A 144,179-nucleotide genomic window follows, 5' to 3' on the forward strand; every position below is an offset into this window, starting at 1 on the left:
TAGACATCAAGACTGACTATCATATTGTGAGAATAGTAATGTGTTTCTGTTAGTTTTTGCAAGAATTACTGTGAGTTTTTGATAAAACAAAGTTTTGATAAAATTTCAGAATTTTTAGTGTTTTGAATCATACATGTTCATTTTTCTCGCACATTGTGTGTGTGTGTGTGTGTGTGTGTGTGTGTGTGTGTGTGTGTGTGTGTGTGTGTGTGTGTGTGTGTGTGCGCGCGCGTGTATGTGTGTTTATTTGGGATAATATTTTGATATTATTCGCCTAACCGTAAAATTAAAAATGTTAAGAAAAAAATGGAATTGTGTTTAAATCGAGAATTTTAAATTCTCAACGCTCTATTTTATGTAGTGTGTTTGTAACAAATTCTACAGTCAAGAACCATATCACACTTTGTGTAATAGAAGCATCAAATATGAAAGAATAACATTGAAAACTGATACTTGTTCGGTAAAAAGTAAAGTTCGCGTAACCTTCTGGTTAATGTTTAGTGTTAGGATTTTCAGGTCGCACAAGCGCCCCTAACATGACTTACCGACTACTGTCGTAGCCGAGACCGTCGGCTTTACGTGCCCTCCGAAGCATGGTGGCAGCTCAATTAAATTAGAAATTGAAAATTTTGTCGGTGCTGGGATTCGAACCTGGCCCTCCAGCTTGTTAAGCCAGTAACATAGCCACTGAGCTACGGCTGCCACTAACTTGTTCGGTAACCAATCATGCACTTAGTTCAAACTGTTTAACTGTATTTCTGTTTACGCTTAGGTCTAGTTGGTAGAGACTACAAATTTTTATAATAAAGTATTAATAAAAAAAATTTACACACTTTTTTAACAATGTTCTAATATAACTGGTCTAAATTTAAAATCTGTCTATTCTCTTTATTTAGTTTCAGGGTAATTTCGTTATGTGCCACCGTCGCAGATGTGGAAACTAAATCATTTATTCGAGTATATTAAAAGAATCCTGAAATTGAACAGTTCGAGTAACGGTTTACCTAAAGAAAATAAGTCTGGAAATGGTATCTTAAATGAAAACCGTATTTTTAGTTTCTATTCAGTTCTGCATATTTTCCAATGGGAATTCAAATTAGATAAAATGTGATAAAAAAGTTTATACACTCTAAAAGCTAGTCTCAAGTGTATTTAATTACTGAAAATATTCACTGTTTCCAAAAAAGTTTTGTCAATATGTTTTACATGTTTTAGGTATTTCCAGTTTCTCATTTGAACAAAAAATTAATACCTTTGAGCATATTTAGACTAGAGAGACGAGACGAAATTTGCAAGAGAAAGAGAGAGAGAGAGAAAGAGAGAGAGAGAAAGAGAGAGAGAGAGAAAGAGAGAGAGAGAGAGAGAGAGAGAGAGAGAGAGAGAGAGAGAGAGAGAGAGAAGAAAAGAGCCAATAGAACTATATGTTATCCCTCTAGTACCTCTAGATCTGAACGATCGGTGCCAAACTCATCTAGATTTCTGTTTAAATTAACACCAGCGATGTGATATCTTCCGCGTTTCATAGCCATATAGTAATAAAGCTTTTACATTTATGTTGATTTTTAATTTCGTCTTAGTTTGGCAAATTCTGGATTGATCTGTTATTGAGTAGCTTGTTGCATGTCCTGTTTTGTATGTGTTAAGATGACATTCCTGACGTAACTTCTATGCATTACTGAAAGTTTTGTTTTTCTTTTTCTTCTTTTTTATATGTAGGTTTTAAAGCCGTTTCTTCTTCAACATTAGCCTCCTAAATTGTTTAAATTATCTAACCATTTTTTCTTCGTCTGACAGACTTTTGTCTGATATTCGTCGGAGTATTTTTATCTCTTTTGTTTCTAGTAGTCGTCTCGTATAAGATGTGTCAAGTCTTCTCTCCGCCATGTATGTTAAGATAGGTCCAATTGCTGCTTTATAGATTCTTGTTTTTCTACTTGCTTTTAAGCTTTGTTGTCGTACTTCTTCTTCAACATATTCATAACTAGTTATATCTATTCCTAGATATCTAAACATTGCTTCTTGCTTTATTATTTTCCCACTAACTTCGATTTTACATCGTAGTGGGTATTTGGATGTTGTCATACATTTTGTTTTTTTCGGCTGATATTATATTGTATTTCTTGGCTGTTGTATTGAAGATCGTCTTCTATCTTGGCGATTTATGCGGCGTCGTCTGCATAACATAATATTTGTATTTCTTTGTTCCCCATTCTGTAACCATAACCTTTACGTACTGCTTGTATCATTTCATACATTATTATATTAAAGAGAAGTGGGCTTAACGAGTCACCCTGTCTGACTCCGCTTAGTACTGGTATACACTGTGTTAGTTTTCCATTTATCTTTGCTTGTATTTGATTATGTAAGTAGATGTTTTCGATGTATAATATTGATTGGTATGTTTCTTTTATATACTAGGTGTAACGAGGACTTTGTGGACTGAGTAGCTTAGAAGCCGCGTTCATGCCCACATCCGGTCCCAAGCCCGGATAAAAGAGAAGCGGTGATGGACCAGGTTGGCATCCTATTCATTTTAAAAGAAAACAAGGCTCAAAGAACCGTTATAAGGCCTCGGAACCAGACGGAACCCAAGATGACGAAAGTTTTGTTGAACTGTTTTACTCTTTTGCCATACTTCTATTAAGCGTTTGATCAGCGGACGCTTTCTAGGTATAATTTCAATAGATATTATTTATTTATTAGCTTTCAAAGATTTCCTATTGGATTTAAGTCCAGGTATAGCCAGATCAGTCGAGAATCTTAATCATTCCTGGACTTGGAAGAAGTATTTTTGTTTACAGTATTCTTAAGTACTAGAACTGTCGCATTGTTTCTTCGACATTGTGTAATCTAGCAGTTCTTTGACAGTTCCTTGACTATAGTATAATCCTCATTTTCGATCCACCAAAAACTACATGATGTAGTGCGAAAAACAAACCCAAATATTATAATTTTAGAATCCTGGACACATTGATCAATTGTAAGTAACCCAAAAAAAAAATAAAAAAATTAATAAACATTGTTACTTACCTATTTCCAATCGTTAATGGTCAGATCTTTGTGATCTTAGTGGAGGAATAATCAATAACCCAAACAAAAATATGTTGCATGCGGAATTAGAAGCTGTAATTGATCAAGAAGAAGAAAGAAGGATCGGCGAAGAAAGTATAAATCTATACAAAAAAGAGGCAGATCACTGAAGTGTGGCATAAGTTCAGAAAAAAGAAGATACGGAAGAGATTGAGCTGAAAACAGAAATAGAGACACAAAATGAAGAAATTTAAGTGGCATCTACTGAGATTCGTGCAAAAAGTGTAACTCTCCTACCACAATAATGGACTCGGGGCGATTTACCACATGAAAATTCCACTTCCATAAAGTCCTCGTAGACACACCGTCTCAGGACTAGCAACTTCAACGTGGAGTCATATGTCGCCATGTTACCTAATCCAACGGTAACTTTAACATCCTATTAATTTATGAGAAATACTGTCAAACTAATGTAACTAATTATTTGTTAACGGGTTTTTACCCATATACTTAGTGGCTACATTCATGTACTCCTAGACACTGATGATGGAATGATGGATTCCGAAAACGTTTTTTCTAACATAACCCGTTTGGGTTTTTAAATATATACCTTTTACAAAGGATTTTAATTAATTTTTTAATATATGGTATACAGCCAACTACAGGAACGTAGATTCCTTGTGGATAATAAAAAATGAAATTGAATATGAAAGGTTGCCTTACAAGGAAAATGTTTTATTAAATGTTATAGTAATCAGCAACAATTTTTTATAATATTTTAATGTCAGTTTATTTAAAACTCTTTTATATGATTTAATAAAACATTCCAAACAACGTACATTTAATGTTTTTTTTACAACCTAACTGTCCAGTGTTGCGTTTTCGCAACAGCCAATTATCAAAAAAAAAATTAATTTTTTAATATATTCTTGCTGATGTTGTGACTTTAGAGTATAAATTTATCAGAAATTAAAAAAAAATAGGCATAAATAGTTCTAGGGATGAACATGTTAGACATTATAATTAAAATATTATTTATGTTTTACTTTATCATAAATTTTATAGAAACGTTTTATAAGTTATGTAACAATAAAACACTAAAAACTTTGTTTTCAAAACTTCCACAAAATTTATTTTAAATTCTTATCACTACAGCTGTTTCGGTTGATTGCCTTTAACAAGTGATCTGTTTTTGGCATGGGTTTACACTTTATAGTCTCTAATGAAATAAGTTGAGGAAGGGAGAACTGTTTGTCTCAAGCTGGTCATTCAGAATTATATCTGTGTTTTTTAATTTGTTAATTTCCATAGATTCTAACAAAGATAGATTAAGGCCTTTATTTTGAATGTGAAGAATTTTAAATTCGTCATTAAAAGAATGATTATGATCTAAAAGGTGAAGTGCGTATGTAAAATCTGTTTTTCTATTATTGAAAGCCCTTTTATGTTCTGCTATTCGTTTGTTAAAATTTCTACCAGTTTGACCAATGTAAGTTTTTGGGCAGTCTCCACATTTAAGTTTGTAGACACCACTGTGTAAGTGTTTTTTATGTTGGCTGTTGTTGTTTTTAATATATTTGCCTAGGTTGTTATTTGTTCTGAAACCTGGTGGCATTCCTTTCTATTTTATGTGTTTGGCTATTTTTGTTGATATTTTGCCTGTATAAATATGTAATCGAGCAGAAGGTACTGGGTTTTTTCTCTGGTGGTGGAAATACTAAGTTCAGGGCTTTCTTGTGTAGTTTTTGATTTAACATTTTATTAATTGTTTGTTCGTTGTATCCATTGTTTACTGCTATTTGCTTAATCATATTTTATTCTGTCTCAAAATTATATTTTGACATCGGAATTTCTGTTAAGCTATGTAACATACTATGATAGGCTGCCAGTTTATGTTGTGTGGGATGGGATAAAGAATTGTGAATAGTCGTGTCAGTATGGGTAGGTTTATGACATGGAGAAGTCATGTTTGTTTTTAAGTCTGATAATTTTTAAATCTAAAAAATTTATGGATTGATTTTGTTCTGTTTCTATTGTAAATTCAATATGACTATGAAGTGAATTAATATACGATAAAAATTGGTCGAGTTGCCTGTTAGTTCCTGTGAAACATACCAGTACGTCGTCTACGTATCTCCACCAATATTAAAACTGTTTGAATATGGGATGTATTGAAATCTTTGTCTCTAGACGATCCATAAAAATATCTGATAGCAATGGGCTTAGAGGATTGCCCATTATAAGTCCTGCACTGTTATTTGTATATATTTCATTATTAAATTCAAAGTAGTCCTGGTTTATGCAAACTTCAAGAAGATGTAAAATTTCAGATGTAATGATTGGATTTGTACTATTTTGGTCTAAAAGGTTTTTTACTAGAATAAAAGTTTCTGTAGGAGGGATACTAGGAAAAAGATTTTTTACGTCAAATGAAATTAATCTGGAGTTGTTAGGTAACTGAAAATGTTGTATTTTATTAACTAGTTCTATTGTATTTTTTATGGTAAATTTAGGTGAAAATTTAGTGTGTTCTAAAATAATCTCTAACAGTTTTTTTTTGATTGAAAGTTTATATGACGGGGCTGTATAAAAAGAAACTACAGGTCTTATTGGGTGATCCGGTTTGTATAGTTTAAATCCACAGCCTCCTAAATTATACTCATTCATTAAACTACACAATATGACATACACTACATAAAATGAATTTCCATCAAGTAACGGTCGAATCCATCAATTATTTTATGTTATTTTAACATCTTCCATAATACACATTTTGACACTTGAATTGGTAAGACTATGTACAAACTTTTTTAATATTTTCTCGTAAAAAATATTGGAGTATTTAGAACAAACCAACAAATAAATTTGCATAAATAAAAATTGGACTTGATTGATTTTTCTTTGTGCATAAATTTTATTATAAATTATATATGCAAAAACGTATTTTTAATTTTAACCACGATCCGCGGTTTTAGTCTTTTTTAACTTATTCTAGAACAATATCCTAAAATATTTTTATACATTTTAAAATTAATGAGGTTTGAAATTTATTCATTTCTTAAAAGAATGGGCTTATTTTACATTTAAATTTGGGAAAGAAGTACGTTTTGCCTTGATTAATAAGCGCTAAAACACCTGACGCTTCAACCTGATTAATGAATGGATATTACGGATGCGGTTACGTTTTGTGAATTGATGGCTTGACGGAGTCTCCCTTTCTTCCATTGCTTATATTTTATCATGATGTTGTTTGTATCAAATAAGCTTTTGTATTTTCAATTAACATGGGTCAGGTGTTTTTAATTTACTAGAATTTGGTTTGATCTAATCCTATTAAAATAAATTACCCGCGGCCTAACTTGGACTTTGATCTCTATAATATGAAACCTTTCATAAACCTTAATATTAAACAGATGGTATAACATTCTAGCTTATAAAAAATTCTGAAATACTTTTATATTGAAAAATTTAACTTGGTACAAGACATATTTATTATAAGATTCTTTTTTAATATTTATTTTAGAAATGACTTAAATAAATTTATTATCGATATATAGGGATCCAAACCATAATGTAGTAAGTGCCACTCGAGCTATAGTTTATTTTTATGAACGAGAGAGTAATTAGCATAATTTTAACTGGTAGCTCCGACCACTCCATGGGCGTGCTCAAGATTAATTGAAAAATTACTTTGAATAATTGTAAAAAATAAATGAATTATTTCAGTGTTATAAAGTGTTATGTGTATGTAAATAAAAGTGACCTCTTTTATCACACACTATATTAGAACTGACTGGCCTACATTAAAAGGGTTTTAAAAAATTCACATTTTTTTTAATTTTTAAAAATTACAAAAGAGAAAAAGAGTTTTTAAAACCGTCTAAGGTATGTTAAATAGATGAATAAAAATATTAATATAAAACTTACAGCTACTTGTTACAAATCCAAATCAGATTCAGAAGATGAACTTTCAGAACCAAGATTTATAATAACTGGCTCGATCATTTTATCAGTAATATTGTCCAGCTTCCACATTTTTTCCTCTTCTTTAATAGTGTGATTTACTGCCTTTTCCCAGTTTTCAGGTTTTACATTATTTACGGCCTCCAAAAACAACTGTTTAACATCATGAATTTTAAAAGTGGTATTTTTTCTTAAAACTTCACTCTTTATCTGTGCCCATACCAGTTCAATCGGGTTTAATTCACAATGATATGGTGGGGATCTAAGTACTGTCATTCCACGATTTTTGGCAATTTCATCAATTTCGTATTTTTTAAATTTTTCTTTATGAAACACAACGAATAAAGTTCCTTTCTTATAGATCCGGGATGGTACGTAATATTTTTTGAACTCAGCCAATTCTGCAAGTCTTTTTTTAACCACTTGGTTGTGGGCAGTCCTTCTATAAGTCTGGAGTGATAACTTGCATTATCCATTACTATTACACAGTTCTTAGGAAGAAGATCTATCATTTGTTCGAACCATTCTTGAAAGACATCAGCGTTCATGTCTTCATGGTAGTCACCGGTACGAGTTGATTCAAAAGTTAATAAACCACCTTCAACAAAACCGTCTGAACTGCCAATGTGTACTATTATCAGCCTGCGTCCCTTTCCTGATGGTGGGTTTAAACCAGTAGAATAGTTATTTACAAAAGCGTGCCTTTGACTTGTAACAGTTTCATCCTGCCAAAATTTATTTGGTGTATGACCCTCGTTGATCCATGTTTCATCAAGATAAAATATTTTTCTTTTTTGGTTTCTCATTTCCTTTATGGTTCTTAGAAAATGTCTTCTCCATATGACAATATCGCTTCTTTCTAATAAAATAGACCTTCTGGGATTCTTTTTCCAGCGGAAGCCTATTTCTTTTAAAAGTTTCCATAACGTACTTCGACTCATTTCTGGGTAATCCTTATCATCTCGAACTGAGACAAGAACTTTATCCAATATTGGAAATTCTTGTCTAAAGAAGAATTTATGCACTTTCCGTCGAAGTCCTTCTTTAAAATGATATTCTATTTGAAATTTTGGTTTCCCTGGAGCATTACGTGGCATTTGAAAACTACCACATTTCTCTTCTTTAATAACTCTGTAAATCGTAGATTTCCCAACACCAAGTGTACTGCTAACTAACTCAACGGTCTCATCAACACTTTCACATAAACGTTTGTCTGTAAATGATTTAAAACAATTAAATATTAATGTTTTTTAATTACCTGTTAGAGGACCAATTTTTCGGCGTTTACACGGCACTTCCAAATTTTCCATAACACTAGTATACACAATAAACTGCACCTTGCAACTGAAGTACCTACTTTTAGTGAACTGTTAAGAATTTTGAATACGCCACTTGGACCTTCCTATATACAAAATGGAAAAACCCACTATCACATTTTCTGTGGAATAAGTTTAGAAGGTAATTATCTAGTCAATTACTGTCGTAGATTCCTGGAATTAAAGAATTAAATTGTATTACTAATGTTTGTATTTTGAGAACGATTTCCGAAGTGGAAATTGAAACGTCAATAAACGTATTTTAACCTTTAATTGTGGCTTATTCCCATTTAAATAGTAATTAAATTAAAATCAGGTGGCAAATACTGTCTTGTCTCATTTTGGTGTCTGGTGTAGTGTGAATCGTATTTTGGAAAAGAATTAATGAACTCCTTTACTTTATTTTCTTTTAGCTCAGAGGTTTTGTTTTTTGGGACATGTTTACCTCGCTTGTCAGCAAGAGGTGTATTACCAACTGATTTATTTTTTAAAACCCTTGTGGGACGTCCATCTGATACTTGAAGGACATGTTTGAAAAATGACTTGCAAACACGAATTTGTTTTCCGTTCATATCTGGTAAATGATACAGTCTGGAAAATTCTCTCGGCTTTGTTGTGGCATCGTTTAAATTTTGTTTATATGATCTTGCTTTAATTACGACATTTACGGGTGAACACAGGTACAGCCGGAAAAATAAGAGATTACCCATGAAGGATCATATCAATCACTTATTTTGTATTTGCTGTCTTTTTCTATACATAACAAAAAATATTTGTTATAGAAAAAGACAGCAAATACAAAATAAGTAATTGATATGATCGTTTATGGGTAATCTTTCATTTTTCCGACTGTATGATCTTTGCAAATTGAAATTTGATAATCCATAAAATTTGGAAAATAGTACTGTTTTTCTTTCAGGGTCGATCTTCTCGTGGCATTTTTCGTTACAGGGAGATCGATATTGTGTATTTATTGTTTTAGCGAGAACGAGAACGCCTTTAGTGTTAGTGCATTCCTCATCTTTAGCTCGTTTGTTTTTTCTCTCATTTTTTTTTCTACGTATTTTCCTTGCGAATGCGTTTCCTTCTCGTCTTTGTAGAAACTAATGACTGGGCTTCTTCATTAGACAAATCTTCAAGAATATATTGCAAATTTGTCGAAGAGCTCCTGCTGCGATGATCTGGAACATACTCGGAACCTGAATGAGCTCCTCTGGGCTCGATCCAACTATATCTCGTAATTCATTTCCGATGTTATCAGTAGTTTCAGCCCCACTCCCTCCATCATGTGCAGTTGCTACAGCTCCAGGAACATCTGCAGCAAACAAACACAACAATAATTACTATTTATGTAAGATGTAAGCTTTGAAAGGCTTCGACAATGGTTATAACAGTTGAATTGTTGGTTAAATAACAGATAAACTCACCTTTTACGTTACATACAGTGCCTTCCGCTTCTTCCTCCCCACTTTCATTTATGTTTTTATTAATTTTCTAATTAAAACACTGTTATAAAATGAGAAACATGCAAATAACCTCTCAATAATAATCACAATGACAGTTCAGCGTTGCCAATGCCAAAGTGGCCCAACTCACCTGGGTCACTATGATTTTTAAAACGGAGTATAAAATTGGTAACAGATTATTATTTCACATCGTTTTTTGTGATAAAGTCTAAATATGAAAAAAATGTCACTTATGCCACTCTGGTTCTGGTGGCCTCAATTTTAGTATGACGACCGCAGTACTCTTTAGATCAGCTAAAAACAAAGTCATAATTGCAATGATGATCTCAAATATTCGGAACGACACCACAAAGTACAAGAAAAAGAAGTTATACAATTTCCTATATTTAAGGGCAGCCCTCTTTTTTTTCAATAAAAAAAGTGATAGATTAGCGATGATAATGGTTTAATATTATCTATTAGATATTATTAGTAACTATGTACGGTAAACAAACAAAAGTCCCTAGTTTTATTAATAATGTACAAATTAATGTCTAGTTTTTAGTATATTTATAAAATAATGTGTCATTATGTACGCCAACTCATTTATTTATTTATACGAAGTTACGACCCTTTGTGATTCTGGCAGATCACTGTAAGGGATACATTTGGGCTGATCCTCTACAATTTCTTTTCTACGAGACCAATCAATAATATTATAAGGAAAACCAGCTATTGCTCCAAATACAGTTTGTACTCCATTATTCCATCTGTTTTGGAAGTTGTAGTATGATCGTGATGAATCAAAAGGTGGATTGTCGCAATGTGCATATGGGTGCAATACTTTGGCCTAAAATAGTAAATTAAAATAGATGTATTAGTTAAATACGGTAATAAACAGGTTTAAAATAAGTCCGGAAATTGACAAATTGACCAATTCTAAGCAACTTAGTTTTTCACTTTCACCAGAAAATACATTTTGAGTTATTTGTGAGTGAAAATGTTTATTTTCAAAATAAAAATCACATTTTAAGAAAGTTTTTAACAAATATCTCAAAGAATAATTATTTATAAAAAGTATTTGTAGCATAAATGTGGGTTATAGAAAAAAAAAAAATGGTGTACTTCCGAAATCTGTATATACCGAGTAAAAGCAGAGTTGTAGCTCATAAAAACTAGGTTCTTATTTGTCAAATTCCATTTCAAATATTTCAACGTGAAATCACCAAAAAAATTAGGCACTTTATGATCAAAAAATTACCTTAAATATAGGTTATCGAAATGTAAAGCGACAGGTCTGTATCTTTTTTCAGAAAATAATGAGGACTGGAGTAAAATTGTATTGAAAAAACCCAATATGTTTTAAACTAAAGAGTTTGATGAACACTAAAGCCAACGTTTTCCTTAAATATTAAGAATCAAAAATTGGTGTGGTCTTTCTGAACTAAAATCAACCAACCAAAAGAAGAAACCAAGAATGAGAAGGTAACATTGAAGATAAATCGCTGTATAGTATTTGGTTTTAAAATTACAAAGACAATAGAAATTTAACCAAATTTGGCAAGACACGATTCAGAATATGATAATAGTACTCTTCCAAATATATGTCCCCTAAAGTCTACAATAAATGATAATATAATAAATGCTGTCTTTACGGAATCTTCCAATTCTAATTATATGAGTCCGCTAGATGCAAAACTTTGTATTTACTGTATAAGTCAAACTGAGTTATTTGCAAAAAACTGATAAATTTTGCAAAAAACCTTAGACATAATAAATGGCACTTTTTTGTGATAGATAAATGCTTTATTAGGTAAAATATAATGATTTTTTTCAGTTGTTATATTAGTCTGTTTTCTAAACCTAGTGTGTTAGGAATAAGGAAGAAAGCATGTGGAAGTAAACTTTTAGTGAAGTTTATTTTTATCCAAAGTACAAAAGGTTTTACAAATTATAATATGTATATATTTATATTAATTCCTAAACTCTAAGTTCCTCTGGGTCCTCATCATCAATATGATCATTTTATGCAGCACTCTCGTTATTATTTGCTTGTACGCCAGTATCTATAATTTTATAAAATTTGAGATCCGGCTGGTCTCTCCAATTTTCACCAAAATGGTTTCTAAGGAGAGTGCCTATGGACGATTTATCTCCTTTATCTACAACATCCAATCTGTTGTAACTTTGGTTTCAATAAAGAAATCTTTTTCCCTTTTCGTATTATAGACTTGCTGAACCCTATGTCAAAACGATAAAATATTTCCCCCCTTACCGTAGCCATATAATCTTTGTCCTTAGAAAATATAAATCGTTTCGTTGCATTACATTTAAAATGCCACTGGGAAGGTTTTTTAACAACAACGTCACTCGTCTTTCTCCAGTCTGATATCTGCCAGTCTTTACCAAGTCTTAGCACCTTTGAGTGTTTTCCAATTATGTCTTCATATTCTTTTCTGTTTATTCTGGTGGCAAAAAAGAATGACCAACAACAGGAAACGTAAACTTCACTTCCTTGATATGACCAGGTGCTTCATAAACCAACCAGTAGATTATCATAGACATCATCCTGCTATTTTTGTTCTGTCCACCACATCCATTTGCAAATAGGTGAACTTTTTCGATTTGATTTTTAAAGTTGAATTTTATGAGAATATCATGTAAAGCAGAGGCAACAGCATTTGAATCTTTTGGATGTTCAAACTCCAGCCACACATATGACGTCACATTTGCAGAAGAAAGATGGGATTTCGAATTTCCAGCCATGATGGTGAAATTATAAAAATTTATTTGCTGTGAGAAATAAGCCGCCTGGTCGGGAAGCTTTGGCAAAGAAAGATTTTTTTGACATTCAAAAGAAAATATTTGTATGTTATGATTTGATTCATTTTTTAACAAGGAATAAAAGGCTTTAGCTCTTAACGTATGAACTCTCTGCTCTGTTATAACCTTTAACTTTTGTTCTTCTGAATTTTCTTTTCTCAAAATTTCCTTCGCTCTGAGACACGCAGAACAAGCATCTACTAAGGGAGTGCCGAATGATATGTTGTAGTGTTCATTAACGTATGTTCGGAAATATGATTACTTTACGGAATGATGTGGATGACGTTGACAATACATTCTGTAAAGCTTTGTAAAATTCAGATCACATGGTAAATACAATCTAGTCGATTGTCCTCTATTATAATGACTCTCTGCACCGTTCAAACGCCCCATAAATGTTTGGATAGATAATTTTATTGGATCAAATCTACCTTTTGTTGTATCTCCCCCACTTCTCTCTTTTGGTATTTCACCCCGGATAACAAACGTTTTTACAACACGCTCTATTCTTTTAGAACTTAAATGAGTTATTCCAAGAAATGCTGTCTTGCATACTCTTAAAAGTCCACCCTCTACTGTAGGAACAAAATATTTAATTGAAATTCCATGTAGGTTTGTACCTGATCGCTTGGGCTTTTGACCTTCACAAAATTTCAGCAAAAAAATATCTTGTTTTATTTTGTCAGTTGTTGAATACAGATTATTATGGAAACGCTGAATGTCTCGCATCTTTAAATCTATACAACAATACACTTTCTTTGTATGGTTACAGGTGGGAAAACCGGGTAAATCCTTAGGTTTATGTCGAAAAATATTTACAATAAGTCCCAAACCTATCTAGTTAATTGTAGACACCTCTTACCTCTTATGTTTTATTACATTTCGTTTCCATTTTTCTGTTTGTACAACTCATTTTCTCCCTTTTCCTTTTTCACAAGGTCTAATATGCACATGAAGATCCATAATGTTAATTATTTGCAATAAACTTGGTGTTTTTAGTACTCAAATAACAAACAGTGAAACCGGTAATGGCGAATGATGGAATAATTGACATGTGCACATGAGACGTGTCATGTGACTCAAACAATGTAAGCGATTGGCCAATTGCAATTACACAGTTATGCAACAGGTATAGGCTGACAAATACAGAGTTTTGCGTCTGATTCAAGATTTCTAATGCCTTTTTTTTAGTAAATACCTTACTTTGCTGCTGAATTTCTACATCAGCAGATAGCTATAACATGTGACAAATAACTGTCAGCTAAAACTCAATTTTTACAATTTTTGCAAATACAGAGTTTTGCATCTAGCGGACTCATATAGGCGATTAAGGCAAACTTACCATTTTTTTGTACAAAAACCTATTCCTTTAACAAAATTTTATAATATGCTTCCTTACCCTCAACAAAAAGAACCTACTCAAAGAAAAAAAAATAGACACATCTCATAAGTGAAGTATCATAAAGTGTGAAATTTAAAAATATTAAAGAAAAACAAAATCAAGAAAGGAAGCAGGCTCGAGAGCATAACAAACAGATCAAAGCATAAAAAGAAGTCAAAAAATGGAACTTAAAACGACGAAATCCAATAAGCAAGATAGAGATGTTGATGATGTTGACTTCATTGGATCAGAATCAATAAATATTGAAATGTTCGATACTGATGATCTCAAATTGGGAGACTTTATGTTTGCCAGATTTTTATGGTTCAAGATATTAGACGTTATAATATTTTCATTATGAATATATGATTTGAGTTGAGTAAAAATGGAATTAAGCGGAAAGATTTTATCCGAATCCTACATGTTTCTCAATAGAAAAATAATAAAAAAGTTTTTAAAGTCGCTATAACGATACCCTAATGCTGATAGGTCGTAACCCAATTTTAGAAAATTTTACAAGAGGCACAAAAAACTGTATAGCATAATTATAAAAGATTGCTTGTGTAATGTTTTCTTAAATAAATAATTATGTAATGGCTACTAAATGAGTTTATTGTAAAAATATAAATTTGTTATTTTGATCAGGGTACTAAGGGATACGACATATTGTAACCAACGTCATGGCGGCTTACGAGTATATCGAACTCTTAGAAAATGTAGTAAGTTATTATAACTCAAGGTGTTCTCATAAAAGTGTGGTTTACGTCATTTTAAATCATAATCCTTATGTTTTTATTTTTATTAATTTCAAATAAAAACAGATACAAATGTGTGTTTACTTTAAATAAAATGTAGCAAACTAAGCGAATACCATTTAAACAACGTTACAGTTAACATTTTTAGGAATAATTAAAATAAAATAACTAAATAACAACGCGAGGGGGTTAGGACTTGTTAGAAATCGCGGGAATGGCCACCTTACTATTTTATTTAGGTTATGAGAATTTAACAGCATATAGGGATGCACGGTTGGTTGCCTTTGACACAAAAATATGAATTTTAAATTTTTTGTGGGTTACGATCTGTCAGCATTAGGCTATCGATAAGTGGTGCTTCTACCCTAGTGTAAAAAATGACTTAGGTACTTTATTATATACTTAATAAGTAAGAATATTTATAAAATAATTATTTAATTAAAATGAATATTTACAAGTGCATGTATTAAAAATAATTGATAAAAAATAAAGATAATGGAGCTTTCACAGAAACAAATCAATCCACCCCTGAAAGATGTAAATTTTGTTTTTAAAAATGACATAAGAATGAAAATTTAAAATAAACAGTCCTAAACCTATATTTTAACAGAAAAATCCTTAGTATTTTGCTCAAATTGTAAAGAATTAAAAAACTGTAATACATATCCTATATACCTGACAGTTTTATTTTGAAGACCAGTATGCTTTTCTCCGGAAGTTATACTATTTTCTATTAGCCATAATAAAGGTATTAAGGATTTAATTTAAAAGAAATTTTCCGCAATATTACTTCAGTATTACTAGTAATAAATATTATCTAATTATTTTTTCATACTATCTATTTATTTATTCACATTTGGGTTTAAATAATAAACGACAACCCGGTAATTGTGTCGGTGCACTTGTTACAATGTAAATTTTTTTTACGCATGTTCAGATAAATATTTTATACCATACAGCATCATCAAATATAGTTAATTTTAAACTAACGTTTTCGAATATTTAAAATATTAATTTTAATAAGACAATAACATTTTCAAATCTTACCTCGAACAAACCTTTTTGAGCCTCACATGACGGCGTTTCCCATTTGTCATTTTTTTTGTGAGGTAAACCTTTTGCAGCACAATACTTTCTATATAAATCTTGTGTATCTTCAGTACTTCCCCAAATTCCCAAGTCATAAGTAACGTATATAACTCCAGCTGCAATTGCTACTTTCAAACCGAATAGAAGGAAACCTAAAAGGCCACCGTTTTTGTTAGCAGCTTTTATGATTTTCGGACAGTCGCATGGAGGCGGGCACATTTTTTTCATTTCTGCGCCTGTACATATTTTAATAACTTTTGGAGGTACTCTAGATATAGCTAAAATGTGAAATAATACGTTAGTTAAAAAGTGGCTTGGAAAATATTTACCATATGCAGCTATATTCAAATCGGAGATCTGTATTTTGATCTTTTCACACTGCTCTGCTGAAATTGGTAGCAGTTATCTCACGCTCAGCATTCTCATATATAATAGATAGATAGATAGATAGAACGTTTATTGACCACTTTACATAAAGTTTGAAGTCCGTATAAAAAATACAATAAAAGATATAATAATGTAAGCTTAAAATTAACTTAACCATATTGGCTAAAGTAATATACATATGTAAGTATTAGCAGAAGTATTAAAATTAAAAATTTAAGATAAAAAATCTCTAACCAAAAAAAAACAAACCTAAACTGTCACATAAAAAATCTTTGAAATATGGAAGTAACAAAAATGTGCAAATAATTAAGAATATTCCCGAATCGATGACTAAATAAACTAATACATAAAACTTAGTACATTTTAATAGCAATAATACAATGTGACATGAAGATAGTAAATCGACAGTATTCTGACCAAACTGGGTACACGTTATAAAGGTGTATTGAGGTATTCTGTCTTTGAGTAAAAACAATATGTTAAAAAATGCTTTCTGATCCTATTTTTAAACAGTGGTGGAGACAGAATTTTTATTTCGTTAGGCAGATAGTTATACAAGTGAATATCAATTGAATTCTTTGTGCTCTTTGATAGTCTGAATCGTTGTGACCTAATTAAATCCCTCGATCTTGTTAGATGATCATGTAATTGGGAGTTTATAGTAAACTTATTTTTATTATCGTGAATTTCCAACAGTGTTGCATACATATAAAGCGAAGGTAGATGCATAATACCCATGTTCAAAAATAATGGTTTACAATGATCCCTTAAATCCGCTCCAGCAAGTATCCTCACCACCTTCTTTTGTAATTTAAATATTCTGTCGGCATGACCAGAGTTGCCCCAAACAGCTATTCCATATTGTATATGACTATGAAACAATGAAAAGTAACACATTTTATAGATATATAGATAGATTAGCTCAAATATCCTAGGAACAAGAAAGTCACCTAATAACACTCTTTAAGAGACCATTTTTCAAATTTAATAGAAATTGATATAAAGGGAAAGATGGGTTATCAATGTAAAACATGACTACGATAAATCGGAGTATTACTTTCAAATATATATTTGGTTATGGATATCTTTTGTGGTTCGTTTTTCTTTGTAGGCAGATTTAATATGGTTTGATAGATACTTTTTAGACAAAATTCCAAACAATTAGAGCACGACCCATAAACAGAATTTTTATCGTTAAAAACATTTATGAACAGTCCACATTTCACATCAAAATCAATAAAGACGAAAAAACTGAAAAAATGCGTCTTAGTAAAGGTATACTGGAAAATGTATTCAAACAGCTCGACTGGGTGCAAAAACGGCTAAACATTGATGGTGTACGTTTAAGTCATTTGAGGTTTGTGGACGACATAGTATTATTAATACAGATATCAAGGAACTGGAGCAAATGCTCAAGGAATTAAATCAGCAGTCGAATAAAATAGGTCTTAAAATGAATCTTAAGAAAAAAAAAATGAGTAATTTACAAATTAATATTGTTATTGACAAGGTCGGTCTTAAAAATGTAGACCACTATATATACCTTGGACATACTATTAAACTCGGCAAAGAAAACCAAATAGCCGAAATAAAAAAACGCATACAATTGTCTTGGGTAGTTTTCGGCTTTAAGTTAAGCTTTATCTTGGAAAATAAAGATATACCAATGCCATGTTATAGTTGCCATGTTATAGTTGCTTCCTAAGACAGAGAAGAATTATTTCATGTTCAGAGCGCTTGCGAAAGCCGTTCTGATGATGCCTATTGGGCTGAAATACGTATAAACGGATGCGCAAGCTCCCTATACGTGAAATAAAATCTTAACTGTCTTTTCCTTGATATACCAATGTGTTTAAAACGTAGAGTATGACGTATGACAAATGTATCTTGCCTGTTAGTAAATATGTACTGGAGACCATGGCCCTTACAAAGAAAACCTTAGAGCAGCTCAGTACAACCCAAAGAGCGATGGAGAGAGCCATACTAGGGATTAGTTTGAGAGACAGGATTCGAAATATCGACATTCGTGAAAGAATAAAGATTACTGATGTCGCAGAACGTATAGAAAGGCTCAAGTGGCAATGGGTCGGACATGTTGTCCGAGATAATCCCAAAAAATGGACACAGAGATTACAAACTGGAGACCAAGAGAGAACAGGCAAGGAATAGGTAGATCACAGAAGAGGTGGGCAGATGATATCAAACAATTCGCGGGCAAGCAATGGATGATAATTGCCAAGAGTAGAAATCAATGAAAGCAAATGGAAGAGGCCTATGTCTAGCAGTGGACGAATACGGGCCGAAGAAAAAGAAGAATGGGCAAGAATGTATAGCAGAAGGTTAACTGGTCGACAGAGATTAAGTCAGCTGTCCTAATAATTTTTCAGAGTGAATGTGAAAAAGTGGATTGTCAACAAAGAACAATATATTTATGAAATGCATTCCAGAAAACAAATCTGCAGCATAAATTGTTATAACATAATATCATTACTCGTCATATCAACATATTTTGGTAATGTACTTTTTTTCAAATCAGGATTTTATTTGAAAGGAAATTTAATATAAACAAATAAATCATAAGTATATGTGTTTTATGTATAAAACTCGATATATTTTATTGGAATAATCCCTATATATGGTTATATACGTCATTTACATCGTGCTCTATAAAACAACTACTCTTATATTTATGTATGAAATACAGTGACCGTGTCCGACACATAAAACACTGGCTAACGACCAATCTTTGGTCATTAAAATATTTTTATAGCAGATCTGTATTTGTCGTTGAGCACCTACCTATTCAAATCCATATTCAGATGATATTTTTACGTGTTTATCTTGCCGCTTTTCTGTTTACATTTCAACAACTGACGCTTTACCAGTTTTCAATACAGTATGTATTATTCGACAGATAAAAAAATAAACAGAGCAACATTTACCTTTAAAGATAATATGGTGAAGTTTATATTTATGTTTATGTTCTATTAACCATGTGAAATAATTAAAATTGTTTGTTAATTTAATATTAGAAAAAAGTGACAACAATGTTGTTACATCTATTTCGTGTATATAAGAGGGTTTGTACAGACGTGAGAAATGTCCTACTACTGAAAAGACGATTTCGGGCCGAAAATTAAAATTTTAATTTATGAAACTGTGAATCAGGTTTTCTCATAAGCTTAACAGGCAAAAGTGCACAATTTTTAATATACCTATAACAACTTTAGAGATATACTTTAATAGAAATAATGTACTTACTAGCTTCGTACGTAGCGGATTTTCTGCACTTTTTAAGTTTACCAGCTTTATCTCCTTCGTCTCCCTGCGGTTTCGTGTAAACTAATAAATTCGTTTTATCAGGACATTTTTTATTTCGACTCATATTACTAAAAATTTATTAAAATTAGCCAAAACAAAATATTTTAGTATACGTATAAAATTTGACAACCTAATATTAAATGTCAAAATGACATTCAGGTAAATTTTACTTTGATTTAATTGACTTACTTATTTTAGTGTTGGAAATTAGCTGTTGATCAAGTAATATAAACAAAAATATAAAAAAAAAGAAGAAAAATAACAACTAAGATGAAGGTATTACCTTATCCAATATATTTGTTTTACCCACTTATCTATGTTACTAAAGCTAAGTTTCAGATTCAACATGCAATTTTCATAAAATTTATGGCTGGTATATAAACATATATAGTCTACATATTGAATTATTTTGCATTTGTCATCCATTAAACCATACAGATCTGCAGTATAAACATTAAGGGCTTAGAATTGAGCCTTGTGGGAGACCGTTATATAATATTCTTGGAGAGTGTAATATATTTCTATGGTCCCGTTAGTATATTTTTCTGTTCACATACAAATTTATTATATATTTAGAGATAATCTTTTACCACACGCCATCGTTGTTGAATATAATTTATCCAAATGAACCACGTCATATGGACCCTTTAAATTTAGAAATAAACATAGCATAAATTCATTTTTTGAGAAACAGAGTTGAATATCCGCAAGTAAATGTATAAGAGCATTAATGGTACCTTGACCTCTACGAAAACCGTACTGTGAATAGGGAAAAACTGAATTATTAGTGTTAAAAATTAACTGTCCATGAAGTAATGGACACAAGAATAAAAAGAGAAGAAAAATATTTCAATTAAGATAAAAAAATTACTTTAACAAACATGATAAAAAAGTCATCATCATGATCACTGGCTCGACAACCCTTTTTGGGTCTTGGCCTGTTCCAGGATTCTTCTTCATTCTGATCTGTTTCGTGCTTTTTTTCTCCAGTTTTTTATTTTTAAGGTTGTTATATCATTTTCTATTTGTTCTAAGTATCTCAGCTTCAATCTTCGTTTTTTTCTTTTTCCTACTGGCATCTGGTTGAATGATAGAAAAGTACATATGATAATAATTTTAGGCAGGGCTGATGAGTGATAGAGCTTGCTTTATCCTGCAGTTGAGAAATTAGATATCGACGCTGAAGGCAAATGAATCAAATAAACAACCTATCAACAACATAAGGGTATAGTATGCAAAGGCAAATCACTCTATGGGGCATCTTTAAAGAAAGTCACCATGACATCAACATTAGACGTAACTACAATTGGATAATGAAGAAGTGCACCAAAAAAAAGTTAGAATATCAGAAGCCCTTTTGCGACTAGAAAACTAACAGCCTCAGCCTATTAAAAGCAATAAAACGAATAAAAGTGGATTATCAGGAATATATATGTAAGACAACAGAGTGTCATATTACTTTGGCAACAGTGCGTATTGGACTAGTAAAATTCAATCAAAGAAATCAAACTAATAGTCGTAGTTGTCAATTTTTTTAAAGCCTTTGCCGTCATTTGCGTTTTGATCATTATTATTATTGTTATTGTTATTGGTTTATTTAACAATGTCTTATTGTAAGCATAAATTTTACTATTTTTTAAGGAATAAATATTGTGACGAGAAAAACAATTAATTTACCAAAAAATGGTAATGTTGTGCAGGGTTTGTAATTGTAGAATTAATAAAGCCAGTGTAAGACCAATAACACATATGCATCAGAAACAGGATTCGACACAGCCACAACACAAACGTTAATGGAAACGACATTGGTGATAGTACTGAGAAGAATTACAAAAATACGCTGAGAGATCGAAAGAAGAGTGAAGACATTGGAAGAAAATGTAACATGCAGTGTATAAACGAATGGACACTAAATAGAAAAAAACTGCATATCTGCTTGGTTTGATGGATGACAAATGCAAAGTAATTCAATATGCAGACAATACATGTTTATATACCAGATAAAAATACTATGAAGATTGTAGGTTGAATCTAAAACTTAGCTTTAGTAACATATACAGGGTGTCCTGGAAAATAGTGCGTTCCTTAACGATATGTGCAGATTGCAGAATTTAAAACAAAAAAGTCTTATAACATTTTTTTATGAAGTTAACCGTTTGCAAAAAAAAAAAATTATTAATTTTAATCCATTTGATTATTGTTCGCAGAAAAGGAAATATAGCCGGCAACGTTGCGTTCCTTGTTATTCTTCGTTAATTACTGTAAATCAGCTATCATGTATCATCGATCGTTAGGCAAAATATGTATTGATACTGATAACAGTGATAGAGAAAAAGCATGTATTTGTTTTTGTTAAATATTTAATAATTAAAGTTTGAATACTGTTTTTACTTACATGGAAAATTATTATTACAATAAATGTTCGAAATGGTCACCATTTGCACAAATACACGCATTTATTCGACGAAATGAATTATTCTTAATATTATAAGTATGTAAATTATGTCTGATTATTTCAGCAGCATGAAAAATTCGTTGTCGCAATTGAGCTTCTGTTTTAATTTTATCCTGGTTGTCGTATACTAATGATTTTAGATGTCCCCAAAAATAAAAGTCCATAACATTGCATTCTGGTGTTCTGGGAGGCCACAGAACGTGTCCATTTCTACCGATCCAACGACGAGGAAAAGTGATGTCGAGGAAATCTTTAATATATCTCGTAAAATGTGCTGGAGTCATGAGTAAAATGTCATGAAGAAACCACATTTCAGAGCGTATTTGTAACGGAACGTCTTCAAGAAGTATCGGTAAAACATGCTGCTGCTTCGGGTTCTCTGGCGATTTTGTTTTGAAACCATCTACAAAATCTTAATCTTTGAGGTAAATCGCCTTGGTGTAAATCTTGCACTCGTTGGTAATGGTAAGGATGTAACAGTTGTTCCGTAAATGTCTTGTGAACAATGTTTTTTGAAACGCCAACCATTCTAGCTACAGACCGAGTACTTACTCTTGGATTATTACTGACTATATCCAAAATCACATCTTCTGCATTTAGTCTACGGTTACTTCGTGTTCTACCGCTAGTTTTTTAGGTATCACACAACCAAAGATCTCTAATAACCTTTGGGACACGTTCACAAAACTTCGGGCATTAGGATGTCGTCGTTCGGGATAGCGTTCAACATAAAGTCTAACAGCCCTATTACTGCCACAGTGGGCTTCACCGTACGTAATTAACATATCGTGATACTCGCGAATCGAAAACATGACAATACTATTTATTCTTGAGCTACGGGTAATTACAACTGTTTATAAATAATGTACCTTTTCTGTATCAAAATAAATTAAACTATCGCATTCTGTCCATACCTTTTGGAGCGCAACGTTGCCGGATGTATTTGCTTTTCTGTGGACATTAATCAAATGGATTAAATTTAATATGTATATATATTTTTTTGAAAACGGTTGACTTTATAAAAAAATGTTATAGGACTTTTTTGTTTTAAATGCTACACTCAGCCCATACCTTTAAGGAACGCACTATTTTCCGGAACACCCTGTATAAGTGGATAAAACAAATGGGTATTAGTATATCACAAGAAAAATCTTAGATTGTATGTTTTATTAGACGTATACAAAATCACAGGCAAATGCCAGATAGGTGATTTTGTTTTCCCCTTAGCAAAAACAGTACTCTTTAAAATAACATTAGTAATTTGTAAATCAATTTACTAATGTATTTATAATGTATTTTGAGAACGATTTCCCAAGTGGAAATATAAACGTCAATAAACGTACTTTAACCTTTAATTGTGGCTTATTCCCATTTAAATAGTAATTATTGTAAAATATAACACTGCAAATATTATAATGTAATTTAAAATATTTTGTATTTCAACTTTTTTATAAAACATTTCTATACGCTTATAAATTATTCATATATAAAATTGAATCCCTTCGTATAGCTTAGGTTACCAATACGTCCATATCTTATTATTTGGAGTAAGCCCAAACTGTTATTCTAATTACACTTCATGTTTTCTGAAGCACCTGATCTCAGAGTATCTTCTGCCGATCATATACAAACCGATATACGCTATAGCACTGAAAGCAAAATCGTGTCTACTTAATAGGACTCCAACCCCATCATCCCCTTTTCCCGTAGTTTCGTTTCCCTGATGCAAATTTCAAATCTAAGTGAAAAACAGATAAGATCCCGTATGAAAGTCGCAGTCATTCTTGATGTCACAGTCATACACTAATAATGTAATTTAAGGGTTTTCTTAAAATCATTTTAGATAGTTTTACAGTTTTATATTGAAAGTTTATTTTTTCAGTGCATTATACCTTTATAATTATTTCAGTATCATTATACGTATAAATCATACATCATTTTTAAGATATAGGGGAGACTGGGGTCGGTTGTAAAAAATCTCACAAATTGATTTTTTTTGACCAAGTTGAGCTTTGTTAAATTTTTAATTTATTATAACCTATACTAGGGACTCGATTACACAGTATCTTTGGCTCAAAAGCTGCTTAAGTATTACATAAATAAAATTATGACCCTTTGTGTCAGGTTACCTTATGAGTTACAATTGACACCTTATTGGTGTCAATAGTAGCAGAGTTGGTGTTAATTGTAACATTATTGACATGATATTAACCTATAGTATAGAGTAAAACTAAATTAAATAGGAAGTAGTAAAAAATATATTTCATATTACAATGACAGAAAATAATAGATATGTGTTGTGTAAGCATTAGAAATAAAAACAATAACAAATTCTGGTTATATATTTTTACAGAGAAAAAACTAATCACTGTCAGATTCACAATTGAAGCAAATGTAAAATGGGGTTTTGTTTGTACTGTTTAAATGTACCCAGTGCTTACATTCTCGACATTGTAACCAATCTTCGGAGCTTGATGAATATGGACCACCGCATACCAAGCACAAAACTTCCTCACCGGAAGACTCAGAAGAACCTTTTTCGGTTGCTTTCAGGGGTGCTCTTCACTTTTTGATATTCTTCTTCAATGACAAAGCTGGCAAAGATTTTTTTCTTTGGATTATGTTCAAGCTGAACTTTACGCTTGACGGTGTCCCTTTTCTTCGAATTTTCTTCTTCAATCAACATCTTCTCTGGTGTATCAGTCAGACTAGCTGTCTTTCGTGTCAATCTTCCTTCTTTTTTGGGTTTGGTTAGGTCTGCTTTCGGCAATGGCTTAATATCTTGAGACGAAATAAATACTGCTGGATTATTAGGCTTGGGTGATGGAGTAGTGTGTATTTTTGGTGACAAGGTAGTGGATAGACCTGGTTGACTTTCCAAGTGACTGTTGCGTTGAATTGTAGGTGATTCTGGTTGATTATTTTCTATGTTTCCTTCATATAGAGGTCTATCAGTTACAGTTGATGCATTAAAATCACTATCGTTGAAAATCTCTCGATTGAAAGGCCAAATACCGGTGCAGGAGAAACCAGCAAGAATATTGACAGGCGTAGTGACCAAAGGAAGTGATGTTTTTACAATTGAAGGCAAATCGTATACAGTCATTCTTTTTCCAGGACTATTTTTTATCCACTGATCATCAGCATTATTAAAATATTTCTTAAACGGACCATATACCCCACGCTCTAAAGGTTGAAGCCTATGTGAAGCGGAAACGAAAGTAGAGTAATGAAATTAGCTCTACAACATTCTATCAGAGATATCGAAATATGAGACGAGTGGTGGTCTAGCAATACAAGCACTTTATTAGCTTCACTTGGCTTTACGTGTTTAACAAAATGTTTGTAAAAACGAGAAATTCATTATCTTGCATCTATCCAGACTTATTTCCAGTTCCTATACACCCAACTGGTCCATCTCTAATAAAGTGGTCTTGAAAACATAATCGTCGGAAGACGAACATTGGAGGTACGGTATTTCCCACTGCATTAATAGCTACACATAGTGTTACTAGAGTTCCACGTTCCTGGGATGATATGGATTCTACTTGCTTAGTTCCTTTTCTAGCTATAACTTTGCATGGCTTCTGAACGGTCGAAACACCCGTCTCGTCAACGTTATATATATTGTAAGGCTCAAAATTATATCTGTCCAAAACAGTTGACAATTTATTAAAAAAGTTGTTTACATTTTCTCTATTAAAATTCATGGCCCGTAAAAGGCTAGTAGCTTGAGATGTACAAAGGCTTAAATTTGGATTTCGTCACATAAAAGCAATAAGAAAGTCTTTACTTGCATGTTCAGTCGTGTTCCATTTTGCTGGGTAGGATAGTCTGTTACACTTTGCAAATTGAAAATCTAACTTGCGTAAATCTTTTGTGGTAAGTCTGAAATACAAATCTACAGTAGTTTCGCAGTATTTAGCAAGCTGTAACTCCATTTCATCATTAAATACTCTGTTGTGAGGATTGTATCCAACCCGAGGTTGTGAGTTTTCACGTAACGATTTAACATAGCGATATAAAGAAACGTGACACATACCATAATCTTTAGCCACTTTTCTAATAGATTGGTTAGTATCTATTACCTTCCTAGCTGCTTCGTCATAAATAACTTTTGGCGTTAACTCCCTTTCCGTTTTTCTTGGCTTTGGCTTCAACATTTTTCGCCGATCTAGAAAATAATGAACTCTATTAAAACAGAATATAATAGGTGTCAATTGTACTCATTGTACTCATTTTACGTACTACAATAACTTTTATTTTGCAAGCTAACAGCGCGTGTAAATGATACAATAATAGGCTAAATATCATAATCTGTACTTACTAAAAAAATAGCGGGAGTAACAAACCATCGTCCATATTGCAACCAACATTGCAGATCGTCTATATGTGCTGTTATAAGAGGTACACACCAAAATGAACAAGGACAAGTTTTGTGCCAATCTGTGGGACACATCAGTACCCCAATGTATGAGCGGGAACACAAGGTGTACTAATACTCATACTCTCATGAAACGCATCTGGCGCTGCATAAGAACCTTCACATTTTACTCTCCTTCAACTAGTCTTGAGTAAAATGTCTTTTATCTTTTCTATCGGCCTCTCTTGGCCAACTCTTGTTTTTCCGACCCCGATTGGCTATTAGGTTTTCGAGGGCGGACTTGTCATTATTCTCTTTCCTTACTCTAAACTATTTTCTACCACGTAGAAGGAAGTGGGGCCCCACTGCGTTACTTTGCCCCAAGAACTATCATGAAAGATGACCTCTAAACATATCAGTATGCCGAGCGACCCAACTAGCAATTGGCGCCAATCAGCGTCCGGGGCTGATGGTGTGAAATGGGCTACCGGCCATGATGTTGTGAGAAACCAGGCACGCCATGGAAACTCTGAGTCTGGAATAAACATAAAAATATGGAGCACCCTTAAAATTGGTACGTGGAATGTTCGAGGATTGCTGGAACCCGGAAAATTAGATGTAGTGGAAATCGAGATACACAATTATGCCATTGTAGGTCTATCTGAAACCCACTGGAACGATAAAGGACATTATATGTCAAAAAATGGCAATGATATTTATTTCTCCGGCAATGATAAAGAATCTCGGAATGGTGTAGCAGTGATAGTAGATAATGCCATTAAAACATCCGTAAAAGAATACATAACCGTCAGCGATCGGATAATTGTTGTCAGAATGAATGCCAGTCCAGTTAATCTTAATGTAGTACAAATATATGCCCCAACAAGCGAAGCTCACGATGAAAAGATCGAAACATTTTATAGTACGTTGGAGCAGACGCTTAGGAAGCTTCCAAATAGAGAAATCACAGCAGTCGTAGGCGATTTCAACGCTAAAATTGGTGTAACTACAGAAGATCATTACTTGCGAGAGACCGTCAGATTATATGGACTTGGCCAAAGAAATGACAGAGGAGAACGCTTGCTACACTTTTGTATAGACAAAAACCTGTTTGTTACTAATACAGGCTTTCAACATCACCCAAGACGACTATACACTTGGATATCACCAGGAAATAGATACAAAAATCAGATAGATTTTATACTGGTAAAAACCCGTTGGAGGAGCGCTGTTCAGGATGTTAAGACCTATCCAGGAAAAGATTGTAATAGGGACCATCAATTTTTATCAGCTGAATTCCGCATAAAGTTAAGAAACAGTCCAAAAACAGGAAATACAACAACTAAATGGCATCTAAGATATAACGATCCGTACAAAAAAGCCGCTACGCAAAAGCTATGTGACCTCAAACCATCATTAAACCCAGAAGAGTCCTCAAATAGCATATGGACAAAAACAAAATCCATATTGCATAATGCTGCGAAAAACATTAAGAGTGATAGAGAAGAAAGAAGGAAACAATGGATAACAGACTCCACGTGGACTAAAATACAGGAGAGGAAGTGCTTAAAAGCCACAGGACTGAACAGTGAAAGTGATAAAGAGGCCTATAAAGCGCTGAACGATCAAATAAAACGACTCTGCAAAAACGACAATAACACACACTTGAACAAAATCTGCATGGAAATGGAAGGGCATAAAACCAAAACTGAGACCAGAGACATGTTTAAAAAAATAAAGCAGATAATACGTTCCTTTACACCAAACTACCTTGGTATCAAAGATGATAACGGAACTCTACTCACTTCTAAAAAAGATATTTTACACAGATGGAAATAATACTGTGGACGACTGATGATGGAGGAAAGCACAGACGCCCCATCACAACAAGAAGATGCCAGTTTGGCGACGGAACCCGACGTACTCAAAAGTGAAGTTGAAGCAGCAATTATGAGGCAAAAAAGTCAGAAAGCTGCCGGTCCAGATAACATACATATTGAAATGATTTGGGCCCTAGATGACGTTGGAGTGGATATAATACATCAACTTTGTCAAAGAGTGTGGGAGACAGGTAAATGGCCTGAGGACTGGACACAATCACTATATATTCCCATACATAAAAAGGGAGCGAAAGATTTATGTAGCAACTATCGCACAATTGTTCTAATTGCGCATTGCAGTAAGATACTCTTACACATAATTCTCGAGAGGATAAAGCCCTTTTTACTACCTAACATTGCGGAGGAACAAGCAGGTTTCGTCCCCGGACGTGGTACTAGAGAACAAATTTTAAACGTACGGCAGATTGTAGAGAAATCCAGAGAATTTAACATCAAAACATATTTGTGCTTCATAAATTATAGTAAAGCTTTCGATTTGGTCAACTGGAGTAAAATGTGGCAGGTTTTGTCTGAAATGGGAGTCCCCAGTCATCTGATACTGCTAATTAAAAGCCTGTACAATAACAATTATGCCAGTGTTAGAATAAATGGGAAACTAACCGATAGTTTCAGGGTTACAAAGGGCGTGAGACAAGGCTGCATACTAAGCCCAATTCTATTTAACATCTATGGTGAATGGATAATGCGGAAAGCTACTGAGGACTGGAACGGTGGCATCACCATTGGCGGGAAGAAGATTTGCAACTTGAGATATGCAGATGATACTACTATCCTCGCTAGTTCTGAAGCTGAATTGATTCACCTGCTACAACGGATAGAAGACGTAAGCTTAACGATGGGCCTTAAAAGAAACAGAGATAAAACGAGAATCATGATAATTGACAGAGCTAACAACAATCAAAATCATCTGGTCATGATAAACAATATCGCTGTTGTAGATAAATTTGTGTACCTGGGCTCATTAATAACCAACAAAGGAGGCTGTACTCAAGAAATAAAGAGGCGGTTAGCAATCGCAAAAAGCGCTATGGAAAAATTAACAAAAATTTGGAAAAGCCATGAAATAACTACCGATACAAAAATGAGACTAGTAAGAAGTCTAGTTTTTCCAGTTTTTACTTATGCATCGGAATGCTGGACCCTTACTGAGAAAGGCAAAAAGAACATAGATGTATTTAAGATGTACTGCTGGAGAGGAATGCTGAGAATACCATGGGTAGCCCGAAGAACAAATGAATCCATACTGGTCCAGCTAAACATAAAGAAAAGACTAAGAACACAAATATCAGAACAAATAATAAGCTATTTTGGACATGTCCTTCGAAGAAATGGTCTTGAAAAACTTACCATCCAGGGAAAAGTAGAAGGCAAAAGAAATAGAGGTAGATCTCCCACACGATACACGGACCATATTGTTGCTACCATTGGCGCTCCATTGTCAGAATGTGCTAGAATGGCAGAAGATAGAAAAACGTGGAGTAACATTGGGAAATTTAGCTAATAGCTTCATGATATCACGATACCTGCATCAGGTTAACGACTAAGAAGAAGTGGGACACATGGGTTGAACGCAAATCTTACTGTGCCCACGGGTGGTGCACATGGGAGCTAAAGTGTTAAATAATGAGAACCAGGTGAAAAAGAAAACTTCCTGACAAAGTTTGAGAAGCGGAGTAGACGATTTGGGCGATCGAGGAATAAAATAAGATAAAATTATAGTATTTTAATAATTTAATTTATAAGTTTAAGAAAAAATAAATTTTTTAATATATTAAAAATTTATATTTTGTATAAGATTCTTAAACTGGAAATCCATACACCAAATATAACATTCCTATTGCATTTATAGTTAAAACCGATAGAAATATAATTATTTAAAAGAAAAATTATCGACACATATGTTAACATTTCCCCCACAACTTCTTGTTATCAGTAAATAAAATAAATTGAATTCAATATTTGTAAATAGTTACAGACACAACTTGGATGCCTGAGAACCAATCAGGATAATTGCTTAAGTGAGAACGACTAAAGTGAATAGAATGAAAGAGCACATACAACTATTTTTCATACTAATTACATTTTTTTCATTAGTTTTGGGTGAAAGAAGTATTGAAAATACCATCAGTGATGTATTAGACAATGAAAAGGTGTTATCTGAAAGATGTAAACAAGATTTGAAAGTTCTCTTACAGAGACTACGAAGTAACGAAGAAGACACTTGGGCGTCGAAAAGTAGGTAATTTTTATCTTTACATTCTGCAATAGACTTTTTTTAATTAAATATTTTTGTGTAAAGGGCGTTAAAAGTACAGATTTGTTTTAATAGGATATTTCTTGTAATCCTAGTCAATCTTCCTCAGACATAAGAGCCATGTATGAAAAATCCACCTGGTGTTAATTTTTCTTATAAGTGTATTAATCAAATTTTATCAATAGGTTTTGTTCTGATTTATAGTACATCTAAAGTGTTTTAAAAAGATCTAGTATTTCATTTGTAATTTCAATTTTACGTATCTCTTCATTTTCAAGTAGATGATGTTTTATTTTTCCTACCAGTTATTTAAATTTTTAAATACGATAATTGTTATATTTAATTGCTCTTCTTGTTTTTAGTAGTAATTAGATTGAAGAAGTGTCTTTAAGATTAATAAATTAAATTATGTTAATTGTATTAAGACTCGATTGCCATGAAATATACAGAGTGGTCCTTAAGTTAATTGTACAAAAAAATGTAGATTCTACATTTTAAAACATTACCATTTAAGCCAACTTGCTTGAATAAAATATTATTGATATTAAGATAGATACAGGGTGTTAAAGTGGAAATTAAAAATTTTATTTTTCGCTATAACTTTTATTTTTGTGAAAATTCATGTACATCAGCAGCATAATTCTGATTTAACGCAATTACTACAGGTCCCGAAGGAAAAATGGACGAAAACATCAATACTTATGAATTTTGGTATAAAATACCTTTATATATATAAGGTTCTGGAACTCCTAAGTGGAGCATAGAGCTTCAGTGAAAACGCGCCATCGGGTTCTATTTTGCGCTAAGGCCTTCACCTCATTCCAAGACTCTCCTTGGCCTCTTATCTCGTCCATGATGGATTTTCTCCAAGTTTGTACTGGGCGACCTCTTTTTCTTTTTCCTTGGGGATTCCACTCTAGGGCAGTTTTTGCGATACTGGAACTATTTTTTCGGAGTGTGTGACCGATCCAACCCCACTTTCTGGACTTAATTTCATTTTGTACCCTCTTTTCTTCGGTCAGGTGTAGCAGATCTTCGTTTCTGATGGTGTTAGGCCAGAATATACGAACAATACTTCGTAGACATATGTTAACAAAGACCTCCAGTTTGTCTGTGAGGGTGTTTGCACTTGTGAAACTTTCCAGGTTTCACATCCGTAGACTAGAACAGACATGACATTTGATCGGAATATTCGGATCTTTGTCCTTGTAGTATCGCCAGATCTCCAAACAGGGTTGAGCGTGCTGAAAGCTTGTTGGGCTTTTCGTATCCTCATACGAATATTGTCTTCTGTACCTCCGTTTTCTGTTATGACATTTTCAAGATAAGTAAAGTTTTCCACATTTTCAATCTGCGTATTGTCGATAGTAAATAGCGTGTTATTCCTTGCATTTATTCTCATGGGCTTGGTTTTACTAATATTGATTTTCAAACCTATTTTATTGGCTTTAGTGGAAAGTGTTTCCACTGTTTAAAATATCTTTAACTAAAGTTAATAGTTAATGAAATGTTAAAGAAAATAAATATATCAGCAAAACAATTAATTAATAATAGGATTTGACAAAGAATGGGATAATAGGATTTTACATCAAACATTATACGTTTTATGTATATTAAATTGAAGTCATGATCAAAACATTTTATTTACAAACCATATTAAGAAATAGTTAAACTAAATAACATTAAACTTTTTGTCAAAGTAAGTATTCGATATGTCCACCATTTTCTTCAATGCAGTTATCAATACGTTTAATAAAAGATCGTCTCATATTAAATAACATCGTTGGTTCAAAAGAAACTGCTGCAACATTTATTTCTTTTAAAAGTTGGTTGCGAATGTTATAATAATAATAATAAAGGCATTTATTCATCACATAATATTATTGACATAAATTAAATATTAATTTAAAAAGCTCCAGGCGAGTTTCAGTCCAGGACATGTACAGTGCGAAGCACTGACATATCCTGTCTGTTCAGCTAACCTGGGCAAACAAATAATAAAAAATATCTAGAATTGTTACCAATTAATAGTAATATTTATATAAAAACGAAATCAAAGTGGAAATTAAATAAATTTTAGTTTAAATAAATGTAGGAAAATATAAGAATAATTTAATCTAGCATTCAATTAATATGCGCCCTAAATGTAGTTCTACTCATTATAATTATGTATATTACCAAACCCTACCCAAGCAATATATCGTAATTTTTTAAAAACGGAATTTTAAATTTGTTTTGAGTAAAATTGAGAGCAGTGGTATAATTTTTCATAACTTGGGCTATATGATATGTAAGGATCGCTTGTAGTGCTGTGTACGATGATAAGGGATAGAAATGGTGTTTTTATGTCTAATGTTAATATTGCCTTGGAAAAGGCAATCAGACAATTAAATATTAGAATAAATGGAACTATTTTTAATAGATCGACGCATATTCTCGCATTCGCTGACGATATAGTTATAGTGGGCAGAAGTATGAGAGACATGGTGCAGTGTTTTACAAGGCTTGCGGACGCAGCAAGTGAATTAGGACTTGTGGTAAACGAGGAAAAAAACAAATATATGTTGGTTTCTAAAAACCCTCGAAATATCCAACAAAGAATTCAAATTAACAACCATACCTTTGAGCAAGTCAACGAATTTACATATCTTGGATCGCTAGTAAACGCAACAAACACGACAAGCGACGAAATAAAAAGACGCATAGCAATAGCAAACAGAACTGTTCACGGCCTCCAGAGACATTTAAAAAATAAAAATATAAAACGTGCACTAAAGCTTAATATATACAGGACCTTAATAAGACCAGTTTTGATATATGGGGCTGAAACGTGGATCTTATCTCAAAATGATAAAAGACTTCTTGGTATTTTTGAGAGAAAATTCTTAGAAAGATTTTTGGGGCCGTAAATGAAAATGGGCTATGGCGTCGAAGATACAACTTTGAACTGTATCAGTTATACACCGATCCAGATATTGTGAAATTCGTTAAAGTGCAGAGACTTAGATGGGCTGGACACATTGCTAGGATGTCAGATCACGAATACACGAAGAGATTAACATTTTCACAACCAGAGGGCACAAAAAGCAGAGGACGACCACGAATGAGATAAATTGATGATGTGGAAGAAGACCTACAGATTCTAGGGGTTAGAAGATGGAGGGAAGTTGCCAGGAATCGACAGGAGTGGCGACTTCTTTGTGAGCAGGCCAAGATCCACAACGGATTATCGAGCCACTTATGATGATGTTAATATTATGTACATCAGTACGGAATTTTATTTTATTATAGAGGTATGGTAGGGTATATAAAATAATAATTTTTTGGAATTACAAGCTGAATGAAAATGTCGTCTGAGTTTCATACTTAACCAACCTGTTTCTTTAATATCATTTTGGATATTTGTTAAAGTTGATATGGCATCGTCGTAACGTTGTGCATCGTTCTGGTCTAGGTTTCCGGTTATAAATTTAATTTCGAAACCAGTACCATCGAATAGAGATCTTTAGAACTGATGTTATAAAATTGGATTTAAATGTTTTAATTCAAGATTAATTTTGTTTTCTAAAATTTGGGTTGAATATGAGGAGTTCTGTCGGTCTTGAGGTTCTTGCAGCCAATTCCCGGCAATTCTTATGACGTCGTCTGTCCATCGTGTAGCTAGTCTACCTCTATGCTCTAAGACATCTGTGACTCCTGCCTTTTTCTTATTACTTCGTTTCTGTTTCTCTGAGAGTCAGTCTAGCGAGTATTTCATTCATCTTTGGCTACTCTAAGTTTGGTTGCTGCAGCTTGGGTTAAAAAAAGTGTTTCTAGAGCGCCATATGCGGCACATGCTAAGGTGATTCTTATTTGTAAATCAGCAGTTTGGTTGTCCCCAGCAATTTGGATTTCATATCTCATGGGTCTAGGGCTAACTTCATCAGTTAGCCCTAGACTCCAGCACAGATCAGAGGTAATGTAAGTCGATAAAACCTCACCAGCTCCACGGGGTCATGTAAGATGCCCCCATTTTCAGTTTTTATTAATTAACAAAGTTAACAGTCTATTGCATTTAGCTTTGTAAATACCATGACGATTGTTTTTTAATACTGATGTCCTTCCAATGTTTTTCTGTGGCCATACAATATTTTTACAACTTTTTATTAAACTGATGATGGAATGATTCAATTCCGAAAAGATCTTCTTTAAAATAAAAATTTTAAGCTTTTAATAAGCATTTTTTATACCTTAATAAACACGAACACCACGTGCTTTGTATTCAACAGGTATACTAGCCACTCCTGGATATCTCCACCTTATGGTTTTGTTACAGTTTCACTTTTAATCAATAAACTTACTTTAACCTTTAATTGTGGCTTATTCCCATTTAAATAGTAATTATTTTTTTGACCTTACTTTACGACGACACTAATAATTTACGACTCAACCAGAATTTTGACGGACTTTTCTCGCTTGGATTAGATCGGTACTCGCTACTGAATTAATTATTAATGTTATGTAATTAGCAAAGTAGGGACCGAGTTTGACTACTTTATTCGACCAAATTAGTTTTATATCTCTACAAAACACAAGATGGATTGTATAATCATGACATAACTTAAATAAGTAAATATTCAACATTAACTTTTTCAGCACAGCGGAGCATAGACATAAAAGCTTCCACACCTAATTCAAAAGTGTATCTAGATGTTTAACCCTTAACTGGAGAGACCCTATTTTAATACACACAGAGAGACATGCCCTCTGACAGACTACAATGTAGGAGAGGGGATAAGAACTAAACTTACAAACTTTTTTAATATATTTAATAGTACTCTAAAAGCTGCTTGTATTTGCAATTGAACACAGTAAAGAAACTCAAAATATTGTCAGAGTATAAAAAAATAATTACGACTTTCTAACAGCTAATCATTTACAGTTCGTGACAGTCACATTTTTTACTTTTCATTATAGTAAAAAAATAAATACACATCAAGTAAGTTTTTTTATATGAAAGGCACTAACAGAAACTGTAAAAGTTACATACAATCGGTATGAATTGGTTTCGTACACTGAAGACACACAGGTTTTCTACATCGGCCACAAAGGCATTTTGTCACACGGTTCTCCTTGCGAGGGCACAAATAACATATTTTTCGCTTCTCTAGTACTAATGGCTCGTTATCATCTACTTGGTTATTCTCAGGAATTCCAAGAATACTCGCTATACTAGCACGAATTAGCCGCGGTACGTGAAAATTACCCATTCTTCGCTTCATATGATCTTCTACTAATTGTTTTGCTAATATTTTAGCAATAGCAGATTTTTCTTGTATTTTAGAATTGTTTTTGTAACTTTGGTGCAGTATATATGCATTTACGCCATCAGATGCTATTTATATGCTATCAGATTCCAAATAAACATCATCTTGTACTTGATCAACATCACTAGCGTCACTATCTAATTCGTCAAACCACTTCAAAGCTGTATCTTCAAAATCAGTATCGGTAAAACGGATTTTTTTTGATGGACCGGCCATGATTGTAACAAATACGCGACGTTTTCAATGAAACAAAATGTAACCTGAACCGAGACGTGCCGTCTAACAGACTAAGTAAAACTGATTTTCGGTTATAACTTTTCCAAATATGCGTATTTCTTTACCTAAGTCGGGTCACTAATAGTCAATGAATAATACAAAGATGGGCAGCATTTGGAAAACTGATAGAAACTTTTAAAAGTGAGCTGCCCACATGCCTAAAGAGAAAGGTATTTAATCAGTGCGTCCTCCCAGTCTTGACGTACGGAGCAGAAACACTTACCTTAACAAAAGCAGCAGCTACCAAACTGAGAGTCACGCAGAGAAGAATGGAGCGGTACATGTTAGGAATAACTCTGCGAGACAGAATAACCAACGAAGACATCAGGAGAAGAACCGGAGTGACTGACATCATCGAGAAGATGGCCAGACTAAAATGGAGGTGGGCAGGACATATAGCCAGAATGACAGATGGGCGATGGACAAAGAGGTTATTGGAATGGAGGCCAAGGGAAGACAAGAGAATCGTCGGTCGACCACCTACAAGATGGACTGACGATTTAAGAAGACTCAATAAAAACTGGATGAGAGCGGCGTAAGATAGACGGGGTTGGAAACATGAGGAAGAGGCCTATGTTCAGCAGTGGACTCTTGAGGCTGGATGATGATGAATACAAAGAATATACATACGAATATATGAAGTAATGTGCCGATAGGCGGAGTTATTTGTACAGGGTGTTAAAAATTCTTTATGCTGTAGTCTGTCAGACGGCACGTCTCCAGTTAGGGGTTAAAATCAATCTTATGGAGAATGTAAATGTAAATATAGAAGAAATTACTTCATACATTTTTGTATGTCGGAGATTATCAAAGTATATGTTTCACTGTAAGGTAGTGTAGAAACGTGAAATACTTTAGAATCCAAAGAAAATTTATAAAACAAAATAAAATACACTTTTTCATGTTATTTTGAAAACGCTTTGAGGCGGAATTCGAAACATGAAATAATATACCGTATTTACAATTAAAATTGTAGTTTAGCCCATTAAATATAGCAGATAATAGACATCATACATCATTAGCGAAGTTTTTATTAAAATTAGCAACGGAAATGTTTGGACAAATTATGCTGAGTAATAGATTATAGCGAAATTGTTTTATAAAAAATAATTTCAATTAAAATCAATAATTCAGATTCTAGCTAATAATAAATTGATGATTCATTTTCGAGTATGTTACAGGCAATTTAAATTTGATTTAAAATTTTTAAAGTTTTATCTAATTGCATATTATGTATAAACAAACGAGTCATATTAAACTTAATAGGTTTGAGTTACGGTTTTGATCTTTTTGTATAAAGCGTTGTTTAGTTTTTGGGCACGTGTGTGTCAATTTTATTTAAACATTGTATCTAATCTATAAATAATCTGTATCTCTATCTGTATAATAATGTATCTAATCTATAAATGTATAAATCTAATGATAAGAGATTTAATCATTTTAAACAAGCATAAAGACAAGCGAGAGACATGAATAACACTGGCGAGGTTTTTCATGCCGCAAAAGACATACGTCTGGCCTTAAGGTAATTCGCCGATGCAGTATATGTGCATGGCACTATAAGAAGAAGAAGAGGGAAATAACAAAAGAAGAAAACAAAGACACTTTGATGATTTGCGACAAGATATGTGTCTAGCCGTGGACAAAAAAAAAAGAAGACCTATATAAAGCATTGGAGGAAACAATCGTAGACCTATGTATAGCACTGGAGGAAAGAATCGTAGACCTATGTAGAGTACTGGGCGAAAAAATGTGTGTCGAGCACTAGACGAAATAACGAAAGCTTATATGTAACCGTGTATAAAATATTGTGTTCCCCTGTCAAGCAGTGAACCATCAATTAGTGAATAGAAGAAGGTAACATGAGATGAAAAACAGATTAGCGAAAGAAAAAGAAGAAGAGGAAAGAAAGGAAAAGAAAAAAATGATTCGACTTGTCAGTAAGCGTGATGTCACCCGAACACCTGAGCAGGTGCAAACATCAAAGGATGCCGCTTTTTCCCACGGTCGGAAAAATTTTCCCAGCGCCAAGTGCCGCAACATCTACTTGTTTTGAAAACAAAGTTTTCAGTGTTTTATTGTTACGTTAAACAAAAGAAGAACTTAAACAGTTAAATTAAGAGATTTGCAAGTGAAGCTTTGGGGTATAAAGACAAACTTGAAACAAAAAATCAAGAATGGTGGTCGGAGAATATGCAAGCGTTAGTAAACAAGAAGAAAACTGCTTATCAGAAATGGATATTAACGAGAGAAGAGGAAGATTACAACATATATAAAAAATTAAATCGAAGATGTGCAGAGGTGGATAGGTATATGGGTGGAACAAGAGTTGGGCAAGTGTGGAAGGTGATAAAGTCTCTCCGGAGGAAAAGAAAGGAAAAATCTAACTTACAGTTAATAGACTTAAAACAGTGAAAACACAGTGAAAAAAACAGTGAAAGAGGATCGATGTAAAATCCAAGAGATCAAAATGGACGAAATATCCGAACATATACAAATAATGAGATAACAACTGGAGAGTTAAGCGATGCCCTCAAAAGATCGAAAAAAGCGTAAAGCAGCGGGACCTGGAGATGTTGGATACATCAGCTCAATAATCAAAAAAGGGGAATAATTGTTATCAGCTCAGTGGGGAGGTTGTACGGTCGAATAATAAAACAAAGAATAGAATCAAAATATGAAGACATAGAAGAACAAAATGGATTTCGTGCAGGAAGATCGTGCACTGATTGGTGTATTCGTTCTTCAACAGGTAATCGAAAAACGGAAGGCAAGGAACCTATCTACCCACCTATCGTTTATAGATTTAGAGAAGGCATACGATATGGTACTTTTGAAAAAACTGTTTCAAACATTGACGAAAGTAGGTCTCAGTAGAGAGTGTGTGGATGCTATCGCAAATATATACAAAAATGCAAGAAGTGTCGTTAAAGAAGGAAACTCTATATCTGAATCAATTCCAGTAACAAAGGGCCTTAAACAAGGATGTTGTCTATTTCCGACCTTATTTAAAATATGTATTCAATCATCGCTAGAGCAGCGGAGGAAACAAGTATCCGAAATGGGAATAGACATAGGCGATGGTAAATGTCTAACAACTTTATTTTTCGCAGATGATCAGGTAGTAGTAGCAAATGATGAGGAAGACATGGACTACATGTTTAGAAAACTAAAGAAAGAATATGAAAAATGGAGCCTTAATATGAATATGTCAAATACATCATCGTTAGTTAGCCTTTGTCCGCTGCTGAACGTAAGCCTCCCGTAAAATTTTCCACCTATTTCTATCTTGAGCTTCTTGCAACCAGTTTGTGGTGATGCGCTTGATATAATCCGTCCATCTAGTCGATGGTCGTCCTCTGCTTAGATATGCCTCATGCCTTGGTCGCCATTCTAGAACCTTTCTGGTCCATCTATCATCCGTTAATCTGGCAACATGTCCGCCCCAAGCCCATTTAGCCATCGCTATTTTTTCAACTGCATCTGTGACTCCTGTTCTTCTTCTTATTTCTAGGTTTGGTACTTTATCTCTGATGGTAATACTTAATATTGATCTTTCCATAGCGCATTGTGTAACTTTTATTTTATATATTGTTTTTTTGTCAGAGTCAGTGTTTCTGCACCATATGTAAGAACCGGTAAAACGTACTGGTTAAAAACCTTTCTTTTTAAACAAACTGGAATAATAGACTTAAAAATGTTATTTAATCTACCAAAGGCAGCCCATGGAGACCCATCCTTCTTTGTATTTCAGTTGTCTGATTATCTCGGCCTAAGCGAATCTCATGCCCTAGATATTTGTAAGCTATTACTTGGTCGAAGCTATGGCTCTCAATCAGAACTTTACCGCTGACTACAAGGTTGGTCATAAATTTCGTCTTTGAGGTGTTAATTTTAAGACTAATTGTTTTGGACACTTTATAGAGCGTGTACAGCATTTTTGTAGTCTTATCAACTCTATAAGATTTTAAAACGATGTCATCGGCAAATCTTAGGTGGTTCAGATCTTCCCCATTTATATTAATTCCCATGTTATCCTCTCGTTACATTTGCTTAAACATATATTCAGGAACAGCTGTAAACAATTTAGGGGAGATAGTATCACCCTGTCTAATTCCACGTTCTATTCAAAACTTCTTGGTATCTTCATGAAGGTGGACACAAGCTGTACCAGTTTTGTAAATACTAGTTTCGTAAATACTTTACGAATGTCAAAGACAGACCATCTTAAAATAGGAGATGATGAAAAAGATCTAGAGTTAGAAATTAGAAACACAACAACATGTAATGAATATAAATATCTCGGATCAATAATATCTAAAGAAGGCACTATCAAAAAAGACGTCGAAAACAGAACGCAGCAGGGAATAAAAGCGGTAAACATTTTAAACTCTCTACTATTGTTTAACATATTAGACAAGAAACGAAATTGACAATCTATCGAACCTTAGTAGAGCCTACTATGACTTATGGGGCAGAAGTTTGGCAGATTACGAAAAAAGATAGAAAAAGAACAGAAGTAGTAGAAATGGATGTTCTAAGGAGAGCATGTGGTCTATCCAAAAAAGATCATATTATCAGGAATAAAGATATTAAAAGGAGGACAAATACTGTATATTCCAGTGTAGACAGAATTGAAACGGGACAACTAGTGTGATATGGTGAAGCGAATGAATGCAAATAGATGGCCAAAGAAAGCTTTAAATTACATACCACAACAAAGAAGAAGGAGGGGAAGGCTTTCAGTTACCTGGGAAGAAAATGTACAACACAAAATGAGAAATATAGCCATCAAAGAAGATGAATGGATGAACAAAAAACGATGACGGTCGAAATGCGAGAAACGGCAGAGGCTGTAGGAACCTCGCTTATATATAAGTAAGACAAAGACACACAATACGCTCAAACTTTTAAACGTTAAATCAGTCGTAGAGGATGTCTTCAAAGAAATTAACCTGAAATCATGAAAATAAACAAGCAATCTTAACCTATATTCTCCCATTTTAGCATTAAGTGCTACCTAGACTTTAAGGAATAAAAATTATCGTTCAATTTGAGGTTTATGAGGAGCATAGAAGTAAAATCCCGGAAGTCTAATCCCGGAACATTTAAATTAGACGTGAAAAACTATTATATAGGACTTTGGCGATATATTGAGCTTTCTGTTTGATTTACTTGTATTCTAGTATATACTGAATTTTAGAAAAGACTATAAGGGATAGCATTAGGAACGACATGATTAGGGAAAGAGCCGGGATGACTAAAGTTTCAAAAAAAGATTTAAGAACAAATACTGCAATGTTTTTTTCATGTCAGATATAAAAAAATATGTGGAACAAAAGATGGACCTGTTAGAAGTTTATAAAAAGAGAGGTAGAGGAAAACCGACAGAATTAGGTGACGAAGAATAGTAAAGAGCAGAGAGTACCTGTAAAGAGAATAGCTAAGGAAGACGAACAGGAAGATATCTTAATTCTGAAAATATTTTTTTTGTTAGAGAGACTGTTTTAAAGCAGGTATTTAGCTAGCTCTCAATATATTTAAAATATGTTATCTCTTCAACGACTGTACTGTTCCTAACGAGTTTCTAACGAGATTTCTTCTCTGGAAAGTAAAGTTTCTGCTAACATCTCTAAAGTAACTTCTGAGATGTCTGCCCTCGACGATAGAATATCTACGTTAAAAAACCAAGAGGAAACAATCCAATTACAGCAGAGACAAAAGAAGACGAAACAAAATGTAAGTTGGAGATACGGCCGAAATTTGAAGGAAGTGGAGGTTCTATTCATGTTAAAGTCCCAACTTTCGACGGAAAATCATCATGGAACAACTACATAAAACAGTTCGAATCAGCCGCAAGAGCAAATGGATGGTCTGAAAAAGAAAGGGCGGTAAACCTGACTATCGCTCTTCGAGGAGATGCCTTAGATGTGCTTCAGACCATAGCCGTAGAGGAGACCAATGATTTCGAACAACTCAAGAAGAGGTTAAATATGCGATATGGCCACGAACATTTGGAGCATGTATATCAGTCGCAGCTTAAAAATCGTAGACAGAAGAAAGATGAGGCTCTTCAAGAATATGAGGTAGATATTGCCAGATTAGTACGATATGCTTATCCAACAGCTCCCGAAGACATGATGGAAAATTTGGCCGTTCAAACGTTTATTGATGGTCTTCGTGATCATGAAATGCAGAGAACACTACGATTAGCTCGTCACAAGACGCTGGTTGATGTCTTATCCGCCGCCCTCGAATACGAGTCAGCTAGGCAAGCCTCCGGCGGTTACAGTAAAGTTAGGACTGTAAAAGAGGAAGGAGATGAAGACAAACTTGACCAGCTCGTTAATATGATGAAAAGTATTACATGCAAGAAAAAAAAAGACCATAAAATCAAGAAACTCACCATCAGGAAAACCAGAACGGTACAGTTTATTTTTCCTACTATCGTCTACTCAGTTTTCACGATATTGATATTTAGACGTCTGACGAATATATTTGTTAAATATACTTCGTTAACGTAGTTATTTGTTATTAAAAACTTTTTATTACTTTAACAATACTCTTAGTTAGATCTTAGTCATATCATAAATAAAAAATATTTTGTCGCAGTGATAGAAGCAACGTCCAGAATTGGTATGGGAGAATCTTCGTATGATTATGGAGACATAGGTCATTTTGAAGAATGTGTTAAATTACGATCTAGAGAAGATGGCATTAAAGGAAAATACTGTATTGCAGATATTGCTTATAAATTCGTAAATTTCACAGGACACTCACAGGTAAGTCAAATGTTAGTTCCTCGTTTATGTTTTAAATAAAAATATATATTGTTATACATAATATATACCATCAACCTGCAGAAAGTTTATTTGTTACTTATATTTTAGATAATTTTGCCTGGATTCTGTTATCTACAATTTTCTTATCTAGTATGGGGCAACATTTTTATGCCCGTATGTATAAATATGAATTGTAATTAGGTTTATTCGCTCTAAATCATAAAATTTACACAATACGTCAGTTTTGGTCTTTATTCCCTATTTATTTGTTTCAGTGCCTATAAAGAATGAGCAGTGTACCCAATTTTTTATACCAGTTGTAGTCTGTGAGTTAACAAGAAAAAGAATTTCTTTGGTTCGATATTCACAGGCTTTTGTACTTCATATTGTAATGAAACTATAGTTAAAAATGGTGACTGTCAAGGTTAGCTGTCAGGTGGAATAGGTTTAAAAAGTTTGGTTTCTTATAAGAACTGTTTATTTTAGGTATTTCATGAAATTAAAGGATCACCATCTTCGTCTAAAGAGACGAACAATGCCTCGGTTGTTGATTGTAAGACATTAGTTTGCACCCAATAGTTAAGCTCAGTTTTATTTTAGGACTTCTGGGTTTTCGCTCAACTTATTTCTGCGTTTTCAAGAAAAATTGTTTCTCGTCGTAACGTTTCTAATTTCTTTAAGTCTCTTCGAACTAGATTTGTCAGTATGTTTAAGGCCTGAAAAAAAAAATAACTCAGTTAATAGCCCTCTACTGAGCTTATTATTCCAAACAAAATGGGGATGATCAGCAGAGCGACTTCAGTCGAGGATTCTGACTCCTCCCAAAAAACTAAGTCAAAAGATGTTTTAAGAGGAACAATATTTGAGCCGGCTATTAAAGAACGCCCTCTTAGAACTCAACAGAAGGAGATAAATAAAGATGTGCTGGGGTATAGACCATAAAAAATCTAGGAAGTATTCAGGCATACAGACAGAATCAACTTCTGTAGTTCCATAAAACAACGATTAGCGCGGGAATTCTGTGGGTAAACTGTACTAACGAGTATACAAAAAATGGGAAACTGATGTGTTGAGGACTATATAGAGTGTCTGTAGGAAGAAGTATACTTAAATGTAGTACATTTTAATAATATACTTAAGCAACTCATTGTTCTTATTTACGTTGCTGAGAAAGGAGCCGATAAATTACTTGTCAGAACTAGACTTCTTCTTCTTTAAGCTCCATCTTCTATCAAAGGTTGGATATCATCATGGCTATGCAGACCCTATCGACTGCCGCTCTAAACAGATTTGCTCTACTGCATTCAAATTACTCTCTCAAGTTCTTAAGCCACGATATTCTTCGTCTTCCAACATTTCGCTTTACTGGAATTTTGACTTGCATAATATGTTGCAATAATAAGTATATTGGCTCTTTCATTATATGTCTCAAGTAATCAAGTTTTCTTCTTTTGAAATTCAACAATATTTTAGCTTCATTTCGTATTCTTCTAGTAACATTTGCGTTTGACATTCTTGGAGTCCATAATATTTGTAGCATTCTTTTGTAAGACCAACATTCAAAGGCGGCCAACTTATGCAGATGCACTTGTTTGAATGTCCATGAATCCAAGCCACAAAGAAGGGTGGTGAATACGTAATACCGATGCATCCATGGGCGTATTCCTAACCTTATTTTCAGACATTAAAGAAAAACTTCTTTCAACAGATGCAATTCTAGCAGTAATTGTTAAAAATACCTGTGCCAATTTAAAAGCTTTAAATTTTATATAAAAAAGTGAAACAATTATCTGGAAAATCACAAACAAATACACCTAACCGATTAATTGACAAAAACAATAAACCCATTAATAACCCAATTGAAATAAAACAAATATGGACTAAATATATTGAAGATCTTTTCATGGACACAAGAACGGAACCAACACAAATTGATAACGAGGAAGCTCCAATAATATTAAAATCTGAAGTCCAACATGCTATAAACAACATAAATCTGGCAGAGCCTCTGGGCCAGATGAAGTTCAAATCGACCTGATTAAACTTATAGACAAAGACAATTTAAGTGTAATAACTATACTCTTTAGTAACATATACAAATCTGGTGAAATACCTACAGAAAGGCTGCTATCGACCTTTGTTCCGCTACCAAAAACCAAGAACCCCAAACACTGTAATGATTATAGATTAATCGGCTTAATGGCACACTTGTTAAAAACATTTTTAAAGATTATACATGCAAGAATATTCAAAAAGTAGAAAGCGGATATGAGTAATAGACAGTTCGGCTTCGGAACAGTGAAAGCTCTGTATAGTTTCACAACTCTTGTCCAAAAACGTCGAGACCAACAAAAAAATCTTTTCGTTGCGTTTATAGACTATAAGAAAGCTTTCGACAAAGTTAAACATAACATTTTCATGGAATGTCTAAAGAGAAAAGGACTCGACAAAAATGACATTAACATAGTGAGAAATCTCTATTGGAACCAACAGGCTGTGGTAACATTAAATGGAAATTGTACGGATGCGCAACAGATAAGTAGAGGGGTGAGACAGGGCTGTGTACTTTCACCATTACTATTTAATATATATTCCGAAGAGTTATTTAGGCAAGCACTCGAAAACTGTACAGATAGGATCAAGATAAATGGTGAACATATAAATAACATACGTTATGCTGACGATACAGTCATTATCGCTGAAAGTGAGACATACCTGCAGACGTTACTAAACACAATTTGTGATACTGAGGAACAGTTTGGTTTATCAATAAACATAAACAGACACAAAAACCATGGTTATCAGTAAGAGGGGCAGTCATTACAAGGATCCAGATAAAAAATAAAGATATTGAGCAAGTGGACAAAATGAAATACTTAGGAGCCTGGATTATGGAAGATCTGAATCCGAAATCAAAAATTCGCTTAAGAATAGAGCAATCAAGAGCAGTATTTTTTTATCCATTCTATTCTTTATTATGGTGTCGAAGCCTGGACTGTTAATGTTGACTTAATGTGAAAACTGGAAGCTTTTGAGATGTGGCTTTTTAGGAGAATTTTGAAGATACCATGAACCGATCATATTACGAACGAAATGGTGCTGCACAGAATGGAAAGAGACAGAGAACTTTTGGCCACCATTAAAAGGCGAAAGACAGCAGATTTGGGGCACATACTTAGAAATGATAAGTACGAGTTGTTGCAGCTGATTATAAAGAGTAAAATCGAAGGAAAAAGGGGTCCTCGTAGACGACAAATATCCTGGCTGAAAAACATTCGCGACTGCACCGGGTTAAACACACAGACGCTCGTAAGAAAAGAAGAAAATAGAGATGAATTTGCAATGGTTATAGCCAACCTTCATTAGTGGAGATGGCACAAGAAGAAGAAGTATGGTAACAATGCTTACATGGATGCTTCGCCAGTGCTAACAGTTTTTCGTTTTTGTATATAAAACATTTTAAATATTAAAATAGAAGTGAAAAAAATAAAAAAAAATTTTACTTCTTTTTTTTGTCTGTTTTCAAATATGGTATTTTTTCGAATTTATAGGAAAGTGTCTCTACTACCTCAAATATATTTTTTTAATTTATTGTTTGAGACAGATCAAATGTATAAAAAAATCGTATTTTTCTTCAGATCCCTACAAGAGACCTAACGATTAGAATTACTGGTGGAATGCATTTACTCAGATTTCCAGTACGGGGTATGTGTCTGCCCAGTAATTGTTCAGATTCGGATGCCGGTTATTTAATGAATCAATTGCAACATCCCAATACTACTGTAAGGTATTTTGTGTGTCAAACCGAAGAGGAAGTTTATGAGCCATTAGACAGCAATGCGTATTTGGGCATGTGAGTATAGACACGTTATTGATAAACGTACAGCTGGCTTAAATGTATTTCCACGAAATATTTTTATTGCCGTGGTGCCGCAATAATAAACAACTTAAAAAATACGATTTAAATAAAGAAACAATATTGTACTGTACTGCTCATTAAAAAATAAATAAAATTTATTTTTACAAAAATTATTTTATTTTTTAAACCGTAATTATTATTATATTGATAGACCACGGCTGTAAAAAATCGGTTAAATTTTAATGTGAGAAGTGGCATTCTAATTTTTGCAGAAATAGTTAGATGATAACTTCAGTAAACATAATTTAACTTATTCTTTCTCTCAAATAGGTCGGGAACTATAATAAAACAATTAAAACATTTTAAAATCAATAAAAACATCGATTTTTTTTTAGTTTCCTCACATACAACTTTAGAAAAGTTTATTTTAAAGCAAAATCGTAATAAAATAAAATAACAACAATACAACTTTCTATACAATACGGCTAGTTAAAAATGTTTTAATTTATTACCGTTGCTGCAAAATAGCAATAAATACAAAAAAGAGGGGGACACAAACCTTTTCTTGCTTACAGCGAAAAGTTGGGGCGGGCATGTTTTCGACGCTGAAGTACCTGAGGGTCTTAAAAGTACCCTTGTTTTGGACGCTGCCGGAAGGATTATCACAGGTACCAGATATTAGATATAATTAGTGTTTAATGATGGTCATTGAAATTTACTTAGTTACTATAGTCGGTTCGCTATATTTACGCGGGTTTCGGATTAAAAATTTTATTGTAAGTATCCAGTTTTAATTACCTGCTCTTTGGGGAAATATCAACTGGTCAAATGGAATGAAAAAAAAAATCCATAACTTTTTTTAATTAAATAATAATGGAAAATCTTTTATATAATTGACAGTATAATAAGGAGAATTACTTCATTAATGGAGTCTAATGTGGCTAATATAAACCTAATAATAATTTTATATTACACTTCACACAGAAAATATGGTCTATGTATATTTGTTCCATGGAGAGAATTTCTAATGAAAAATAAAAAAATTTAACTTGCCAACAAAACTGAAAATCAGTCATTATCATCAAAAATATCATAATCGTCATCATCATCACTGTCATCACCATTAATTGTTATTATGATTGGACTTATTTCGTTTATTTTATTTTCACGAGTCCACCAATCTTCTATTAGTTTCTTGCACTTGAATATACAGTTGCACCACACTTCTGGAGTTACAATGATTGAAAGTGCCTTTCGCCAAGTTTCCCGAACTGCGTCGTCGCTATAACCGTTAGGCCCAATATGGTTGTCATAATATTGTTTTGCTATTCCCCATATATATTCGATGGGATTAAACTGGCAATGATACGATGGCAGACGTAAAACTTGATGACCGTAACTTTCAATAATCTGATCCACAACAAAGGTTTTTGGTTTTGCGTGGATATTTGCTAAGCGTAATAATTCTGATTTTAAAATATGTTGTGTAAATGGTATATGTTCCTTTGTCAACCATTCTTTAATTTTATTAACAGTCCAAGAATTCGTTGGACTTTTGTTTAATACTTCAGAATGGTAAGGTGCATTGTCTAAAATAATTACGCTGGGCTCACTTAAACCTAGGAGAAGTTTTTCATGTAACCATTTTACAAACATTTCTGTGTTCATATTATCGTGATAGTCACTTGATTTTGATTTAGATGAAAATATTAAATCAGCACCTTCTATAAAACCCGATTTCCCTCCTGCATGTAAAATTATTTGTCGCTTCCTTTCTCCATCAATATGTTTGATAGACTTTACGTTATCATCTTGCCATATTCTCTTGGTTGCACCCCTAGAAAATATCCATGTTTCGTCTAAATATATAAAATTTGCCCTTTCTTCTTTTAATTTAGAATATTTTCTTAGAAAGTTAATTCTTTTATGCACAACAGAACTTCTTTCACAAAGGGCTTTTCTGTTATCCTCCTTTTGAAATTTGAAACCCAAATTATGTATCACTTGCCATAGACTTGTTCTGCCAATTTCGTCAAATTTTCTATCTTTTAATTCCGAGAGAATTGTATTTAAGGTCACATGTTCCTTGTTGGCTCGCATTCGATAAATGGTATCACGAATTTCAAATTTTTTTCCATCTGGAATATCTTTCGTTTTCAATGATAGGCGAGTTTTTCGGTGATCTTCTTTCGGCCGTTCATTATTGCGATTTTGTAATACTCCTCTTGGTTTCACTAATTCCTAGAGCATCACATACGCGTTGTTGAACAGACATTACCGATTTTAAAGGACCGCCATTTTCTTTTTCATCCGTAAAATACTTATGTACACTACAAATTAGACTATCTACATCTAAAACACGTCTAGGCATTTTTAAATATTTCCACCAAACATGTCAACACTGGCAAAGAATCAATTCAACTGCAATATTGTAACAAATTTATGCCTACCCTAATGTTATTTTAATGTATTTTAAAATATGACCATTAATGCAGTTTTTACCTAATTTTCTGGGAAGTCGTTTACTGCAACTGGTATCAATGAGTTATTAGCATAATTTTGTTAATCCGAAACCCGCGTAAATATAGCGAACCGACTATAGTTATTAGTTTGTCAGAGAATAGTAAAAAGTGAACATGGAAATTTCAACGTTAGTAAGTAATCGTGGTAAAATTTTGCTCAAAGTGAACAGTTTTACTTTTTGTCAAGATAATTAATAGTGTCTGTAATAGTGAAAGTAATAGACTTAAAGATCCAAAGAGTAGAAAAAAAATTATGTTCGTTAGAAATAGGATACATGAGTATCAAACTAACTGTATCGATCGATTCCAAGTGACAAATAAACCTTATCAAGCTTAATCACTAGAATTTTATTACCTGTCTTTCCATTTACATTTCAATTACACCCAGCGTCCAAATCATGTATGCAGAAACAGGTAATTTGATTTTTCAGTGTCGAATTTTAAATTTATCGTCCAAATCATGCACGCCCAAAAGTTGGATGTGATGGAAGTAATTCCAAGAATTGTAGAACCTAATGATGATGACGCGGAATGCATCTTTCCTTCTTCTTCTTATAGTGCTTATTTGTTTTGGATGTTGGTGACCATCATTTCAATCTGTATTTTACAAACTGCGGCTCTGAAAAGATTTGTGGTTATTGTGTTGATTTTTCGATCAGGAAATTCTTTTGCATCTTTTGCCTCGGCAAATTTTCTAACGACACGAGGGGAGAATTGTAGGTAATGTGCACCATGTACAGTTTGTAGTCCCACAAAGATTAAGCAGGAACTAAAAAAGACATCTACATCTGTGGGTTTTGCCGGTAGATGAATAATTTTCAAAATTTCAGTTGTGTTTTCTTTCATTTCTTTGATTGTGTTGACTTTGTTCCAAATAAAATAATATTTGTTACTTTGATAGTGTTTCGCTGTATAATTGTTTTATCTCATTTTCATCGTTATTTAGAATATTTTTATAGGGCCTCCGAATTAGGTACCAATTTTTTAAAACGCAAAAAAAAACTCTTGAAAATATTAATTGAAGGCATGAATAACTTAATGAAGTATACATGGAAGGCTCATAAAAATCAAAAATTAAAAACAAATGCGGGTCCGCTGTTGGATACTCTTCTCTATTAATTATCTTGAGAATAATTTCTTGGCAATGAAAAGAACAAAACAAACTAAATAGACCTTCTCAAAACTGCTCTTTAATTAAGGCACTTGGCAACCTAAAAAATAATAATTTTTGTATGAGTTTTCTAGCCCCGAAAGTGCGTTTTTTCATCTTTTGAGATTTTAAATTGTTTATTGGCTTAAAATCTATCAACTTTGGAGAAAAATGACACGAGATTTTTTGTTAAAAATAACCCAAGAAACCTAATAAATTTTTTAAACCATTTCTGGTAACCTGGTTTAACTTTCACTTAAACTGTATTGCAGAAAGATTAACCTTTTTAGTCTTTTGTTTTAAATAATTAAAATAACATAGCACGCCTAATAGATAGCATGCTCAACGACCGAATGTTTCAAGTAGTGATGGGCACAGATATCAGCCTACCAAAGAAACTTAAGAATGGCCTACCACAGGGGTCAGTGCTCTCTCCACTACTATTTAGCTTATACCTAGCAGATATGCCGGAAACACAGTCAAGAAAGTTCGGATACGCCGATGACTGGGCCCTCGCTACACGATGCAGAATACTAGAAACGTCTGAAGAAGTTCTGACGGCAGACTTATATACATTGGGCAAATATTTTCGCAAGTGGCGACTTCAACCAAATGCATCCAAAACAGAAGTTAGTTGCTTTCACCTGAACAATAAACTTGCTGGAAAGGAACTCAACATACGGTTTGAAAATACCACACTTACCCACAACAAAACACCGAAGTACCTGTGCGTAACACTAGACAGAACGCTATCATTTAAAGAGCATATAACAAAAACTGCCCAAAAGTTGAGTACAAGAAATAACATTATACAGAAGCTCTGCGGTACCACCTGGGGAGCATCGATTTTTACTCTAAGCTCTACTGCCTTAGCCCTTGTTTTCTCGACCGCTGAATATTGTGCTCCAGTCTGGCTACACAGTCCACACGTAAAAAAGGTCGACAATCAGCTGCACAGCACTATGAGGATGATAGCTGGTACAATTAAATCAACTCCCACCCAATGGCTTCCAGCATTAAGTTACATCCCACCTCCACATTTACGACGAGTCGACGCACTTACACGTGAATACAAAAAGATCATAAACAATATAAACCTGCCGATCCACCAAGATACCGAGGATGCACGAAATACCCGTCTCTGTTGTAGAAAACCACCAATGAAAACGGCAAGAATGATACATGAGGAGTTCAACATCACGAATGCATGGTCCCAAGAATGAAACAAATGGCAAAATAACATGCCCTGCATTACCCACAAGCCACCTGGTTTTGATCTTCCACGCAAAACATGGTCCACTCTAAATAGGATCCGAACCAGACACGGCAGATGTGCATACATGCTACATAAATGGGGAAAGAACCCGTCTCCTCAATGTGACTGTGGGGAGAACCAAACCATCGACCACATTATTCAGGAGTGTCCCTCAAGATCCTACAATGGTAGCCCTGAAGACTTCCTGTTTCCAACTTCAGAGTCAATTGATTATATAAATACACTTGATGTTTGTTTGTAACTATTTAAAGTTTGTCAAATACCTATATTACTAGTGTTTGTGTATTTGTTCTAAATGTATTGTAATTGCCATACGATAAATAAATAAATAAAATAACATTGACGTTCGGACAATTTGTTTGATGTTTTAATTGATTGGAATGTTTGGAGAGTAAATTTATGGTTGATTTTTACTTTAATATTTTTTAATATAATTAGTTATTTTAACAAAAACAATTATCTTTAAGTTGCGTTTTATCAAACAAAGCCAATACGAATATAAATAAACAAAAGTGAACATCTGTCTTTACTACCATAATTATTAATCTACCCAAAAGTAGACTAATTTGCGCATATGCGCATGCATTTTTTTTTTCGTATTATTCGGGCATGTGTTTGCTCGAACGGATTAACAATAAAAAATGAATTAATTAAAAACTTACAAACAAATAATGGGAAATATGGGTATGTTGTACTAAAAAGCGATTTGTAGTTGAAAATTATTTTTAATGAAAAGTCCGTGGACTGTCCTATCAGTAGAAATTATAAAAATGGCCAGCGAAAATTATCAGTAAAAATTATAAAAATGATCAGTAGACTTCGGCAAATATGCAAATAAAAATGTAGAAAATATGCGCATAAATATGCACGTGTTTACCCGAAAATATGCAAATATTTTACAAAATATGCATACAAATAAATAAAAAAATCGTAAAATAGTAACAATTTTATTTAAAAAAAAAAGTGTATATAACTAAATATTTCCTACTATTCATTAAGATTTACATTTATTTTAAGTAACTACATCATTTTTAAGTATGAATAAACTTATTTAGAATTATGGTAACAATAAATGACCAAGTGGTGTTCAAAATTTTCTAACAAAAACTTGTAGCTTCTGTCTGAGTACATATATTTATATATGGAAAAACTTCGTTCAACATCAACTGATGTAACGGGAGCATTTTTCAAACTAACCAAAACATTTGGTTCTAAATTAATTGTTTCCGAAATATTTCCAGCTAGAACACTGACTACTTCAGAAAGAATATGGTAACCTTTATTTTTTTCCATAGTAGCTTCAAATTTTTTTAAAATATCTTTTCCAATATTACCTCTAACGTTCCGACAACATGACACAAATTCTTTTATTAATGCTGTACTTTCGAACAATGACAGTTTTGGTGATTCTAACTGAGTAATTGTTTTTTGAACAAAACTAAAATTTGATTTTATAAATGAAAGTTCTTGTTGAAGCAAGTTACTCTGAAAAGTTTGTTTAGAATCCAAAAGAGATTGGGAACTTTCATCTGTTAACGTATCAATTATGTTCTTTATTTTAACAAAATGATCTGCATAAAAATTAGCTGCTTCTAACCATGTTCCCCATCGCGTTAAAATAGGTTGTGGTGGAAGAGGAATGTTAGGTAGCATTTCTTTATAAAGTTGAATTCTTATAGGAGATTTAAGAAATACTTTTTTGACACTGGATATCATGGTATTTACAAGAGGAAACTTTTCTCGTATTTCCTCTGCAACTCTGTTTAATCCATGCGCTACACAAGTAACATGTATTAAATCTGGGAAAAATATTTTTAAATTTTGTCCTGCTTTCACCATATAAGGAGCAGCATCCGATAAAATAAGCAGTAATTTATTAGAAGGAATAGTTGTCGGAAGAAAAAAAGTTGCTAATGTTTCTTGTATAAAACGCGAAATTGTTCAAGCATTTGTTTTCTCAAGTTGCTGGCATGAAATAAGATGAGATTTTGGTAAGGTATCTTCTTTAAGAACACCAATCAATAAATGAGTAATATACTTTCCTGAGGAATCAGTGGTTTTGTCTACAGATATGTAAAAATAGTTATCTGCAATTTCTTCCTTATTATTAATTAACACCGACGAGTATAGCCCGTTCACATTATTTCTTCTTAGAGACCGATCACTTGGAACATTAAGTTTGCAATATTTTTTTAGAAACGAACTAAAATTTACATTTGCTAATTTTGAAAGCTAATGCGCGACACAAGTCTTCATTAAAAGTTTCTTGCTCATCTAATTTTTTTAAAGTAGATTGGAAACATTTAGCCATTGAAGTTTGATGTTTTCCTCCTATTTTTCCTTTTTTTGCAATGTGTGAAGCAGTTCTCACATGTTGGTCTATCTGAAATTTCTTCTCACATGCTATCTATAAATAAAAATAAAAACCTTTATTTTAACCCAACCTTTAAAATATAAAAATATACAAGGTGTTTTTGGTTAATCAAATAACTGGTTTGGAAAAAAAAAACACTCGCTAAGTGTTTTAAATGCAGTATTAATCCACAAATTAGTTTTTGTTACTAACCATTAGTACATCATATACCTTATTTTAAAATTCAACAAAAGTTTTTTTTTTGTTAATTCAATTACAATAAAAATAATTGTGTTTTAGAATAGCTGACTTCATAAAAATAGTAAAGGTGAAAAATTTTTCTAAATACACACCATTGTATTGTACCATGGACAATTTTTTCTCACTAAAGGAAGCTATTTTTCATTTAAAAACAACCTACGAGTACTAAATTTCAAGTAAATACGTTTATTGGTTTTAAAGTTATTATTGTTATTAACTAAAAGAATTAAATTTTTTTTAATTTTAACACCCTGTATCTCGAAAAGTAAATAAGTTTGACCCCTCATTAACTATATCGTTTTGTTCAATTTTTCGAGAAGTATCTACAGTCAAACGTTGTAAGTGTCATTTGGAAACACCCTGTATGTATGAAATATTAGATATTTAATAGAAAATATTAGATACTTACAATTTTGCCACAGACTGAACAGTAGATTTTTCCCATATCCATAGACAGCTCTTTATAAGGTTTAATCCAAGTTGAAGCACTGGTTGTTTTAGGCATTATAAAATCACAATCTTCCTTTTTGTTACGCACAACGAGTGTTTACGCTTTGAATATCAAAACAAAAATGATTTACAAATCTGAGCATCAAATTAGAAATGTTTAGGTACCTAATTCAATAAACTGGGAGATTTTGGAAAATCCCTAAATTAGGAACAAAACTATTAGCCGTTTACCTGCTGTTAAGATACAATAAATTGTAGATAGATTTGGGGATTAGATCATAAAATGCAAATGAGCGAACCCTTAGCGATTATCCAATAACTGAATGCCTCAGTGACCGAGACTTTCTAAGAATGTTGAGGGCTACTTAAATTGATCTTCTTTTAAATTGTAAATGTTTTGTACCTGTAGAGATTACGTACTTAGATCATTTCTTGATTAAAATGACTACAAAATTTTATACAAGAATTGAAATAAATTGGTATGTTTAAAAATTTTCAAATACAGTATAAAAATCTGAACTTTTATGCACTTTATGCAAACTTGTATACAAATATGCCAAAATATGAAATATTTGCATAAAATATGCACAATATGCAAAATATGCAATATGCATATTTGCCGAAGTCTAATGATCAGTAAAGATAAACTATATTAAATTTATATAGGTCAATTGTTTGGTCTATTATCTGGTGACTAACTAAAATGGAAATTTAAAATTAAAACTAAAAATTATAATTTATTGTTATCAGGTATTACATTACGAATCACATGTTTAAAATATATATAAAATATTATTTGTATCAGATTCTAGGAAAACTAAGCAAATATTACCATTATCATCCAGCCTTCTGCGTCCAAAATTGGATATAAGCCTCCCCTAATTTCTTCTAGGTCTGTCGGTCTTGAGCTTCCTGTACCCAATTCCCAGCGATTCTTTTGACGTCGTCTGTCCACCGTCTTGTAGGTAGTCTATATCCGTCAGCTCATGGTCACCACATTCAAATTTTTTTAGTCCAAATCCCGTCATTCATTATGGCCACGTGGCCCGACCAGTTCAACTTCAGCCATGCTATACGCTGCGCCTGTCCTTCTTTGTTTTATTCGTTTCTAACTCTCTTTTAGCCCAAGTAAAGTATGTTTCAACTGTAGTGGCGGAAATTTCTAGGAACAGTAAAGCCTCACCAAACAAAGCAGTGGCGTTCAAATAAATACTTATGATTTAAATCAAATTGTTAAAGATAGGTAAACACAATTTATTAAACAATGATATTAAATTATATTTATGGCAATATTGTAGTACATTTTAATACATATTATTATAATATATCACATACATATATTGTCTGTATGTGAAACGATAGATACTTTTCGTTAAGTGATAAATGATTCAACTTTAATTTTTTAACTGGTGTATAATCACAAGTTAATTCCATATTCTATAAACTCACTATTCACTCTTGCAAAAAACAACTGTGTCAGATCTCTTCACTCGCTTATAATCGACAAAACAAAAATTTTTTTGATATTAATGAATGACTATTTAATGGCCATTAACCATTTTATTAATCATTGGTTTTCCATACCAAATCGAAATTTATACTATTTAAGATAGCGTTCACATTTATCAGAAACCATCTTTCGCTAATCGATCTATATTCTATCTAAACTATCAAAAGACCATTAACTAAATACCTATGTATTTTAAGAGTTTCTTTATTTCTTGTTATTTAATGGGCCATTATCATAACGACAAAAATAACCATAAATAACATTACTAAAATAAACAGATTTATATAAATATATTATACTTTGAAAACGGTTTAAATCTCTAACAAACCGAAACAAATAATGTAATGCCCTTAAAGTATGTCTCTGACCAGCTGAATAATCCCTAGCCTACACAGTTCTAACAATAGCAGGTATAATTTTACGATAGTCCATGTGACATGGAAAAATTTTTATCTAAATAGTCAAACCCAACGTAAAATAAGCTAAAATATTGACGTTATACGAAAAGCACACGTACTACAATATGCTAAACAATTTATTTTTTGAAGTTATACTTCTATACGCACGGTCGGCGTTGGAAATTTACACGGGAGTGAATCTGTGAAACTATTACATAAGTAAGATAATGAGTAAGAGAGAGACATATGATATATTTTCTCTCTCTTCCTCTCTCGAGAATAAAAATGTTCCTTTTGTTTATATATTTAATATTATAAATATATTATATTATATATAATATTATATACCTATATAGTATAATATATATTAATATTATTATTTATGTGATATGTTTTGTATTATTAATTAAATGTTCATAATTATTTTAGGCTTTTGTATTTCAAAATAATCACTGTATGACAGACAACTGTCAATTTTGAAATCCGTTAGTATTATGTCTAATTGGCGAATCTTTTACTTGTTTGGTTCATACGCTAGTGTACGTGAGTCCGAATCCCAATATGAATTTCCTTTTTTATTTTTGAAATATTTGAAAACCTCATGTTAATGTTATTAAATATATGTAATATACCCAAAAATGCTAAATTTTAAAATAAAATGAAAATTTTAAATTTTAAAATAAAATGAAAATTTACAACATAATCCGAGTTGTTGGTTTTTTATTTTTAACTTCGTAAAGCAAGTTATGTATATTGGCAGTTTTAAATACTTATGAATATTGCATTTTAATTTGTATTGTATTATTATATTGAATTATGTTGCAGTGTATTGTATTGTAATTTTTATATTAATAACAAAATAAACAATGAATTTTACTGCAGAGTATGTGTAAAAAAATTTTTTTGGATTCAACTCCTTTTATACATATATGAAAATAAAAATATATATTTTCATTAAAATATTGATACAATCCTTCATTTACTATACTCCTATTACAGGTCAAATGTTTATATACAGCAAACGATGCAACATATACCAATATAACTAATTATTTTTCTCTTTCTGCTCTCTCTTACCTATAGCATTAAATATGTAATGATTGTGCAGATTGACTCCCATATAAATTTGTAACGGCGAACGCGTGTATAGAAGTACAACTTCTACCGACAGTCCCACTGGACTGCCACACACGTTTTTTTTCTGAGAATTTACTCCAGCTTACTCTTCAAATATACTATAGTGTAAAGATGCAAACAAAAGGGCCGGAATCTGTAACAAAGCAAGGTCGTTGCTATTCTTGTAGGGGTAGTGACAATAAATATATTCAAAGAGGTGTGACTTGTAAATGATCTGTTTGTAATAATCATTCAAAACGCAAAGAAGTCCATATTGCCAAAATTAAATGCAACTACGTCTAAAAAGACGAGGATGGAAAGCCATATTAAAAAATTTGAACAAATACAACAATTTAGGATTATAATCTTCATGTTTCTTTATTTTTTTTTGTTAAAATAAAGATACTCTTTAATACTACTGACTATTTAAACCACCCTTATAAATAAAATGAGAATGGGTCACGCTTAAACCATCATCGTAATCTAAGAAAGTAAAATAATATCCGTACTCCAAAGGTTAATTATTATTTAAATTTTAAATGTAAAGAAAATATAACAAAAACCTTTGCGCTAGTCTACAGCACTGCCTATTTTACCACTTGTTTGATTTAGTTTTCTTTTTGACTTTTTTGTGCAGCGTATTGTCCTTTAATATTTATATGTATAATATATCTTTTATTGACGAAAATAATACGTTTTAAAGTGATTCTAATTTTCTGTTTTGTTTCAGATCTATACTGACCGTTATTGGTCTAATTGTTATTCTTGCAACCCTATATGATATGTATTGGCAGAACTACAAGCAAAGTAAGGATATTTTATTATTTTAATTGTATCACTGTAACTATTAATTTTGTTGAATATTGTAAGTAAGCATTGAATAAATAGCAAATAGTTTATGCATATCTTATATTTTTTTTATAGGAAACTGCTTCAACCACAAGCATTATTAGTAGAATTAGGCAATTGCATAGTAATATAATGCATAAAAAATGCAAAAATGTCAAATTTTGCATATTTTTCATAAAAGTGAGCATAAAGTGCATATAATTTGAAAATTTGGTGTCAACTATATATTTTTATAGTCAAATTATCAATTAACTCTAAATTTACTCCGTTTAGTGTTATTTTGGGTACTTATGCGCTGTTGTATCTCCTGGTGAATTTAGTTGTTTTGGATTCATTAAAAGTGAACCTGAAGCCAGTTTTCTCGCACCATGTAGTAAGGGACTCGACAGAATTTAAAATTAATTTTTTAAAAGTAATTTTTTTCAATAATTTGCAAAGGGTATATATTAGGGAGATTAGCCTAAACGAGTTTGGAGTGTTGTGAAGGGAGCGGCCTTTTTTAGAAGATTTAATGGATTCCCTCCATTTGGAAGGAAATTCTTGTCGGGATCGGATTAAGTTGTATAACTGAAGGTTGTACATAATTTCTTCATGATGATATTTGAGGAATATTGAGGGATGTAAAGGAGACTTATTTTGGTTTAGCGTTTTGAATTGAAAGTGATGTGCAAATATCGTGGCGATACTTTGACTTTGAATCACTATTTTGTTGTCATAAATTAAGACGGGGTTTTTGTAGGCGGAGCACTGAGCTTTCATGTTTAATTTTGTTTCAAACTTGGCTTGGAGGTGTGTTGGAAGATATAGAATTGTTATAAACGTTCCATAAAATCTTTTTGCTTTCGTTTATGATACGTTTTGATTTATATTTCGCTAATTTAAACTCGATAAGATTTTCATTAATTCTTGTTCGTCTATATTTATTCAGAGCTTTCTTACATACACTAACTGCTACAGCACAGGAGTCATTCCACCAAGGAACTAATTTTCGTGTAGGTTTAATGGAATATTTTCCTGTATATTTTTGAGCTGAAAGTATTTTAAAACCAAAAAAATTAATGGAAAAATCCCAGTAGTTGGCTGTATACTATCGTTTAAAAAAACATACAGAAGTTAAAACACTTCACCATTGTATTTAGGTATATAAAAAAATAGAGTTAAAACTTTTACAAGTGTCGTCAAAATTTATATAGTAACATAACGTTTTCGATCTACTCAGATCATCTTCAGTGCCTTATGTACTTGAGGCTTACAATGAATTTCTGGCTATGACATCCATATATGGGTTTACATCTTTCCAAAATTAAATTATATGGTGACTCTAGGTCGATGACACTGGATAAAATTTAATACTTGAGGAGCTACATGTCTCCCTGCTCGGTTTTTAACACGTGGTTATTGTCAGTTAAAACGAAACAAACCAACTTGCTGAGGTGACAGGAATATAATTTAAGAATATAGCTAAACATGATGAGGTATGGGTGTGTTCCGCGACTAATGTAATTTTTAAAAATTATAAAATTTTATTTTGTTGTAATGATACCTAATATCTTATTAATGAACCTTTAGTTAAAATTAAATATGTATAAATGATAAAATTTTTTGCCTTAAATCTGCAAATCTCTATTATTAAAAAACAACAAGTGAGTTATTAAATTAGTCGAATTACTGTTTGAGGTTGAATCTATGACATCATAAGTGGTATGAAAATTAATTGATGTAGAAAATGAAAGAAATTGATGTGGTTATATAAACAATAAGTATATATAAAAAGATTAAGTAGAAATCCAATGAAATTGAAGTTAAAAATTTTTTATTTTCTAATTTGGGTACAACCCAAACCACCCACCTTGGTTGGCAACCACATTTACCTAAATTTAAAAATAATAAAAAAATTTTAACTTCAATTTCATTGAATGTCAATTAAATCTTTTTGTATATACTTATTTTTTATATAATTTCTTACATTATTATGTGGATAGTACCACATCATTTTCTTTCATTTTCTACATCAATCAATTTTCATACCACTTATGATGTCATAGATTTAACCTCAAACATTAATTCCACTATGAAATCGTAGGCTTCCACGGCCAGAGTCAGAATTATAGTTTATTCGTCTTCCGGGTTTGGACCGTGTCATTTGTGAGTGACCCAAAAGTGGGTTCATCTCGACGTTTCGCTACAATTGTATGTAGCTTCTTCAGGAGAACAAAAAAGAAAGAAAAAGAAACAAAAGACAGGAAGATGGGTAGTTAGCAACGGTAACTCAGTTACTCAACGCAACCAGAGGCGAATACTAACTACCAAGATGGGCATTTGGTCACAGTAACTCAACTACTCAACGCAGCCAGCGGTGAAAACCAAATGCCAGGACAGGGATTCACGTCCAACAGCTCAGAACACTAACGCGTTGAGGGGCAGGGAGTGAATCCGACGATTACTCCGCTACCGCTCTATTTATAGTCGCGGTGACCTGTCGTGTCGGGACGTATCGGCACACTCCGTGGCGCGAACGTCAAGAAGCGCGTGCTGGCCAATCATGTGGCTGCATCGTGGTAGCGGGACCGGACGGCGGCTCTAGACTGGGATTCCAGATGGGAGACAAGTAGTATCCTTCCTCTCGATTGATATTATGTGGATTTTTTCGGATCTCTAGAGATTCGCGGATTTTCCTGGAATAAAAGAAGGGGCTCTTAGAAATAATATGAGTTTTTTCGAACAATATGGAATGACCGGTTTCTTGGCAGTGTTCTGCAACTGCAGAATGGGAGAAAAGACCTGATCGAATGCATCTTTGATGCTCTTGAATCCGAGTTTTGACGGAACGACCAGTTTCGCCAATATACACTTGTCCACATGAACAAGGAATAGAATAGACACCACAGGAAGATAGGGGCGGTAATGGGTCTTTAGGAGAGGGTAGATATTGTGAGATTTTCTTGGGTGGTCGAAAAGTAGTCCTGATACCTTCCTTGCGAAGAATTTTGCCAATCCTATCAGTGACACTTCGAATATACGGAAGAAAAGCCACAGGAGTATTACCCGAAGATTCTGAATTTGTCGTCCTAGGGTGTAAAGGGGGATGTAGATGTCGGTGTGTAATATTTTGAATTGTGGACTTGGAGTAACCGTTGGCGACAAGGGTTTTTTGCAGATGGCCAAGTTCTTCTCTAAGGTTGTCAGGTTCAGAAATCGAAATGGCCCGATGGATGAGAGAGTTGATCACAGAATTCTTTTGGGCAGGATGGTGGTGTGATGAAGCATGTAGGTAACGATTCGTGTGTACATCTGCAAAAAACCCTTGTCGCCAACGGTTACTCCAAGTCCACAATTCAAAATATTACACACCGACATCTACATCCCCCTTTACACCCTAGGACGACAAATTCAGAATCTTCGGGTAATACTCCTGTGGCTTTTCTTCCGTATATTCGAAGTGTCACTGATAGGATTGGCAAAATTCTTCGCAAGGAAGGTATCAGGACTACTTTTCGACCACCCAAGAAAATCTCACAATATCTACCCTCTCCTAAAGACCCATTACCGCCCCTATCTTCCTGTGGTGTCTATTCTATTCCTTGTTCATGTGGACAAGTGTATATTGGCGAAACTGGTCGTTCCGTCAAAACTCGGATTCAAGAGCATCAAAGATGCATTCGATCAGGTCTTTTCTCCCATTCTGCAGTTGCAGAACACTGCCAAGAAACCGGTCATTCCATATTGTTCGAAAAAACTCATATTATTTCTAAGAGCCCCTTCTTTTATTCCAGGAAAATCCGCGAATCTCTAGAGATCCGAAAAAATCCACATAATATCAATCGAGAGGAAGGATACTACTTGTCTCCCATCTGGAATCCCAGTCTAGAGCCGCCGTCCGGTCCCGCTACCACGATGCAGCCACATGATTGGCCAGCGCGCGCTTCTTGACGTTCGCGCCACGGAGTGTGCCGATACGTCCCGACACGACAGGTCACCGCGACTATAAATAGAGCGGTAGCGGAGTAATCGTCGGATTCACTCCCTGCCTCTCAACGCGTTAGTGTTCTGAGCTGTTGGACGTGAATCCCTGTCCTGGCATTTGGTTTTCACCGCTGGCTGCGTTGAGTAGTTGAGTTACTGTGACCAAATGCCCATCTTGGTAGTTAGTATTCGCCTCTGGTTGCGTTGAGTAACTGAGTTACCGTTGCTAACTACCCATCTTCCTGTCTTTTGTTTCTTTTTTGTTCTCCTGAAGAAGCTACATACAATTGTAGCGAAACGTCGAGATGAACCCACTTTTGGGTCACTCACAAATGACACGGTCCAAACCCGGAAGACGAATAAACTATAATTAATTCCACTAATTTGATAACTCATTTGTTGTTTTTTGCAGATTTGCAGATTTGCAGATTTGCAGATTTAAGGCATAAAATTTTATCATTTAAACAAATTTAATTTTAACTAAAGGTTCATTAATTACCTCATCATGTTTAGCTGTCTTCTTAAATTATATTTCTGTCACCCCAGCCAGTTGGTCAGTGTCGTTTTAACTGACATGAACCACGTGTTAAAAACCGAGCAGGGAGGCATGTAGCTCCTCAAGTATTAAATTTTATCCAATGTCGTCGACCTAGAGTCACCACATAATTTAATTTTGGAAAGATGTAAACCCATATATGGATGTCATAGCCACAAATTCATTGTAAGCTTCAACTACATAAGGCACTGAAGATGATCTGATTAGATTGAAAACGTTATGCTACTGTATAAATTTTGACGACACTTGTAAAAGTTTTAACTATGAAAACTGTTAAACTTATTTAATAAATTTTGTGTGTATCTTAGATAAATAACTATTTTTTTTTAAATTTTACTCCACTTTTTATTAGAAAACTTTGGAGTGAATAGTGACCTCATTGGTACTACATGTTACGAAAAAATTTGGTATTATAAAGGTTAAACGTTAATTCACTAAGCCAGCGTTTCTCAACCTTTTACCAGTTGCGACCCAATTTTATTTAATTATTTTCACCGCGCCCCCCTCATACAATAAAAATATATGAATCCAGGGGGGGGGGTGTTACATGAACTTTTTTCGGTGGTACCGAAATTTTTTTAAGGAACTTTTCACACACTTGAGTGCCATAAAGACAATCAAACCTTATATTTATTTGTCAAATTTTTTAGCCAGTCTCTCTGGATCCGCCCTTGCACTAAACTTACAGTAAAACCTTAATTACGAAATTACCGAGAATAAGTAAATTTAGTGATATGTGGCAACACCAATCCAGAACCGATCGTCTCTCTTTACGAGAAGTTCCGAGTTCCGAGTTCTCCTCTCTCCTCCTCAGAGCCAGACCTTAGTCGAGTCAGTATAGTCAGTCCAGTCAGTCCTTCTGCACCTGTTAAATTTATTGTGAATGTTTATGTTGTAGTTTGCGTGTATTAATTGCAGTTCACGGTATTAAAATATTCCAAGCAGTAGGTAAATATACTTAAATTTATACAAAAATAAAATCAAGAAAATATTCTCAAGATTACTTAAATTTTGGGTTTACGTTTACTGAAGTAAATAAAGAAGAACAGGCTCTATGTATCATTTGCTCAAAAATTTTAGCAGCCGACAGCATGAAACCAAATAAACTTAAAAGACATTTGGAAACGCTTCATAGTGAGTGCATTAATCAACCCCGAGAATTCTTCGAGTTAAAATTAAAATGACATGAAAAACAAAAATCATTTTAAAAAAAAACTTTGATTGTGAATGAAAAAGCTTTACTTGTCTCTTATAAAACCTCCCATTAAATAGCTAGATGTAAAAAGCCTCACACTATTGGTGAAGAGCTCATTTTGCCAGCTGCAATTCAAATTGTAGAAACTATATTTGGAGATAATTTTGCCAAACAATTGGAGTGTATACCTCTATCAAATGATACTGTTGCCCATCGAATTTGTGATACAGCTGAAGATGTACAGGATCAGCTACTCGGGAAGTTGCGCGACAAGCTGTTCTCGATTCAGCTTGATGAGGCAACAGATAGCAATAAAGATGCTCATTTTATGTCCTACATTCGATTTTGTGATGGCATATCATTAGTAGAAGAACTACTTTTTTGCAAACCAATAGAACTAAAAGCAACGTGGCTTGCATTATTTGCTATCTTAAACGATTATATAAATGAAACAAAAATGGAGTGGAAGAATTGCGTCGGAATATGCACAGATGGTGCTTGTGCAATGTCCGGAAAATTTCATAGTCTATAAGCTCTTGTGAAACAAAAGTCTCCAATGTGTATATGGACACACTGTATGATCCACAGAGAAGCTCTGGCTTCTAAAAAAATGTCTCCTGGCTTGAATATTGTGCTAACAACGGTTGTAACAGTAGTTAATTACATAAAAATGAGACCTTTGAAAACCAGAATCTTTTCTGCACTTTGTAAAGACATGGGTGCATTACATTCAGCATTATTATTTTATTATGAGGCAAGATGGTTATCACGTGGGAAATTTTTACATGTTTTTGAATTTAGACATGAAATCGCTTTTTTTTTAGAAGAAGAAAATAGGCCAGAAGCCGAGATGTTTCGAGATAGTTTATTTTTGATGAAATTGAGTTACTTGGTTGACATATTCAAGAAACTAAATATTTTGAACATTCAGCTTCAAGGATAATAAAGTTAATGGTTTTTTTTTTAAATTGGAATCGTGGAGCAGAAATTTAAACCAAAAAAAACCTTACACCGAAGGGCTCTCTACTGCCGAAAAAGAAACCTTCATTGACTTCACGGCAAATGATGAAATCAAGAAACAGTTTAATAATAAATCCCTCTTTGAATTTTGGGCAGGAGTAAATGATGAGTTTTCTACACTGAACACCAGAGCGTTCCGTATACTATTGCCATTTTCAACATCCTACCTTTGCGAAACAGGATTTTCTGCGGTTGCTGCTTTGAAGACCAAATATAGATCGTAGCTAAATATAGAAAAAGAACTGAGAACGTATATTTCTAATATTACACCCAGTTTCGATAAAGTTTGCTTTACAAAACAAGCTCAAGGAAGTCACTGATTTATTATTAAACTTGTTTATAATTTAGTGTTCAGTGCTCTTTATAATTATACCTGTTATATCAGTGTTCATGTGTATTTTATTTTTTATTTTGTAAGAATTTTGTTTTGCTTTGATTTTAGTAAATTAGTCAATGTTGTTGATGTTTTTTTCGAATAGGCTCACGCCCCCCCATTAATAATACCGCGCCCCCCTAGGGGTGCGCGTCCCAAAGGTTGAGAATCACTGCACTAAGCAATTACTTTCTTGCATTCCATTATAACTTTAAGAACAAAATAACCGAACTCAACTACTAATATTTTGTTTCAGAAAATGGTGCACGTGGTTTGGTAGCTTTTTCCATATACACCAATGGCAAAAAACTTTTCCAAACAAGTAATCGAGTATCATCTCTCAACTGTTTAGATGGTATTAGAGTTATGAGTATGATATGGGTTATGGCTTTTCATATATACGTGAAATACCTAGCATCCTATGTATTTAATTCAAAAGAGTCAATACAGGTAAAATATTAATAAAAAGGAATGAAAGTTATTACAGAGATAGTCCTAGTAAATACCAAATATTTATTAACAATACGAATTCTTCTTTTTCTTGAAATGCCACCTGGCACCTGCGTTACAGAGATTGGATCATGACCAATCTATCTTTTGAAGTTATACTTCTATACGCGCGCTCCACGTTGGAAATTTGTATGGGAGTGAATCTGTAAAACCATTACATATGTAAGATAATGAGTAAGAGAGAGAAGAAGATATATAATGTTGCTTTTGTATATATATTATATATATATATATATATATATATATATATATATATATATATATATATATATATATTATATAAAGATATATATACATATAATATTATACATATAATAAAATATTTATTAATATTATTATTTATGTGATATGTTTTGTATTATTTATTAAATGTTCATAATTATATTAGTCTTTTGTATTTCAAAATAATAATCTCAATAAATCACTGTATGATCCAGAACTGTCAATTTTGAAATACTTCTGTGTTGTGTCCTCGGTAGTATAGTAGTCAGTATCCCTGCCTGTCATGCGGGAGACCGGGGTTCGATTCCCAGTCGGGGAGGACTTTTTTATTAATATTATTACATTATTGTCATTTTTAAATACTTATGGATATTGCATTTTAATTTGTATTGTATTATTATATGGCATTATGTTGCACTGTATTGTAGTGTATTTTTTTATGTATATTATTGTCATTTTTAAATACTTATAAATATTGCAGTTTAATTTGTATTGTATTATTATATTAATAACAAAATAAACAATGAATTTTACTGCAGAGTATGTGTAAAAAAACTTTTGCATTCAAATCCTTTCATACATATATGAAAATAAAAATATACATTTTCATCAAAATATTCATTCAATCCTTCATTGTTAGTAAGTTGTTATTAATTCTGTTTCTTTTTCTGCTATGTCTTACCTATAGAATTACATATGTAATGGTTGTGCAGATTGACTCCCAAATAAATTTGTAACATGCGTGTATAGAAGTGTAACTTCCACCGGCAGTCCCACTGGACTGCCACACCTGTTTTTCAAGCGCGAACTACAAACAAAACTGATTTTCGTCCTTTTTTCCTTCTTCTCTTCTTCCAGTTATATCTCCAAAATATCTCTATTTTTGTTGTTTTCCCAATGTCTAAAATGCCGAATATCATCTTAACTTTCTAAAATTTCCAAAAACAGATTTGTATGTCCTTATCTTATAGTCAATAAAGAAAATAAATTGTTATTTTTATAGTGTGAAATACGAAGAAAATTTAACAGCACCATTTATTTCCATTTAAACTAAGAATAATGCTTATTTCTTCTTGTCATTAAATCAATATTTATCCATTGTGAAATACGAAGAACACTTAAATAAATTATTTCCAAATACGGGTATTACTTTTAATGTTTTACTTCGATTTATATAAAAAAATGCAAAAAGTATACTCATCAATCAGCCCTGAGTTGTCCATTGTTGAACATAGGCCTCCTCTAGACTTTTCCATCTGCTTCTGTTCTGCGCCTCTGCTATCCAATTGGTCACGATTCTTTTGTGGTCGTCGGTCCATCGCGTTGGTGGTCTTCCTCGGCTTCGCTTGTCAGCCCGTGGTCTCCACTCAAGCAATTTTTTTTGTCCAACTCTTTTTGTCTCAAGCATTTTTGCCTTGTAATATGTTCGATAATGTCTTCCACTCCGGTTCGTCTATGAACTTCCTCGTTTCTTATTCTATTTCTTAAGCTTATTCCAAGCATTGATCTCTACATCTTTCGTTGTGTCCTTCTCAATTTTTCGACTGATGTTTTTGTGAGAGTTAACGTTTCTGCTCCGTATGTGAGGACTGGTAGAACGCACTGGTTAAAAGCTTTTCTTTTTAAATGGATCGGTATATTTGTTTTAAATACGTCTCTCATTTTACCGAATGCAGCCCAACCCAGACTTATTCTTCTGAGTAGCTCGCATGTTTGGTTATCTCGCGTTAACCTTATTTCGTGACCCAAATACACGATTTTTCCACAAGTTCTATGGGCGACTTTTCGATTTCTATTAGCTCATTGGGGACAAGATTGGTCATCATTTTTGTTTTTCCATAGTTTATTTTTTAACCGACTTTTTGTATAACTTGCTGTAGTTGTTGTAGCATAACTCTGGCTTCTCCTAAGTTGTCTGTTATGAGAAAAATATCATCATCATATCTGAGATGATTGAATATCTTTCCATCGATGCTAATACCCTTTGATTCCCACTCTAGCCGTTTAAATGCGTACTACATAACTGTTAATAGTTTTGGCGACAAGGTATCTCCCTGCCGCACCCCTCTGCCAATTTTTATCTTCTCAGTCATGCAATGGAGGTTAACGGTTGTTGTCGCATTTTTGTATATATTTCGAATAATATTTGCATACCTGTGATCTATTCTGCATTCTGATAGTGCTTTTAAGATAGCAACTGTTTCGACTGTGTCAAATGCTTTGTGGAAGTCGACAAAGATAAGAGCAAGGGGTCTATTATATTCGATAGACTTTTCAACTAGAGTTTTAAGGCATTGCAAATGGTCGTTTGTTCCGTGTCCCGCTCGAAATCCTGCATGTTCTTCTGATTGATAGAAATCGAGTTTTGCTTCTAATCTGTTTGTCAGTATTCGAGTAAAAAGCTTGTATAGGTGGTTAAACAAACTAATTGGCCTATAGTTTTCGAGATCTGATTTATCTCCTTTTTTGTGGGGGAGGATTGTAACCGAATTCTTCCATTTACTTGGAATGTTTTCACTATGCAGACATAGATTAAAAAGTGTTTGGATTCGGGACATCAAAAGTGGACCTCCTAGTTTAATTGTCTCAATGACTACACCATCTTTCCCCGGAGCTCTATTATTTTTCATATTTTTGAGGGCATATTGAATTTCCTCTCGTGATATATCTGGTATATCCTCCGATCCTACATTATGTACTTTTTGTATTGGTTGTTCGATGGGCTCTGGAATAACTTGACTTTTATATAATGTTTCATAGAAACTTTCCACTATATGTAATATGCTTGGTCTATCTGAGATAATATTTCCATTTTTGTCTTTAAGTTGGAAGATTTCTTTTTTGCCATTTTCCATTTTTCTCCTCAATGCTTTCATGCTTTTGTTTTCTTCTATAGTTTTTATAATTTTTCTCGTTGTTTTTTCTTTAGTTTTCTTTAGTTATCGTAGAGATTTCTTTATTGATGCTGGTTATATCTTATGAGTCAACATTTCCTTGACTTCTCAGCATTCTACGATCTTCCATTTTTTGTTTCGTTTCTTTACTAATTTTTTGTTCTTTTCCATGTTTAGGGCCAAATTTTTCCTGAGCTTGTGTTAATGTATCTACTATTTCTTCGTTTAGGTTATTTACGTCTTCTCTTGTTGTATATCTGAGTAAGTTAGTGATGATATATTTTTCAAAGTCAAGTTCATTCGTTGGGCGCATCCAAGGTTTGAATTTTTTACTTTTTATCATCTTCAGTCTTTCTTGTTTAATATTGATTTCTACGGTTGCTCGGACCATTCTATGATCGCTTGCAACCGAAAATTGATTTAAGACTGTAACATCTTTGACTATATGTTTTTTGTCAGTGATGATGAAGTCGATCTCATTTTTTGTCTTATCATCGGGGCTCTTCCAAGTCCATCTTCTATGGATCTTCTTATAGAAGAAGCTATTCATTAAATATAGATTGTTTTCTAATAGGAAATTCAAGAGTATTTCGCCCCTTTTGTTTCTACCTGGTGTGCCAAAATTTCCGAGGGCATTTTCAGCTGGGTCAGTGCTTATTCCTATTTTGGCATTAAAGTCGCACATATTACCGTAAAATGTTCTTGGTCTTCTGAAACAGCTGTGTACAAGTCATCATAGAACTGTTCTATTTCTTCGTCAGCGTAACTCGATGTTGTTGCATAGACTTGAATGATCTTTATGGACTAACGGGTGTTTAGTTGTAATTTTGCAAGTATAACTCTTGTGGAAACTGCTTTTACTGATATGATATTCTCAGCTAGTTTTTTTATTAATAAAGAGCCCAATGCCTCCATTCCCATCGTTTTCTCCGACATGATAGAAAATGTGACCGGATTTTAAAGTGTTTAGGCTTTCTCCTTTCCTTCTGACCTCAGCGACTCTAACAATGTCCCAATTGATTTTATCAAGTTCAGATTCCATTTCTATGAATTTTTCTTCTGATAGCAGGGTTCTTGCATTGAAAGTTGCAATTTTTAGAGATATCCCCTACCTAGGGATACAGGTGAAGACCACAACGGTAGGCACGGCGGAGAAGAAGATCTTCGGTACGACGTGGATGGCGGAAGTGGCATCCCTGGATTTGGCGTTTGGCCCATATTGGGCGGTTGTCAACAGCATCTGTACCCATAATGGGCGGCTGAACTAAAAACTCGTCAACACGCAAAGCAAGCGTGACGTTTTAATTGCTATTACCCCTTTATTATGTCAGATACGAATACAAAAACGGATTTACACCAGGTGAGTAGAAAGAAAAATTCAGAATCTCACACTGATAGACTATCAGTCAGTCCCACGGATTCTGGGGGAGGGGGGGGACAAAATTCTGACATATTTTGGAAAACCATCTAACAAAAAAAGTATACTAGTTGTACAATAATATGCCAAACATGTTTATTGGTTAGAATATCAATCATTTAAATTGGTGCCTGGACTTACTACAAAAAAGCCGGTTGATACAGGTTAAGAAGTAATATATTTATAAAAATTTGCTTTTAGATTACCGGAAGTATCTTAGGAACTTTATTCGCCACTGGACATTTAGCTTGTGATGCTCTTTTTTTGATTGGGGGCACTTTAGTAACTTATGTATACTTTTCTAAGACTAAAGATGGAGACTTAACCCCTTATACTATTATTAAACACTACCTTCACAGATATATCAGGTAAGTCGGATTAGATATTTTGTTTACAATTATTTTTAAGATTGAATTTAAGCACCATTAACTGTAATGAAAATTAAAGGTTTGTATTTTGTTTTGACGTTTAAAGTTTCTGAACTAGACATTATTTTAAAAGAAAGAAAGCTAATTTAAAAGTTGACTTATCCTTAATCTTATAGGTATCAGCCATATTTACACTTTTTTAGATTAAAGTAGATTTAGTATAAATATATATTTTATATCTTATAGGTAAATATATTTTAGTTTTTAAAATATCTTATGTTGATGGTAATATAATTTTTCCACTATAGATTTTTTTTAAAGGTATATTATATCTGCTCTATTTGTTTGTATTTTAGGCTAACCCCAGCGCTAATTGGAGTGATATTAGTAACAGCCACTCTTTTAAAATATACGGGTTCGGGCCCAAAATGGCCGCTAATAAATACTGTAAGCCAAGAAGGATGTCAAAAATATTGGTGGTCTACTATACTTTATATTCATAATGAAATGTATCTGCATAATATGGTTTGTATCTATACATTGGATTTCATAATGAATTTATCTAGTTTTGGTAACTTAATATATGTTATTATATTCTAGTGTTTTCACAAAAGTTTAATATAGTCTACATAGCTTTGATGAAATGCATGCAGGGATCATTAAATTACTAAAATAATAGAACTTCTAACCTATAAGTTCGATGTAGTAAATATAGTAAAACTTTAGTCAAATCATGAATGTGTTGCTTGTGTGAGTCCATTTCAAAAGTTAAAAGAAATAATAAATTAGACTTACTCACAATCAATTTAATTTAACTAATCAGACGACCGGTTTCGCTTTCTACAATATGCAAAGCATCTTCAGGTCACGATACAAAGTTAAATAAATGCTGAAAATAATAAACCCATATTAGGGTGTTATATAATAAAGATAAAATAAAGATAGATGATATAAATTATATAAATTACAGTAATTATGCCAATATTACATGTCTGTGGTTTTTCAAAATGAATAAGATGTTTAAACAGACAAGGTAAGACCCACAAATTGGTAAAATAGTCTATTAAACTGTAATAAATTAATAAATAAACAAACGAATAAATAAAACATTACTTACATGCCGGTACTCTATTAATTGATGGTTGAAAGAACATGGTTCAAACTATCTTGTATTGTTGATTGGAGAACTCAAGTCAACTATGTAATTGTTTAACAGTAAACAGGGTAGTTCTTGAGGAGACAGATTTTATCCAATGAAGTAGAGATAGGTGAAATATAATTGTTTGTTTGTTAAAAGTAATGTTCTATACCATTAAGTTCTTTAAAAGTTATTTATAATATAAATCCAGAATAAATATAAATAACTTTTAAAGAACTTAATGGTATAGAACATTACTTTCAACAAACAAACAATTACATTTCACCTATCTCTACTTCGTTGGATAAACTCTGTCTTCTCAAGAACTACCCTGTTTACTGTTAAACAATTACAATAGTTGACTTGAGTTCTCCAATCAACAATACAAGATAGTTTGAACCATGTTCTTTCAACCATCAATTAATAGAGTACCGGCATGTAAGTAATGTTTTATTTATTCGTTTGTTTATGTATTAATTCATTACAGTTTAATAGACTATTTTACCAATTTGTGGGTCTTACCTTGTCTGCTTAAACATCTTATTCATTTTGAAAAACCACAGACATGTAATATTGGCATAATTACTGTAATTTATATAATTTATATCATCTATCTTTATTTTATCATGGGTTTATTATTTTCAGCATTTATTTAACTTTGTATCGTGACCTGAAGATGCTTTGCATATTGTAGAAAGCGAAACCGGTCGTCTGATTAGTTAAATTAAATTGATTGTGAGTATGTCTAATTTATTATTTCTTTTACCTTTTTAAAACTTTAGTATTTTCAAAGACACCAATAAACGTACAGGTGTATGCCAAAGGTCAAATAATAGAACAGATAAATTCCATAAAATATTTGGGAACAAATATCAATAGCCAGTGTAATCCAAAAAAAGAAATCCTATCAAGAATCGAACAAGCAAGGAAATCATTCATGAGCATGAAAACATTTTTTATAAGATCAGACCTTAGTCTACAGCTTAGAATCTGAATGATCAGATGTTAAGTTTTTTCTATCTTACTGTATGGCTGTGAAAGTTGGACAATGGACTCTGAAATAGAAAAAAGAATAGATGCCTTTGAGATGTATATATACAGACAAATTTTGAGGATTCCATGGATACAAAGAGTTACTAATGTTGAGGTACTTCGTCGCATGTGTAAACAAAAAGAATTACTAAGAATAATCAAAGAGAAGAAAATGCAATACTTGGGTCATGTGTTGAGAGGCGAAAGATATAAACTACTTCAAGCTATACTGGAAGGAAAAGTACAGGGCAAAAGATCAGTAGGAAGACGCCAAAACTCGTGGCTGAAAGACCTAAGGAGATGGTTCGACCGCTCATCCGCAGAGATCTTTCGCGCAGCAGTTTCCAAAACTACAATTGCCATTTGGATCGCCAACCTTCGAAAGGAGACGGCGCAATGAGAAGAAGAAGAGTAAATTTTCACACAATTGCACTACAAAATTGCAATTAATTTTGGTTGCCAAGTAATTACCAAAGAGTTTAATTACTATCGAAACGTTTGAAATTATCTTGGCCAGTTAGTTTGCTATGTAATTAATAATTTGCACTATCCTTACGACATATTATCTTAATACCAGCAATACACAGCCTTCCTAGACATATCACAACATCTTAGAAATATCAAAAATACTTCTAATCTCTCTTCTTATTTAATGTTCTGCAACCTATCTTGTAATATATTGAAAAATTATCAATGTTTATATATAATGTATTTCTATTTTCCAAAAGTCTGTCTCTCATGTCCCACATAACATGAGAGACAGACGACATATAATGTATTTTCTGTTTCCATCGATGGACTTTATGGAACCTAATATAAAACCAACTAGTTTTCACTACCACATACTACACATCTCCAATCTTATATTAGCGAATTATAAATCAAGTCATTTAGGAGGTTATATATTACAACGAGGTCTTGTGGACACTTTTGGACAATATTTCTCTTAATTGATTTTATAACAGCTAATGTCAATTTTTTCTTTACCGTTTCATAATGAAGAAAAAGGTTAGGAGAAGAAAGGGTTTTAAAAAAATTCAGCACGGCAAAAAATTCTTCTTCTTCCTCTTCTTTTTATGAAGACATGACCCTGTCCATTTTTGAATGTGCCTCCAGTAAGTTGTCGTTCAATCGTTTTCGTGGTCTTTCTATTGATCGTCTCCCTATTGGGGAACCGTCTCTTGCCGTCTTTACTACTCTATTTTTTGTCACTTTGATTCTACTCTTTTATATTTTACCCAGTTCTTATTGTTCTCGATCTTGCATCTATGTCGTATATCTGCTATTTGTATCTCTGCTGTTTTTAACATCCTTTTTGTCTCCTCTGTGTCATGTCGTGTGTCTGCCGCGTACGTCATTATTGGTCTGATGATTGTTTTGTAAATTCTGCCTTTCATTTCTCTCCTGATGTTTTTATTTCTCCATATTGTTTTACTCAGACAACCTGAAGCTCTGTATGCTCTATTAACTTGATTTCCATTTAAGTTTCGAGCTTTCTCTAGCTAGATAATGTGATGCCTAGATATTTAAACTCCATCAGTATTATCTGACCTTCCAGCTCCAATTTACATCTTTGTAAATTTGCTGTTTTAACCATTCATTTTGCCTTTTTTAGGAAAATTAACGTGTTATATTTTCAAATTTTCTGGCGGTTATATTAAATTGGTACAGTAGAGTGAATCTTCCTGTCTTGTCCCATTGCCAACTTAAATAGGGTCGGCTGGTTCTTCTTCTACTTTTATTGGGTTGTTTTGGTAGATATTTTCGATCGGTTTGTTTATTCCTAGAGGTATCTCTCTTGCGTACAATCACTGGATGACGTCCTTTAATTTTAGTTTAAGTTAAGATTCACGAAACATAGATATATCGATTTCGTTGATATAAATATAGCGTTGGTGCACGATCTTCCCGACATAAAACCTTGTTGTTCCTGTGTTATAATTTTATTCAGTTTACTTGTTATCACTTCGGTTGTTAGTTTTAATGTTGTTTATAATATACTAATTCCTTTGTAAATTTTCGGTTCCGATTTGTCTCCCTTTTTAAAGAAAGGTATTATTTTTTGGAGTAGTTTTAATAGTTGTTTGGTCAGATCTGGTCTCCGTGTTTCCTTCTGAATGTGTTTGGTTTTTATTAGTTAGTTTATCTCTTTTCTTTGTCCTCTGATTAGTCTACACATTTTTTTTTTGTTTCGTAGAAGTCGTGTTTCATCTTTTTTGAGAAGCTCTGCCAGTGTTTTCTTTTTATTTGTCTGACTAAAGTATTAGTTTTACTTCTGATTTGTTAATAGAGGTTATATACCTTTTGTGTTTGTTGTGTTCTGTATTGTGAAAGTACTTTCTTCTTTTCTTTACATTTTGTCTTCACTTGCTCTCTAAACCATGTTGTTTTCTTTTTTGATATGTTAGTGTTTGTTATATTCCTCTCTCCAAGTGATTCTGTTGCTGCGTTGCTTAAGTTTTTCCTAGCTTTTCTCGATGTTATCGTTTTCTAATATTTTATTCCCAGCGATCTTAAAGCATTTATTTAAATATATATATATATATATATATATATATATATATATATATATATATATATATATATATATATATATATATATATACTTCGTAGCTTTAGGAATAGATAGGAAAGTTAAAGAAAAAATAATTAATTTTTTTTACCTCATCCACACTTGTTAGAAAATTGGTTTATAGCATAGGTAATTAAGTTTTTTACTTAGTAAATCAGTAAATCAGAGCTATATACTGAACGATCTATTATAATTATTAGGTTACAAACAGTGACGTGGTCAAAGAAAAAACTAAAGGAGCATAATTAATGTGCTAGTAATCTAGTCACTAATAGTGATAGTAATATCAAATATGGTTTTTAAATCATTTGTTTTGTTAGGTTGTTAAAAAGCATCATTTTATATTATCTAATCCTAAATCAAGAGTTTTAAAGTTAAATTTTTTATTTATATTTTAAATATGTTTTAGTGTATAGCACATACTTGGTATCTATCCGTAGACACACAGCTATACCTACTATCACCCCTGATATTTTACACGCTTAAAAAGTATACAAAGCTGACAGTAGTATGTTTAGTTCTTGTAATATTAGCGTCTATAACTGTGGCCTTTATAAGAGGTTATAAAGATAATATGCCTGAAGTCACCACCATCTACTATCAGAAGTAAGTTTCAGCATACCAGTAGCAACTTTTTTTTTGTCTTAGGCATTATAATTAGTAGATAAGCAGTAATGATAATACTAAAATTGTGTTCATATGACTTAATTGCTGAAAATAATTATAAACCATATTGATAATGTTCTTTGTCAAAATGTTTAACCCCTTAACAAACCATTTATTTTTTTAAAATCCGTCCCAAAATTTTTTTTTGTTAATGCACTTGGTTCTTGACTTCCTGCAGAATTTAAGAATGTTAGTCAATGTTGATTCTGGCTTTGTTTTTAATTTTTTTGAACGGTTGAAGATAATATGTATAATAACAACTATCCCGAGATATTATCTCATTGACGGGTTTTTGATTGGACAAATAATTCCCGCGAGCAACAGGTTTTGTTGTCTACCTTGCCTAGAGCATTGTATGTTTTTCATCTAAAAGCCATTCCCAGCAAACTAGACATCATAAGTTTTCATGCACGCTCTGGATGATGATCATAAAGTATTTATCTAGAAGAGCTTACAGTTGCATTTTAGCGTAAAGAACAAGACATGTATATATGTATTTATATTTTTTTAATAATTAACCCAAACAAGAAAAACTAAAATTTAGTTGTCGTGTGGTATGTTTTAAAACAGAGGGTCACACAAAGTCCCACCTCGCAATCAGAACTGTAGTATCTTGATGTATGCCTCAAGTTCTTTCCTGAAACATTCTTTGCCTTAGTACATACAACACACACTCTAGTTGGATGAACTTTTGTTTCCTGTGACAGAAACAACTTTTGAGAAATGTCAACCGGGAAGTCTAAGTGGGTGTGGAAGCGTTAAAGGTCTTCCTCTTGACACATGTCTATCTTTGTAGCAAACCTTAGTCAGCTGCGTTATCAAACCCATTCAAAATTCTAGATGCGTTTCTGATCCTCCGCTTTTCTTCTACAGCACAAAAACATTCCACAAAAATGTTTCTCGGTTGGTAGCTAGATAAAACAAATCCTCAACCGTTTGACCTCTTCGTTGTCTAGTAATACGCAGTTAGGACTTGTAACAAGTATTTCGTCTAAATTTGATCAAGTTCCAAAGGCCTAACTCTAAAGAACGAAATAAATCGCTTAAATTTCCACTAAATAGCTCAGAACGAGATATTTCGGACACTCGTAAGTGCAAGACGAATTATCTCAGAATATTTTCTTCAGAAGTTAATAATATGTATGTCTTCTTCTTCCTCAGTTTTTTATTTTTACCTGTTTATAAATATATTATACTGCATATATCAGCAATCTATACAAAAATAAAGGCGACAGAAAAGATTGTAAGAACTACCGAGGGCTTAGTGTAACTAACTCAATCTGTAGAGTCTACGGGAAGATAATTAAAAGCCGAATTGAAGATTGCTGGGAAGACGCTGAAGATCAGAGTGGCTTTCGTACTGGTCGTTCTGGTATAGAAAATGTGTTCTGCCTAAAACAAACAATAGAAAAGCGTTTGGAACATAATATGGAGACACACATGGTATTTATTGATCTTCAAAAAGCGTATGACAGTGTCCCGTTAGCCAAGCTATGGCAGGTGCTAGAAGACAAGAATATTCCACCGATTTACATTAATTCTGTAAGGGAGTTGTACGATGATATGACGAGTGTAATAAAGATTGGACAAAAAGTGACAAAAAAGATAGAAGTGACCAAAGGACTTCGCCAAGGCTGCTGCATTGCATCTATATTCTTTAAGATTTATTTGGAGGGGGTTTTGGATATTTGGAAAAGAAAATGTGAACCTATGGGTGTTAAAATTGGAGACCATACACTGTACAGTTTGCATTTTGCTGATGCTGATGACCAAGTAATACTTGCAGAAGATCAAGATGATATTCACTACATGTTACGAAAAATAGATGAAGAATATACTAAGTGGGGCTTATCAATTAATCCATCAAAAACAGAGTACGTAGTAGTGGGAGGTGAAGGAAAGCAGTTAGAACTAGGAAGCAAACAAATTCAAAATACTGATAGCTATAAATATCTCGGTGTAAACATTACAAACAATGTTCGGAATACAAAAAAAAATAGCCACCAGAATTGGTCAAGGAAATTCAGCAATACGTCAACTGAATAGTATACTTTGGAATAACCACATCACACGAAACACAAAAATTAGGATATACAAAAGTATCATAGAAAGCATTGCTACATATGGTTCAGAGCTTTGGGTAATAAATAAAAATGACGCATCCAAAATAAAAGCAAGGGAAATGAATTATTGGAGAAGATGTTGCCAACTCACTAGAAGAGATAGAGTAAGGAATACTGAAATCAGAGAGCGTATGGGCATAGACATTGACGTGGAAACTATAGAATGCAAAAGGCTGAAATGGTATGGCCATGTAAAATGGATGAATTATCAACGATGGCCAAAGAGAATGTTACAGTGGATCCCCACCAACCGCAGAAAAAAGGTAAGACCAAGAAGATCGTGGAGACAAAAAGTAAAAGGTGCAATGGAAGATAGGGGTCTACAAGTAGATGACTGGAACGATCGCAAGCGTTGGAAGCTAGGTTGCGAGAAACGGCGGCAGCTGTAATAAACTCGTTATATATATTTATACCTGTTTATAAGTTTTTAGAGCTTGTAACTTGATCCACACAAAACGTCAAAATAAGAAACCTTGCCATCTTTCACTATACTCATCTGTTAACCTTAGAATACACCTTAGAATAAGGTATCTATTAAAGTTGTCAAAAGCTATCTTAGCCATAGCTACTGTTAGCAAATTTTTTTTATTATAATTCCACTTACTACATAGAGTGAATCCAAGATACTTAAATGTCTTGTTACTTTAACTTATATAATTGTCTTGTCCAATTCTTCTTATATTATGAGTTCTGTCTTTTGTTCTTTATTTATGTTTCTTTTTTAACGAGGTTATCCGTATCCTTGTATGTTAGCTCTCTTACTAAATATTCTTGATATCTTTCAATATTTTTTCATCTTTTGTTATAATATTTCTGTCTTCCTTTTAATATACATCGTTCTGCGTTCGAGTACCTTAAAAAGTTTTTGACTTTCCCCCTCGTTTCTTGTAATTTTCTGCTCACATCTCTTTCATGACCTCGCTTTGACTTATTGACCCATTTTAACTTCATTTCGTGTTTCTTGATAGCAAATATAATTTAGGTTTAATATTCAGGCTTTCCAACTTTGTCTAATTTGTGACTCTACACTTCCCGCAAGATACTCTGAGAACGCTTCTATAACTGCTGACATTTCACAGGCCTTTATATTTTTATTGAGTTTTTTATTTAGTATTTAGTTATGGATACTAAAAATAAGTATGAAAAATACATGACATTCCATATTAATCATTCTAATCCTAAGAGTCATAGAAAGATATGGTGCCGTTAACAAATCTTTTATTTTGGTGTTGAATGCGTGAACAAAGTTCTTCATTAAGAAACCCATTCAGCGATCTGTCCAATAAAAACTAATTTTCCACAAACGTAACCATTTTAAAAGAAATCTCATTTTGGATTTCTTGATATTGATATGTAAACCGTGCATCGTACTAATCATAGATACTCTATCAAACAATCTCTGGAGTCCTTCCAATATGTTTGTTATTATAGCTGTTTGACAAGCTGTTTAGAAGAAGAATATTTAATTATTATATTTGCGTTCAATAGCGTCTTTAATTTAATATGCATTTTTCTTTGTGTAGTGCCTATCTGTTTCGTACGTTGGCGACCATTATGGCAATCTGTATTTTGCAAACTACTGATCTGAAAAGATTTGTGGTTGTTGTGTTGAACAATGTACGTAAATTTTTCTACGCCAAGAAATCCTTCACTAACCTGGTCCTCGTTTTCCTTCTACTTTTCCTTGTAAAATTAATTGCAGCAACCCTTTCGCAATATCTTTCGCTATTCCTCATAATGTGACCGAGGTATTCGACTTTGGCTATTTTTATTGTCGTTAACAATTCTTTTCCTTTTTGCACTCATAATCCTGGTTAGTAACGTGGTCAGTATAGGATATCTTCAGGATAAAGCCACATTTCAAAAGCCTCAATTTTCTTGCAAGTAGCGTCTGTGAGGTTTCACAACTTAACTCCGTACAACAGTATAGGCAAGGTATAATATCGTAGTAACTTGATTTTTATGGGTACTGATAAATCATGGCATTTGAATAGCTTAGCTCTTTTGTGAAATGCAGATCTTGCTTTTTCTACCCTACATTTTATTTCCTAGGGAATGATCCCAATTTTTATTGACATACTAAGGTAGGTGTATGTCTTCAAATAATTTTAAAATGTGGCTCATTAAGCTGATAGTTCGGGAACCATTGCAGGATTTTGTTTTTTTTTTTTTGGTAAAGCAATAAACCTTGATTTCAGCCATGATCTTGGTATTACTTCATTTAAATATATGTCATTGAATAGTTTTGGTAGTCATTGAGTACCGTCGGTGTATGAGTTCAGCATATGCATTGTCAGATACAGGAGGTTGTTAGGACCTATTATCATCAAAGAGTTCTTGTATGTATTTGGTCCATATTTCTTTATATTTTTATCTGTGATGATATTCCCCTATTGATCTTGCAGTTTGCTAGCTATGTTGAATTTTTGAAGACCAGCTGCTTGTTTTATCTTTTTATGCATATTAAATATGCATAATTAAATAATACTTTGGTTGGCAACATGAATATTCTTTTTTGGTATTTTATTTAAATTTTTATAGCCTTTAGATATTTTGTAAATACTAAGTGCAAAATTTACCTTTTAGCACAGCAATAATATTTCTTATGTTCTACTATTATCTGAGTACCGAATCTAGAGCTACACCTTGGCTTATGGGGACGATTTTGGGATATTTTCTTACCAGGCCACGGTATATATTAAAGCCATTACCTAAGGTAAGAGTCAAATATGCTTTAAATAGTAACAGTAGTTTTATGATCAATTTTCAAACATTGGGAATATACATAATATATATTGTTACACGTCTTTAAAATAACTTTATATATTAGTATAATATCCCACTGCCAGGTCACTACGGGTATGACGTAGTAAATCAAACTTACCTTTTTATATTCTCCCCTTGATTTCTTCTTTCATTTGTTTAGTGAGTACCTGATGAATACATTTGTTTCCCAAACTAATTTATATGTAGTCTAAGAAAATAAAAAAAAAAAAACAACACTACCACAACAGCTGAAGAATAAAGTGTTCTTTGGAAATAAACCTTTTGAAGGGTGTGAAAAAGTTGCCCAGTTATAGAGATTTCTGGTCTGCAAATGTTGTTATCAGGGATCCATTTATTCCTTTATGTATGTCGCGTGACAGATTTGGATGGTTGCTAACTCATCTTTACCTAAATCACAATTTATTACAATCTAAGAAAGGTAATGAAAATTATGATAGACGCGGCCATTGCTAGAGGAACTTTCAACTACTTATAAAAGCTCATTTTATTCCAGCAGGCACCAATCAATAGACGAATCGATGATAAGGTTCAAGGGACGAAGTAGTTTAAGCCAATATATGCCGATAAAGCACATAAAAAGGGGTTATAAGGTATGGGTACGTGCTGATCAGTCAGGATTTGTTTTACAATTCCAAATATATACCAGAAAAGTAAAAGATGTAGGGAAGCAAAACCTCGGAACAAAAGTAATAAAAGATCTTGCAAGAGATTTAGTTGGAAAAAATTATAAAGTTTATTTCGATAACTATTTTAATTCTGTTGCATTACAATGCAACTTAATAAAAGACAAAATATACGCATGTGAAACAACTCGAAAAGTAGAAAAGATTTTCCAAATGAACTTAAAACAAGTAAAAAATGAAAAGGGGTGACTCAAAGTGAAGAATGAGTGAAGATAGCGTACTGGCTTTGCAATGGATGAATAAAAAACGCAGAAATTTTTAGAATCCTAAAGAAAATGTCACTATGCAGAGGAAAGAAAAGGATGGGACATCAGTAGAAATTAATTGCAAACAATTAGTTCAAGATTACAACAAATATATGGGCTTCGTAGATAAGTCTGATATGTTAGTATCTTGCTACGAACTGGATAGAAAATCCAAAAAGTGGTGGTACAGAATTTGAAAGAAGAAAAACCAAGTACCAGTAACAGATTTAAAAACAAGTTCCTCTAGAAATAAAAAATGACAAAGCAGCCCATATGCCTCAGCATGAAGCCAAAGTACGTTGTATATAGTGCAGTATCAAGGCAACTTCTCATCTGGTAATGTAGGTTTAGGTCTACTTGAAAAAAGAAATTGCTTCATTCCATTTCACGCTATATAATTTTGTCGTTTGTGGCCTAGTGGTTCCACATGGTACCACCTTTTTTTTCAATAATTACAAAAATAAAATATAAAAAAACCTGTGATTTGTCTATCTTTTGCCCTAATATATGTCTTAAAAACAAGTTATTCACAATTTAATATAAACAAAAACCCACAAAGGGTTAATAGGGTGAGATAAGGTTTCCTGAGAAGAAGAAATGGTAGATATCAAGGAAAATGAAAAAAAATAAGGTATCAAGGATAAAATAAAGGACAGCTACTACGCAACGCTATTGGTTTAAAGTATCAGTCATGTTTTTAAAAGTAAGTATTATCACTTGTCAAACTAATCTCGTTGCGCAGTAACTGTATTTTACTTTATCTTTGATACCTCGCTTTTTTAACTGCTGGCAATCCTGATTTGAGACCATTTTTTTAGGGCAACCTTATGTCCTCATATTAAGAAAATAATTAGCTTTAATTTGTTGTAACTAGCATGCATATACGTCAGTAGCGTATTTTATTTAAAAAATAAATAAAGGACAAAAAATTTTTGTTTAAAAATTAATTCATAAATTGAATTAAAAATATTTGCAGCCCCTTTTTTGACTGGCAATCTATTATCAATGTATTAATTTTCCTTATTTTAAATGAATGTAAAAATGCGATTAACTAGGTTAACGCAAAAATCACGCCACGTTTATTTATTTAACAAATTTATAAAAATTTATTTTATTTGGGGCTAAGTCTAAAATTACATAGGAAAGCTGCGCTATTCAGTTTTAAAACTCATTTTAGCCGATAGGATACATTGATCAACAGAATTGAATTTTTACCGTCGAGTTGATACCTACAAATTTAAATTTAAACGATCTATTCTGCACAAAAATTTTAAAAAATATTTTTGTTCAAAATTATATCAGCTGTATTTTTTATTTTAAACATTGTTTTCTGCTGCGTCTTACAGATTCTTGGTAAATCTATTTTTTTTCGGTTTCTTCCTTACGAGGATGGGTTTTACTAGGGGGAAGCCCAGGAAAATAGTAATAAACCTTTTTGCATCTTTTTAAGAGTCCCAAAATTGAGATTCTCGGTAAAATTCAGCTTATTCGAATGATTTCGTGCAGTGCAAGTGCAGTGGCATTATAAATTTAATTATAATTACTGTTTATTTTGTTATTATTTTGAATAATATGTATAAATCTCTTGGATATAAGCGCTATGCTAACACTTTTAATAACTTAGTTATATTTTAGATAATCCTGATTCCTACGTGGATAATATGTTTTGTTGTACTATTGCTGTGCGGACTAGGAAACCATCCTTTCTTCAGAGAGGAAGTATATTCTAAATTAGAGAATGCGTTATTTACTTCTCTTGTTAGGCCTGCTTTTGCATTGGCAGTTGGTTGGGTAATATGGGCTTGTGCAACAAACCATGCAGGTAAGGCGATCATATATTGATACATAATAAAATTACTAATTTTATTTAAATTAACGTGCTCTTTAAAAGTAATGTTGGTGGCACTGCTTTTAAAAAGGTGGTAACACTGATGCTACGTTTCAGCCACATCAAATAAGGAATTCTTTACCTACTTTCTTTGTATACAGCAGTATTATAAACTTTCACGTGCATATTTTGACGCATTTGTTTTTATATTGTTAAAGTTATTTATTAACCCAGATAATTAACCCAGATATTACTGAAACTTTTATTGTAAACATTTTGAATTAATTTCGAATTTTCATGGAAATTATAGCATATGGAACCAAAAAACACAATCATATATTTTTTTATGACGATACCTGTCAAGTTTTGACATGTTCTTTTAAAAGGACGGTAGTAATATACGGTACCAGATATCATATATATTTTATTAGTATCAATTTACAAAGAATGAAAGGATTTAAAACAAAATTTTGGATGTGAAGGTATTTTGCACTTTTTACACAAAAACTGGACTTTTTTGTGACAATATTCACATCGCGATTGCTTTTCTTGATAAAGAACCAAGTGGTTAATACCGTCATATCTTGAATTGGCTACCGAATTCGAATCCCTATTAGAAGGTCCGCGTTTTGTTTCTTTTTTAAAAGTTTCCAAAATATTAGTTGCAATAGATCTTCTAAATTCAAGTTGATCCAGTTTACCGTCTTGAGTTTTGTGAATCTGCCACGCATTTTGAATAGCCATATCAACGCAATGAGCAAAAAGGGGAAAATACCATTTCTTTCCTCTTATGGACACTCGATATAAACTGATGTTCTGGTCACTGCGATCAACGCCACCCATGAAGTTATTGTATATTCTAACAATATTTGGTTGAGGAACTTGAATATGTTTTTTCTCTGCTTGTGAAAATCTCTTTACAGAGAAGCAAGGCATTACTGGTACAAAATTGGAAGCAATAGAAACGATAATTTACCACGTTCAGTTTTTTTCATAATAGATGAACAGGGTAAAGGGCATTTCATGGTGCGATTTTCCCTTACAGTGCCTGTACCAAATATGTTTCTTTGTTTTAGCTCATGCAGTAAATGAATAGAATTAAAATAATTATCAAAAATAAGATGGAATCGCCTTTGAGGCCATACTTCATTTAATCTGTCTGCATAGGATAGAACTACTGATCCTATCAGCACCCAATCTAAGGACTTTATATTGTTCAGGTATTGTAGTGGAATTACCTTGGTAAGGAGAAAACCAAACTATGTATCCCAGACGAAGGGCTCCTACCCACATTTTGTATCCCCAACGGATTATTAGAGATTAGATAGTGGGGGCTCCTACCCACATTTTCCCCTGATGAATTGTTTTGTGGGATGGCGACCAAAATACGGAACCATTGCCTCATCTATGCTGTGATGTTGTTCTAAAGGGGAAAATTGTATAAATTTTTTGTTTATTTCGTCGAACAGGGGTCGCATCTTGGCAAATCTATCAAATTTATCTAATGACAAGTTATTGCAAACATGCAAAACTTTCATTATGTGAGAAAATCTATCCCTAGATATAGCAGCTACCACCATTGCGTTGTGCGAATCGTCACGATTTTCCCAGTACATGTACCTTTTCGGCACAACCACATAACCACTCAATACAAGAACGCCTATAAAACATCGAATCTCATTTTGATTAATGTCGTTCAAAAGATTTCTTTGTCCTGCGTAGATGTTAGTGTATTCGGTAACCAAATTGATGACTTCATCATCAAAAAACAAATTGAAAATTTCCATCGGCGACTGAGTCATTTTCGGTCCAAATTGAGTTTTCCAGTAAGTACAATCAGGGTGTTGATACAAGTCTCCTTGAATCCAGTGTGCAGATATTCTTTTCTCTAATTGATGGGGCAGCTTTTTCTTGGAAAGAAACAAAGCCAATGGTATATTGTTATCATCCGAATCTTCTTCTGGTAGGCGGGAATTCACAGAATCTTGTGGTAATTCAGTCGCGTTGTCAAAAACAAGTTCTACATCGTTTCTCAACTGACTACCCGGTAAATTATTTATTGTAGTTAGTTCTTCATCGCCGGAGTCGCAATCGGTGACATCATCATTGGCATTTTCTGGGGAAAATATGATCAAACTATCTGGAGGGACTGGGATTTCATCAGAATCAAGCTCTTCTAATAGCTCATGCAATTTAAGAGGCCTCCTGAAACAATACGCACGTTGGTAGTACTAATTACTACCGTCCTTTTAAAAGAACAAAATGAAATCCCAAGCGGCGAGCCTTTGAAACAACGCGACAATTATTCGAGCCAAGAATATACGTACATAAGTCCCTATTGTACAATAATCCACATGCCAATGCCGTGAAATAACAGTTTTTTAATTCTAGACTTACCTCCAATTATAAGCATCCATTTTGTAGTCCAAAATCTGGCAATTTACACAGATAACCTCACAATTACAGCATGTGCGCGCACTAAAATCGTTAAAACTTGTCGAATGCTGGCTCTTGAAAACACTCCATCTAGAGTCATCTATCAGTTGGTAGCTGTACTAACCTAAATTACGCATAATTTACACTGCCTTTTAAAAGGACGGTAGTAATATCTGGGTTAAACAAAAATACAAGTATAAAAAGTTGTATAAAATTTAGTAAGTAATTAATTTAATTTTTTATTACGTGCACGATAAATAAAACATTCGAATTTTTCAGTTGTGCGCTTAATTACCGAGAGAACGTTCTATTATGATTTGATAAATAATGAATAATTGTTTGTTTTTTTTATATATTTTTTTTAAACTTTTTTTTATATTCTGTTACACACATTTATCAAATTTTTATTGTATTCCCACTTTCGCTGAAATGTTCAGCAAGCTTTAAAACTTCCCAGAAACGAATTTCGAATGTTTTTGTATAGAATCTGCATAACTGTCGGAGATGAGGTGATGACGATGACGCTATGGCCACCAGGTACCTCGGAGAACATCACCGACATTATATTTGTATTTAGTGACGCCAAAAACCCCCGAGAAAGAAGTTTTGAATGATTTTATACGGAATCTGCAGAAAAGTCCTGGAGAGGAGGTAGTTACCATCTGTCCTGGACACCACGTACATCGAAGATCTTCACCAACATAATATTTATATTCAGCGACTTCCAAAACCACCGAGTAGCAAAATTGGACATTTTTTATGCAATATTTGCCAAGTTAAAATTTTTAAAATTTTCAACTTTGGAAAATGCATTTTTCAAATGCATTTTTTTTATTTCTTCGTGGTCGCGTTAGTTCACAAGATTTCCTGACACTCTCACGACTTGAATACACAAAACTGCATCTCAATCCGTCTTATTGCGCCGATTTTCGAAGGTTAAGCCGATTTTTGTGCTTCATTGCCCTAAAGTAATAAAAAAACTAAATTCAATTAAGCACCAATTTTTTTGTTGAAAAATTAAAATATTTTTTATTCAATTATAATATTAAAAGTTATACACAAGCTGTTTCACCTATGTCTTACTAAAAAATCTGATAATGATATTCGTTATTATGCCAAGTTTGAAATAAATGTTTTTGTCACAGATAAACCAAGTCCGCTCTTTCTCGTCTTTATATCTGCACAATTTATATTCAACTTTGTTTTTTTTTTCAGATAAAAAACATTTTAAAATATAATTAAAAAAAAATGTTTTCAGGAGATAAAAACAATAATTATTTTGATAATGTCAAATCAGAATATTCATATCATTAGGTAAAATTTAATTGATAGCTAAATTGTCGACTTTTCTTAATTAACAGTCTCCCCTAATTACGTTTTCTTTTGTCGAAGGCTCGATATAAAAAACTACGTAAAACAAATTAAGAATAAAACAACTTATATATTTTATTTTAGGAATTATCAACAGGATACTGTCGTGGTCCGTATTTCAGTTCATTAACAAATTTATCTACAGTATGTACCTGATTCATCCTATCTTTTTGGACGTTTTGGCCTATTCACAAAAATCTGTGATAATGTTTAGTATATTTAATATGGTAAGTTACATTTTAGCCAATAAATCTAATTTTTTTAACACCCGATTGAGAATCAAAACGTCTAAACAAATGTCAAATGTTATTCTCATTACAACAAATTGCGGTTTAGTTCAAAATAAAATATTATTTAGTAAATCTATTGCCACCAGAAATTTGTTAAATATCTCACCAAATAACAAATAATTACCTATATTGTTGTGAAACTATTTCTCTAAGTGGAAATTGAAACGCACCTATTTAAAATTAAATACAATTTTACACTTTTTTATTTGATATTTGTAATATAATAGGCCTCTCCCATTTTCTGTTATGTTTCTTTATGTCATGCTAGACGTTTCCATTTTGATCCTTTAACTTTTTCAATATCATCGCTTTCCCGCATTTTATGGTCTTCTCTTACACACGCTGGTACCACCCAGCCCCAAGGACGTGTTCCTCTGAACAAAGGGACCTACATGTCTGATGATCAAACCGTTCACATTTCATCATGAAGTGGTACACAGGCAGGTGCGTCCTGCGCGTCGAGTATGTCTTGCGCATGGGAAGGCCTATGTACTGATGGTTACTTTGGATGTCCTGAGTAATGGAAAATCCTCTGTTTTTCTTGATCATGGTTAGGTCAACTAACTTTAGGGGTAGCTTAAAAACGGCTTTTCTCTCTTTGAAATGACTAAATTTAATTTTTTATTATGACTTTTATTATGTCCCTAAAAATGTGTGTTTAGAACAAAGAGCTACCAATCTGAGTAGGCTGGTGCCTCTCGATCTGAAATATTTGTGTGCTTGGTTACTGAGCCGTCGAATTGGCCAAATAAATTTTGTCCTCCTCGCCGGCTGAGCACCCGAAAGGTTTGGCCACGGAGCCCATGTTTGTTGCATATTGCCTCGATGTTTAGTTTCCGCGATTAAAGTATTCGACCTGCCTAGGGAAATATGTTTAGGCGGCGGTATAAATATACTTGACGGGCCTTTTATGCTAACGCTACGTATATGTATATGCGAAATGGCGTCAGATCTCACTTGATTTTTAATTCGATGATTGTAAGAGACAGAAGGTTTTAAGGTGAAATAAACATAAAATAATATTAAAAAGAAAAAATGAAAGTTTTTGAAGTTATACTTCTATACGCGCGCTCCACGTTGGAAATTTGTATGGGAGTGAATCTGTGAAATCATTACATATGTAAGATAATGAGTAAGAGAGAGACAGAAGATATATTTTCTCTTTCTTCCTCTCTCGAATATAAAAATGTTCCTTTTGTATACTTAATTTAATATTACATACATTATATAAAGATATATATACATATAAAATCTAACATCTATTCATTTTTCTTTTGAAATTAAAAAATTTTTAGCATTAGGACTTAAATTTTCTTTATGTCCTTCCAAATCTGATATTAGAGTTCCTAATTTACTTTCTGATATTGAATCAATAATCAGACCACTTAATGGTAGTCAAAAGGATGTTGTTAGATCTAAATGTACAAACGTTATTACAAACTTTTTGCATAAAGAAGTCAAAGATCATTTTTTAAATATAATATTATACATATAATAAAATATTTATTAATATTATTACTTATGTGATATGTTTTGTATTATTTATTAAATGTTCATAATTATATTAGTCTTTTGTATTTCAAAATAATAATCTCAATAAATCACTGTATGAGCCAGAACTGTCAATTTTGAAATATCTTTGTGTCATATCCTCGGTAGTATAGTAGTCAGTATCCCCGCCTGTCACGCGAGAGACCGGGGTTCGATTCCCAGTCGGGGAGGACTTTTTAATTAATATTATTACATTATTGTCATTTTTAAATACTTATGGATATTGCATTTTAATTTGTATTGTATTATTATATGGAATTATGTTGCACTGTATTGTAGTGTATTTTTTTATGTATATTATTTTCATTTTTAAATACTTATAAATATTGCAGTTTAATTTGTATTGTATTATTATATTAATAACAAAATAAACAATGAATTTTACTGCAGAGTATCTGTAAAAAAAAATTTTGGATTCAACTCCTTTCATTATATATGAAAATAAAAATATATATTTTCATCAAAATATTGATTCAATTCTTCATTGTTAGTAAGTTGTTATTAATTCTGTTTCTCTCTCTGCTATGTCTTACCTATAGAATTACATATGTAATGATTGTGCAGATTGACTCCCAAATAAATTTGTAACGACGAATGCGTGTATAGAAGTGTAACCTCCACCAGTAGTCCCACCGGACTGCCACTCCCGTTTTTTTAGTGTAAATGGTTAATAATAGAAAATAAACATAATTAAATAAAAAATTGGTCTTCCTAATGATCTCTTTGTTTGTAATACAAACCTTGGATAAAAACTTCATTGGAGCTCTCACATTAACAATATAACCAATATAGCGTTCTTGTTACGCGACTCTTTTGTAATTGCAGACCCGTTATAGGTAAAACCTTGAGGTTGCAACCAAAGAAAACATGTTGGTGATACACATCACTGATATTATCGACAGTTATGTACATAAGGTTTAGTACTTTAGTGAAAAAAGACGTCTTTGCAATCCTTACCATCCTACAAAGACAAGCGTTTCTAAATATGACAGAAGCTTTAAATAGTACAAAAACAGCATCTTTAGTGGTTACCACAGGTCCCTCCCCCCCGGTTTCGGCGGTAGTCTTTATGCAACTTGAGAATTAAAGCAAATGTTACTTGTAGGCCGAATTATTGAGTATTGAGTAGTTATATAAAAATAACACAGAACATTAACAAAATTATACAATTTAGGATAAAAAAATTCCATTAATTAATTAGCGGCTGCATCAAGAATACTCCACTATATTGGCTTTCGATCCTTAGCCATATTCCTCCGCCTATTCTACGACGACAAAAGGCATTGATAACGGAGTATTCGAAAGTAAATAGAAACTTGCAACTACCAATCCATGAAGACATCCCAAGTTTAGCAGCAAACCGACTCCCATCCAGAAAACCATACATTAGAACAGCCCAACAGCTAACAGCAGATGATTTCAATGTTACCTCCAGATGGCGCACGCTGTGGCTGCAGCCCCACCTGAAGTATCCAATCTTATTGACCCAGTCCAAAAGCATGATGGCTTCGACCAGCCACGAAACATATGGAAGAGCTTAAACCGAATTAGAACGGGACATGCAGTATGCGCACACAACCTACATAAATGGGGAAAACAGCCTACCTCCAGCTGCGACTGTGGAGCTCCAGATCGAACCATCCAACACATAGTGGAGACATGTGCATTGAGGGCATATCGAGGGGACCCAAAAGACTTTTTCTTTCAAAAGTACGCCTGCAAGCCTTGAATGGATAGCTCAACTTGACTTAAAGATATAACCTTATCTGTTTGTATTATCTTGTATTTGATCTGTATTTTCTCTATGTTCGTTTTTATATAATCTTATGTTTGTATTTTTGAAGTATGTACTTACGTTTTTTACAATTATTACTGAATTTACTCCATGTATTGAGCCATACGCTAAATAAATAAATAAATAAATGGGACAGTAATGGAAACTTAATATGGTTTATTGATGGATCTAAAACTGCTAATGGTACTGGATTAAAGTCTTTAGCCAGCTAATTATAACAAATCTTACAGCCTAGGTCGATATGCAATGTGTTCCAGGCTTAAATTTTTACTTTAGCAGCATGCATTAATAAAATACTTAATGGAGAATCCAAAGCAGAGAGAACTGATATTTATACAGATAAAGTGACTGTTCTGGCCATCAAAAACTCACTCACTAAATTAAAGCTGGTGATAAGCAACCAAAATCTACTTAAGAATCTAACAAAAGACAAGAAATTGGATTTGATATGGATGACGGCCCGTGAAGAGGTCCATAGGAATAAACTAGCAAAATTGCTTAAAAAGTATACTGAAGAGAAACCGCTGTATGTACAGAATCCTTGTGTGGTATCTCTAAACATTAGGTGAAATTTTAAGGGGTTCGTTAGTAACCATAAGTCTTTGCTTTAAGAGCAATCACAACAAGTGTAGGTTGATTTTTACAAAAGTTGTAAACCATTAGCAATTTAACTTCTTTTGCTGTTTTTGTGTTTTTATAGCAACAGATTCTTAACAGACTTTTCTGCGCAACAAATTTTTTAATTCTTAACAGATAAAATGTTTATATTTCATTCTAAATGATAATTTTTAGTAAAGTAAAGTAAGTAAAGTAAATTTTTAATGGTAAGCTAAAAATAAAAAAAATGCATTTTTTGCACTAAATTGTTAATAATTAAAGAACACGCCTAAATCGTAAATATTTACTTACTGTATGTATATAATACTATCGAAAAAACTCATCAAATATCTAGCTATTTGTAATGTACCGAGAAAACGGATTGTCCAGGAGTTAAATGCCAGAAAGTTTTCAGATAATATAATAAAAATCAAACACATGCTTGAAAGCCATTGCTTTTTGGTGCTGATATTGGAAGTATAAAATTGGTAGTATAGTTAAACGTACTTAGTGATAAACTAGCTTATACAAGTAAGATGATATATTGTGGTATATTGTAAGCTGGCAACTAAAAAAATGGACTTTTTGGCTTTATACCCTAAAAATAAATAACGTGAATTTCATTAAATACGTTATTTTTCTTAATAATTTTTAATATTTTTATAATATTGTTAACAACTAACTCCTGTTTTTAGATATACTGGTTCTGGGGTGTATTTATGCTTATATTGTTAACTTCATTTGTATGGGTTCTAGTGTTTGAAATCCCACCAGTAATTCTGGAGAGGCTTGCTTTTGCTAAAATAGGTAAGTACATTTATAATTCCTAAGATTTCTACTAATTTATATTATAAGGATAATCCTTATCACCTTCCTTGTCTTTTCTCTATACAGATTCGGCTTCCTTAATTACATTTCTCCGTAAGTTGAGTCGCTCAGAAGCAGAGTGGCCTAAGTGTAAAATTGATGTTTTGAGATATCGGCAAATAAAGAATTGAGCTAAAAATGAAACCAGTTTTTTTATTAACCAGTATTATTTTATTCACTTACACAAACATTTCTGGAACCTAATACATTATATGAGTCGAATGCGCAAAAAATTAACAAAAAAAAATCTTTTTTTCTACACAAAAAAAAGTCAGTTGGGCCACTATGTCAAATATTAAGCTTTTACGAAAAAACATATAACTTTCACTTGGGTCACCTATTCATCTGTTTCCGATCCAATATCATTATCTACTGCCTCCACGTTTGTCTTCAGGTTTATGTAAAATTCATGATAGACCGGCGTAATGTAAGGAAGAAGACTCTTAAGGTCTTTATACTTTAGTTGCTCTATGGGTCTTCCAGCAGGATAGAGGATGTCCAAGTAGAAGTCTTCTCTTTTTATCTGAAAGACGTCTGTTCTTTTTTTGTGACGTCAACACAATTAAATAATACACTCTCGTTATTAGAATACTTAAAATAAATTTTGAATGGCTCTTCTGATTTGAACATTAGCCACTGTATTTTAAGCCATTCTACTTTTATATCTTGCTCTCCTTTTTTTCGGTTTGTAAGTAACTTCTCTAGTTTTTCAGTACACTTAAAATTTTCAGAGGTCATTTTAAATACCTGAAATTTGTTCTTCTTTTTGGAACTGGAAATAACTTTCACCCAATCGTCTGGCAAAAAAATGTCTTTAAAATATCGTTTTTGTTTTTCGATCACTCTAAAGTCTCTGTCACATGGCAAATAGGAGTGACCGGAAACTAGAAACTTGTGATGTATGACTGTGGGACTGAAAGTATGGGAGACACTCATGTATGTACAAATAGATGCCAGTTTAATATTTCGATTCTGACCTCCGCATTGGTCGCTGTACAAGATCAAAACTGGTGTGTTAACATATGTTTTTACGTAGTGTAAAATGCAAGAACCAATTTCTTGTGGGCCACGTGAGGCTATGCCTTCATGCCATACATACATGTGTATCTGTCCTGTCGTTAAATTGTGGATGCCAAAACAATACGTCCACAACTGTCTCTTGTAATAAGCCACTCCCGTAGAAATACTAGGAGTAGCTAAAGTTTTCATCAAATCAAATGTAATTACTGTTGTGGTATCTTTATTCTTGGCTGCATCTTCCTTCATTCCACTTCGAGCTGCTTCTGCCTTCCGCAGGTGTAACTCTTTCTCTGTTTCTATTCTGCTTTTTTCTACACCTACACAGCTTTTTATTTTCATGTTATAAGAGTCACATCGTTTGCAAGTGTCAGTGAGAGGATAACGGAAATGAAGATTAAAATCTTCATTAAATATTTTCGAAAAGATGAATTTGGATACCTTCACTTCTGGTTCTTCACCTTGCACATACAAATCATAAAGTTTTGAGCTATTTAAATCAGGTGACAGATACTCTCGATTAGGATTTTTGTTGCGGCTATAGTGTGATGTATATTTGGCAAATTTGGTAATGAAATCTTTTATATTTTGAATATCGGTTTCCCTTGTCTTATTCTTAGGGGGGTGCTTGCCTCTTTTATCTAGTGGCGGAGTGATTAATTCGCCACCTATTGATTTGTTTATTAAAGCTCTGGTGAGCCTTCCATCTGAAACTTGTAGAGCTTTTTTGAAAAATGATTTACAAACAGTTACCATATCACCTGATTCTTTCGGTAATGTATAAATTCGTGTCTTAGAACGTTTATTATGGTTTTGAGCTGCTGTATGTTGACCTTTACTGACAACATTTACTTGTATATTAATGTAAGCAGTCTGTAAATTAAAATCAGATAAGTTGTAGAAACTTTGGAAAATATTTTTTTTTTCTTCAAGAAATAACAACAAATGACACTTTCGTGGACAACTGCAAACTCCATGAAAAAATTGTTTCTTAGACACAATTCTACCACGAGAAATCAAATATGATTTTCCTGAATTTCTTTCCAACTTAGACTTAGATCTTTTCCAAACTGAATTATTTTTCTTACGTTTTTTACCCCTACTTGATCCAGGTTCCACAAGTCCATCTTCTGTGAAGCTTTCCCTAGTTGTAGAAGACTCTGCATCAGAAGGTGGATGGAAGTCAGAGCCAGAATCTGTTTCAAATTCACTGGGTTCACAAGTACTAGATGTATCCGACAACGGCATTTCCAAACTATAACAAAAATATTCTCTATTAATTATTAATTCAAGTGATCAAATCTCTTTAAAAAAAACTTTTGAATAAAATCCTTTACAAATGTCTTTAAGTTAAAGACTAACCTATACTTTTGGCAACATCGCTTAGAAAACCATAAACATACCATAGATATTCAGCCATATTCTGTTACTACAAATCGAATAGAAATGAGTCTGTTATATACTTGGCAACACAGGTAGGCAGCACCGCTCACGGACACAAGGGAATGAAAACTGTGGTAATGAGACTGTGGTGTTATTTATTTAGATAAAGTTTACTAAATAATTTAACTGCTCAGCAGATGTCTTTTTCTTTGGTGCTTCGCTTGCCATTTTGTATTCTTGTAACGAACTTTTTAAACTTAACCAAAACAAATCAAAACTACTTGACGACAAGCTTGAAATATAATCTTCTTTTTTGATTAATTTTTCGCGCGCACTAGCCTGTCCAGTAACATAACGTCACAGAACACTTATTTTTCTTTTTAGCGCGGGGTTGCCACCAACTTCTGAGCGCATCAAGTAGAAGTTGGCGTTTTCGATTTACACCGATTACGACGTGAATTACAGAATTCCAATCCAAACACAAAAACGACGCGATAGATATCCAACATTCCGATTTCAGGTAATTACGATTCGACTTGGTCATTTCTATTCGATTTATTAAAAGTTACAGAATAGATCTGATTATAAAAATATGTCTAAGTAGAAAACTAGCCTGCTTTCTTCATTTTAAGGTTATAATTTTAAGGTTATAATCTTAAAAAATTTAGAATCCTAATTTAAATTTTGATCCGAGATATTTACAATCACTATTAATTTACACTAAAATACAATAATTTACTCACCTTGCTCAAGATTGCACAAACATAAACCGTATAAAAGGCTGATAGTACTTTAAAGAACGAATTAACGCTAGACAAGACTGATACAAACACACAGGGCAAGAGTGACAATGTCTAAAATATCATACTGCACACTGGCCCAACTGTCACTTGGGCCACGTTTCCATAACTAGATCATGTGAAATGTTTACGTAGCCTAACTGTACAAGTCGCGCCATCTCTTGGTATACAACGAAATGTTAGTTGAGCCACTCTGAAATGAAAGATATGATAAAATGCCACCTATTGTACTACCTACCTGAATTATACAAAAAAATCAGTTGGGCCACTCTGCTTCTGAGCGACTCAGTTTATATCATGGGTCATACCCATATTAAACTCCTTTTTTATCGACATGTTTTGCGTAGATCAAAGAAGATCCCCAGGGTTTTCTTTGTACTTTCTCTCCACTCTTTGAGGAACCCGCAGATCAGCAATTCCCCATCAGCAACTTTCCCCAATTCACACATTTTTAATTTTATCCTTTTCCGTCAACTACCCTATTACGAAAATTACATCTGTTGTTGATCTGACTGCATAAAGCCAAACTTATTATCAAATAATTTGGTTTCATCATGAATTCGTCTATTACTTACCCTCTAGAATGTTTTCAGGCTAAACTAAGTAGTTTTATGTAGTTTGTACAGTGTTGTATATCTCCCTTAATTTGCAAACAAGTACTAACATATTGCTTCTTAATTCATCTGGAATTTGTTCCGCTTACATAATTATTCAAATTTTATAGTAACACTCAATTATCAATTATCAATTTCCTCTATGATTCCGTATTTATTGGTATACAAAAGTATTGTGCGACATTAAAATTGTTAGATCTTATTTGTAGCACTACTAATAATAATTAATTTTTGTTAGAAATTTTTTGTAAGAACATAGTAAACCGTCTAATATTTTTATGGCTTTTAGAATCAAAATTTAAGTCCAAGGAGGAGAAGCTTATCGAAGTATCTGCGAGTACAACAAATTAAGACAATATCTATAACTTCCTACTAAGAATGAACTACTTGCAAAACGACTTTTATTTATTTTATTGTACAGAGTATTTAACTCTTGTTTTTAGAAAATTCAAAAGAAATATTTACTTTGTCGATAATAAAATTTTATCCTAAACAATTTATTTATTTTTAACCTAAATAACAGATCATATTACAGGTACAAACATTCTATTTAATATTCTTCAATCTAATTTATTTAAGAAAGTGTGTTACTGATAGGAGAAGAAAATGTTCTAAGCAGAAAGTCTCAATATAGCTAATGAAATGAGTCGGTCAAAGAACAGGACATTCACATGGAGTTAAATTTAGTGTATATCAACAAATTAACTTCAAACTTTAAGCGATTATATTAGTTGTTTTTATTAGATATCTTATGAGCATGGGCGGAAAAAATTTTAAATGTATTTATTTTTTTCGAATACTGAGAAAACTAATAATTATTTTTGAAACATTTAGACGCAGAATGAAAGACTTTATTATTACTGAGTGCCAAAGTCCATTAAAATAACCATAAAAATTTGTTTGAATGAGATATTTGAAATTAAAAATCACACTAAATTTTTTCTTTTCTTTTAACCACTGTAACTTATTAAAATAAACATTGTAGAAGTTTTTAGGAACTTTCGGCCCTCGACAATAACGTAATCTTTCATTCTGCGTTTAAATTTTTCAAATATGCTTATTAGTTTTCTCAGGATTTAAAAAAAATGAATAATACATTTAAAACACATTGAACATGTTGACTTTGCGCCTATGCCCTAAATAGACAAACCGGTATCTGTTTTGGGATGGATAAATCGTATATTATCTTTGCTCTATAAGATGCAAAAGCTCTTAACACACAAATATCAAAAGATGCAAAACCATTCGCGCTATAAAGATGCAAAAGCTCGTAACTCACAGCTTTTTTTACAGGAGAATAAAAAAACTCTGTATGAGGCATTTGTTTAACCTAGATAGAAAATTATTGATTGAATATTAAGGTATTATTTGTAATAATTGTAATGTATATTATGTAAAATATTTTTACTTAATTTTTTTTTTTATTTTCAAAATTATTTTCGTCTAACGAGAGGTTACTAGGATTTGTTCCCAAATGATATTGCAAAATGTGGTTTAAGTGTTTTATTGTTATTACTGTTAATGTGTTTATAATTAAAGTATATAAAAAAAATATTTTAAGCGAAATAATTCATTATCTTTGAGATTATCGTATCGCAGCTTTTAAATCTTAAAGTCATTTTCATTTAAGAGCCCTTATTTTTCTGTTTTTTAAATTGAATTAAGGATAAAGATGACATATTTCCATATGTTTGGTTTTCTGGGGCTCTAATAAAATTTATTTATTTAAATTTAATTTGAAGCTTGCCATTGCGTTTCCAGAAATACATACTATGAAAAGACTGTGGATGTAAATGGTATTATTATGTTTTGACTTATATTTTGACTGACTTATTCATGGCTTTTATTACATTGCTATTACTTTTAATGATAAAAGTAACAAAAACATGACTATTTCCTCGAAATACTTCTAACTTCTACTTAATTCAAATTCGTATAAAAAGTTTCCAATAATTATGTTGATATAAATTGGTGTTTATTTTCAAAAATTAAGTAAAAAAAAATGTAAAATTAAGTACATATAAACACACTTGTTTATTTTTTAATTTATAAGGTATTATGGATCTAAAAAACTTATTATTTACCTTTTCTCACCTTTGGATAAAGCAATAACTGATTTAAGTTTTAAACCAAACTGGTTTTTACCAGAAAAGGATTTGATGACATAAAAAGAGCTGAAAATACGGAAAAGAAAAGTGGTTTTTCTGTTGACATACGGGCGAATATACACACGTTGAATATCTCTGTCAATATTTTGGTTTAATCTTCAAGAGTTCCCGCATACACTACAAAGCTTACAGAGAATCTCGCTCGTACGGTGGCCGCGGCAAAATTCCTGCAACATATTAATAATATCACAAAAATACAGTTTAACATGGAACGGGAAACGTAATTTAAATAAATGAAATGTTTTGTTTTTTTAAGGGGGTGGTTTTCACATGGGGTAAAAGGTTTTTAAGTGACAAAAATAAATAGCTCATCTAGTGCATAAAAAACTTTTAAAGATTGGGATAAAATAATCCTAATTCCAATTATTTAACAAAATCCAGTTAGTTATAAAAAAATAGAGGTAATACCAGTTTTCCTCCACAGGGACTGGATTGTCAAATACGAGCTCTTCATCATATAGTAATTAGTGATAATGAGAATTTATTAATTAACGAAAATACTAAAACATAAAAAGCTGGAGTTTAAAATTAAAATCCAGTTTATTCAAAACTGATATCAACAGAAATAGATCAATTATTGTTAATAGTATAATTGCGATAATCAGAGCTGGAATTGGGTTTTTAAAAATATCGTAATACATTAATTTATTAGGAGCGTACATTATCGAAATACAGCAACAATTATAAAATTAAAAAGCTTTTAACTAATCAAACACCAATATTATTTCTATATCTCATCACATATTGAATTATCAACGGTCGTAAATCCTCCGCTCTTAAAATAAAGCATATTCTTGAAATGTGCTTTTTACTCATACCTTGGGTATGTGTAACATTCTTGGGTTTCTTCTTTTCTTTTTTCTTCTTGTATTCTTTCTTGTATTAATTAATGCACATTTTAACAATATTTAGTTAAATGATGCGTTTTCAATTTTTCTAAAATATAGGTATTTTGTATTTCTAAGAATAATTGTATTAAGGTTTAGCTGTGAAAAATGGGATTTTCTTATTTAAAAAATATTATCCCTTTAACGCTCACTGGTAAACCTATAGTACCGAGCGTTGCCAGATGTATCAGTGAACCTAAATGCTGCTGATATTTAAATTAGAGTGGGGGCGGTGATTGTGTCTACCGATGGATTTCGTCAGTTGGCTTAGAAGTTTCATAGTTGGCGGTAAAACTTGCCACGTGCTTCTGAGACGTATTACTGGTGTACCAGTGAACATTTAGACAACCGTTTTTTACACTTTTTTGTGTTTGTTGTTTATTTCTGGCTGTTATTTCTAAATTTAGCTGAAGAGTTTCCCTAAACACAGGTAAGTTCATTTAAAATATGTTTAGACTGTACATTTCTTGAAAGCATATTTCAAAAAAGTTTAATATTAATTAAAAAAAAAAGAAAAAGCCTTTAACGCCAGCGGAACTGTTAGAACAAGTGGAGGGAATTACTGATGAGCAAGCCGAGAACTCCGATGTTAATGGAGATTCCGATGCTGACGATGATTTAGACGAAGTATCTGATACAACTAAAATAAATCATTTTTATGTACACCTACATCCTCCGGTACTTCTATACCATAGCTACCTCGAAAACGAAAAATTAACTTGAAATTATCAGAGGATAATATAGAAGGTGACTTGGATTCCGATGATTCAGTGGACGATCCACATTTCATACCTCTTTCACAGCTTCCACTGGTTTTCCATGAAAGTGAAAAAGAGGATAAAGAGGTAGAAAATACTACTGAATCATTTTCTTCTTGGACTAAGACTGCCGCTTCCTTAAGAGGTACAATGAATTTAATTTGACTGCCGATATAAGTATACAGATTGAGGTTGAGTCCGAGGCAACAATTACATTTTTTTTAAAACTTTTAACACCTTAGTTTATGAACTCTTTTGTTCAACAATCAATTCTATATGCCGAACAAAATGGAAAACAATTAGATTTAACAGTGGAGGAGCTTAAGGCATTTATTGGTGTATTAATTATAATGGGAATCAATACATTACGAACACTGCACAAATATTGGTCTTGTAATCCTAATTTTTACAATAACAGAATAGCAGAAATATTTCCTCTCAAAAGATTTTTTAAAATACTCAGGATTTTGCACCTAAATGACAATCACAACATGCCATCTCGTGGATCCACAGCTACGATAAACTATACAAATGCCTATACAAAGTGCGTCCACTCATTGAACACTGCTCTGATACATTTTGCTGATCGTTTAAACCAAGCCGAAACTTTGCAGTAGACGAAAGCATGGTTGCTTTTAAAGGGCGTACCAATCTAAAATAATATATGCCCATGAAGCCGATAAAGAAAGGAATAAAAATTTGGGCTTTGGCTTGTTCTAAATAAACTGGCTATTTATTTGAATTTATATGTAAAGTAGAAACGACGACAAATGATTTTGATGAATTTAGTTAAAGATTTCTTTAGTCAGGGATATTGTATTTATTTCGACAAGTTCTATACCACTATTATACCCCTTATGAAAAAATTAAAAGAGAGATCTCTTTTTGGTTGTGGAACAATCAGACAATCTAGAAAATTTGTACCAAAAGAGAAATTGAAAGAAGACAAAAAACTGACGCTGGGGCAAATAGACCTTGCAGTGTCTGATGAGATATCTATCACCAAATGGAAAGATAGAGGAGTAAAAGCAATTACTGTGTGTAGTAATATGCACAATGCTGCTAAAAATGGCCACGTTCTTCGCACGATTAAAAAGGGAGAGAGAGAAGTTATTCCATTTGTTATAAAAGTAGAAGATGGTGGGTGAAGTCTCTATATTACTTTATAGACGCATGTATTGTCAATGCCTATATACTTTATAGAGAGGATCTAAAAAAAAAATCCACGAAAAAAGCCTTGTAACCATCTGGACTTTAGGGGCAAATTAGCGGATCTCCTCATAGAAAATTATAAGGACAGAAAACGGCCAGGACCTACAGCTATAAACAGAAATGATTTTGGGAACATTACGCACGTTCCAGTTAAAACGACCAAAAGAAGGTGTCAAAAATGTTCCAAACGGGGAATCCAGAAGCGTAGTAATTATAAGTACCATGTCTGTGCCATTTTAACCTCTTTAGGTTTCATCAGAGCGGCATATGCCACTGCTCTGAATCGGATATAAAAATAAAAAATAAAATAAAATAAAAATAAAAACGTTTATTGCCTTACAAAATATATTTACATGTCAAACTTAAAAATTTTTGCCTTCTTTCTTCAGCGTACCGCTCTTGAACCGTCAGCGTTTGTTGATTCTTCCTCTCGGCTCCTGGATTTTCCTTGGTGGTGTCCTCGTCTGCTTCTGTAGGTACTTGTATCGGCAAACGTACCTACTTCCCTGCACGCCTGGTTTTCTAGACCCTGATCAGGTGGTCGATCAGTCTATGGGTGGATCTAAATATCCTCTGGATCCTGTTCTTCTCGAGGATATCCCTGGTCTTTCGTAGTCTTCGTGTGGCCTGGTTGAAGATCCACCTGGTTCTGTTCTCGGCCACTTCCCTTAGTGGCGTGTATTCTAATATGTTCCTAATCGTCGTTTGTAACTCTATCCTCCCATGATGCTCCGTCGATGATTCGGTAGCATGATGTCTCAGTTGCTTCTAACTTTTTCCAGTGTGATTCCGCAATGGAGCTCCACACTGGTATTGCATACAGAATCACCGACCTAACATATGCTTGGTAGAGCTGAATTTTCTTCGCCTTCGAAAGTGGACTGGACTTAAAAATGAAAGGAAGTATTAGTTTTTTAGCTGCATTAGCTTTTACCTTTGTTTTTTTGTGTATGCACCCGGAAGTTGAGTCTTCTGTCGAGGTGGACTCCTAGGTATTTGACCGTTTCTGATTCCTGAATTCTGTTGCCTCCTACTGTGATCTCGTTCCGTGGTAGTCGTTTGTCCTGGCCGAATATGATGAACTGCGTCTTTTCGGCGTTCATCTTGATTTTCGATTTTTCGGCGTAGTCCAGGTGGTACTCCATGTCATCTATGATTCTTCCTTCGTCTTTTCCGAATGCATACACTGCTGTGTCGTCTGCATACAGGGCTGTAGAAGTCCTTGGATCTGTTGGAAGGTCTGAAACAAAAATGTTATATAATATGGGTGATAAGATGCTGCCCTGAGGCATTCCCTCCTGGATTTCTTGGATCGTTGACATCTTTTGATCAGCTGAAACTTGGAATGTTCCTTTGGATAGATACATGTCGCAGATGTTGATGAGGTAGTGTGGAAGTCTAGCCTTTTCCATCTTGAAGATTAGTGCCTTCTTCCAAACCGTGTCGTATGCTTTCTCTATGTCCAGTATGGCTAATCCTGTCTTCTGTTTCCTGTTGAATTTTATCTTCGTGTCGCTGATAATCCTTGCTAGTTGAAGTTCGCAGTTTCTTCCTTTTCTGAAACCGAACTGGTCTTCTTGGATGATTCTTCTTCTTTCTGTGTGCTTCACCAGTTTCTTGTAGATGATTTTTTCTAAAATTTTTCCCTTCGTTTCCAGGAGTGATATGGGCCTGTAGCTTTCCGGTCTTCTTCCATCTTTCCTTGGTTTCAGAAGAGGTATGATCTTGGCGTGTTTCCAGTTGTTCGGAAAATGTCCTTTTTCCAGGCAGTATTTGAAGATATAGTACAGCTGTACTATGATCTTCTTCGAAAGTTTCTTGAGGGTGATGTTGTGGATTCCTTCTTGTCCTGGTGCTCTGCTTCCTTTCAGCTTCCTGATGATTTTCGCAACTTTGCTTGGGCTGGTATGGTCTTCCTCGTCTATTTGGAACTCGTTCCTTCTTCTGATCCTGTTGTATTCTTGTTCGACTTGCCTCCTGTATAGTTCGGCTGGTAGATTATCTGTTATGGGTGATTTGTTTCTGGCTAGTTTTTAACTGGCTCTTTAACTTTAAGAATTGTTGGTGCCTCATCTCTTTCGTCTTTTATTAAGTAGCTGGTTAAAATTTTTCACGCATCTCTTCGATACATCTTTCTTTATTGTTAATAAGTCACCATTTTGAGTTTTGCATTGGCTTGTGTTTGATTTAAATTCTTTTCTGTCGAATATACTTTTTAGGTAATATAAATAGTAATTATTCAAATACCTTTAAGTTGTTAACTAAATACCTAAACTAAACATAAGTATAGCTAATATTTTGTAGCAATGTAAATATCTTACTGCGATCTTGATTTATAAACGACAATTAACATGCAAACTTGACGAACTTTCTAAACTAAATTAAAAGTAAGGCTCGACTTGAAATTAATCCTAAAATCACCTTCATTGAGCTTGCATACTCCAACCATAACCGTGCCAAAAATATTTTTCTAATTTTAAATTTAACGATCCATACTCCTAAAATGATCCAACGTTCCTAAACTTTTGTAAATCATTTTATAAAAAGTCGACTCATATTTTTCGTTATGGATTTTATTCATCAAAATATTTTTATACAGTGTAGGTACATCATGTATCACTAGCTAATACTAATTTTCTTATTTTAAATACAATATCCTGTGATATTATCAAATTTTTGTATCCTTCATTCTAGACATATTTTTTATTTAACATCCCATCAACTCTTCTATCGGTATAGTTATGTGTTATCAGATTTATTCTAAAAACTAACAAAAATTCGCTACAAAATACTTAAAAATTAGTAAGTAATACTGTTTATCTGTTAATGAAAAAGAAAGTAAAAAGAAAAAACTTAAGTAAAAATAAAAAATTAAAAATATGTGAATGTAGGAGATCTACAAAATGCCTGCCGCGAGCGTCTTGATAACATCTTAATTTTAAATGAAAGTTTTCTCTAACGATATTCTACATCTCCGCTGTGACCGATCTAATTGTAAATGTCATTATCTTAAGTCAGCTAGGTCAAAGGATTTAGTTGAATGGACAACATTTTTGAGATAAACCGATAATAAAAGATCTAAATAAAGTCAAATCAGGTGATCGTAGCCGATATTCTATCTATCCTCGCGTCTCTACTCGCACATTGGAAGACAAGATCGAGATATTGCCAGACGTTGATTTGGTAAATAGACGGTATTTAAATTTATCAAAAATGGCACTTATCTATGCCATATTATATCTATATACACAAGACAATACATGCATTTGTAAGAAAAATAAAAAATGATCAGAAAAAATATACAGAAAGTGATATATGGATTGACTAACTAAAAAAACGCTATGCAACGAAAGAACAAACGACGCTGGAACCGAAAATACCAGAAACTACCACAAATAATAAATTTTATATTAATATACAGAAAGTTTGTAAAATACTAAAGCTCAAGAACAGAAAGCAGCAGGTAAAGACGGAATAAAAAACGAATTACTAAAATATTGTGGAGCAGAATTGACAAAACGAAATTATTATCGATATTTCATGCTTTTTCGTATAAGCTGCATTAGTTCTTGTAGGTCTACGTAGAACTCTTCAATTTCAGTGTCGGGTTTAAAATTATAAAACACAATAAAAGACCGAAAGAATGGAGAAAAAGCGAACTAATTCTACTAAAAAGTATTAGTGATACGAAAAGTCTTGCAAAGTAAAAAAATATAGGTTTTAATTATTTTTTTTAACACTTTTGTTTTTTTTTGTTTTTCTGTAAGGCAAAAATTGGTTAAGATATTGCTGTTCTAAGTTTTCACATACTCGTGATTAGTGGCTTGTTCACGCCCTTTTAGCTACAACTCTTTTAAACATAAGGAATTAAAAAAGGTGACTTAAATAATGTTATTGCTTGATGGATTCGACCGCTACTTGATGTAAATTCATTTTATGTAACAATAAAACACTAAAAACTTTGTTTTTAAAACTTCCACAAAATTTATTATAGAATCTTATCACTACAGCTGTTTCGGCAGAGTGCCTTTCTCAAGTGATCTATTTTTGGTATGCGTTTGCACTTTATAATCTTTAATAAAATGCCTCAAGTTGGCCATTTAAAATTATATCTGTGTTTTTTAATTTGTTAAATTCCATATATCCTAACAAAGATAGCTTATTGTCTTTATTTTAAATGTGAAAAATTTTAAATTCGTCATTAAAAGAATGATTATGATCTAGAAGGTGAAGTGCGTATGTAGAATCTGTTTTTCTATTATTGAAAGCCCTTTTATGTCCTGCTATTCGTTTATTAAAATTTCTATTAGTTTGACCGCTGTAAGTTTTTGGCCAGTCGCCATTTAAGTTTGTATATACCACTGTGTAAGTGCTTTTTATTTTTTTTAAACTCTTTGTAACAATAAAACACTGAAAACTTTGTTTTTAAAACTTCCACAAAATTTATTTTAAACTCTTATCACTACAGCTGTTTCGGCTGATTGCCTTTTACTTAAAAATCCTATGTAACTCCCCTACAGATCTTGATTTCGACTGATTTTTGACCTTTAATTTAAACTTTGCAACTTGGGTTCTAATAACGTTTGGATTATCTTATATCAGTTAAAAAAAAAGAATTAACAACGATTTCCAGAGTGAAAGTCGAAGCGTCAAAATCAGAAAATAGAAAATGTAATTTTATTTACAAAAATGTTTACCCTAATAATAACCTTTTCAGAATATTGCGTATGTCCTTATTTTATTTAATGAGGATTTTATTTAATAACATTGGCAAATATGATAATTAGCATGACCGTTAAGTATAAAATTTTAGGTACTCAGCAGAAAAAATATTATTTGGACCATGTCAGTGATGATGATTTTTGGGGTTTTTAAATATGTAGGTTGTGTTTTAGATTACCAAATAAATTGTTCTGATTTCTATAATATTCTTTTTAGACATAATTTCTACAGAAAATGTAACCAATGTAAAAAATTTCAAGTATACAACTGTCTGTAAAATAGCCTAAAATTACATAATACCCATAGAAAGACCGGTTAATAAATAAATACTGTTGTATCAACGTACAGCTAAAATTTAATTTAAAGCTCGATAATCAATTTACGAAGCTGCATTTCACTATACAAAGACTGAATTGCCATTTAAATATGCAATAGCGAGTTTATACTTTCCTATTTTGTAAATTGCGGGCAACTACTTTGTTTCTATTATTACTCGGTATAGTCTATAAATTACTTAACTTTAACTTTAATTAACAGATCCCTCCTGTCTGTAGCAGAGCTCAAAGTGAGCTATTTATCTGTTGCAACAGTAAATAAGTAGAAGTTTCCTCCAGGATATTCATCTATTCTGCTGGTTAAGATGAGCAATTGAGTGCGTAGGAAGGGGAGTTAGCGTTTGGGAAATGTAAAGAATATAGTATCAGTTGCATAACTCATTTATGGGTCGACTCTTCTCCTCACCTTGTTAGGGGTTTAAGCCAGATCAGCCCTCCAGTTTAACCCAGGTACTCTATCTGGTAACGGAGTTGGAGTCAGTCACTTCAAAGTCTGAGGTCGGTTCTTTCGGCTAAGTTGTGTGTGGTGTATCCTCTGAGATTGGAATGTCTAAAGAGAAGCAATTGAGTTTTATGTGGGTTAGGTTTTACTCTCCATCTCCTGCACTATTTATCGACGTGGTGAAGGTGATTTTGAGCAAATCTACATAGAGAATCTGCATCTCGAGATGTTGTTATGAGAGCAATGTCATTTCCATAGAGTCAAGTGAGGGTGTTTGTGTTTCGTGGGTTGGGGAAGTCGCTGCTGTATATAGTGTAGATTGGTGTTGCCAACACGAAACCCTGTGGAACTCCTGCTGTGGGAGTAAATAGGGCTGAGAAATGACCTTGAACCTTTACCGTGATTTTACGTTAAGTGACATAAGAATGCATAAGTCTAAATGGCAGGCCGACGTCTAGTAGTTTCCTGGCCAGTCCAACATGCCAACCTTACTCGAAAGCTTTTTGAACATCGAGAAAAATAGTAATAGTTTTACGGTTTTTTAGACTTTGGGTAATGTGTGTCACGATTTTTGGCAATGCCGTTGTGGTAGAGTGAGCTTCTCTAAAGCCGAATTAAAATGTAGGAATGATATTGTGCTCGGTGGTAAATTCGGCGAGTCTCTACTTAAGGATCCTCTCGAAGACCTTAGTCAAGACGTTTAGTAGCGAAATCAGCCTATGAGGTCCCTTGCAAGGCTTTTTTTGATTGGTCCTATCCACGTGTAGGAGGAGGAGTCCTACTAGTCGGTCTTGTGGGCTGATGTATTTTTGACTTTTTCTGTAATACCGTTTTCCATGTTGTTAGAAGCCTTTGAGCATCATTTCTTTGGTTTAGACTGGGATTTTTTTCTATTTTTGTGGATTCTCCGATTTCGCATTTTCTTTTAATTTCAATGTTAACTAGCATTGTAGTTTAGTTCAGGTTTATTGTTTGATCTGCGTTCGAGAGATGTTGGGCAAGGGACATTTTTTCCCTTCTTTCGATGGCATTTTGATGTTCTTCTTGTCTAACATTGATTTTTCAGTTGGTCTGTCTGATATATGATTTGTCACAGTCCCCACATGGAATCTCGTATACTCCTTACTTCCTTATTTTTCTAACGATATTTTTGTTTTGGCAGAATGGTTCAGATTTCTTTATCGGTATTAAATATCGTTTCTATTTTTGTTTTGTTAGCACTCTCCCATTTTTTCTATTCTATTCTTTATATGGTAGAATGTCTTTTACAATCGGTTGTGCGTCTTCTATTGTGTCCTTAATTTTTCCTTGAGCATTATGAGCCTTTTCAATGGTATATGATGAGAAGCCGTTTTCTAGCGCCGTTTTCACACTATGTATTTCTTTTATATTCTTCGTCTGGCAGTCTTTCGGATCGTATCATCAGAGTTTTACTAACTAAATCTAATTGTGCAGGATGATGATGTGAATCGGTATGTAGATATCTGTCGGTATATGTGGCTTTTTGATTTACTGTGTGCTCCTCTTCCTTCTGTATTATTACCACATCTAAAAATGGTAGTTTTTTGTTTTCTTTCAGTTCCAGAGTAAACTGGATTTTATGGTGGATAATACTGATGTGTTCTAAAAATACCTTTAGCATTTTTTCTCCATGTGTCAAGATTTTAATCGCACAAACGTCCTTAGAAGAATGGAGAAAAACCAAGAGGTACTGACCACCATCAAATCTTGATAGTTACAATACTTCTGACACTTTATGCAAAATGAAACCAGATGTGCTCTCCTACAAGCCATCTTGCAAGAAAAAGTTCAAGAGCGAGGCCGAGGAGAAAGAAGAACACGACGGTAAAAGAACTTTAGAACCAGGTTTAACACAATATATGTGCAGCTTGTGCACACTGTTGTATAGAAGATAAAAATTGCCGTGATGATCGCCGATATTAGGCACATCAATAAGAAGATACTCCGTATATAGTGGCATCGAGTGGCTTTATAAACAAATTAAAAATTTTGATATCTCGTACATACTTTGTTTTATTTAAATTTAAAGATAGGAAAGAATTATTAAATTCTCAATAATTTTCCACCTTCGATCGAAAAAATCGGCGATGGAAAACACAAAGGAAACTCAAAATATATAATGGCCTAAGAGAAAGTAAATGATAATGAATCTTTGTTTGTATGAGACTAGATATATATTATATTTTTAATATTAATTATTGAAGTTTTTTAATACTACATATATTTTAAGCAGTGAATATATTCCTCCAGTTCCCTATCATACCCCAACTTTTTCTCTTCTACTATACTTGAATTTAAATTAATAGACTGGTTTTTACAGAATAAAAATGTTAAGGAATGTTCGGCAGGCTTTTGATGTTTGATTTACATAAATATTCTGCAAATAGCGGCCGGGTAGGAAGTTTAAAATAAATTTGAATTGATGATTTTTCGATTAAAAAAATGTCGACGCTTTGTGGAAAAATAAAGTAGATAACAAGATTTTTTCTGTGAATACCTTAAGGATTTTCGAGTTTATTTAATCTCAAACTTTTCTTAACATATTTTTTGTTAAATAGAAGGTAAGCGATAAGATAACGATAAGTTAACAGAAAACTTTTCGATAAATAAAATTTAAAAAGAGCCAAAAAATGAATCTACATTTCCCTGACTGTTAATTTGTAGAAATAATAAGATTCCGTTATGGGATTGTTAAATCAATTCAATATATTTCAGTCTTTTATCATCCTTATCATGTAATACTTAATAAGACTTAAGAAACTTAAATATAACAACTGGAAAAAGTGTTTGTGTTAAACGTTGGAGTAACTATCCAGTAATAAACTATCATAAATTAGAATATTAAAAACTTGGTAGTAGCAGACATCCAACTAGAGACAAAGTACTAACAGCCTTACACATTTTAGCAACCTCAGTAGCACCAACAACACAAAAGTAAAACAATAACTAAAAATACTGAAGTCTACATGTCCACCTATATAAATCCGAATACCCACTCTGACCTGTTTCATCATCATTATTAGCTGTTTTGAGTCCACTGCTGAGCATAAGCCTCCCTTTGATTAATCCATTGCATCCGATATCGAGAACCGTGAATTCAGTTGTGCTGGCGTCCTCTTCATCTCTGACTTTAGCAACAGATCCTGTCCAGTTTCATTTCAGCGCTGTAATTCTTTTCGGTCTAACAAACTGCGTTTGTTAAACCAGATTTTCTCCTAACTATTTGATTTGAAACTCTGTCTCTGAGTAATATATTCAACATTGACCTCTCCATTGCTCTCTGTGCCATTTGTATATTATCGACTGCTGAATATGCGTCCTCATAATGGGATACGAGAAGACAACAGGTCCATTCACCACAAAAAGTACACCAAATGGCCTGTACCGATTAAAAACCGCCAGGCTTTGAATTGATCCGCAATATTATGGACAATTCTGAACAGAATAAGAACGAGCATTTACTTTTGTTCATTCATATTCGTAGAATAAATAAATGAAAATAGTTGCGGAAAGAAGCTGGCTAAACACTTACTTTAGACTTTATACTACTTCTCTTCCATTTCGAAGATCTACTGAAACTTCCCTTTCTAGAGCTCTGGGCTTCAATAAGAAAAACGTACAGGAGTTTTAAATAACTTGGAAACCAGATACAAGAAATATAACTTTTGTACCCATAGAGTATCTATTGTGAATGAAATTGGATTGCCAATTGTTCAGAGCAAAGTTGCACAGGTCGAAGGCAGAAAAATTAGTTTATTTGTATCTTTGATAGATTTTAATTGAACTCTAATTTTATTTTTTTTTTTCACCCCTTTCTATTTTCAAAATATTTTGAAAAGTTTTTTATAAAGAATGTGTCCCACTTATATATAATGTAAATTGCCAATTTTTTGGGACTTTCCTTTTTAATGAAAACATATAAAAACTCCGAATAAATATGAGGTTTTTGTAATTAAAGACCTTACTTTTTTGCTGGATGATTAGAACTAAAGAAGCATTTTTCCAGCTGGATCATTTTGTTTTATCTGCATTACATGCCCTGTTTACCTCAGACGTCCTATCTTAATATGTTTTACTATATCTGGTTCCTGGAATATTCTATAAAGTTTGAAGTTTTATCGTCTTCTCTACACTTCATTTTCATTCACTGCTCCATAGATTCGCCTTAGTACTTTGCTTTTGAAACATCCTAACATGTTTTTATTACTTTTTGTTAGAGCCCAGGTTTCTGAACCATATATTAGAACTAGGCGTATTATTGGTTTGTAGAGCTTTATTTTTGTTTTTTATATACGCATTGATCAAAGGATAAGAGGAAGACCCAAAACAAGATTCCTTAATAACATCCATAAAGACATGAGAAATATGGTAATACGTGCTTGGCGGGGGAAGGCGATGGACAGAAACGACTGAAGAGAAATGATTGAGGAAGCTAGGACCTCGCAGGATTCTAAAGATAGAATGATGATGATGATAATGATTAGAACTGATCGGGTATTTTTACCGATGTCGTTTTTATCGCTGTCGTTGAGGTAGATGTTTTCGGTGACAGAACTTTGTGTTTCGTTTTCTTGTGTCCCCCCTTCTCCGGGGAAGGGTCGTTAATGATTGTTGATAACTCACAAAAACTATTCATTGGTGTTTAATGAGGAAATATGTAAAATTATTTGAAAGTATCATAACTTCAAGAAGAAAAACCAAAAGGGTCACAAAAATCATTTCCAAAAATTTGGAAAAATTCCTATGTTATTCTTATTATTAAACCAAATAAAGATAAATTACAACCAGAATCATATCGCCCTATATCAATAACATGTTCTTTATGTAAACTTATGGAAAAAATAGTCAAGAAAAGATTATTGTGGAACCTATAATAGAATATGATGATCAACTAGAGCAGGCGAATCTGCAGACGACAACATTATAGATCTAGAAAACTCTATTCACGAAGCTTTAAAAAATAACCAAAAATGCATGGCAAATTTCTTTGATATAACTAAAGCATTTAATACAGTATGTTTACCGTTTATTGATTATTCTAAAAAATGGGATATCAAGGAAATATTTTGGCATAAACAATTTTTGTAACGCAAAGAACATTTTAAGTTCGAGCAAATGTTGTTATATCCTATCTTAGAAAACAATAAAACGGAATCCAATAGCAAGGATCAATTATCAGTCCTACTCTATTTTTATTAGCAATAAACGATATAACAAAAATCATTGCAATACCTGTTCAGGCAAAACTATCTGCTGATGATCTAATTATTTACATCAAAGACAAAAACGTTAATCGTATGGCGTCGATACTACAAGAACACTTAAATAAACTAGTAAATTGATCCCTTAGTACAGGTTTTAGGTTTTGCTTTAATGAAACAAAATGTATATTTTTAAAAAGACGACATATCAAGAATAAACCGAACCTAATGCTTGAAAAACAAAATCTTTTCTTGTATAAAAACGAAATAAAATTTCTAGGAGTGATATTTTATAAAAAGTTAAATTGGAAAAGTCATATTCAGCAGACAGTTCTTTTATGCCGAAATGGACTTAACTTGTTAAGGTTGATCTGCACCCCCAAAAGACAAACTACAAATTCAAAAAATTTGAAAAAAATTGAGAAGGTATATGTGACAGCTAGAAGTATTTTGACAAATTTTGAGCAAACCTCATGTTTTCGTTTTCGAAAAAACTCTAAAAAACTACTTTTTTCCAAGTATAAAGCGGGAAAACCAGACATACAATTTTGTTAATTTTCTTACAACATAAAGATATAACCCAAAGAAATACTTATGAATTTTTTGAAACTTTTTGAATTTACAGTTTTGTCACAATGGGAAAAATAATATGTTCCGGCTTACAATAAAGCCACCGGAGACAACTAAAGAGACAAACAACATTAATTGATGTGGCGATACCCCACAACAATAATCTTCGTGTTAAACAGAACGAAAAAATCGCCAAGGATCCGACAGGGATCTGGAAATTCAAGTACGAAGACAGTGGAGAATAAAAAGTACCCAGACAATACCTATTATTCTCTCTACTACTGGAGTCATTCCAAAGAACCTCATAGAAAACATAAAAAAGCTGGGTCTGAATGAACATCTCTACAAGACCATGCAGAAAGCTGTACTACTCTTAACGTCCAGATGTGTACGAAAATTTTTGGGAGATACTTCAACATACCAAGTCATCTAGGGCTTGATAACATGGAAAGAGTCCCACTAGAGGTCAATCCTTTTGATACCGTAGGTATCTGGGATGAGTGAATTTCCCCTTTGAGGGAGTGTAAACCGTATGGCTAAATCTGGGATAATAATACTCAAAAGCAAACTTAATTCCAAGAACATAGTAAAAGCAATAAACACATACGCAATACCACTTTTCACATACTCATTTGGCGTTATAAAATGGTCGAATACGAAAACCGAAGAACTAATTAGACCAAATAGAACCGTGATAACTAAATATGCATTAACCACCCCAAATCATACATGACACTACCACGCACACAAGGCGAGAGAAGAACATTGTGTTTTCGAAATATCACCCACTACTTAAAGATAAAAAAACAGCAAAAAACAAAGACAAAAATATATAGAGCAGCAATTAGACTGGTGATAGCATACGGAGCGAAAGTAATATGTCTTACGAAAAAAGATATAAAGAAAATAAAAATATAAATAAAAAGTAAAATATAAAGAAAAAGTAAGAATTATTAAAAGTGAAATGATAAGAATAAACAACCCAATAAAGCCCGAACAAGGAGAATATAGAAGACTAATGAAGCATGAAATAAGAAATAGAAATAGAACCGAAGGGGAAGACATAGTGAAATTTATTAATCCACAAAGACTGAGATAGTTTGGACACATACAAAGAAGAGAAACAGACGCACTAATTAGGAAGATAACAAACCTGAAACCAGTAATAAACAGACCAAAAGAAAGACATGTTCGCATGTTTTAAATAAAATTTTTGACGATTGACCATTTTTCATATAATTCCCACTAAAATTTTTAATATTACCAGATAATTTAATTTTTAACTATCAACAAAAATCTAATATATGATTGCATGTATAAATTTAATGGTAATACGATATTCACAGATAGCGCCGCTAAGTACCTCTTTGTCGATAAAAATGTTTAGATAATAAATATGTATCATTTTTCAATGATATATGTGGATGAAACTTTATGTTCCTGCAAATGCGTAACTTGTTATTTGGAATAATATATTCCGATTGACACAGCAGAGCAGTAAAATATTATACATAAAGATGTTGTTAAAGATATATTTGCTTACTTGGTCTACTAGGTATTTGATAAAATTACTGTCTACACAACTTGGCAACTCAGCCAATGGATATAATGATGGAAAACTGTAATTTATATTAGGGTTTGAAAATATTACAGAGTCATCATGTAGAAATCTACAATTAAGTTAAAAAATTTACCAGAGCTCATGCAGCAGTAGAGCCATCTCTAGGATCAGAAACAAATTAATTGTGGGTGAAGATCAACCTTAAAGTACCTAGCTCACAAAACTTATGGTGCCGATGGTAAAACACTAACCATGTTATAGAGATCCTTACGTTACATAACATCTCCCTAAGGATTATGCTTGGAGTGTACAGAACAACTACGATAAAAATAGCACACAAGGGGAAATAAATGAACCCACGCTAGAGCTTTGTAGTTTAATCATCACAGAATTAAATATTATTTACCAAACAATCTTAAAGACATTTTAAATTCAGAAAACACTATCGATAATCTACTTTTGTTTTTAAAAGACTTTAATTTACTAAGCAAACTGTAACTAACTGTTACCGTTCCGCTAATTGCCAGATTAGGTTGAAGCGGGTTTTTTGTAAATAAAAAAAGAACCAAAAGGAAATAACAATCACGTGTTGACAGCTCGAGTATCTCAGGTGTTACTTAGCGTCCGAAGTCTGAGGTCTGAGTTACTTAGCGAACTTGCAAAAAGCGATTATTAATTCGTGTCATATCATCATCATTGGTGCTACAGCCCTATAAAAGAGCCTCGACCTTCCCAAGTCTATTACGCCAGTCAGTTTTATCCATTGCCAACTGTTGCCAGTTTGCTGCGCCTATTTGTCTACCATCCTCATCTACACCATCCCTCCATCGGAGTTTTGGTCTACCCCTTTTTCTACTTCCCACAGGTTGTGACATAAGGATTCTTCTAGGAGGGTTGTTCTGCTGTGATCTTGCCAGATGTCCTGCCCAACTTAGTCTTCCAATTTTTATAAAGGATACTACGTCTTTACCACCAAATATATGTTTATATCTGTGATATATCTCGTAGTTGTACCTCCTTCTCCAAACACCATTTTCACAGATGCCACCAAATATTCTTCTCAGGATCCTTCGTTCAAATATAAGCAGGAGATTTTCATCTTCCTTGGAAATGGTCCATGCCTCCGACCCATATGTCAACACTGGTTGTATAAGGGTTTTGTACATGGTTATTTTTGTTTTTTGGCTTAAGTTTTTGCTTCTCATATGTCTACTCAGTCCAAAATAGCATTTGTTTGCTAGGATTATTCTACGCTTGATTTCTTCCGTCATGACGTTCTCCTTGGTGATCAGGGAGCCTAAGTATGTGAATTTGTCCACCACTTCAAAGGTAGAATTATCAACCGTAAATTGGTGGCCGATGTTTCTGGCTCTATTGTTGGGTGTTGATGCCATTATCTTAGTTTTATTTTCATTTACTTGCAGGCCCATATTTTTTGAGGCGTGTGACAAGGTGGTATACATTTCTTCTAGCTTGGGTGTTGTGCGGGCAACTAGATCAACATCATCTGCATATGCCAAAATTTGGGATGATTTATTAAAAATGTTTCCTCTGCTGTCTATTTGGGCATTCCTGACTGCCTTTTACAAAGCTATGTTGAAAAGAAGACACGCCAGCGCATCTCCCTGTCGCAGCCCAACATGCGTTTCAAATGCCTGTGATTGTTCGCCCTGTATTTGGACTTTGCAAACAACTTTACGCATTGTAGCCTTAACCAATCTTATCAGTTTATCGGGGATGTGGAATTCATCCATGGCTTCATACAATTTATTTCTTAGGACACTAGCATAGGCCGATTTAAAATCTACGAAGTATGTGTCGATATTAAATTCATTGGTTTTTTCCAGTATTTGTCTTAGCACAAAGATCTGGTCTGTTGTTGATCGACCAGGCCTAAAACCACTTTGATATTTTCCAAGAAGCTCCTCTGAATATTCACTCAGGCGACCATATAAAATACTCGAAAATATTTTGTATGCTGTATTAAGGAGGGTTATTCCCCTATAGTTTCTAAATTCTAATTCATCGCCCTTTTTGTGTAGCGGGCAAACGATCCCAATACACCACTCTTATGGGACTTGTTCCTCATTCCAGGCTCTCAGTATGATTTTATATATATGATTAGTCAGAGTAGCACCTCCACATTTAATAAGTTCCGCGGGTATACCATCACTTCCTGGAGATTTATTATTTTTTAGGTGTTTTATTGCATCCCGTACTTCCTGAATTGATGGAGGCTCCAATGGTGTATTGTTGTTTGCTCCTGGATGTGGTTGATTTGGATCTTCTACTTCGATAGTAAGCAGTTCTTTATAGTGTTCCACCCACCTTTTCAATACTTCTTCTTTTGTATTGAGTATATGCCCCTCCTTATCCTTACATAGTCCGAGCCTTGGTTTAAATTCTTTTCTTGCTTTATTTAGATTTTTATAGAATTTTCTTGTTTGATTTTCCTTTTTTAATGCCTCAAGTTTTTCCAATATTCTATTTTCATAAGTTTGCTTTTTTGTATGGATGTACTTCTCTTCTCTTCTGAGATCTTTATATTTTTGTTCTTTTTCTCGGGTTCTTCTTTGCTGCATCAGTTTATATGCATTGTTGTTTCTTCTTGTAATGTCCTAGCACTCAGCATCGAACCACTCATTGCGTGGTGGTGGTCTTTGCGGCCCTAGAATGTTATTTGCTGCGTCTTTAATGAAATTTTTACACATTTCCCATTGTTCACTAATTGTTAGATTCTCTTTAGTTATGTATTTAGTTTCGATATAGTTTTGAAACCTTTCTACCGTTTGCGGGTTTTTGAGGAGTTCAATTCGTATCATATAGCATAAATATTTCTTTAAAAATATATAACGCTAATTCTTACTACATTTTCTTATCACGTAAAATTAAAAAAAAAACTCAATAATATATTCCCAATTCAAATCCTCTACATTGACTTATTTAGAACTAAACTTACAACAAAGTTTAAACCCTTCGATAGTATCGACGAAGGCAATAGAGACCAAAACAGAGCGAGTGCAGCGCGTCGCTCTTGTGATGCTGACGCCGGTCGGACCCGAAGGTGTCGTTCAAAGATTTACAACTTTGTCTGGAAAAAGGACAAACTTTTCTATCTCCGAGCAACTCACCCATATAAACTTTTCCGTTTCGTTTCGTTCTTATCGTTAAAAAGCAGAAGCTGTCAATTTATCCAGAAATGGACATTTACGTTTTGATCTGTGGTGGTATAAAGAAAACAGTGTCACGATAAAAGAGGTTGTCGTTATATACTATGGATAAAATTTATTTGTGACGTTTTGGTATTTTAAACCTTACTGCGGTTATTTTTTATCAAGAAATTTGTAGCCGAGCGAAAGTAGCTAGTAAAATTTCCACACTGTAATCTTTTATTTTTGCGAACTTTTTTATTAAAAAAATATGTCAAGAATAAAGTTTTACGATTAAATATAAATTTTCATCTGCAAAAGTAACTCTCAATATTTAATTATTCCGAAATTATTACTGATAGGATAAGTGGAAGAAAAATGGACCACCGGTGTAGACCCACCGGTCAAATATTTCGTTGGTTTACCACAGCAACGCTGCAGTCGATATGCTGAGTAGTTGCCCTTAATTAGACGGAACGCTGCTTAGTTTTTTTCATGATTTTCACATGTGTTTTGTTATGTAACTAAGGTACTTTAAGTGATTTCGATGTTAGATCGATGCTATAACTTCATTGTACACACACCTAGCTGTAACTTAACCAAAAATGGCCTGCCACTAGAATTGCTTGTTTGATCGGGCAGCTGGTTCATTTATCTCTGACTATTGAGATATACAAACTAGCAAAATTTGTGATAGCTGTACCATATATCCTGTAAGCGTTTAAATATATTATTTTTATATAAAATATTACGTATAAAAAACCTATTTCAAATTTAAAGTTGTGTCTTGATAAGTTTTTTTTGTAGAGAAATTCCCGCTTAAAAAAAAGAGGTTATAAGAAATAGGGAGTTATTGCTACAACAAAGCCATTTGACATACCAAAAACTACTTTCAAAATGCGTCTATAGTCATAGAGTTTTATTAAAGATCCAGTTGGAAAAAGCTCATTGTTAAGAGTTAAAAACGAAAAAAATATGGATGAGTAATAGGCATATTTAAGAAGAGGAAAGAGAACATCCTTAATGAGATACAAAGTTTATTCAATAAACATAAAACGAGGAAATACTGCAAATCCTTAAGTAATAGCCGTCGAGAATTTAAACCACAATTAAAAATTTGTACAGACACTAATGGTAAAATTCTACATGATAAAAACTCAGTTTTTAACAGACGGACACAACATTTCAGCTAACAATTAAATATAAACGACATTGAAAAAGAAGTTCAAAGATAAAAATCTATAAATCCATCGTCAGACCTGTAATAACATACGGATGCGAAACGAGGACCATTACCAAAGCAAACGAAGAAAAGCTCAGACCCTCTAAACCAAAAATACTTAGAAAAATTTTCGGACCTCACCATGACATCACCACAAACCAGTATAAGATCAGAACCAATATCGAATTAAAAGCACTCTACAATGACGCCGATATTGTCCAAAAATTTAAATCACAGCGACCACGTGCACAGACTGCATAACGAGAGACTTGTAAAACTGCTATGGGAGGAGATTCCCACAGGCAAGACCACTCGGACGTCCCAGAATGCGATGGAAAGATAACATCCAAGCAGATCTCCGGAAAAAGAACATTCCATTTGAACCAAGGTTGACGGAAGACCTAACAAATTGGAAAAAAGTTGTACAGTCAGCCAAGACCCACCCAGGGTTGTAGCGCTACGTGATGATGACGATATTGAAGAAGGTTACAAAAAAAACTACAACGTCAACTACACAGTGAAGACCCAACAAGCGAAGAAGTGTCTAATGCTATTCTAAAACTAATAGAAAATAAAGCTCCAGGAATCGATGAAATCTGTTCGGCAATGTATAAAAAAGGTGGTGATCAACTTTTTGCAACAATCTATAAACTAATAGTACTTATATAGCAGAACGAATTGGTACCAGAAGAGTGGGTAAATAATATGTCTGTTGCATAAAAAAAGCGATCAACTTGAATATAAGAACTATAGAGGCATTACTTTGTTAGCATCTGCGTATAAAATCTTCGGCAATGTATTTTTTAAGACATAATATTTTACAAAGGATATTTTTGGTCAATATCAATACAGATTCACTGCTGGAAAATGAACTACACATCACATCAAGCATATAGGCAGATTCTAGAAAGATCAGTAGAAATTACCATAGATACACACCATCTCTTCGTCGACTTCAAAGCAATATATGAGAGTGTTAAAATAGCTGCATTATAGAATGCAATGATAGACTTTGGAATCCTGCCTAAGTAAGTTAAGTTGACCCAACTAACAATTCAAAACGTAAGCCCACGCGTTAGAATTGATGAAGAAAACTCTACGTTCTTTGATATTATTAATGATTTAAGACAAGGGGACGCGCTGGTGTGTCTCCTCTTTAATATTGCCTCGGAAAAGGTAATCAGACAATTAACTATTAAAATGAATGAAACCATTTTTAATAGATCGACGCAAATTGTCTCATTTGCTGACGATATAGTGGGCAGAAGTATGAGAGATATAGTGCAAGGTTTTACAAGGATTGTGGATGCAATAAGTGAATTAGGACTTGTGGTAAACGAGGAAAAAACCAAATATATGTTGGTTTCTAAGAACCCCCAAAATATTTAAGAGAGAATTAAAATTCACAACTATAACTTTGAGCAAGTCAAAGAATTCACATATTTTGGATCGCTTGTAAGGGCAACAAACATGACAAGCAACGAAATGAAAAGACGCATAGCAATAGCAGAAAGAACTGTTCACGGTCCCAGAAACATTTAAAAAATAAAAATATAAAACGTACAGTAAAGCTCATTATATGCAAGACATTAATAAGACCAGTTTTGATATATGGGGCTGAAACGTGGAACTTAGCTCAAAATGATGAAAGACTTCTTAATTTTTTTAAGAGAAAAATTCTTAAAAAGATTTTAAGGGTCGTAAATGAAAATGAACTATGGCGTCGAAGATACAACTTTGAACTATATTACTGATCCAGATATTGTGAAATTCATTAAAGTTCAGAGATTTAGATGGGCTGGTCATATTGGTATGATGTCAGATCACGAATACACGAAAAGATTAACATTTTCAAAACCAGAGGGCACAAGAAGTAGAGGACGACCACGAAGGAGATGAATTGATGATGTGGAAAAAGACCTACAGGTTCTAAGGGTCAGAATATGGAGGGAAGTTGCCAGGAATAGACTTCTTTGTGAGCAGGCAAAGATCCACAACGGATTGCCGAGCCACTTATGATGATGAATGGGCATATTAAAAAACTACAATCGATTTGATTTACTACATCCAGAGAAACAGTACGCCCCATCGCTTACTAATTATCAGAAAGCCTACAATTAAAACATAATTTTAACATAAAACAAAACAATCTGGCTACAACTCGCTTTCTTTTTTTCTCGAGGGCAATCCTAAACCTGCCATATAGAAATTTGCAGAGGTATCTAAAGCAAGATCAAATTGCTTAAATAAAATAGCTGCCAAAGGGTACTTTGACCTCTTAAAAAATATTTTGGAAGAAAATGGTCTCATAGATAAACCTAGAAATAGTTTGAACATAGACGAAACATGTTTACAATTAAGCAACAAACCTGAATAGGTCTTCTTCTTTTTATTTTTATATAGACATGATTCCGTCTGTTTTTCAATGTGCCTTCAGTAAGTTGTCCTTCCATTATTCTCGTAATCTTTCTGCAGATCGTATTTCTAGTGTAAAACCATTTCTTGCCGTCTTTACTACTGTATTAATTTGTTGTCATTTGGTTTATGTGATCGTTCAGGGAGCTTTAGGTTAGAGCCTTTTATATACTCGTTTTTCAATCAAACATAGAAGAAGATTTTTTTCTTTGTCTGAGGATCTTTTAAGGAACCCTCACAGAGAGTAAAGTTTTAAATTTACAGATGGCGTAAGTAATACGAGGTTTGGTCAGGGATTTTAGTTTTTCTGACAGTCAAAACTAAAGGTAATTTCGCCATCTTTTTGCTTCTTACACACGTCTGCTCTCTTTTATGAAAAGTGAATCCTGTCTTCAATATGTCTTTCTCCTCTTGATCCCTGCAACGTTTAATTCTGTCAAGAAGAGACAGGAATGGTAAACATATAATTCGTCATTAAAAGAATAACTATGATCTAAAAGGTAAAGTGCGCATGTAGAATCTGTTTTTCTCTACTTGAAAGCCCTTTTATGTTCAGTTGTACGTTTGTTAAAAGTTCTACCAGTTTGACCGATGTAAGTTTTTGAGCAGTCGCCACATTTAAGTTTGTATACACCACTGTGTAAGTGCTAAGTGTAAGAGGCAAAACAAAAAGGCACTCTGCCGAAACAGTTGCAGTGATAAGAGTTTAAAAGAAATTTTGTGGAAGTTTGAAAACAAAGTTATCAGTGTGTTATTGTTATATGTACATTGACTTACAGGTACCATATACTTCAGCCTTTAATTTTTTGAGGGCCTGGTGATGCTATATAATATATAAACAGCGAAACCGGTTGCCACATGCTTTGTCTTAATAAATACCTATAAATAACAAGGATTGTTAGTACTAGACCTTTTTTACAAATATTCATGAATTTTCATATTGTTTACATAAGATCTGCTCTTTTGCTACATAGGCAAATCATACTTCAGATCAAATTTGATGACAGTTTTTTTTATTATTTTTGTTTTATTTGGGCGGAATTTTTTAAAGTTACACTGATATTTATGGTTTTTAATATTTTAATAAAAAACATGTGAGGAATTAAGTTATTTATTTTTGTCTTACATGAGTGTATATAATATATTTAGGAGATAATATAACCAATACAAATACACAGCTCCCAAACTGAAAATGTTCTGACTAAGCAACGAAAAGTGGTTCATAAAACTAGAAGAAATAAGTATTCCACTGACTTTAATGGCGAATTGTTAAGCTTTGGTTTAAACTTAAGAGTTAATTACAAGAACTTCCTCCTGCTTCGCCAGTAAATTTTCTCTTAGATGTTTCCAGGGTTGTAGTTTACAAGAAACGTTCAAAAGCTTGAGGCTGGTTTACATTTGAATGTCTATTTTGCAGCAAAATAATATACATGTCAACAAAAATTCCTTTTTAGAAAATATTTTTAAGTAAAAATCTAAAGGATATAATTTTAAAAAATATATTCAGTTTATATTGATTAAGGTGTTAAGTATTTATCTCTAAAAATAAAATATTTAAATAAAGGAACTATAAAAATAAAAGAAGATAATTATAAACATAAATATAACCAAAACATGACACAATATTAATAAAATGGTTCACCCTTGCAGGATCAATTTTTTATAAGAAACAGTGAGGACCAAGGAGAGGTCAAGAAAAGTCCACACATATATTATTCAAAAACGTGCTTCTTCATTAAAACTGATTTAAAAATAACACTTTTTTAAATACAAAAACTATTCCTAGATGTTAATGGAATAGTTATAAAAATACGAATTTATAATTTACCCAGAGTCTTCGGCTTTAGTGGAATTGGCATCATTGCAGGATGCACAGACATTTGACTTCTTGTAGAATTACCGGATATATACTTCTGGCATTTTAAACAAACTATGGTTATTTTTGCCAACTTATTGGTCTTTTTTCTTTTAGATTTTGCAAATTTGCAGCATGATTGACATCGTATCTTTTCAAGTTGGGATGGTGTTAAAGGTACAACTTGCAGTAAAGAATGTTCAAATCCATTTAAATTTACAACTTTTCTTTCAATAAGAGGTAGCGTTAAGGCAAGTCCAAATTTTTGCAGAAACAAACTGAGACGATTGCTTTTATTGTCATTCTAATTTAGAAGATTAAGGATAAATACAGAGTACGCATTGATGGCTGGAATATCTAACAAAGTAAGAAAAACTAAGAGTGACCATCTTTGCGTCGATTGCTTATACGTATATTTTCTCGCCATTTGGTCTAAAATATTAACACCTCCTTTTTTAGAGGAACTTACCCAAACCCGAGCCCTATTCTCAAAGTGGGCCCCTAGGTTGATATATCTGTACGGTATAGTTGCAAAGTGGCAACACTATTAAACGTGAAGGTTCTTATGAGACCAAAGCACACCCGACCATTTCAGTCGCTGTAATATTATTTAGCCATGGAAGCATCATTCTTTGGCCTTACACGAATAGATTTCCAAAGAATCACTGTACAATTAGCTGAAAGAAATCACGTTCAGTATCCTTTCAAACATGAAGTGGCTGGACAAAAATTGGCAAGGCTTTTTTTAAAACGCAACAAAAAGAAGTTTTAAGAACGAAAACTTCTTTTTGGTTTCCTTTAAAAAAGGTTTATAAAAAAGAAAAATTTACCCCTGATAGAATTTTCAATGTAGATGAAAGTGGTATATCCATCGTATAGTCAAAAGTGGCTAAAGTAACTGGTTTGCGTGAAAAAAGGCAAGTTGCTCCACAGACATCTTCGTTCCCCCTTTAGTCATTTTTCCAAGCAAGAATTTGAGCGCGATCAACTGAAAAAAGGGGCTCCACCGGTAACCATATTTGCTGCACATCCCTTAGGATGGATACAAGCAAATCTGTTTACAATGTGGTTTTAACACTTTATAGCATTTGTAAAACCTTTTAAAGAGAATCCTGTCCTTCTCATCTTAGACGGGCATTTCAGTCATACCCAAAATATTGACTTAATCGATTTGGTCAGACAAAACTATGTTTCAATTGTATCACTACCACCCTATTTATCACACAAAATACAACCACTTGACAGAACATTCATAAAATCTCTAAAAGCCATGTACAGCGAAGAAATTAGACAATGGTTACGACATAGTAATCGACCTGTTAGTGCTTATGATGTAATAGAGCTATTTGGGAGAGCCTACATTAAATATCAGAAGGCTGAAATAGCTATCAATGGCTTTAGACTTTTTGGCTGGCTGGAATTTTTTCCATTAACCAAAACATATTCACAGAATCTTAATACATTGTGGAGGCACGTAAGAATGAACAGCGCGCCAAATTCTACCATTTCTCAGGAACTAGACGAGCAGTGAGAATTAAATCCCAGTGAAACTGAATTGAATGGTGTTGAAGTTGACCTGGCTGAACCATCAACATTAATAGCATCTGAGTTGAATGGTGTTAAAGTTGACCTGGCTGTACCATCAACATTAAGAGCATCTGATTTAGTTGTTCCGCCAAAGGCACCTGAATCCTGTCAAGCTAACCTGTCATTCTCAGAGAAACAAAATTCTACCCTGAGCCAACCTCAGAATAAACATGGACATGAACACAGCAAAATTCTTTCCGTACAAGCCCATTTCGTATTAACCTTATACCGAAAATTAAGAAAAGAGCTTCTACTAGAGGACGTAAAGCAACCAGTTCACCACTTATATCTTCTTCTCCTCACCAATCGCAATTAGAAGAGGCTGCAACAATTAGAGAAGAGAAAGGCCAGTAAACAACTAACACGTGGTAAAGGTTGTGGTTCAAAATGTCTCCCGTTGCATAAAAAAGATAAAGCTAAGAAAAGTCTTAAGTTCAAGGGAGAATCTAGCTCCGGAGAAAACTCGTACGACACCCCATCCTTAGGTTCTTCTGAATTAGAAATTCCACCAGGTGTATCTTCCGTCACTGCTGAAAGGGATGCGGAGTTCAGTGCGGTAAATTTTCAGATGACTGTAAAGGAGAACGTTCGGTTAAATGTGTTCTCCTTATGTGTTCCCTCTGGGCTCACGTTGAGTGTGCAGACGCAAAAGAAGAAAACTTTATATGCGATTATTGTCGTACTTCTGGCAACGGAAGGAAACGCCAGCGGACTTGAAATTAGGTGTAATGTATCCTCTTCGCAAAAAGGGACATATTATGGTGTGTGATAATTTATTATAGAGGCATCACCCTATTTAACGTGGCATATAATTTATTGTCCAACGTGTTGTACAGAAGATTGATCCCCTATGCTGAACAAATAGTTGGGAACTACCGGTGCGGTTTCCGACCCAATAAATCAACAACGAATTAAATCTTCACAGTCAGACAGATTTTTGAGAAAACATTTGAGTTCGCAGTGGACACCCACCACATATTCGTAGATTTCAAAGCCGCATATGACTCAGTTAACAGACAAAAACTTTTACAGGTTATGGTGGAATTTCAAATGCCGCTTCATCTTGTTTAACCAACTACACTTACACTCACAAGCGTAAATAGTGTAGGAACAGAATCCAAAACGACTTTTCAAGACCCTTTTATTGTAAAAAAGGACTGAGACAGGGAGATGGACTGCCGTGTCTCTTATTTAACCTTGCACTAGAAAAAGTAATTCGAGAGTGCCATATTAATACGAATGGCACCATCTTTAATAAATCTGTACAAGTGGTTGGATATGAAGCCGACATAGACATTATTGCTAGGTCCACAGAATCTCTTATCGATACATTTCAATAACTAAGGGCATCTGCACTGAAAATGGGAATAAAAATAATCGCACTGAAAACCAAGTATATGTATTGTACTAGATCAGGCAACCAGATACCTAGACTATTAATTGATGATCTGGAACTGGAAGTTGTGGACACCTTTGTCTCCCTGGGCTCGCTGCTGACCAAAGACAACAATGTCAGCCGAGAAATTAAAAGAAAAATAGTGCATGCCAATAAGTGCTATTATGGCTTGAGGAAACAAATGGCCCCAAAACTACCCAAGCTCCGCAATGTAGCTTCTTCTAGATGTTACAATATTAGAGTTAATGTCGTAAATTATTTGGCTGTTTATAGTTGAAATATTTAGTACGCTGCAAAAAGCAGTAGACGACCAGCTATTGCTAAATCGAGTCACCGAGTATTCTGCCTTTATTTTATCAACAACATCCACTCCGCCTTTTGTGAGGTTGTAATCAGTAATAATCTCTGGCTTCATGATATCCTCTTATGGTGTTTTCATCAATGAAACCATCGCTGTGTAGTGTTGAACGTAGTAGTACATTCTTATTTTTTTTGGCCCATATGAGACAAGTATACACTTGTGTCCATCGTCACCATATGCAAACAGGTTACTACATAAAGGTCTTCCTTTTACGTTTGTCAACTCAGGGGAAATTTATTGTTTGTTTTTACGCAAAGTACCTATCATTGTCAAGCAATTATCGTTCAATAAAGAGTTGGCTAAGGGTACAGAGTAAAAGTAATTATCCGTAGTTACATTTCGACCGGTTCCACTTATGGGTCGTATAAGTCTTTTTACTACACTAGATGCATCGTTGGGTAGTTAATATGGTCCTACGGGTTGTTTGCAGGGGTAAATTTAAAAATTTTGTTTGAAAAATATTCTAGCGTCCACCAAGGCATAAATCTTGATTCCGTATTTCGCTGGCTTATTGGCTTTATACTGCCTAAATTTGCATCAACCACAGAACGCTTCTAACATTACATCTATGGTCACATAGAATACAGAAGTGTATGCAGATAAATAGTTAGTGACAAACATTTCATATATTTCTCGAATGGGTGCAAGATTATCAACTGCCGAATTTTCTCGCCTCTTAGTGGCGTCGTCAAATCTTACATCTTTATGGCGAAATATTTAAAAACGTTTTGAAGATTTTTTCTAACGGTGCGAGTGATGGAGAGTTAAAGTACCTGTTAATAAAATAAAGATTTTATTTCCTTAATATCAGTGGTTACAGAATAACCTGTCTTCTGGGTTGAATACAGATTTGTATTTTTTGAAATTATCAAAAATATATCGTCCTTGAAAAACATATGAAAATAAGTCAATGGTGATAAAATATCAAGTACACTATTGCAAGTAGGTTCTGGAATTTCAACTGGATAACAAAACTCTGAAGAATTAAGATTAAATCTTAGGTACAGATAATATCGGATCCGGCATATTTGGTTTTAATGGGGTCAAAGAATCGTTTAAAGGTATTTCTGATCTTCGAACAGATTTTGTGGCAACATAATTTTCACTCTGAATTGACTCTTAATATATATTACTATTATCAAATACCATTTCAATGTCCATATCATTTTGGTCATCATGTTTTTTCAAAACATCATCTGTATCTGAAATGTCGGAATCATCAGAGTCTATTGGTGGTAACATTGCGACTATATTCATTGTTCGTTTAGAATAAATTCCTGATTCTCGACTGGCCATCTGAAAACAAAAAAAAATAACAAGGTAATTTATCCATTTATTCATACCATTTTTAAAGACACATTATCAATTAAATGGTAAATTGTTAGTATGTGAATCTTTAATCACTGATTATAGAGGTATATTCAACTTATTTTAACCAAAAGTGTAGGTTTATGGTTTTGCATCTAGACCCCTCATATATTAACGAAAAAACTCATCACAAACCTGGCAGCTAAGATGTGGACACGTTGAAATTTTGATTAGGTATTTCCCTGAAGTATAGTTAAAAAATGCATAATGTTACAATTATAAGGTAATATGAGATATATGCATAAAAATATTATTATACATATTGGTTTTAATAAAAGATTGCTAAAGTATTTTATATTAAACAAAAAAACGGGTGTGGCACTCCAGTGGGACTGCCGGTAGAAGTTATACTTCTATACATGCGTTCGCCGTTAAAAATTTATATGGGCGTCAATCTGCACAATCATTACATATCACTGCTATAGGTAAGAGAGAGCAGAAAGAGAAAAATAATTAGTTATATAGGTATATGGTGCATCGTTTGCTGTATATAAACATTTGACCTGTAATAGGAGTATAGTAAACGAAGGATTGTATCAATATTTTAATGAAAATATATATTTTTATTTTTATATATGTATAAAAGGAGTTGAAAGCAAAAAAAAATTACACATACTCTGCAGTAAAATTCATTGTTTATTTTGTTATTAATATAAAAATTACAATACAATAAATACACTGCAATATAATTCAATATAATAATACAATATAAATTAAAATGTCATATTCATAAGTATTTAAAACTGCCAATATACATAACTTACTTTACGAAGATAAAAATAAAAAACCAACAACTCGGATTATGTTGCAAATTTTCATTTTATTTTAAAATTTATGTTTTTTACGTATATTACATATATTTAATAAGATTAACGTGAGGTTTTTAAGTATTTCAAATATAAAAAAGGGAATTTATAATTGGGATTCGAACTCACAACCACCAGCGTATGAACCAAACACGTAAAGGATTTGTCAATTAGACATGACACTAACGGATTTCAAAATTGACAGTTCTCGGTAAAACAGTGATTATTTTGAAATACAAAAGCCTAAAATAATTATAAACGTTTAATTTTAAATAATACAAAACATATCACATAAATAATAATATTAATACATATTATATTATATATAATAATATATATTTACAATATTATATATATAATATATAATATTAAATATATATACAAAAGGAACATTTTTATTCTCGAGAGAGGAAGAGAGAGGAAATATATCTTCTGTCTCTCTCTTACTCATTATCTTACATATGTAATGGTTTCACAGATTCACTCTCATGCAAATTTCCAACGCCGAGCGTGCGTATAGAAGTATAACTTTAAAAAGAAAAACAAAAGTGTTACTGACTATATTGATATTCATAATATACATATATACCTTTTTGATAAAATATCAAAATGCATACGGAACGAGGATTATTTTTGCATACCTCTTTTCTTTAAAAACAATACTGTGCTGTTAGATCCGATGCTGTAGTAGACCTCAAAACCGTAATGGGAAAATAGGCAAATAGAGGAACAGTTCGCGACGTGACTGAAATTCTAAGTTAAGGTTTTCCGAAAAACTGAGAAAAACGCCGCTCACCTTGCTCACAAATGATTTCATTAGCTAGTGAACGATTGAGGATCTCTGGATACATGTGAGAGGAATTCTATTTATATTTTCTTCTAGTTCGGTCGAAGGGTTTAATGAGTATGTATGTATATATATATATATATATATATATATATATATATATATATATATATAAGAATAAGAAAAAAAAAAGAAGTACTTGTGACTCGTTTGGAACAAATATATAACTGTTTTGGATGGGTTGGAGTCAATAAAAGGGCTATTGGTTAACTATTTTTTTAATTCTCGAGCTTTCAATTGTGTTTACAATTATTATCAAGAGCTAAAAAAGACAAAATACTTACAAGGTTGAACTAAAAAGAAAAAACAATTTTTGTTAACTTACCAAATAAAAATTAGTTTGGTAAGTAAAAATTACTGCTTACATCTTCAAAATATTTAATACAAAAATGTTTTTATCTAATAAATGTTTCTCCGAAAATTTTTATAATTTAGAAAACATTTTTTTAATATAAAAATAATTGAATTTATAAATAAGTTCAAATAGCAACCAATTACAAATAGCCTCAATGTCATAAATGCCAACATAAAATTTTTACTTTTGACAATTATATTGCCAAAAGTAAAATTTCGTTTAAACATTCTTTTTTGTTTAGTAACAAAAAGAAGAAGATTTATTCACCGTTGACAGATGTCTGAAAGAAATGTGACAGATATATGGAGAATTAAATATGACATTTTACAAGTTTTATATATAAATTATTTAAATTTTGAATTTCAGATCTTTTGTTTAAACTTTTATCATTTTTGCTAATACAAACCATTTCCAAAAAAGTCCTTTTAAATTTATTACTTTCACTACATAAAATTTTAATGTTATCAAAATCCATAATATGGTCTTTATCGATTACATGTTCTGCCAAAGCACAAGATGGTTTTTTAATTCTGCAATCACTTTTGTGAGAAATAATGCGATTTGAAAGATTTCTTCCGGTCTCACCAATATATTCAGCCTCACACTGAGTACAACTAATGCTGTATATTAAATTCGTTTTTTCAAATTTGTCTATAGGATATTTAGTTTTAGAATATAAAGATGAAATAGTTTTGATGTTCTTTGTTGCTATTTTTATATTGTCAATAACCTTTAGTGTTTGTATTAATTTAGGTGTTAATGATGGTATAAAAGGTAGTGAATGATAATAGATGTTCTGATTGTTAGATACAATGTTTTGAGATTGAGCAAAAAATGGTGTTAAATTATTTATATTACCAATATTAGAAAAAAGCATCCTATGTAGCATATCTGGAGGATAAGAGTTTTCAATTAGAATATTTTTTAATAATGGAAGATCTTCTTGTAGATAATCTGGATGAGAAAGTTTTAAAACACGTTCTTTTAATCCTGTTATAAGGTTCATTTTCATCTTATTTGGATGGTGAGAGTAATAGCTTATAAATCTATTACTACATATGGGTTTTCTGAACCATCTGGTTTTCAACATATTGTCTGTATTTCTTACAATTCTCATGTCAAGGAATGGTAGAGAATTATCTACCTTTTCCTCAACTGTAAATTGTATATGTTGAATATGACTGTTGAAAATGTTGACTGTTTCATGAATTTTGTGTTTAGGAAGTGCCAAAACTAAATCATCTACATATCTCTTAATAAAAGGAATGAAAAAAGTGCAGTTACTGATACAATCACTGATAACATCATCCATGACATAGCTACTTAGAATGGGTGAAAGACTAGATCCCATAGGACTACCAAAAATTTGTTTATAAAATACACCATTAAATATAAAAATATTAGAATCAAAAACAAAGTTGATAAGTGTTTTGAAATGTAATAAGTCAATATTAGTGTGTTGTGAAATCTCATTCCAATGTTTTTTAACACTACTTATGATTAAATCTAAAGGCAAATTAGTAAAAAGAGATGTTACATCAAAACTAACTAAAACATAATTTTGTGGTAATTGGAAATTATTAATGAAAGAACTAAAATCAAATGAATCTTTAATGTAAAAATTGTTGTTTAAATTATAAGCATTAGTTAAGATGTCAGTGAGGAGCTGTGCTATTGGTCCATTAGGAGGGCATAAAGATAAAATAATTGGTCTCATAGATAAAGTTGGTTTATGTATTTTTGGCAGAGCATAAAACCGTGGAGCAATAGAATTATAAATTTTGAGCTCTTTTGCTTTTTTATTATCAATAAATTTCTTTATGTTTAATTTAGATACTAGACAATTTGCTTTTTGTTGCAAAGTACAAACAGGACTCCTTCTAAGTGTAGTGTAATACTTAGTATCATTTAAGAGTTCTCCAGTTTTTTGTAGATAATCCTCTTTGTACATTACAACAGTTACGTTACCTTTATCGCTTTTGACAATATAAATTTTAGGATGGTTTTTAAGAAAAGTTTTTCTTAAACTTGCAAATTGTTTTGGCGTCAGCAGTTTTCAAAGAAATATAGCCTAGGTATGCAGAGTCCGGTTCTTTCAATATGATAATCTTTTGTCTTTGGGTAGAGGGTGTGAATTGTGAATGAAGGTGAATTCTAAAAACCGTACAAGGTTATGCCATCCATAGGGATTGCTGGCGAGTGTTGGATTCAGGGTAGAGGAGTACATCCGAGGCCATTTACTCATAGAACGTGGTCCTGCAAACGGATACCTTTCTGTTTTTTTTATCTCCCAACTACAACCACCCTCTTTAACTTGTGTATAGTTGACTGTTGCATGTACCGTACTCCTAAAGTGGGATGACCGCTGTAAGGTTGACGACATTTTTGGAACACTCTCTTCTCTTATCTAGATCTTATTTCTGTCGCTGGTCCAGCTGGTGTTGCTCTTCTTCTTTTTTCGTTTTATTACTGTTCGGATGTAATTATAAACTCTATTCCATTATTTTTCACTTCCGGTCATCTTCACGATTATTTATTTCACGGTCACAGGTTTCATACCTATTTCACTATACATTATGTTTCTTTCCACTGTCAATCTTATACACTCCAGCATTGTGTGAGTATCAGTGTCGGAATATTTGCAGAATAGGCATTTATCTGATTTTTGAACGTATGAAGATAGTCATGTCTTGTCATGTCTTGTGAGCTCTTGCATCAGCAAGTACTCCAGTCGCCTGTGGCTACAGTCCACCCAGTCTCTTAGGCTCTGGATCAGACGAACAGCATCTTGATTCTCTGGGCAACATCTCCCATGTTGTTCCACTTTTCTTGCCATCTTTTCATTTCTTCTTTTTGATGGCTGTTGTTAAATGCTCTCTTCTCTTACAGATATATATCTCCTTTCTCCTACTAACACATACAGAGGAACACAACCCGTGATAGTATATGGTAATATATTCTTCTTCTTCTTTTGGCACCATCACCCTGGATGGGTCTTTGCCTGTCTGGCTATGTCCTTCCATTCAGATCTGTCTTGTGCCCTTCTTCTCCATTGCCTTATGTTCATTGTTTTCAGATCGTCTTCCACGTCATCCAACCATCTCGTTTTGGGCCTTCCTTTTTGTCGCCTTCCTATGGGCTTCCATTGTAACATTTTCTTTGTTGTTTTTGCATCGTTTTGTCTCTGCACATGTCTCAGCCATGACAGTCTTTGACTTTTCACAAATCTTACAATGTCATAACCTTCATTTAACTCATTAACCTCGTCGTTTCTCCTAATTCTCCATGTGATGTGCCATCTTCCTCTTGTACCGGGCCATATTTTTCCTCAGTATTTTTGGTAATATGGTATAATATATACATACATATAAATATATATATATATATATATATATATATATATATATATATATATATATATATATTGCCATATTATATGTAATATATAATATGGAAATCTAGTCATCCTAGGTCACTCTTCTACGACCATCTTCGTTTATTAACGTTTTTTCTTATCTAACATTGTAAAATAAACCGACGATGTCTGTACCAAAAATTGAAGGTTGATCTGTCAATGTAGCCTTAACTTCGGAACATGCTCGTTGAACTCTACTTCTGTCTATAATTCGTGATCGTTTTTATTAATAAGGTCAATATCTTGAGAAGCTGCAGAAATAATGGCAGCTCTAGCACTATCTGAAACATTAGATCATAACGATGTAACGTTCTGGTAACAACCGGAAGTGTGACATCAGTCATTGTGGTTAAAGAAATAAGTGATTGGAAGTCCTTAATTTTACTATGTTTCTTTAACATATCTATCTGTTGAACAATCGACTGTTTGTTTCAAGTTTTATGTGATTTAGAAATACTAGAAATGGATTTCATCTCTTATTTGCAAGGTTATTTCTTCTCCACGTTGGTAGTATCTTGTAGTAGTGGTATTTCTTCTGGTGTAATCTATGAAAATTTTTCTTAATTTCTTTGGTCGGTTTACGATCTAAACTACCAATCATAATTTTACCGTCAGTCTGTTGGACAATTAAGAAATTTTGTTCTGGTACTGAAATTTTTTGGTTTCTGGGACAGCAATCATCAAATGGCAGTATCAATTGCTTGATATCCTCAGAAAACTTTAACAGCTTTACATTGTAATCATCTTTGTCCTTGCTCCCTTTATAAGGTTTCAGTAATGTTCTATACTTTACGTGGTAAGCTATAATTCTAGCTAATATTGTTTTGTGTTCTATGATTAGTATTGAAGTTCTGCGCTTTTTTAGTAGTCTTTTTAGAAGTCTTTTTTACTCATTACGTCATTGGTTTTCCGCATACAGTGATTATATTGTTTTTTTATAGCTTTGAGATACAAATATAAACAGCTTCATTAAATCTTAGTATGTAGGTAACACATCTGTCGGGAGCTCACTGCCAGTAGCAAATATTGGACAACTTATTTCACTCCGGAGTAAGTTAGTTAATAGTTTTAATATAATGATAACAACTGTAAACGAGTTCACACAAAATTTGTCATAATATTAAACCTTGAGGACTGAGCTTAATGGTATAGAACACGATACTAAACCCACCGATTATGGAAACAGTACTGAATTGAGAACACCTGATTAGAACTGAAATTGAGTGGGAGAGTGAGGATCTACTCCTGTGACAGATTATAACTGATTGGTTAGACCGTTAGGCTTAACCTTTAGACAGTATTCTCACGGAAATATCAAGATGTGTTAAAGTCATTTTCGATTTATACCGTAGAAGCGGATTGATACCGCACCCTGCGTATGTAAAAATAAATTTTTATTTCTAATTTTCAAAATTAAAATCACGTTGGGGCAGATGTCAGCGCGAAAATGTCAAAAAATGACATCAAACTTTTTAAATCCCTTCCGACAGGAGCATCTATTCCGCACCACGCGTTTGTGAAAATCGTTATTTCATTTTTCTCCATGTAACAGTGCTCCAATACCAACCGATACAAAGAGTATCAAATTTTAATTATTTAGGTTATTTGTTATGTTAACAAGCAATTGGATGACTCAGATAAAGAGGTACAATGTAAAATTGATATAGCTCGTGAAACTTTTTTAAAATCAGGTGGCTTTTCTGTAACAATACCTTGAAACTTTAACTTCGGGAACTTATAATTAAGTGTTACATATGTTCAATTGTTTTATGTGGATTCGAAGCATTGACCCTAAAAGTATTACTATTACCCACTTAGAAGCTTTTAAAATGTAGTTGTATAGGCAAACTCTAAAAATACAGTGGATGGCTAAGCAGAGAAATGAATCAGCTGTCAACAGATTTGCTAATTCCAGCGGATTGATAGTGCCAAATCCAGAAAAATAGCATATATTGGGTATATAATGCGGTGAACTCATATACTATCCTTTAATTAATTATGATGGGTAAATTAAACGACACACAGATAGTTTTTCTCCAACTAAGCAGTGCAGTAGCACTTCAAAGCACACTTTCTTCGTCAAAACTTAAATATCAACCCTCGTATTCAATATTGATACGAATAAGCTTAAACTGTTAGAGGTGCTATTTATGACACCCCAGTAAATAGATGCGTTTGACCCCAAATCCGAGAATTCGCAGCACGCTTAAATTAATGTTAACAATTTACGGTGAATTCCCTTCATAAGCTATCGATGTGTTTATTATTCGACACGTGGTTAGGACTTGGCTGTTTCTCGTATGTATGTGATATTTTCAATTTTTTATAATAGGTGAAAATCGATCGAAATCTGCGAAAAATTGAAATTAAAAAAAAATGGATAATAAATAAACACTCAGAAAAAAAAAACGGAATATTACATTGTAGCATTTGCGAAGCATTCGCATTCTTTGATAGCATTGAACGAATCCATCGTAAAATCATAAGTTTAAAATAATAAGAATTAAAAGAGGGGGGTAGGAGGGGAATTATTTATAATAAAACCAAAATTTGTAATATAAAATCGGAGCAGGCCACAAGCAAAAAATAAAATTTTAAATTTGCACTTTAACACCCTGTATCTTTCTTAATATCAACATTTTATTAAAGCAAGTTGGCTTAAATCGTAATATTTTAAAGTGCAAAATTTACGGATTCTGTTTGTACAATTACTTAAGGACCACCCTGTATATAAATTAACTATAATCTATTTCTAATGAGTGTAGAGTAATAAAATCTCATGAAGTATTCAAAAGCGCTACAGGGTAATCCGTCAATAATCCGTCAATAAATTCCGTCCGCATTGCAAAATTCTGTCGTTTCATAAAGAGCAGGTAGGTATCACCCTGTTTTAAGGGATTAGTCCATTGTTATCGACAGATAAACACTGAGCCAGAGGCGCGCTAGTGGGTTAATTGACAAAAGAATATGCATTCTTAAAAATCATATTAAAGGAAATAAAAATGTAATACAGCAGAACAGTGTTATTAAAAAAATATAAAATGTAACAATAAAATATATACGAACCGAAATCGGGAAATACTCACAAACACACACGAATAAACTTTACATATTGAAACACTTGTGGGGAGTTTAAATCAATTTATTCACAAAAACTACAAAAACTTTACTGGATACGTTATTACAATTCTACATCACTATAGTCTTCATCCGAAGAACTGTCATCATCCCCTGGTGTTATAATTATAGGGTCAACCACCTGATCGACCAAGTTGTCCAGTTCCCACATTTTATCTTCCTCTTTTAAAACATGCTGGATTGCTTTTTGCCAGTTTTCTGATGTGATTTCCATAATGGCTTGATCAAACAATACCTTGACATCTTTCATTTTAAATGTGGTATTGTGCCTTGCAACATATCCTTTAACTTGTGCCCATATAAGTTCTATGGGATTTAATTCGCAATGATATGGCGGTAGGCGTAGCACAGTTACTTTATACTTTTCTGCTACATCTTCTACGGCATATTTTATAAAGCGAGATTTATGTTGTTTTACTACGGCTAGTAGTTACTTCTTTATTGAATTCGTCTCAAACTGAATACCTTTATTTGACAGCCAGTTAATATGTAATTTCTTGCTTTCTCCAAGCTGAAGTTGGTACCTTCTCTATGCGCCTTGAATGGTAGCTTGCATTATCCATAACCACGACCGAATCAGCTGGAAGAAATTTTAACATTTCCCCGAAGTAGTCTTCGAAGACATCCGAATTCATGTCCTCATGATAATCTCCCGTCCGACACGACTCAAAGCCTTAACAAACCTTCTTTTAAAAATCCTTCTTCGCTTCCAATGTGAGCAATTATAAGCCTCTTCCCTTTTCCCGAAGGCACTTTAATACCCGTCGAAAGGCCTTCTATGAAAGCTTGGCGAGCACTTGTTACATTTTTATCTTGCCACATTTTTTGGACTATATAACCTTCGTTTATCCACGTCTCATCAAGATAAAAAATTTTCTTGTGCTCTCTGCGGTACTGTTTTATAGTTCTCAAATATTTTCGTCTCCAGCAAATGATTTCATCACTTTCCAGTAATAGTGCCTTTCGATTGTGCTTTTCCCAGGAAAAATTCATACTTTTTAAAGTTTTCCATAAAAGTTTTCTGGATATCAAAGGAATATCGTTATCTTGGCTTATCTCCATTAGTATTTTGTCAAGGGTGGGTATTTCCGTTTTAAAATAAAACGAATGAACTTTTCTTCGAATGTCACGTTTGGTGTCTTCACCTAAGATTTTTATTGGTCTTCCTGATTTTCTCTTGCATGGACTTAACTGGCCTGATATCTTTCTTTCTCGCAATAATTTAAAAATCGTGGACTGTCCAATTCCAGTCATTCGGGCACATCGCTCAACACTTTCTTGCACAGACAAACTAGGGTGATCGTGTTTTATGCAATCCTATACATTTAAAATTATAACTTTTTCACTAACAGATAGCGGAGAATTTTTTACACCTCTTTTCTTTGGAGTAAATGTCGCCATTTTATAACTTTTTCACTATTTCTATATCACAATATTACTGTACGTTTAATTGGTGTAGCAACAATTACTAACTCGAATGTCGAATGTCGAATGATAATAATAAAATAAAAGAGGGATTATAATGAAAGTGTAAGTAAAACCTCATTACGCGTTATTAGTCTTCATGTTGATTTATTTTAGTTCTTAGTAATATTAGGAGGTGCGTCATACCCTTATCAGTTTCTTCTAATGCTTTTATTCGTTCAGTAAGGAAGTGAATTTGTTTTTATAAATAAAAATGTAATTAGCTTTAATGACCATATAATGGAATACGAGTTTGAAGAATAAGTTAATCGAAAAATTAAATAAAATTGGTTATCACAAAATATCCAAAATATGATATTTTGAGGTACATCAATTTTGACGACGAAGTTGACATCCGTCCATTTGCCTACGCCCATAACGACACCGAAATTCAGGCAAATTTTATGACACTTCATGATTTATTACTCTACACTCATTTGAAACCAATTATAATAGAAAGTCCGATCAGACGATCAGTAAGAAGACCACGAACACGATACAACGACAACCTACTGAAGGCACATTAAAAAACTGTGTCCTATCTACATAAAAAAAAGAAAATTTTGTTTTCTTCCTGATGACTATTTCTTTATTTTAGATAACATAAGTATTTTTAGGATTCTATATCCTGAATTTTTTTAACTATTACGCTCATGTTTCATCTTTGCTCATTATTAGATATAAACCAAGGACGCCCTCAAAAAAAAAAAACAAGAAAAATCTTGAATACTGTCCTGTGTATTATTACTTATATTTTATGTAATTTGAATTGCATGTTCTGGTATAGTTTAATTAAAACAATACTATTTTTAAAATTGTTTGATATAAAATTTAAAGAAAAAAAATACACGTACTTTATATTTGTCCTGTTTTATATTATTATAGTAGAAGTAATCGAGAGAGAATACATTAATCATGAAACACAGCTAGACCAAGTAGGATGAGCTTATTTCTGTCTGTAAATCAAAGAGAATTCACTTGGCCGTTTCTGTGTGCACTTATTTCGGGCCAAATTCAGTTTCCATCACACCCAGAAAACTATCAAAGAGCTCGCCGAGTACAAGCACATAGAAAACCACGAGGCGAACGTCATCTCAAGTGTACGGTCCTAAATCAAGACGCTGTCGAATGACACCATTATCAAGCGTTCTAGGACTTCGACCAAAGCCGTTTGATGTTATCAACTCCAACGTTTGTACACACCCTCTATTTCTTTGTTCTCTTTTTTATTTATCCCGCCGTTTACGATCATCTTTTATGTTCGTTGAGATGACTGCGAATTAGATTCTGAAATAATTTATGGCAAATAAAATGGTCTGAAGTGCGTGTGAGTGCGTTATAGAAAGAGATAAGCGTTTAATTCGAAAAGTGCCGGATGGAAGTTTATGTGCTACAGTTACAAGTGGCGACGAGGGAGCCGTATACTGTGACTAAATAGGCGTCAAATACAGAGGAAAGAAATATTTATAAATATCTTTATTGCACCTAGGTAAGACAATGCAGCGTCTAAAGAAATAAAGAATGATTTTTAAAGTTAATAAAGAGCCTATATTATTTTAGGAAATTTATTTAAAACGATCTCAGAATGTTTTAAGTAAAAAAATTATTAACAAAAATAAATTTCCAATCTGCCCAAATCTCGAGAGCAATAAATATTCTTTTTCTAAAGGGGCCTCTCTTTTAAAGTTGTTGGTGACTACATTGACCCTTAATATTATTCACGGCAGCTCCATACAGATTAGTTGACGTTACACCAGTTCATTTCCTAAAATGGGTCAGCCAATGTACGTCTCTCTTTAGCAAAGGCTCTCTTTAACACGTTCGCGGACAAGACGGCATATCCCGTCAAGCACACAGGGACAAGATGCAATATGCCGTCCAAACAAACAGTTCGGTATAAAGGTCGTGGCATATTATCATGCACGTTGCGTTTCCAGCACATAGCGTTTCTTCTTCTTTGTCAACCATTTTCCATCCACTCCTGAATGTAGGTCTCTCCCAATTGCTTCCATCTTTCTCTGTCTTGCGCCAATCTAATCCACTGTTTACCTGCCACTGTTCTTATGTCATCTACCCATCTTTTTTGAGGTCTTCCCATGCTTCTTGTTGTCGTCTTTGGTCTCTATTCTAGAATTCTCCGTGTCCACCTGTTGTCATTATATCGGGCTACGTGACCTGCCCAGCGCCATTTCATTTTTGTAATTTCTTCCACAATATCCCTAATCTTCGTTCTACGTCTTATCTCGGTGTTTCTTATCTTGTCTCTTAGTGATATTCCAAGCTTGATTCGTTCCACTGCTCTTTGCGTTGTTTCTAATTTTTTAGCAGATCTTTTGGTAAGGGCTACTGTCTCCAAGCCTTAAGTACAAACTGGTAGTATGCATGTGTTATACACCTTTAGTTTACAGGAATGGAGGTGTTTTTCAAGATGTATGCTAATTTGCCGAAAGCGCCCCATGCCAGTTATGTTCTTCTTTTAATTTCAGCATCTTGATTTGGTTTTCCTAGTTTGATAACATGACCTAGATATACATAATGTTCAACATTTTCTATGGTATTATTTTGTATTGTTATATTTGTCTGGTCTCGGCTCAGTATTTTTGTTTTGCTGTAGTTCATTTCAAACATAGCGTTTAGTTTCCGGAAAATATAATTTAAATGGTTTTAAATATGAACAACGCACACTGTCCGGAACATGGCGTTTTAGACACTTAACGTTTCCGTTCAGTATATTCGAAAACAATATTTTACTGATGCCGACGGCTACGTAACGAGTCGTAACCGGTTGGTATGGATAATGTGAATCAGATGTCCGTCGTTTTCCCCTTGTTTATTTAGGTATTTGTTTGATTTTGATACAGAGTATTTAAAAAAAATAATTTTCAAGGCTATTTTGTCATTTATGCATGTGTTTTTATTGCTTTGTGACAATTAATCACGGAAGTGATAAACAATTAGGACTTTTGTACGGAAGTGATACGTCTTCTTTTTAAAAATACTTTTTGGTTTGATATGTATGGCTTCGTTAAATGTAGTATTTTGTTTTTTAACCGAAGGTGAAATTAAATTTAAAACATATTTAAAATGTATTCTGTAACATAAATTCTCTGTATAAAGTCCAGTATTCACATTCCTTCTTCCTTTCTCTTAGCATTGGATTGTACTTCAAACCTTCTTTTCAACACAGTTTTTCATTCTTCATCGTTAAGTAGAAGAGCAATTGCACATAATTTTTGTCGAGAAAAGCGAGATCATATCTTCACCGAACCAAACTGAAACGTTCTATGTTTGAAAATGTGAACGCGCAGCCCAATTGCTGGAGTGGAAACGCTACGTGCCGGAAACTATACGTGCACGATAATATGCCGCGACCTTAATAATAAAGCGGCATTTTTCGTCGTGCGTATATTGGTTTCCCGTACGAACACGATTGATGACCCAGCACACATAAAAATATTTCGTAAAATATCCCTGCATACGTTTCGCCATGCAGTTGACCTCGCTTGTGTTTTGTTGAATGCATAGAGCAGGATGTAACGATGTTATTACTAGCTATCGCCACCGTCCTGCCAACGATCCGTACGCACGTACTCCCACCAATGCAAGTGGAACGCAAGTTCTACTTGCATTGCAGCGCGCTAGAGGAGATGGAAGGCTGGCAACGGTATAAAACAACGTGCGCCGCAAACGAGATTTGAGTTTAGCTAGAGTGTACAACCATTTAGTTTTGCACTATGTTATAACTTCTATCTTGAAGAGATCTCCACGTATATGCCTATTGGTAATGTAGGTTATAAAATGTATTTTTTATTGTCATGTTCTCCTCTTTGCAGAATTGAAGCCATAGTTCCCGGTGTTCTTTTTATAACCAATGCGAAAATTACCAACTATATTATTAACTTCGCTTCTTTTAACTTTGACCTATCATCCAAGTCACCCATAATCATAGTAATATCTTGAGATTTTAGAGATCTTAAAATTGTTTCGCTGCTTTTAATACATTTATTTTATTTTTAGCTAAACACTTTGACTATAAGAATGCACAAAACGATAAACGAAGATTATTTCTAAAGAAACTGCCCAGGGAAGTATGTCACTGTAAGGACACAATTTCTACAAACAAATATCTGGAACACCAATGGGTTCTCCCCTTTCCCCTGTCATTGCTGACATTTTCATGGAAGCCTTTGAGTCTTTAGCCCTAGAATCTTACCCCTTAAAACCAAAAGTCTGGTTCCGCTACGTTGATGATACATTTATCATCTGGCCCCATGGTCAACATACCCTTTCTCCCTTCCTAGATCATCTTAACTCACAACATCCGAGTATAAAATTCACAATGGAAGTAGAAAATAATCGGTCCCTTCCCTTTCTCGATGTGTTAGTCACCTCCAAGCCCAATGGCCGATTGGGTCACTCTGTTTATAGAAAAAAGACTCACACGAATCGTTACCTACATGCTTCATCACACCACCATCCTGCCCAAAAGAATTCTGTGATCAACTCTCTCATCCATCGGGCCATTTCGATTTCTGAACCTGACAACCTTAGAGAAGAACTTGGCCATCTGCAAAAAACCCTTGTCGCCAACGGTTACTCCAAGTCCACAATTCAAAATATTACACACCGACATCTACATCCCCCTTTACACCCTAGGACGACAAATTCAGAATCTTCGGGTAATACTCCTGTGGCTTTTCTTCCGTATATTCGAAGTGTCACTGATAGGATTGGCAAAATTCTTCGCAAGGAAGGTATCAGGACTACTTTTCGACCACCCAAGAAAATCTCACAATATCTACCCTCTCCTAAGGACCCATTACCGCCCCTATCTTCCTGTGGTGTCTATTCTATTCCTTGTTCATGTGGACAAGTGTATATTGGCGAAACTGGTCGTTCCGTCAAAACTCGGATTCAAGAGCATCAAAGATGCATTCGATCAGGTCTTTTCTCCCATTCTGCAGTTGCAGAACACTGCCAAGAAACCGGTCATTCCATATTGTTCGAAAAAACTCATATTATTTCTAAGAGCCCCTTCTTTTATTCCAGGAAAATCCGCGAATCTCTAGAGATCCGAAAAAATCCACATAATATCAATCGAGAGGAAGGATACTACTTGTCTCCCATCTGGAATCCCAGTCTAGAGCCGCCGTCCGGTCCCGCTACCACGATGCAGCCACATGATTGGCCAGCGCGCGCTTCTTGACGTTCGCGCCACGAAGTGTGCCGATACGTCCCGACACGACAGGTCACCGCGACTATAAATAGAGCGGTAGCGGAGTAATCGTCGGATTCACTCCCTGCCTCTCGACGCGTTAGTGTTCTGAGCTGTTGGACGTGAATCCCTGTCCTGGCATTTGGTTTTCACCTCTGGCTGCGTTGAGTAGTTGAGTTACTGTGACCAAATGCCCATCTTGGTAGTTAGTATTCGCCTCTGGTTGCGTTGAGTAACTGAGTTACCGTTGCTAACTACCCATCTTCCTGTCTTTTGTTTCTTTTTCTTTTTGTTCTCCTGAAGAAGCTACATACAATTGTAGCGAAACGTCGAGATGAACCCACTTTTGGGTCACTCACAAATGACACGGTCCAAACCCGGAAGACGAATAAACTATAATTCTGACTCTGGCCGTGGAAGCCTACGATTTCATTTGAAGGGTCAGACTGTCAAAAAAATGGTGAAAAAAATACGATGCTCCATGTGTCCATCCACAAAGGATAGAAAATGCGATCTAGTATTTGTAGTACTTAATAAAATCTAATAAACTAGTCGGGTATTTTTTACTTATGTTATTTAAAAGGAAAGAATGGTCCAGCCATGCACTTTAGGCTTTATATGACAAATGTACACAGAAAACTATTTTTAATATAATTTTCCTTAAAACAAAAAAAATACTTAAGAATTTCTTTAAGACTTTCTCATAATTCTTGTATTTTAAACTATCATAAAATGATTGAAAAAAATCAGTGATGATAACTCTGACGAGTAGAGATTTATGTCAGTTAAAGGAAAAAAGGTAAAA

The 144,179-nt window shown here is 33.2% G+C and overlaps 2 protein-coding genes across 2 annotated transcripts; one reads left to right on the plus strand and one right to left on the minus strand.

The window, feature by feature from the left end:
- Positions 1 to 10,212: 10,212 nt before the first annotated feature.
- On the minus strand, positions 10,213 to 19,657 carry LOC140440851 (uncharacterized). Its single transcript, XM_072531212.1, has 3 exons — positions 19,451 to 19,657; positions 15,761 to 16,080; positions 10,213 to 10,604 (listed from the first exon to the last, which is right to left on the minus strand). Exons 1-3 carry the CDS (start codon positions 19,572 to 19,574, stop codon positions 10,365 to 10,367), a joined length of 684 nt encoding a protein of 227 aa, XP_072387313.1. The 5' UTR covers positions 19,575 to 19,657; the 3' UTR covers positions 10,213 to 10,364.
- Positions 19,658 to 30,211: 10,554 nt separating this feature from the next.
- Positions 30,212 to 97,400, plus strand: LOC140440852 (nose resistant to fluoxetine protein 6-like). The gene is made up of 13 exons (XM_072531213.1): positions 30,212 to 30,464; positions 42,678 to 42,847; positions 46,486 to 46,700; positions 58,473 to 58,549; positions 65,955 to 66,148; positions 70,943 to 71,109; positions 71,466 to 71,634; positions 76,261 to 76,457; positions 81,227 to 81,356; positions 83,991 to 84,177; positions 88,075 to 88,217; positions 92,919 to 93,030; positions 97,194 to 97,400. Exons 1-13 carry the CDS (start codon positions 30,272 to 30,274, stop codon positions 97,253 to 97,255), a joined length of 2,016 nt encoding a protein of 671 aa, XP_072387314.1. The 5' UTR covers positions 30,212 to 30,271; the 3' UTR covers positions 97,256 to 97,400.
- Positions 97,401 to 144,179: the final 46,779 nt, after the last annotated feature.

The sequence above is a fragment of the Diabrotica undecimpunctata genome, chromosome 5, assembly GCF_040954645.1.
Source record: "Diabrotica undecimpunctata isolate CICGRU chromosome 5, icDiaUnde3, whole genome shotgun sequence".
Lineage (NCBI taxonomy): Eukaryota > Metazoa > Arthropoda > Insecta > Coleoptera > Chrysomelidae > Diabrotica > Diabrotica undecimpunctata.

Excerpts from the sequence above, each read along its gene's own strand:
- LOC140440852 (XM_072531213.1), top strand. The coding sequence starts at position 30,272 with ATGAAAGAGCACATACAACTATTTTTCATACTAATTACATTTTTTTCA. Across the intron at positions 30,465-42,677 it reads AGACACTTGGGCGTCGAAAA|TGATAGAAGCAACGTCCAGA; the intron begins GTAGGTAATTTT and ends ATTTTGTCGCAG. Across the intron at positions 84,178-88,074 it reads TTGTGCAACAAACCATGCAG|GAATTATCAACAGGATACTG; the intron begins GTAAGGCGATCA and ends ATTTTATTTTAG.
- LOC140440851 (XM_072531212.1), bottom strand. The coding sequence starts at position 19,574 with ATGAGTCGAAATAAAAAATGTCCTGATAAAACGAATTTATTAGTTTAC. Across the intron at positions 16,081-19,450 it reads ATCCGCTACGTACGAAGCTA|CTATATCTAGAGTACCTCCA; the intron begins GTAAGTACATTA and ends TTCACATTTTAG. Across the intron at positions 10,605-15,760 it reads CTCAAAAAGGTTTGTTCGAG|GCCAAAGTATTGCACCCATA; the intron begins GTAAGATTTGAA and ends TTACTATTTTAG.